Below are 144,179 nucleotides of genomic sequence, written 5' to 3'. Positions count from 1 at the left end.
TGAAACACTGATTCTACTAACCGAAGCAAAATCATCTTTCTTGTATCATATACTTCTAATTATTTTTGATTTCCTATAGTCATTTAACTAACTATAAATAATCACCAGCAAATATTTTTATAGTAATACAAAACAACAGCTAAATAAACCCATCCTCTAAAGTAACAGTAAATTGCAACATTTTACTGATGGGAGCTAATAATGTCTGGTTTTAACCGATTTTAGGCCCATGGTAGATATGAATGAAGGCAGAAGATGCTTTTTTGTTAATTGCTGCAGGAAGCCAGCCTTCATCTTTCTACCAATGCCATACTCCACACATGTTCTTTTCTGTGCTTTTCAGAATTAAAGTGATGAATGGGAATGATCTTGAAGGTGAATGAGAAGCTTATCTGCATCCGACTGGGAAAGTTTACACATCATTACTTTTCTTCCTTGTCGATTTGCTTGAGAGTTTAGCCTTTAAGGGGATGAGCCATCTCTACACCCTGCTATTTTTATTTTCAATGACTGAGTATGAATTCACTCAAATGGTCAGAAACAATGGCAAAAACAACAACGATAACAATCTTCTTTTGTTTTCCAAAGTATGGAGAAACCATTACTGAAAAGCTGGCATTTAGCCACGAGCAACAAGGAACTGTGTTCTTCTTCAGCTATCTAAAGAAGGAACCCTAAAAACAGCTGTGTAAAACCTAGGACAGGATGGAATGCTTTCTTCATGTAATCTCTTTCTATTGTTTTTTTTTTCCTGTTTGTAAACAGCAGCCTTTTTGATGCATGGCCAAAATCCAATGAAGCTTACTCTTCTAGAGTATTCATTGCTCTAGAATTTTTGAATATTCATAAAGTTACACAGCCACTACCATTATCTAATTTCAAAAGGGTAACCAAGTCCCTAGAGGGTCCCCCAAAAGAGCTGTCACTTCATCTTCTAGACTGTTCTCTTTTGCTGGAAATCCCAAATTTCTTTCACTGTGTGTTGTGTGAATTTTGTCTCTTGGCATATCATACTGCATGTTGCTTTTGGGACAAGACCTGCTTTACTTACCAAAATTTTTCATGAAGGACACTTCTTGATAAGCATTGACAGAATGTAAAACTATGGATGCTATTTAAAAATAATATATATTTTAATATATAGCACATTGTCTACTGTGGGAATGAGTCAATATTCTTATGGTAATACTTTAATTTCCCATTCTGCCACCTTGGTGCTTAACTCATAATGTAATAATACACTAAGTACTATACTAAAGAAAGAAACCCATAATGTATTGTAGAATTATTAATTAATACTTTTCAGAACATCTAGTTGGTGTGGTTACAAACTGATTCAGTTTTTGAAGCAAAAGAATTATATTTTTGCCTACTAGTTATCAGGAAAGATAAGCAATCAAATTAAAGTATTAACTAGAAAGTTATTTATTTTAATTGGTATATAAAATCATAAAAAAATGTGCACTTTGGTGGAGTACCAAGGACTTCTTCCATATATAACACCGTGTAATAGTTAAATCAGTTAAAGTGTACCCAGCTCATCAAACATTTAGTATTTCTTTATGACTCAAACTTTCAAGATATTTTCCTCTAGCTTTTTAAAAGTCTCTAAAATGTTAACTTTCCACTGCTATATAGTGTCAGAAGTCCTTGCTTTCCCCTAACTGTAATTAAGTCCCATCCACATGTCTCCAGCAGCCTAGCTGCTTTCCTTCACATCTGGTAGTCACCATACTATTCAATGTCCAATACTATCAGTATGTTGACATTACACATATGGCAGAGACCATGCAGCACTGCCTTTATGTTCCTGGCTTATTTCACTTAAAATAATGATCCCTGGTTTTATCCATGCTGCCACATGAAAGGATTTCATTAATGTTAAAGACACATGTGTTTACCAATTAAGAAATGCTTATACTTTTAGGATCATTACGTTAATCCATGTTAGTCACAATGCCATAACAAAGTTCCTAAGGTAATTTGCAAATAAAAATGGTACATTTTTGGCTCACAGTTTTAATATACTCTCTCTGATCATGTCTCTGATATTTTCAGATTATGCCCAGGCAGCATATAATAAAGCAACTATGAACACAATTAACTAAATTCTTTGGTATAGTGCAGTGGTTCTCAACCTATGGGTTGTGACCCTTATTTCACAGGTATTACCTAAGACCATTGACAACACAGATATTTATACTGCAATTTTTAACGGTATCAAAATTACAGTTACAAGGTAGCAACAAAAATAATTTTGTGGTTTACAGTCACCACAACCTGAGGAGCTGTTTTAAAGGGTGGCAACTTTAGGAAGGTTGAGAACCTCTGATATAAATGTAACAAGGATGACACTTAATCCAATTCCCAATAGAATCCTCATTTCAAATAAAACCCATTTACTCTCCTTGAATTCCTCTTAATATTCTGGTGTTCTGAGCCTCCAGTTTTACCTGCTTCATTTCATAAAATACACATACAATGCAACTCATAAACTTCCCCTGAATACCCAATTAATTTGATTCATTTCTCAACTTGAGATATACATTTGGTGAAATTTTTCAATAGTCAAAACTCATTTTGCCGCAAATGGCAAAATCTGTTCCTATCCTAAGCAAACAAATTTATTGATTCATGTAATTGTAACATTGGTACCATGACTACCACTTAGGCAGAAGGATGAAAGGAAATTCAGCTCATGAGAAGCTACTTTTCAGCAAGTGTTTGTTTTTAAGTTCACATGATCAGTTTTAAGCAAGCCTTTTCCAAGTGCTAGCAGTAGTTTATATCTTTCAGCTACTTATTTTTCAGAAAAAAATAAAGATTTTTTTCTTCTTGTAGTTGGTTCAGTCTGAGTTTTCTGCCAACCTCTTAATCAATGAATATAGCCAGAGGATTAATGAAATTTGATTGGCCACGCTTGGACCACATCATTTTTGTTATTTTTTTAAAAATATATTTAGTTTTATTTAGGACACAAAGGCATAAATCCCCCCAGAAAAGGTCTGTAACAACGTAAAATAGAAATATGGGAAATAGATGACTATTGTTCAGTGGAAAGAAAGCATTTGGTTTCAAGTTTCTTGTTCAGTCTTGATATATCATATATATATATGAAATCACACAAACTGTCTTTTTTTTTTTTGCTGATGTTTTCTAGAAAATCTGATAGAATAATCAAGTCCACATTCCTGGAAGGACAGACTGATATTACTAGATAGTTTGAACAACAGTAACAAAAAGAACAAACAAGACAGAGTACACAAGAAACTGTGTAAACACCTAGGGGCAACAGAAGTAGCTGGATTCTAATGTGAGTAAACTGGCTTGGAGAAGTGGAGTCTGGGAGCACTATATGTAAGAAAGGAGGAAACCGCCGGGCGGTGGTGGCGCACGCCTTTAATCACAGCACTCAGGAGGCAGAGGCAGGCAGATCTCTGTGAGTTCGAGGCCAGCCTGGTCTACCAAGTGAGTTCCAGGAAAGGCGCAAAGCTACACAGAGAAACCCTGTCTCGAAAAACCAAAAAAAAAAAAAAAAAAAAAAAAAAAAGAAAAAAAAAAAAAGAAAGGAGGAAACCCACCTCCCACCACAATAAAAGTATCTTCAATCAATTCTTCACAGAATAGGAGAAAGTTGCTAGATGAGAAATTAATACCTCTAAAAGAAGCAAAAACAGTAAATCTGTTAAAATCCTGGGTTATGCGACATTCAGGAAATGTAACTATTATTTGCACAACCCTCCTCCAACATAACCAGATAGGCTGTATGCTGAGAGCTTAATTGTCATTTTCAAAATCATAGCAATTTTTTCATTTATTTTGTTTTGACATTTTTGGCCTCAATTTGAATCATTGTCCAATTTCCATTTGTTTTATTGAAGTCAGGACGGAACTCAGCTGCCTGCCCCACATCTACTTTGTGGCAACTGCTCTCCTCTACTCCAGCATTTAAGAATACCCCACTGTAAGTATTCAGGATCCCCGGAGGTAGGCACTGAAATGAGTAGGACCTTTTCCATTTTTTTTTAAATAGAATTTTTCTATTATGTGGAGCAGGGGGGGGGGGCAACATCAAGAGGCAAGTAAAATGCATGATGATATTTTAGGGGCCATGTTTGTGATAAAGGGACATTTTTTCTGCCCTTTGAATATCTGGCTCCCACATTTTCACCTTTCTTTGGGCTCTGTCTGATAGGAAGATGAATCAAACTGGTGTAAATCTAAATTTTTGTTATTTTCTTTTTACTTTTTAATTAAAAATGAAATATTATCTAGTGGGAAACTAAAATTATAATACTGTCCTATGGAATTTAGGGCATGAAAAACAAAGCAGTCAGCATCAGGAGAAAAATGGGGTGTGTCTGGAGAGTGGTCACCCTGGGTATGCAGCATATGGAGAAAAGCAACGTGTGTCTACTGAGTGTCTGCCCTGTGTATGTGGATGAATAAAGGAGAATCTTCAGAGTAGTGTACACTTCTTAGGAAGGTTTGTTGCAAGCCTGAAGGTATATCTAATCTAATGTTTTAGGTATAAAAATCGACATTCTCAATATTGAACATAAACCTTTGTTATACCTAAAAATTTAGGTTAGAGATACCTGCAGATGTGCAACATGCATCCCTCCATGAATGGAGGAATGAGGAGAAGCAGAGGATATTTCACAAGAAAGTGCTACGTTCTTCTCTGGAGTTCAGAATACTGAAACCAAGAAAGCATGTATATAGAGGAAGGTGTGAGTATCCTGAAATAAAAAGAGCATAAGAACACAGTCATGACTCTGTCTATCCGAATGTAACTGAAGACTAAAGTACTCCTTTCCGGAAACTCAAAAAAGACCAACTAAAGCTTGTGCAATGGCTCATCTGGTAAGTGCACTTGCCAGCAAATCTGCTGACCTGAGGTCTCTCAGTCCCTGGAACAAATGTTGGGGAAGGGAGAACCATTCCAGCAAGTTGTTGTCTGATCTTCACAAAACTGCTATGTTGCATTATCACACACACACACACACACACACACACACACACACACACACACACTTACACTAAATCAACCAACCAACCAATCAGTAAATGTATTAAACTTTGTAAGGCCAGCTGAAAGCACTGCCAAATCTGAGACTAGGACTTTTGCACAACTAAATAATTTAGGTGCAACCTGAGTTGAGAGAATTATCAGTGAATCCAAAATGATGAAAAGTATTTACTGTACTAAAATAACAAAATTCTGGATTTTTGCAGTTTAACATCGGCCATTTCTAGGATAGGGTTCAAAATGATCAGTTTTAAATACAACAAAATGAAAAACAAAAACAACAAGTACAACAGCAGCAACAACAACCACAAATGAAATGCATTTCAGAAAACAAGAAAGAGAAGAAAATGGACCAAGATAAAATAAATATTTGAAGTGGGAGATACAAATTTTAAGGAAGTCATTATCATCAATAAAACATAAGGTCCTCAGAAAACAAAAGGCAAAAATGGTAAACCTTCATGCAACTTAATCAATCATTTCATAATGGACCGGATAATCCCATTGAAGGAGAGTTTTTTAAATGAAAATAAGTACACTAACTACAGAAAGGTTAAAATGCCATTTAGACATAAAGACAAAATAAGATAAAAGGAATGTAAGGAAGAACACATTATGTGAGAAGTAATCACAAAAGCTGAAAGGAATATATTCCTGTCAAATAAAAGGTAACTCAAAGCAAAATTTATTTAAAGATAAAAGAAAATATTCTATGATGAAAAAAGTCAATACCTTAAGAAAATATATATGTTTATTAACAGTGTTTCAAAATACAAGAAGCTATTTTTGACTAATTTAGGAGATAAAGAAACAATTAGATAATAATAGTTGTTCTCCTTAATACTGGGAGAACTAGAAAAACCACCAATGAAAAAGGGCCTATCTAATTGATACTTGTATTTCTTTTAAATTCTAGGTATTTTATTAAAAACTTCATTCATGAATTCAACATTTTGTGATCATATTTATTCCTGATTCCTTTCTCAATTCCTCCTAAATTCAACCCCAAACTCTCTCCAAACTTCCTGTTCTTGTTTTGACTTTGATAACCCACTGAGTCCAATTTGTGCTGTCCATATAGGTATGAGCAAGAGCTCATTCACTTCACTCAGGAAAACTGACTGTACTTCCCTTAACTGTCACCCGTTCTTCACCTAGGGATAGGGACGGGGTGCCCCTCCCACTTCATGCAGGGAAATTGACAGGCTTGCTCTTGTGCAGGTATTATGAAGGCAACCACAGCTGCTTTGCATTTTTGAGTGCAACAGTCCTGTCTTGTCCAGAAAAGATTGTTTCTTCCAGGTCATCCATAACCTTCGGCTCTTACAATCTTTTCTGCCCCTTCTTCTTCTATGTTCCCGGAGTGTTGGGGTCAGGAGTATGACATAGATTCCCCATTTATGGCTGAGCACCACGTAGACACTTATTTTCTGTAATTTGGCCAGTAGTAAGCTTTTCTATTAGCTGCTTTCCACTGTACAAAGATATGGTGGTATTTTATTTGTACTGAAATGTGATTTTCATTGTATGTTAATAAATAAAGTTGCCCGGGGGTCAGAGCTATTAGAGCCACAGCAACAGCGTGGTGGTGGTGGTGGCGGCGGCGGCGCATGCCTTTAATCCCAGCACTTGGTAGAAGAGCTAGGTAGATCTCTGTGTGTTCAGGGATACAGCCAGCATTGGAGACATACGCCTTTAAGACCTGGAGGGCGGTACTTACAGGCAGTGATGAGGCAGTCATGTGTTTGGGTTTACAACCAATGAGAAGGCAGAACAGAAAGACTATTTAAAGACAGACACACAGGAAGTAGCTCTCTTTTGGGGAAGCTAGAAGCACTGCAGGAGGTAAGATTTTAGCTCTGAGCTCTGACCTCTCGGCTTTCTCTTTTACATTGGTTCTGTGTTTCTTATTTTAATAAGATGGTTGGTTACATCTACACAAAGAGGCTTCACTAATGAGGACTGAGAGCTGCACTAATGTATGGGTGTAGGGATATCATTTTAGAGAATGTTGTGATATTATGTCCATTTAGCCAAATGACAGTAGCAGGTTCACCCTGGATCCAATGAACTACTAACTATGGATTCTTGATCAGTCTTACAGTACTTGGTAGGTGTTTCCTCTTGCAGCAGATGCCTTATATCCAATCAGAAAACAGTTGGATGCACCCATTAATGCCATGCCACTGTGCACACATTGACAAATTTGTAAGGGTAGTTGTTATAATAGTGCACAGGGTCCTGTAATGGGTAGCACCCCTAATGACTTTTCTTTCCCAGGAGCCTACAAATCACCTTCCAGAACTATGAAAGCTAGACTGCAGGGAGGAAGCTTCTAGGCAGTTACCAGTTTGATATATTTCTATCCTATGATCAACGTGTGTGGTAGCTAGAGAATGGAAATAGCTTTTAGGTTCTATAAGCTAATGAATGGGTAAATAAACTGTGGTACATACACAAAATGGAATTTTATACAGCCATTAAGAAAATATAAGTGATGAAAATTTCAGGCAAATGAATGGAACTGGTAACATTTATATACCGAGTTAAGTAACCCAGGTTCAGAAAAACAAACATTGCATATTCTTATTCCTATGCCAATCCACATGTCAGATCTTTAGAAGCATTTCTTTTTGGAGTACCTATAGAAGCCAGAAATTTAGAGATAGACAACTGTTGATGGTGTGGGGAGGTGAGAGAGGAGTAAATCTTAGGGGGAATAGTAAAATACAAGTGCTATAAAGAAGGACAGTGAATAATGGTGAGGGATATTTCAAAGACAAGGGTCTTGGAGGATAAGGCACAGGATGGAAGTAATTATTAGGAGCAATAACTAACACTAAGGAAGCTTGAAAAAAAGCTTTTGCAAACCTATTTAATGTACTTTACACACATACATTCACTCATATACATATAACTGAGTTTAATTGGAGTTACCTTACACAGGGATAAAGTTCTTCCAAGAACCAACATGTTTGCCAAACAAATATCCCAGTGGCAGACACCTCACATATCTACCTTCAAGGTGTTGGTGAGAGGTGTCTCAGAGGTACACCAAACAATACAACCTGTTTGCTGTTATTGATCTATTGTTTTTGGTCGTCCATCATAACTTGATGAATGACCTTGGTGACTGAAAACACACACACACACACACACACACACACACACACACACACACATTATACATTTATATATACATATATATTAAAATTTCCAAAGACAATATAATTCATTTTATCGTGAAGCTAATACCATACTTTATCTAAACAGAAAAACATACATTAGCTAATTACAATGAATTTCAAAGCTTATAATCATACAAGAAAGTTTATAGGGCTGGGGATTTGGCTAAGTAGTTAAGGGCACTTGTTCTTGCAAAGGACCTGGGTTTGACTCCCAGTGCCATCATGGAAATTTAACACCTCCTCACGCACCAGGCATGTGGTGTACAAACGTACCTGCAGACTAAATACTCATACACATAAAATAACAAAAATAAATAAAAATTTTAAAAGGGATTTTGCAAATGAGACTTAATAGGAGCAATAACCAGAAGATAATATGGAATACTGAAAATAATTAGAAACTAAACATTTTTTTTCTGAGTAGCTGTATTTATAGGGATAATAAAGAAACCATAATTTACAAGTATAAGACATTTGAAAGAATAAGTTATAATATTGTGAAATATATAATATTGAAAATAACTCTAAGTTTGTATAGATCAAATATAGAAGAGTTTTCACCAAAGTTGATTCCTCCAACAAAACATCAACACTACAAAGAATCAAGGGTCAATGCCTTCTGTTGCAAGAAATCAGAATTAAAACAGAAGACAGAACATGAAGAAACAGATAAAATTATATATGACAAGGTGAAGTAAAAAACTAATATAATAATAAAGAGAAAGCATTAGAAGAGAGAAAGTCAATATGATCAAATCTGATACTAAAACAAGAGGAAAGAGGCATTCTGACTCCTGATCCATAGAAACACAAGATAAGGAGTCTCAAAGACGGTGGTGCCTGTCCTTCCAAGATGGACTGTGTGCCCTAAAACTGGCATCTAAACAAACCTCTACACGATAAAAGAAAGAAAAAAAAAAGGTGACTTCTGTACCAACTGGGTAAAACAAGAGTGAAGATTAGCTGGGCTATGATGGTGCACACCTTTAATCCCAGCACGTGGGAAGCAGAGGCAGGCAGATCTCTATGAGTTCGAGGCCAGTTTGGTCTACGAAGTGAGTTTCAAGACAGTCAGTACTGTTAACATAGAGAAACTCGGTCTCAAGACACCAAAACTAAGCAGATAAATAACATAAAAAAAAGAGAATATTTAGAATCTTACCAATATGAACAAAAAGGGGACTTCACTATAGCCTTTTCAGAACTTTAAATAATTAGGAACTTTCATGAACCATGTCTTAAGACTGAACTTGAAACTCCATGGAATGTATAAATTACTAGAAAGACATGTATTACAAAATCTAACCCCTGAATAATAATAAAAAAAAACTTAGACACTTTTATTTTTTGAAACTCTCACAACATATTATAGTTAAAACATTAAAACCACAGAACAAAGTCAGAATATTAAAAACTGCAAGAGAACTGGGATCTCCAGCTCCCCTAAGCTCTCTTTCCCCCAACCCTTGCCCTTCATTACCCCCCCACGCCCTCATGACAAATTTGCTCATGTAGATCTCATCCATTTCTCTGTTGTTGGGTGATCCCTGTGTCTTTCTTAGGGTCATCTTTACTAGGTAGCCTCCCTGGAGTTTTGAGTAGCACTCTAGTCATCCTTTGCTTTACATCTAGTATCCACCTTTCTTGGGGTCCTGTTTTCCAGGTAGCCTCCCTGGTGATGTGAGTAGCAGTCCAGTCATCCTTGTTCCACATCTAGTATCCTTCTATGAGTGAGTACATACCATATTTGTCTTTCTGAGTCTGGGTTACCTCACTCAGGATGATTTTTTTTCTAGATCCATCCATTTGCCTGCAAACCTCATGATGTCATTGTTTTTCTCTGTTGAATAGTATTCCATTGTGTATATGTACCACATTTTATTTATCCATTCTTCAGTTGAAGGGCATCTAGGTTGTTTCCAGATTCTGGCTATTACAAACAATGCTGCTATGAACATAGGTGAGCATGTGCCCTTGTGGTATGATTGAGCATTCCTTGGGTATATGCCCGAGTGGTATAGCTGGGTCTTGGGGGAGATTGATTACAAAGTTTCTAAGAAAGCATCATATTGATTTCCAAAGTGGCTGTATAAGCTTGCATGTTTGGGCTTTTTCTTGACCATTGCCAGTAGTCTATTGTGGAGGTATCTTTGTGGATTTCTGGGGACCTCTCTAGCACTTTGCTTCTTCCTATTGCCATGGAGTCTTCATTTATCATGGTATCTCTTTCCTTGTTCTCCCTCTCTGAACATCCCTAATCATCAGGGAAACACAAATCAAAATGACTCTGAGATACCACCTTACACCCATCAGAATGGCTAAGATCAAAAACACTGAAGACAGCTTATGCTAGAGAGGATGTGGAGCAAGGGGAACTCTCCTCCACTTTTGGTGGGAATGCAAGCTTGTACAGCGACTTAAACACTTTTAAATATGGGATATCACCTTTATTTAGTTGTCCATATCTTTACTTTCTGTTACAGTGTCTAGGAACCTGTACATGCATGTGTGGTGTGTGTGGGGTGGGGTGGGGAGGGAGATGTTGAGACAGGTCTTACTAATCTAGGCAGGACTCAAAGTCATGGTGTTCCTGTCTCATTTTCCAGAATGTTTGCATCAGAAATGTATACACCACATCCACATCTTGCTTTTTATTGAAATGAGTCTTTTATTACTGGTAAATGCTTCAATACCATCTTCCATACTACAACATTTTCATAAAGATTCTTAAATATGATTTTGTTAATAATTTCATTTATAGTTAGTTATTTTTTAAATTAACTACTCAGGAGATATTTTGTTCATTTGTCTGAGATAAGGTTTGTTTTCCCCTATATCCTTGGCTGTCTTAGAACTCACTCTGTAGACTAGGTTGGTCTCAAACTTGGAAACCCACATGAATCTGCCTCCCATGTGGTGGAATGAAAGGTATATGCCACCGCTGCCCCATTAGAAGATTTATTTATGTTTGTGTGAGTGTTTTTGCCTCTGTGTACATGTACCATGTATGTGCCTGGTACCCAAAGAGATCAGAAGAAGGTGTCAGATGCCCTGGAACTGGAGTTTTGAGCCACTGTGTGGGTCGTTTGCAAGAGCAACAACAAGCACTCTGAATCACTGGGCCTCAGGAAATGTGCTTACCATAGAGGCATGAACCTATTCACTAGCACTGTCTTATGGATATTAGTTAAATCTTCAGTCTAACTGAAATCCAAATGCTTATCATGCTGAAGATACTCTACTTCAGTTTCCACATATTAATATTCCAATTCTCCAAAGATCATTTGTTGAAAACTCTTTAGGGCAGTGAAGCTCAGGGAAAAATTCAGAAACCAAGAAGTATACTTGTATTGAGTTACACACTTCCACATCTCTTAATAATATACTTGGCAAACCAGCTTCTTTCCCTGCACCTACTGTGCACACATACTCTTTCTAAATAATGCATCTAGCAACATTGACCTTCACTGCAAAGAACCAAATACCTTCCTCTCTGAACAATGGAGAGGGTTTCTTCTCTTTCATCAGCCAAACTCAGACAAAAAAAATTACAGGCTACTATACAATTTTGAGAGCAGGAGAAATACCAGGAAAGAGTCCACTAATTTGTCACCATGTACTAAGTTGTTGGCCCTGACATCGTCTACACACATAGACTGAGCCAGTTATATATCTAGGAATATACATGTAACAGCAACTAAACAAATGGAGACCGTGAATTTGAAAAAGGGGGAAAGGAGGGTACATAGAAAGGGTTGGAGGGAACTAATAGAAGGAGGGAATTATATAATTATATTTTAATTAAAAAAATGAACATTTAAATTAATTTACAAAATCAAAAAATGTACAGTGGTTTGATAGGTATTTCACAAAAGATTAACTTCTAATGTTATAGATAAAAATATATGATAAAATAAATAACTAATGGCATAGAAATTAAAGTCATAGTAAACTATTGGTGAATACCCACTAGCAATAACCAGTATTAACAAGACAATTCCAGGTGTGAGCATCGGGCTCTCATAAACTAGAGTAGGAGTGTTTGGTTTTGTAATCCTTTTGGAAAACAATTTAGTATCATATACTAGTACTACAAAGTATTTATATATCAGCAAGTCGTTACCAAGTACAGCACACCAAAACATAAATTGTATAGCCAGAAATAAAACATAAGAGTTTTGTGGCAGATTTATTTTGTTAATCACTGACCATAATGCAATTGTTCATTACCATTGAGATGCTTTAAATTTACTGTTATAGTCATGTAATGATATTCCATACATCAGTGGAAATGAACATATCACTTCACATCTCATGTTTGTGATGGTGAATCTTCATTTTCAAAGAGACTGAATTTTGAACCTCCACTCGGTGTGTCCTTGAGGCTTAGCTATGGAAGGGAGCAGACCTATTCTGAATGTAAGTGTATCATCCCATACATAGGCTGAGACCCAAAACTGAATACAAGGGAGGTGGAAGAAACTAGCTGAGTGCTAGAGTGAAGAATACCAGGCAACATTCCTGTTTGTTTCCTGCCAGATATGAGCAAGAGGCTCTCTACCACAACCCCCAGATGTTCCTGCCATTGCGCCTTCATCTTCATGACTGACTGCACTTCCTGAATCTTGAGACAAAAGGAAACTTTGCTTCTTTAAGTTGCTCAATGGCAAGAAAAGTAACAAATACAATGATTTCGCTCATAAACTTTAAATTCCTGGATTGTTTGATTCTTGTAAAATCACTATACAAAACAATCTCTGATATATAGCTCAATGATGAAGCTTTTCTTCACCATGGGTGGGAGAGGACCTGAGTTCAATCCCAGGCAAAACACAGCATACAAACACACAGATACACAGACACCCAGACAAAGTCACACACACACACACACACACACACACACACACACACACACACACACACACACACACACAAAACAGAGACACATACATACACATGAACAGATAAAGTGGACTAGTGCTGTGGGTCCTAGGGATGTGTGTAGACTTCATGGATAAAAGACAACTATGAAACTCAGAAGTGAAACCATTGAAACCAGGACATGGGTTTACTTAAAAGAATGGCAAATGAGTGAATGAGTGTCTCACACCTCTCTTTTTTTCTTTACAAGTTGGCCATTTCAAAATTCAGTTAACTTCCTTGGGATGCATGTTTGCGTTTCATTCTCACTCACATGTATTCTTTCCAAAGTAACAGTCTTTAATATCTGCTATATCTTCTATCATATGCCAATAAGTTGGATTTCTATATTTCATTGCAACTGTAAAATATAAGTGGAAATGCCTTTGCAGTATATAAAAGTGTACCAAAAGAGTATTTTAAGACACAGGGTAAATGTGAATCAGCAGCATTTACTGGAAGCTTCTAAATGGAAACGGATGATTTTCATCCAGAAAGACAAACCATGTTTTTATAATGTAAGGATCCCATACGAAGTACACATTGCAAAGTTTCCAGACTTTAAAGCTAATTTATGACTTAACTTTTCCCTTTTTTCCTCAGTGGAGATGCTCTCCGGCCCAAATGCAAGTTGACATATTCTTACAAATTTCTAGAATTCTATGTCAGAGTCCTGCATTTTTGAAAATTCCATTAGTTGTATACACTGGGAAGTTGGTTCAGAAATAATGAGGAAAATTTAAAAGCTTCCTAAGGGCTGGGGAAGCAGCAGTGGTAATGGCTTTATGTACGGCCTTGGGTGAATTTTCCTAGCACCACGAAAAAGAAAATGAGCAATTGATGGCAAAATAAAGAAAACTAGTCCTTCACTATCCTTTATGCTTTAAAAATCCTTTTATTGAAAAGAATTTTTCGTATAATATACTCTGATCACAGTTTTCCCTCCCCCCTCCACTCCTCCAAGATGCTTCCACCACACCTCTCACTGAACTGGATTCCTTTTCTTTTTCTCTCTCTTTAGAAAACAAAAAGGCAATACAACAAGCAAAAAACCTAACCAGAATTTAAACACACATACACACAAACTAAATCCCCAAACCACAAAATCAGAAAGTATAATATACAAGCAAAAGATCGGTAAGACAAGAAAGCCCAAACAAAGTAATATGAGACAAAAGTCTACAAAAATACCATTAAATCCATTTTTGTGTTGGCCATCTAATGCTCGGCATGGGACCTACCTACCCCTCAGTATGGTTTGTGTAACTGGTGAGACTCCATTGGAGAAAACACATTTTCCTTTCGCAAGTAGATGACAATTACAGATAGGTTCTTGATTAGAAGTTGGAGCCTATGTTCACTTTCCCTTCTCAGCACTAAGATGCCTTCTGGCTTGAACCTGTGTGGGCCTTGTTCCTGTTGCCACAACCTCTGTGAGTTACTCCTGTACTGTCTAGAAGACACTGTTTCCTTGGCATCATCTATCCCCTCTGGCTTTTCTTTTCTACTTTGAACATTAAAAATCACAAGACAAGGCAACGTGATTGTAGAATCTGGAATTATACAGAAACACAAAACTATTTTATCTCGTTATGTGACAGAGGAACGTTTTGAAATATTTTCTCTCATGTTGCCCAAAATTATCTTGTTTATGTGTAATGTTATTACCAGACCTAACTCATCACATTTAATTGATCTGCTTTCAGCTGGGCAGGTTCAGTTGACTTTATTATTTTTTTCTCTGGAGCTGAGGACCGAACCCAGGGCCTTGTGTTTGCTAGGCAAGCACTCTACCACTGAGCTAAATCCCCAACCCCTCAGGTGATTTTAAAGGCAGAACTGAAACACAGTTAGGAAGTAACTGGAGTTTGAGAGATATGTAATTGTAAGAAAAAGCATGAATTACCCAACAAAAGGTAGTATATATTATTGGAAATACAGTATACAATTTATGGACAAAAATACATGAAAACCAATGATTGCAGGATTAAACATTTACTATATAATATTTTTACATCACATGAGAAAAATTTAGTACTAATGCATTGCACTTTGAGTCACTGACTCATTTGAAGATTTTTATTATCTCTTATTTCGAGATAGTTTAAAATTCATAGATGTATCTCTATCTTTCATTCAGTATATTTTGACATATGATAGTACAACCACAGAATAAGTCATTTTGATTTGAAAGTCATAACTTTATCTCCTGCTTTTTTAATTTGAAGAGTCATACTTTAATGTCACTTTTTATTGTACTGCAGAATAAAGAAATTAATTCCCTGGAGATTGAAATGAGTATGAAGCTGGTAGGCAGAGAACATAATTGAGAATGGGTTTCATTTTATTCAGGACGTTGTTGCATACAGAACCTTATCCTGTAGGTGTTGATGAATAGCCATGGTCTGAATGCCCTTGTAATTGATCCACATGTAGGAAAGTCAAATTTCCTTTTGGTGAAACAAAACAAGGAGAACAGAATTCTGTTTAATCGAGTGCTAGACTCTGTTGAATGTACCATTAGGACCATTGAAAAGACCCCTCACAGTTAGCTAGCACCATGGAGGAGGGGTGTTGAGAGTTTACTGTCTCCTCTTGAATATGCTTATAATTTGTGGCTACCGATTTGATTCTCTCAGCGTTTGCACAACATTTTGAGGGTTTGTGCTATTCAATCCCTTTTTGTAGTTTTCAAGTCCCGTAACTGAGAACAGCAGTCTAGGTAGGGAAATTTTTCTTGGCTTTCCTGGATCTCTGTGTGAGTGCATCTGGGGAGGATCACAGTGTAATCCACCCCATTTTCAACTCAAAGGGGGAAGGAAGGTGGACACATGTTTTATAACATTCTCAGTTCTTTATTTTCACTTGAAGCTTGCTGCTTTTCTGGCCCCATGCCGGTGGAGAGAGACAAATGAGGAGGAGTCCACTGCTCACCCATGTCAGAAGACAAAAAAGTAAACTGTCTCATTGGAAAGAGGCCCAAGTCTACTTCTTTCACCAGGTCAGAAGTTTAAAGGAAACTAATTAGACACAGCCCTAAAGTGAGCCTATGTTTAAGCTCAACTTGTCTAGCTTCTCTTCTGTATTTATAATGAACTGGAAAATAGAGAATTTGTGGAGGAGTTTGAAGTAAAGAAAGGAACCTTGGCAACAATAGTCCTGCTTTCTACATTCCTGTGTCACTGATACATGATAGAATATCAAAACAGAATTGTTAAAAACACCCTGTCTTTGTTTCAGTCACCTGCCACAGGATGCTCTGATTGCCTTTGGCCAAAAAAGATTTATCCTCCAACTTGCAAAATTATGGGAAACTAGCGACATGGCAATGGTAACCCTCTGCAGCGTGTTACCCACGAAGTCCTGAACCCTAAAGTTGGAATATATGTAATGTCCATGAGAAATTCGTCCCCTTTGCCCGAAGAGAAATGTCGGTAGGTTTCAAAGGAACAGTAGAAGAAGGTGAAAATCAAGAAGAAACAGCATATTACCCTGTCTTCTCTAAAACCCAGACTCCTTCTGTTGTTCTTCCTAATCCTTTCTGGGATTAATTTATCTTATTTCTTGGACATCAGGCTAGTGTTGAAGGAGGAAGGGCCCTGTAAGTTTTAGTGCGTTAGTCAAATTTGAAAGACTTCTGAATACATCGGTTCACTTTCAAAAATTAAGTTTTGATTCTGTTAGACAGTTTAGAAGTTTCTGTTGTGTGCTTAGACTATGTACGTGCCAGCAAGCAAATCAGTTTAGAACCCCACTCCTTGCAAAACTGAAAACAAACCTGCTATCTTTTCCAACAGGTGACAGGATCTCTTCACTCTTCACAGAAAGACTTTTTATTCATTTAGTCTCTAAACTTTCATGATCATCTGAATGTCAATTCATACCTCCTATGCCTAAGAGATTTTCCTAGGAATGTTGAATATTTAACCTTACAGTACCACCTTATTTTGTTTATTTTCCAAGGTTTCCTGCCCCTGTCAGCCCATGCCACAATGAAGGGAGGGATAAAGTTTTAATGCATTTTGTCATCTGATATCAAAACCAGACATATTAATGAATCTTTGGAATTTTATAATTATAGAAACATGTGCCATAGTTTTAGAAATGTTGATGATGAAAAAATATTTTTTAAGTGACAATTTTTATGTTCTGGTTAGTTTTTCCTCAACTCAACTTGACACAAACTAGGATCCTCTGTGAAGACAGAAACAGAAGAGAAAAATCCCTTCATCAAATCAACCTGTAGGCAAGACTTTGGAGCATTTTCTTGGTTCATGATGGGTGTGGAGGCCCCAGAGACCCTGTTGGTAGGAGCACCCCTTGGGAAGGTGGTCTTGGAAAGCATAAGAAAGATAGAAGAACATGACCTTGAGAGCAAATCAGAAAGCAGCTTTCCCCACTGGCATCTGCTTCAACTTCTGCACTGAGTTCCTGTCCTGATTGTATTCATGATGGACGAAAACTATAAGCTGAAATACCTTTTCCTCCCCAAGTTGCTCTCAATCATGGTGTTGATCGCAGGCATATAAACCTAACTAGAACATGGCGAAAAAATAGAATGTTTATTTTCTTAATATTTTTAATGATATTTTATCAGGTTCATGTGTCTAAATAGGTAAGTTTTAAAGTACTTGTACAATGGTGCTAATTATTAAGTTTATCACAAAGAAATGTTGAATGAATGACAAAATCAACAAAATGGGAAAGGAAATTATTGAGGGAATTTCCTCATTACCTTGCCTTCAGTGTGAGTTTTTCCCACTGCTGGGTACAGAGCCATGGCTTTCTCCTACATTTCAGGCAAGGGCTCCACCACAGGGCAATACTTCCACCTCTCCCATTACCTTTTTGCTGAAGGAAAATAAAAATCGGTTCTGAGAGAAAATCATCTCCATTTCTATGCTAAGTAGGATGAAAAAGGAAGTTTGCATTCTGTTCTTTATCCATTTATTTACTAAAATGATTTTCTAGATAGTCGCAGATTAAAAGAACATAATTATTTTGTGTTCTTGTAATAGTATACTTGTAATTGCAACTGCACACTGTAACTACTGTATCAGAACCTTAAACAAAATTTAGAGTGACATCACAATTCCATAGCCAACAGGATTCTCTAGCTATACACAATTACTTATACGTGTTAATAAGTTATGATTAATAGCAATGTTTAATCTTTAACACATAAGAAAACAGTGACAATATGATGAATAAATACAATGTTATTTTTCCAGTTCAATTTCAACCCACTTTTGCAATAGGGGTGGCCTTCATTATGGATTGCATAGCCTCTGCTTTTCATACATTCAAAGTGTTCAAACTGAATGATGTCTTAAGAGTGTCTCTTTGAAGACGTACTCACTGCAATGCAGGGAAATGATCCATTTTGCTCTAATTACTGTATTGCATTCATAATACCAGGACAGGTCTAGAAGAACTGAGGGGATGGGAAGTTATAGAAAAAAAAAGAATGTGGAGCCACATGGATGGAGTTTTGATCCCAGCTCCACCATTCTTGTTGCTGGGTGCAGGAATAAACTACCTGGTCTCTGAAATGAAGTGGCTATGTGTAAAATTTTATAATCTTATCACTACCTCCAATAGGTGTATATAGTACTAGGAATAATATTAATTCATAATACCCAATTCACAGATGTTTAATTAATAAAAACTAAACAAATTGGACTTCCCAAACAAAATCAGGAAAAAACACTGAAAATTCGCATTCATAACAATTCAGAACAGTTCTATGATAATACAGGTGACTCAATTTCATTTTTAATAATGTATGCCTATACTTACTGGAACTAACCTGATGAGTCATTTTTGCTTATAATTTCTATTCTTTGACTTTCAAAGTGGTCTGCTGATTTGTTTATCTGTGTTAGAACAAAAATATCAAAGAAATCAGAGTTTACTTTGAAGTTTTGATACGTTTAAAGATAAAATGAGGAACAGTAATTTCTTTTGTTAGTCAGCTACCAAGATTAGAACTGTCACCCGGGCTCTCTGTACATCAAGGAACCGAAGAAGCATTTAAATACCTTCTAATTTCGAGCAGAAGTGTTTTTTGTTAGATAAATGTAACAATAAATAATTTTTCACATAGTTCTGAAGACAGAGCCATTACCCCGTGTGCATATCTCATCGTGAAAGTACTCCCAGAGCCTGTAAATTAAAATGCAGCCAAATACTGAAGATTATCTATTATTCTGACAGGCCTTTGTATTTGCCAATTATAACAAAGGCTTATGAATTCCTTTTGTTAATAGTGAAAATAAATGGAGTAATAAATGCATGAAAGATACTGTTTGAAAAATAATTTCTGAAGTTTAAATTTGAGAAATGAAGAGATAATGTTTTCATATTCTAACTCCCTTGTTTTTTTTCTCTCTCAGGACACATGAACATATGTATACACACACAAGGATGGGTGTGGAAGTAAGTGTGTGCTCAGCTAATAACAAATTTGAAGGAGTCCTTAAATGCATTATCTCATAATTAATTGAGCAATTTATTATTTCTTAGGTCCCTTGGATAGTTAAATACATTAGTCTATGATGGTGTTTCATGGGTTGTGCTATAATACTGGCCTGATGCCAACTCCAGTATTATAGTTACACTTTTAGGAGAAGTGGGACAAACTTAAATATATATATTTATCCTCAGCTGTATGTCCCTTGCTAGAGATGATGTGCATATGTACTACCTATTCTAGACTTAGCCAATGGTTTGAAGATGGTATTCCTTCAGCTTCAAACAGCATGGCTCTATTTGCTAAAACATCCATTTCGTCTGAAACTAACCACATCCTAACCACAGACTCAAGAGAAGACTCAAGCTTTTGCAAGACATGGACATTTTGTCTCATTCTTCTTCAGGTAGCTACACTGTGAAGCTACATTTTTAATTAAGGTATCCTCACCAAAATCAGTGTTTCCACTACACCTTCCTTCCAGAGAATAAAAAAGAAAAAAAAATACGTGAATTATCATTTACTAAGGGGATAAATTTAGAAATAGTAATTGTCAAATGTCACTCCATAAAAGATATAATAATATTAAAATATATGAGTGCAATACATATTTTTGTCATATAATTTCATTCACTTGAAAAGACTCATTAAAAATGGATGCAACTTCTTTTTAATTCAGACATGTGGAAGTAAAACAGTTTAGAGGTGCTGTTATCTTGGATTCTGTGATATACGATCTGTGATAAATGATAAATCCTTCATAGTCATGTTTGAAATCATCTTTGAAGTACTAAAAATAAGTAAAGTGAGTATTATTGCATGTCTGTTCATGTGGGCTCTGTGAGTCACCACCATGAATGAGAATGTATATGACAAACCAAATTATTTAAGTTATTTTCATATTGATATATTATTATCAACCATAGACCACACTGAGTTCAGATTTTCCTCGTCTTTTTCTATCTCCACATCACATTCCAGACATAATATTTTAAACAATCTTTATGTCATCTAGCTTTCTTTCAGATGTGACAGTTTCTGGAGCATTACTTGATTTTGATGCAATTGGTTTTTAATTGATGTATTTATTTAGTTTAGCATATCCAATTATTATTGCAACACAAAATCAATATAGAGATGACTACAGAAACAGTTACATTTTTTTTATATTCTATTTTCAAATGTGTGCTATATTTTAAGTTGGTGCATAGGTACAGTTTCTTATGCACTTTTTATGTATGAATGTGTGTGTGTGTGTGTGTGTGTGTGTGAGAGAGAGAGAGAGAGAGAGAGAGAGAGAGAGAGAGAGAGAGAGAGAGAGAGAGAGAGAGAGAGAGAGAACACTCACATGTGTATACATACATGTGGGGAGATCAGAGTCCAAAATTGGTGTTTTCTTCTTTACTGATTTTTGGAAGGAAAAAATGTATTTTATTAACCCTGTAGTTCAACAATTCAGCATGAGCTGCTGGCCAGCAAGCCACACAACCCTTCTATCTGTGTTTTCCTAGTGCATGCACTGAGGGCACTTGGGAGTGCCGTAGGCTATTTCTGTGGGTACAAGGGGATCTGAATGCAGGCCTTCAGGCTTGATCCATCTCCCCATCTCCATGGCTTAGAGACATTTCTGTTAACACTGTCCTCAAAGAATGATGATGTGGTATTTTTGAGAATGATACACAATGAAGATTTCTTTTTTGTTCTTAATGCTTATATTGCAGGTTTACTTTAGAGAGGGTTTATTTTAGGGATGGCACTCACAGGGGTGAAAAAGATTCTAATTTCATTGTGTCAATGGTATGTAGCAAAGCCAGTACATTTCTGTTGATAATGACTCCATTCTTTTGCACATAAAAAGGTATTTCCTCCCATTTTCCTCAGTGTATTATTATCAGTTATGATTTATGTATAGCCCACACTTAGGGTTCAGGAACCTTACTCTACATAACTAGGTACAACTTAATGTAGGTCAATACATCCATATATTTCACTATGTTATGCCTAAGAAATTTGTCTTTTTCTTGTCCACCAGCTTGTTTATTTACATATGTAAAAATATTTCAAATGTAAGTGAGTCTTGTTCCAACTAAATACTGTATTTTTTTATTTTGCCTAATGTTTTAGCTTTTGTCATTTGAAGCTCTTTTGAGGAGCTCCCGTATATCTTGGCATACATTGCAACTGGTTTTCATTTCAGTATTCAGTTTTTATTTCCCTTACTTTCTCTGGTACTTCTAAGTTTTCTGGCACTGTAGAGGACTCTCAAGGTCCCTTTTCCTTTTTTTTTTAATCCTTCTGCTTCAACTCTGCCATCCACCATTCTTCATGGTGTGCAATTTTCCCTAGGTGGATCACAGAAGGGAGAGAGCTAAGTACTAGGTACATGTGTGCTACAGAGGCTTGTTACTTACATCGAGTCATGCCAGCTGGCAAACCAGGGAGCACGTGTGCATACACTGAGGCATGCTGCTATACACACGTGTGTAGCAGGAATCTTAAAAGTTCTTATTAATTAAATCAAACCCAAGGCCAGTTATTGGGGTCAATGCTGGTAGACCAGAGAGACAGAACAAGCCACAGCTAACCTCACCTGGCCAATTTCTCAGCTGGTCCTGTTTCCTCAGACTGGAAGCTTCTGTGTCCTCATTCAGAATGAATTTCAGCTGAACTGTTGCTCAAAAGCCTGAAGCTTAACCAGCCACATGCTTAACCAGCCAAAATGCTGCTAGTTTCTGGTCCTCACGCCTTATATATCTTTCTGCTTTCTACCACCACTCTCTGGGATTAAAGGCTGGCTTTCTGGGATTAAAGGCGTGTGTCACCATGCTTGGCTGTTTCCAATGTGGCCTTGAACTCACAGAGATCCAGAGGGATTTCTGTCTCTGGAATGCTAGGATTAAAGGCATGTGCTATCACTGCCTAACTAGTGGCTTTTCTGTTCTCTGACCCCAGATAAGTTTATTAAGGTACACGATATTTTGGGGAACACAATACCACCACACACGTGTACATATACTTCCACATGCACCTATCTTCCTTGGTGAAGTAAGCACAAATCCATGCCGTTCCCACTTCCCACTCTCTCCAGTGCCAAGCTAATCTTTATTCTAGTCATCTCTTCTTGCTTATGGGCAGCCTCCTCCATCAGCAACCCCCAGTGCACATGTGCCCCTGGTTCAAAGTTGTTCATCTGTTCCCTAGACTTTGACAAAAACCGAGTGCCACGAGGGTACCTACAGAATAGTTGCACTGCTCTGCAAATAGCCCCTATTCATTGTTGCTGGAGAATTTCTCTCCAGCTCCCGCGGCCAAGTCCCACCAGTCCCAGAACCCACTCATAAAATAAAGACACAGACTCTTACATTATTTAAACTGCTTGGCCATTAGCTCAGGCCTATCATTGTCTAGCTCTCACTCTTATATTCAGCCCATTTCTATTAATCTTTACTTTGCCACGTGGCTCGTGGCTTACCGGTACTTTACATCTTCCTTGTCCTGGCGGTGGCTCCAGGTGGTCTCTCCTTCCTTCCTCCTTCCTCAATTCTCCTCTCTCCTTGTCCCGGCTATACTTCCTGCCTTGTCACTGGCCAATCAGTGCTTTATTTATATAGAGCAGTATCCACAGCAATTCATCACCTGTTCCATAATGCTGAAACTCAGAAAGCACTATGGACTCTGTAGTATAGCTGGAGTTTTTCCTGTGTCCTACCTGTCCTGTGGTCAGGACAAATCTCTCTCACCCACCAGACCCACTAGCCATTTAGGCAAGACGATAACCATGTGACTTTGGCTTCTCCAGAGTGCTACATAAAGAGATTCGTGTGGCACACAGCCTTTCCAGACTGGTTTCTCTATCCTAGAGATGTGCTATAAGAATTTATTCAACTACTGTATTCTGTGAATGTGTTGTTCTGATTGGTTGATAAATAAAGTGCTCATTGGCCAGCCAGACAGGAAGTATAGGCAGGACAAAGAGAGAGGAAAATTCTGGGAACAGGAGCACTGAGTCAGGAGACTCTGTCAGCTGCCTCCATGAGAAGCAAGATGTAAAGATACTGATAAGCCACAAGCCATGTGGCAAGGTATAGATTTATAGAAATGGGTTAATTTGAGATATAAGATCTAGCTAACAAGAAGCCTGAGCCATTAGGCCATACAGTTCGTAAATAATATAAGCCTCTGTGTGTTTACTTGGGTCTGAGTGGCTACAGGACTGGCAGGTGAGAGAGATTTGTCCTGACCACTAGCAGGCTGGAAAACAGGACAACTTCAGCTACAAACTACAGCTTCTTTTGAGAGCTCATTACATTTTATCACTGTATAGTATTCCACAGCATAAAATTACAATAATGTATGGATTTATTCACCTATTGAAGGGTATATTTTATTGCTTCCAGGTGTGGGGAACAATGTTATGAATAAAATTGGTATTTATATGTGATCTTTTTGCATACTAAGAAAATAGATCTTAAGTGAACTTAAGTTTTCAAATCTTATGTTATGTTTTCATTTGATGAAGACAGTTGATGAAGTATCAATGCCTCTCATGTGTTTTCATTTAATAATTGATTCATTAATGACTTTTAAAGTATTCCAGTGTCTTCTTAGCATCTAATATCACATAATAGCTACTAATGTCTAAATTACAATTGCTATATTGTTATCTAAGGTTATATATTTCCTTTTATCACTAAGAGAAATTGGGAAAATTTGGGGTTTGACAATTATGTTAGAAAAAAAATGTTAATATTCATAAACAGTTGTACATATTGTTATAAACTGTTATCAACATATTTAATGTGATTTCCCTTTACCAATGACATTTTAATTATATAGTAATGAATTCAGACTAGTTCTTATTGACAAACTTGAACTGTGAGAAAACTCACTCAGCTATGCCCCAATTATTTCTCTCACTTAAGCATATTAAGAAAAACTTTAGATAATATGATGAATGCTAAAATGACAAAAAGCACTGTCTTTCATGTCTTAGGCAAACTCATGTATATGACAATATTAATTAACATTGTGGCAAAGACTATAAAAGAGACTTTTGGGATATTAAGAGATGACATGATCAGTAGTTAAGTGCTTACTGTATAAGCATGAGAACTGACTTTGGATTCCCAGCATCTATGGATAAAGCACAGTGACATGTCTTTACCACAGTCCTGAGATGCAGAGACAAGCAGGTCCTGGTATAGTGGTATTTGCTTTGCCCATGACCTTGGGCTATATGGCCCTAAAGAGGCACTAGTATGTAAGTGACTTCTTACATGGAAAGGGGGAGGGGTCAAGAGCCCTCTTCTCCCTGGTTCCTGCTTCCTGGAGTGAGCATACTGTCAGGTAGATTCACTCCCAGTCAGAAGAGAGGATGTTAACTCAGTTCTGTATTTGTGAGTGTATTTCCTCAATTGATAACCTAAAGAATTAAGTGCATGAGCAGACTTTTTGGAACCCAGTACCTAAGGTGTGACACCTTGCACAGCCTTGGTGCGGGGCAAGGGGAGGGGACCTTAGACCTGCCTCAACTGAATGTACCAGGCTCTGCTGACTCCCCATGGGAGAACTTGACTTGGAGGAGGTGGGAATGGGGGGGGAGGGTTGGGGAGGAGGAAGGCTTGGGAGAGGAAAGAGAGAGGAGGGAAGGTTCTGTGATTGGTATGTAAAAATAATAGAAAATTTCTTAATAATAATAATATTAATAAAGAAAAAGATTCCTTAATACTCCTTAAGCAGACTCCCATGGATTTTTCTCTGTATCTTGGGTCAAGGTGGATTAGTCAGTCTAAACAAAATAGCCGTAAGAGAAAATGCCTCAAAGAATAAGGTGAATGGTGATGAAGAAAGTCACCTGACATCAGTCTTTGTCTCCATATGCACACATAAAAAGTAAGTTACCTATGGACATAGTGTACATACACACAATAAAATAAAAGAAATGTAGGACATGTCCCTAGAGGATATAAAAGAAAGACTTTCATTGGGAAAAGCCTTAAAATCATATTATCATTATGAAGAATGTCAGGCCAGAACATTAGAGAGAAATGTGTGGGTGAATAGATAAGGCAGCCCAGAAAGGAGAAATAGTACTTTGAAATAAGTGACTATTTATTAACTATTTGTCTGATCTATTTGTAATTTAGTATGATAAGAAAAAATAAAACAGGAGAAGTCCAGGAAGTAAAATATCTTATCAACCAGCCTTTAAAAAGATCGGTGCTATTTGTTTGTCTCTAACATGTGCAGTGTTTAGCTAATTAGTTATAGTTCTGTTTATTTGTTTTGCTAGACTTTGTTTGGACCTGCCCCACTTTCAGTCTCCCATGTTCCGTATCCCCCGGCACCTCTCCTCTGAGTTAGACTTACATTTCAAGTGGAAAGAACACTCCTTCACTGATGTTATTGAATGTGCCATTGTTTCAGGTTGTTGCATCTTGGTAAAGGATAAACACTGTGGTTAGATTCCGCAGAACATTTCAATCCATGGGCCATGGCTACTTTTGTTATTGGAATACCTGGCAATGTGTCTGACTTTTCTCTGTGACTTTCAGATGAGTTGTCCTTGGTCTTAATTGAGAGTTACTTTATCTTTGTCACTGTCAATTCAAATCTGTGACACCATAACAACTTTCCTATTTTACAAGGAAGAGGGAGAGGGAGGCGAGGAAGAAACAGCCCCCAAATACATGCTCATGGTATTTGTTGTATCAGCAGAATGAAACCCCCCCCCCCCCCCCCCACACACACACACACACACTACATTCATCTCCTCAATGCTTTTTCCCAGGGGAGGGAGTGGCTGCCTCCTTGCTGAGAACATTCCTTGGGCTTGGCCTGAGGTGAACAGTGGGGGAGAAATCCATCCCAGAAATGTTGTTTGCTTTGTTATATAAAAGAGCACAGTGAAGAAAGAACCTCAGTATAAATTATGCCTTTAAAAAAAATGCTCATGCCATAACGTAGGGAAGGAGCACAGAATGGCCACTCAGAGAGAAGCCTTACTCTTCCTATAGTGTAAACACACTTAAAGCTGATGAAATATGCCTTGTGCAGAGGCTGACTTGGCTTTGTGGGGAGATGCGTGTTTCTCATCTTTGAGTGACAGGTATTAAACATGACTTCTGAAACTGCTGAGCTGTGAGTTTTGAACAATTTATGTTCTGTAAATAATTGTCCCCCCCAAGGATGAGAAAATGCCTCCAAGCCCAACCAACAAAAACCATGTGTGTGGCAACTGAGAGAATAAATAATCTAAGTGTGAAAAGTAAATTTCTCCTCTCTCAGGACGTTATTATTAATAATTGAAACTACACTGCTTCCCTGTGGGTATTATTACAACTTACTTATGAGACACATGTGGAACGATGTCTGCACAGGAGAAGTGAGAAGCAGCAAGAGGCATTCAACGCTAAGTTATGCTTGGTGGGACCTGTGGCCACACTGTTGGGTCTACTTCTGACACACCGTGGGACATAAACAATCACAATGTATTCTTGTCTTCTGAAACATTAAATGATTAGAAACATTCTATAAAGGAAAATGCTTTTATTTTTAACAACTGAGTTCTTAAAGAGAAAACATTTGTGGGTCCGGTGACCCAATAGAATCACAAGGACAATATTTTTTTTAAAGAAGAAATTGCAGTGAAAGATGTGGATGATACAAATAGACCTTTTATAAGGGAATAGTCTTGTTCCTGTTCAGAAATGTTTGTATGGAACCAGCTCATTGCCACCCATTTTCTGGTGCAGCCGTTTCTTTTCGCTCTTCAGTAATGACCTAGAATACACATCAAGTGTACTATCTTCTAGCTTGCCTGCTGTGTTTGCTCGGTGCATAGAGCATGTCATTCAACACTCTAATATGGTGGCGGGGTAGGTAAGTGTGACTATTTTCACTTTGATTTCAGAACAGCAAAGAAAGGCATTTTTAATTTTGATATCAAAACACAAATATTTTATGATAATTCTTCAGGGACATACATACACTATATCTGGGAAGTTATATATATGCCATGTAAAATCAATCACAAAAGATCTTTCTCTCAAATCTCTCATCTACTGTTTTGATTCACAAAAACCTTCTGAGCTGCTCTTATACTTCCGCACTAGTTCCAACAGCTATTGAGAGAAAAAGCACAAATGTCAACTCAAAGGGGGATAAGTAATAGTAATTTTGCAAGCCAAAGGAGGAAGAACAGATTCAGATTATCCAAAATCCCCTGATCCAGTACAGTAACAGCTTCATGAAGTTTTTGTAGTAACAGAGCAAAGACTGTCATAAATCAAGGCACTTTTCAAATACATTGGTGGTAACATCAGGGAGAAATGAGTTACAGAAAAGGAGGAACATCTCTGTTGTAGGCTTCAGATGCTGTCATCTGATGACACTTTTAGCCTTTTGATTGGTGAAAGTTAGTGGTTTGTTAATATAGCCCAATGGCTGTCAGGTGAGATGCAGAGGATAGCATTGAGTGGGACTTAAGTCATCCCTGATCCCACTCCGTAACCCAATAACCAGCAGACAGTCATCTTACATATTTATAAGGATTTTAAAAATTGATTCACTTGCCTCGTTAACATGTCTCCAAGGCTCTTATTGACCTTAAAATGTAGTATTTTGTTTTGTTTTGTTTTGTTTTGTTTTTCAAAACGGGGTTTCTCTGTGTTAACAGCTTTGGCTATCTTGGAACTCTCTCTGTAGACCAGGCTGGTCTCAAGCTCACAGAGATCTGCCTGCCTCTGATTCCCGAGTGCTGGGATTAAAGGCATGCATGGGCCACCACCACCCTGCGAAGCAAAAGTTGTTAATGAAAGCCTACCTTTTTTGTTTTGTTTTGTTTGTACGTTTCAAAAATATTTCAGCTTTCTTCACAGAGCTCGGGGAGCCCCACTCTGTGGGGCGGGGGAACTATAGACACGAGAGGGTTCAGGACACACAAAGACCTTGGCCCATCGCATCATTACGCAAGGCTCATAGGAGCTCTGAGACTGAAATAACAGTCAAGAGACCTGTATGGGTCTCCACCATGTTCTCTGCCTGTAAGTTGTGGTAATTAGCTTGGGGTTTTTGTGGGACTACTAACAGTGGAGATGGAGGCATCTCTGACTCTTTTGCCTGCTCTTGGTATCCTTTTCCTCCTAGTGGGTTGCCTCATCCAATCTTGATGTGAGGGTATCTGCCCAATCTTTCTGTATCTTATTATGCTGAGTTCAGTTGGTATGCCAGGGAGGCCTGCTTTTTTCTGAAGGGAAATGGAGGAGCAGTGGATCAGGGTGTGGGGATGGGTTGGGGTAGGGCTTGGAGGAGGGAAAGGAGAGGAAACTGCAGTCAGGATGTATTGTATGAGAAAAGAATAAATTAAAAAAAACTGTAAAGATTATTTTAAAGACGAATTTCTCATAGACATTTCAGTGGCTACTCACTAGCTAAAGTAAGTCTATCACTTTAATTTTAAATGTACCACACTTAGCTAAATAAATCAAGTAAATTATCAAGCTGGATGAACCCCTTTCCAAAACCAAGAATGAAAATAAAATTCTAATTGTCTGTGTACAGAATAATGACTCTAACCTTAATGAATGCTCACTGTGGCATAATTACTTCTAATTTCTTCAAAGGGCAATGTTATTCCATGGAAGCTGCAGACATCAAGGTGATTTTACCATTTTGATTTGTTAAAATTCTAAGTTTGTTTCTGAGATATTTTCCTAGCTGTTAAAAAAATATAAGAAAAATCTCAAAAAAAAAAATCTAAGAACATTTGTAATCTGGGGTAGGTAAGAAACTTCTAAGAAATAAGTAAAGAAAAAATGAATAATTATGTAAATCAGGAGGGAAAGGCACAGACAAGAAAAACAGAACATCTTTCAGTTGTTAAAGTTTTAGAAGAATATTCAAAGTACTTGTAGATCATGTATCTTCCATATACTTTCGTGATTCATTGTATTTTTATCGAGCATGTGTGATCCTGTTCTAATTTGAAAATACTTTTAATAAGGATAGACAACATCTCAAAGCTGCAGGATTTCCTTGGTGGTATTTTGTGTCTTTCACTGTTTTTTTAATTTCACACATACCAAAGAACAGTAGTTGTAGTAGCCTCTGTTGTTTTGGAGTTCTGTGAGGCCTCCTTTCCCAGTAACTAACAGGGTGGTATCCCACAACAGGCAAGAAGATTTTTGTTTAAAAACACATTCACATATACAGATGTAGTTTGTTTTTATTTTATGTAATTATATTTATTATTGTCTTTTCTTCTCCATGCTACCCCTTCCTTGGGTTCATCTGTTACTCTAATAACTTAAATGGTGACTCTTAAAACTTTCAGACTTTAATTACAACAGAAAGTTAGTATTGTCTAACTATTTCTAAATATTAATTTAAAGTGCTCCAAATTGAGCACATTTCTTCCATATTGAAGTAGATATGTCTAGATGCACAGCATGCTCTGAGGCAGAGTTTCTGAATGAGATAAATTATGACTACAATTTCATTAGGTCAAAAATCTTTTATTTAAATTTGTTGAATGCACCAACATATTATAAGTAAAAGTATGTGAAAATGTGATGATGAAGACCACAAAGCTGTGTTCAGTTCTATGTATGGGCACTATACATTGTATTATTTTTGTCAAGACCACTTGGTATACATAAAAAAGGGTGGATCAACTCAGAATTACTTCTAAATTAGGAATCACTTCATCGTTTATTTGAAACCCTCTCTTTCCTTTAGGATACATGACAGGCTCTGTACCTGGAGCTTGGAGTCCAGTGCTTCTGTTAGTGCCAGTCTTTACTACATCTTTTCACAGTATTCATACCATAAAATTTGTTTTATACTCTAGACTTCAGCACAGCCCATTGTTATGGTCTCAACTTTCAGCTTGAAAATATAAAATCCATTTGCATGTCTGTAGGGTATATAGTTGGGTTTAGTTAGCCCTTCTTTAAAATGGACCTGCAAGCATCTGATTTACAGTTACATGTAAAGACACAAATACATGTGTTCATTTTTTCCTATGACCACAAACTGGGTAATTTGCATTTGAATACTGGAAATTTAGTCATTAAAGCATGATAAGGGAGTAAACGTGGATATAAAATTGTATGTAAGGCTCTTGGTAAGGCAGGAGAGTTCTTAGGAAACCAGGAAAACTTTGTTGAGGCTTACTTTCAGATGGAGTTGAAAAAAAGTATATTAAACTTTGAAAGGTAGAGATGATTATGTATTGTCCAAGAAATAGATGCTATGTTGTACTTTGTTAAATGAGAAAATTAAAAAAAAAAAAAAAAAAAAACAGACAAAGCAGTAAGTACTAGATAGTTTGTGTATACATGGCATGAGGACCTCATATAAAGGTGAGCCAATAGGGTCTGCAAAGGGAGCAGAAGACCCACTCATGCACAGGGTAGCTAGCTTCAAGGACTGTAAAAATAAATCCAAATTGGATATAGGCAGCAAGCCTTAGGTACAGGGGTACCCTTGCATGGATGCATAGATGGTCTGGGAACTTCATTACCCTACAGAGTTGCTGAGGGACTCAATGTTCTGGGTGCTGGTTAGGAAAGGCATTAATGATACAATCTCAGCCCTGTAATCATCAGAATTCTTTAGAGGAGCAGAAACAATAGAATTAATCATATTACAAAAAAGGGCATCGTTGCTTACATGGTAAGCTGGGTAGATTAGTCTACCCAATTATTAGTAACAGTCTTCATTTCTATCCTGGAGACAGGAGCGCCTCAGACTACGAGGCAGCGTGCCTCAGCAGTATGATTTGGCACTGAAGGTCCACTGGATGCCTGGAGAGCTCTGGTCTTCAGTCCATGTTGGAAGGCTGGATTATAATGTCAGAGAAGGATGTCAGCAGTGACAGCAAAAAAATTAGACACATTCACCAACAAGAAATGAAGGCAGCCAAGCAATCCCTAGGACTCTCCCTCAGAGCTATTGATATCTGGGTTGCCCTTGGTAGATGCCATCCACTCCAGGGGAATGTTTTCAGCTTACCTAATCCTCTATGGAAATTCCCTCACAAATTCATCCAGAGGCTTGTCTCTTAGTTGATCCTGGATTCAATCAAAATGGCAGTTAAGATTAACTATTGCCCTCCTCCACAAGAAAGATTATGTGGTAGTCAGAAGCAACTGAGATTGTCTCACACTGGCTTTATGATATTTGTTTCTTTTTTTCTCTATTCATCTTATAGAAACTGTACAGAACTCATTTGTGTAAACACTACTGCATATTCTGAATAGATCTTTTATCTGCTTGTTATTTTATGAGATCATTAAGTAATCATTTAGAAAACAGTGCTATCTGGGGTCTTAAAATATGATTTCCTCAGAACACAGTAATAGAAAGAAAGTATTTGTTAAAATTACTACTGATCAAATTCTTAGGTGAGTTTTCATAAGCTGCTGAGCTCAGGGTAGTCAATACAAGGTTTACAAAATTCCAACTTTCATTTAGGGCTTGAATTTCATCAGTAGCAGCAAAGACTAGTTTCTTCAATGAAGCAGAGTCACTTCAAAGACTTCCCAAACCAGGTTTCTTCCACTATCACTTTGTCTCACTACTAAATGCTAATTCTGGTCCACAAGAAAAAAAAAATTTGTGGTTCAGTATGAAGGTTGAGCAGAGGTATATGTCAGATGGTCTCTGGGGTATAGGTATACCAGATGGGTACTGTGGTGTTAGGTATACATCAAATGAGCACTGTGGCTAATAATCATTTTGTCACAAAGGTTTATTTTTATTTTTTTTCTAAAATATTGATGATTGAACATAGGCCTTGAATATTCCCTGTCACTGAGCAGTATCCTTAATTCTTTGTGTGTTTGTATTTTGAGAAATGGTCTCGATAATTTACTCAGGCTGGTTTTGAACTTGCCATTATCCCAGTCAGGCCTTGAACTTGTCATTCTTGCTGCTTCAGCTTCCTACCTAGCTGGAATTAGAGGCTTGGGGGAATCACACATGGCACAAACTTTGTTTGTATGTACTTAAGGGTTTAATGTAAGGACCAATTCTCCAGCTTCATGAGGAATATTATTATATTATTAATGGAACTGGCTTTTTTTCTCCCAGTACTGTGAAGAGTTCTGGCATATCCTGTTACATTTTCCTTAATCATGGTATATTAGAAAGACTTTTATTGACCATTGTATTAGCACCATCTGTAAACATAATATTGTTATAAAAGTAGTTACATACTTAATGGAGTGTCAGAGACTCCAAAAATTGCGATGAAAAGTTCTTCTTTGGAGGTGGTGGTATATGCATTTAAGTTCAGTGCTTGGGGGAGGTGAAACCGTTGGCCACAAACCCAAGGCCAACTTGAGCTACATATTAACTTTGAAAACACTCTAGGTAAAAAAAAAATGACACTAAGCATTTGTTTGTTCATTTGATTTTGCTTTATGCTTTTTAAAAATTCCATGCACATTAATTATAAATGTAAAACAACCTTAAGCAGCAAATCCAAAAATGTTTCATTGGTCATAGTCACAACTGTCCTTAAATCAAAATTTCTTAAACTAGTATTCAAGATTCTGTGAATATTTTCTTTCTAATATTTTAATTACACATTCATGGTTTTAAGATTCAGTTTTAAATGTATTGATGCTTTCTATAAAATGTTGTTGATGACAATAGTATCTTTTTCTTACTTGTTTTATATAATTTTGTCTTTTGATATTATTTTCTATTGTAAGATAAAAATAACATTTTAACAAACAACCAGTATTATATCTCCTGATTCTGTGACAAATATAACTATATATTTCATGTTTTATCTGGATTATTCTACACTGTTCGTATAGTTATGTAGTGTAACTGTCAATCAGAATTCTGATTAAAATAATTTAAAGTCTTTCTTAATGCTTAAATTATAAGTATGTAGAGTCTAGTTTAAATATATGTAATATTGTATAAAATTTTGTTGACATTGTTTATGAAAATCAATAATACTAATCTAATCTTATTTTTATCTTTGACTTTTCAGCATAGTTGTCGAAATTTTTCCCTTTGCTTTGAGATATAGGGCATTCACTCCACATAGCTATATCATAAAGAAAACAGTAACTCATAAATTTTCTTCAATGGTTAATTTATGAATCTGACTGAATTATATAGATGTAATGATGCATTTTGTAAGTAACTGAAGTATAAAATGGTTCTTCAAAATTTGTTGGTCAGTATTAAGATACTGTTAAAAACTCTGTAATAAAGTTTTGGGTGCACGTTAAAATCCTGTAAATATTATTACTCATCAATCATCCTACACCTCTTCAGGATGACTGACATCTCTTACAGAGATATCAATATTTTCTTCTCATTTATTGTCCTTCATCCTTTTTAATTCTCTCCACCACAGATGCTTCCAGATTATGATGATGAGTTTATATGCCAATGTTTTAGTTTTTAGCATGGTATGGGCAGTTGGATACAGAGAGATAGAAAATAGTAGAAATGTAGAGACAGAGAAAGATGCCCATTAACAAGGTGCTTTTATTACTGCAGCTCTATAGTAGAGCTTAAAGTCAGGGATGGTGATGCCTCCAGAAGTTGCTTTATTGTAAAGAATTGTTTTAGCTATCCTAGGTTTTATTTTATTTTATTTTATTTTATTTTATTTTGGTTTTTCGAGACAGGGTTTCTCTGTGTAGCTTTGCGCCTTTCCTGGAGCTCACTTGGTAGCCCAGGCTGGCCTCGAACTCACAGAGATCCGCCTGGCTCTGCCTCCCAAGTGCTGGGATTAAAGGCGTGCGCCACCACCGCCCGGCAGGTTTTATTTTTTTTAACATATTAAACTGAGTATTGTTCTTTCAAAGTATGTGAAGAATTGTGTTGGGATTTTAATGGAGATTGCATTGAATCTGTAGATTACTTTTGGTAAGATTGCCATTTTTATTATGTTGGTCCTGTCCATCCATGAGCATGGGAGATCTTTCCATTTTATGATATCTTTTTCAATTTCTTTCTTCAAGGACTTAAAGTTCTTGTCATACAGGTCTTTCACTTGCTTTGTTAGAATTACTCCAAAGTATTTTATATTATCTGTGTCAGTGTGATTAGAATCTATCCCTGGTGCATGAGCTGGCTTTCTGGAGCCCATTGCCTATGGCCAGACATCTTGCCCACCCTTGGTGCAGGGGGAGCGGCTTAGTCCAGCCTCAACAGAATGTACCAGGCTTTGCTGTCCCCCCATGGGAGGACTTACCCTTTTGGAGGAGGGGGTGGGGGATGTATGGGGTAAGGTTACAGGGAGCAGGAGAAAGGGTGAAAAGGGAATATGTGGCTGGTACAAAAAAGAATAATTTTTTAAAAATAAAAATATGTAATAAAAAAAGAAAGATGGAGGCACCAAGAGAGAGACAGATAAAGTCTCTCAAAAACTAAGGATAGAAGCTGTAGAGTGCATATCTTCATCATTTCATGGATTGTGTCCCTTTTCTAGTGAGGTCTGAGTGAAGACAGCACTGTTGGTAGGATTTCTTTTGCCTGCTTCCTTCTCTTGCCATGCCTTTGGGGAGGTAGCGTGAAACTTGAGAGGTTTGGAATATTTGTCCTCAATGGCATTAAGTGACCAGAACTATGCATAAAAAGAACCAGGAAGCATAAAACTCAGTATTATTAAATCCAATCTATGTATACTTTACTTTTACTTAAAAAGACCCCAAGGAAAGGCTTCTGACTGATGAACTGTTTCCTAAAACTGGAAGATCAAATATCTCAGTGATTGGAGATGAACAGCAGCATTCTCTGCTCAGCTTTATTGCAGGGGGAAAGTTTTTACAACGTTTTGGAGAAATATTCATCGTAGTTAAAACACATATTCTAGTCTTTTAAAAAGGGATAAAATAGGTTAGTAGATGTTTTCTTTTATGAATACAAAGAAATGACTAAAACTGGAGCGTACTTTTACCAAATAACAAGTCCATGTGCTGACTTTGAAATGTTTCATAAGCCAAGTCATTCTCTTATTTATTAGGTACTAAAAAATGTCTGAACTGAAATGCTGATTGTATGTGACTCCAATTTCCATCTTGGCTTTTTTACAAATGTTGGCAAATTATTCAATTTTGGGAGTTTTACTTTATCTTTTATGGTATGTATTTTTCTATAAGTTTGAAAGATAGGTGAAAGAAGATTAATGGTCTGTGATGAATTTTTGAATGAATTCTGAATCTGTGCCTTCCTTGCAATTTTATGCCATCCACTTTCATCCATGGTTTGCAAAACCTAGTGATGTGTAATTTCTTTGTCAATGTTCCTAAATATGGTACTGGTTAAATACATAAAGTTATGGCCATGGAGGATTTGTTTGTGACCCAACTATATTGGAAAATATAGTTTACTCCTAATTAGGCTTTTATGCCCCAACTTATATTGCAATTTTCTTTGGTGGGAAAGAGATATATACATAAGAAAAGAACAGGTCTTAAACATAGGAAGATTCAATGACACTCAGCATTAATGGTCCATTGCAGCATTGAGGCATTCTGAATCCATTATGACTCATATGACTCATACTAAACTATAGTTAACTATAAGCAATATTTGAGATGAAACACTTAAAACCTACAAATTTATCACATTATTGGAACATCTAGCAGATCTCCATAAAAGCAGTTTTGAATCCCAGGCTTCCATGCAATTCAGAGTGGTCTTTTGCAGTATCCCTAAGGTCAAGGTTTGGATGTCTCTGGTCACAAGAAGCATTAGGAAGCTCCATCAGGCTTCCCAACACAGAAGAGAAGCCTGAAGTGAGAGAAGCATGGTCATTGTTCCATCTCCCCTGTTGATCTCGCTTTCTTTCTTTCTTTCTCTCTCTTTTTTTTTTTTTTTTTTGGTTTGGGCCCCTTTACCACAGCTACCTTTGCTCCTCCCCTGAGTGTTACCAGCTTCCCAAACTGCTACTCCAGTCTTGCTCCTGCCCTGCACTTGTGTTTCTCAATACTTTCCTCTTGTAATTTCCAGAATGCTCATTCTAAACTACAGCAGTGTATTGTTAGACAACACAAGTGCATTTCTCATGTATCAGAGAATACATGTGGTCACCCTGTTCTTGTTTTCTGTCTTGCTATTGTTCCCCAACAAACCCTCTATTCTAGGCATCTTGGGTCACTTTGCTTTTCGGGGGCACAATGTCTTTCTTTGTGTGCCTGTTGCTAGCGCGTGGTATCGCAGCTGCCTGAATTACCCTTCCTGATCCTTCCTTTCCTTCCTCATGAATGTGTCAGTAATTTACAATGACTATTTATGGTGATTCTATGGAATTACCAAAGTTTAATCATGAAGACTTCCTCATCTTATTTTGCAAACTATTCATTGCTATATTTTATTAAAATATGATTAAATGTTAAATAATTTATATTAAATTTGTCCAACTTTGTACTGCATACTTGACTCACTGGAAAAACATCCTATCCTAAATTTGAAATTAACATGCAGAACATTTATTGGAGGGTGTCCTTAAATGCAAAATGGGGAGAGAGGAGTATTTTGTAGAGAAAGAAAAGAGGTGAATTGTGACACAATATCAACCAAGCTTTTATTTAACTCTTGGGTTTTATTGCATTTTTATGAATACTCAGAGATGTCTCAAATTGAGAACAGGGGGCTAAACCACATAGACCTGCTGTGGGATGATCTGTATTTTAAGTGTGTTGCTCTGATTGGTTAATAAATAAAACACTGATTGGCCAGTAGCCAGGCAGGAAGTATAGATGGGACAAGCAGAAAAGAGAATTCCGGGAAGTGAAAGGCTGAGGCAGAGACGCTACCAGCCACCACAATGAGAAGCAACATGTTAATATACTGGTAAGTCACGAGCCATGTGGCAACTTATAGACTAATAGATATGGGTTAATTTAAGATATAAGAACTAGATATCAAGAAGCCTGCTGTGGCCATACAGTTTGTAAGTAATATAAGTCTCTGTGTGTTTACTTGGTTGAGTTTGAGCAGCTGCAGGTCTGGTGGATGAGAGAGATTTCTCCTGACCATGGGCCAGGCAGGACTGGAAAAAACTCTAGCTGCATAGACCAACCATTAGATGGCAAATGTTCTAGAAAAGAGATATCCTGGGTAAGATAGCAGCTTATTAAAGGGGCAACTTGTAGAAGGGTCTCAACTCTTAACTCTCAGTGCCCAGTGCTTAATTATACCAGAGGAATGACTGCCTCCATTAGGAAATGCAAATCTTGGTGCTGTAACACACCATACACTCCTCTGTGGTTTTAACCATCTTTTCATTAGTGTCCATTTTGATGAGTTGTCTACCTCTGATGAGTGTAGTAGTTTGGCTGGCAGGACCAACTGGTCTCTAAAATTTTTTCTGTTCTTTCAACTGTGAAATTCTATGTTTTTATAAATGTACTCTTCGCCTCTTCTCTGCTGTAGTCACGGGCTTTATCTTACTTTTACAAGCAGCAGTATCATAGAAATAATTGGAAAAGGTAATCATTTAGAGCCACACTGAAACAGATAGCTCACAAATAAGTACAATTAAGCTATTGCATTTATTTATGGGGCTGCAGTTAAGATAATTACAGAGAAAAAAGAATATTGTGTTTAGACAGAAACAGTAGGAGGAAGAGCTTGGGCTTGTAGAGCAAATTAAGCCACAAGAATAAGCTTTCTTTATAGAAAAATATGACTGATCAACATATATTTTTACTTAACTGTAGCCATTAAAGCAGTTTCCAGTGCTACTGACTCCCTCTACCTCTTTATATCCATCTCTATCTTGTTCTCCCTACAACACTTTTAATAAACAGATTACTCAATGATGACTTTAAGAAAACATCATATAGAAGCCAAAGAGAACTACAAACTGAGGTGAAAGAAATCATTCCAAAGTGACTAAAATTATGAGCTTTGTAGTATAATTTATTCTAAATAGTACATTTGGGGCATTGGGAGTTTTTCACATGAAGGGTCAGATTGGTAGCCAGAGAGACACAAAGAGGCAAAAATTCTCAAATGAATACTCCCCTCTTTCATAAAGTAAAGAAACAAGATTAAGGGTAAATTTCATGTCACAGGAGCTGGGTTCTTTAAAATGATTAATTTTATGTATTTTCACCAAGCATTATTTGTTCTACTTATCCTTTCTGTTTCAAAGGAAATTTTTGGCTGCCAGTGCTGAGCTTGGATAGAAAATCATAATGGTTCTCCTTGGATTAAAGCATGATGGTGCCCATCAAACTGTGGTTTCAAATGTAAGTCATTATCTCATTTCTGACACTATGGCTTTCCACCACAGCACAATTCTGCATGCATGTGTATTTATATACTAGAAAATCTAAATATTTCTGTGTAAATATGATGGCATACCTACATTGTCTTATAAAGTCTTTCAACAGAATGCTATGTATCAAAAAATATCTATAAGTCAAATACTAAAAGCACATGACACAAAATGGAAACTATGCCTTCAACAATAGACTAAAAACTAGGAATATTTTTGACCTGAAATGCAGCAGAGTATCTTAATTTATTCCTGTCACCTGACTGCCTGAAATTCAATTTGTCCATAATGATGGTCCGTAGATGTCAATCTCCCTTTGCTAGGCTCTTCCCCATTGTAGTTCTGATAAGTCTTTCCATCTTCCTTCTTACGTTCACATGCCAGAGAGTTCACATGTCAGAGAGTTAAGCTTAGTCTTTTTGTTTTTTATGTCATCTGCTTAAATCCTAGAGCACAAAGTAGGGATACCTGCTAATGAAGCAGGGTGTCACTATAAAAACAGTGCACAGAGCCAAATTGAGACTATTCAAATGCCACCATTTTAGTTTCTGTGACACTTAATTTTGCCTGTCATTATATTTTCCAGTTTTACACTAATTAGGTATCCAAGAGAAAGGTCATTCAAGGAGGATTACACTTTCAAAATATTCACTAGAGAGGATGGCGTGAGATGTTATCTAACGGCTTAGATGTGTTAGGATAAATGCAGAATTAGGTTTCCAAGAAGGTGCCTACCCTAATGATACCTGAGAGCAGATATGTGGGTCAGAGATTTCCAGTTACAATCATGCTCTTCATTCATTTTATTTCCTCTAGAACGTTCTTGAACTGGCTAGGTTAGATAGGGAGGTTCACACAATGTTCACACATATTTTAAATATTTTTGGTTGCATTAGAATCCACTTTTGCTATTTACTTTTTGTCTTATTTGACTTTATTTGGCTTTAATATATCTTATTTCTCTCTTCATTCATCCTGAAATTAGTTTCATTTCTCTCTATCTTAGACCTTCTTTATTGTAAGTCTATCAGAGATGAGGATAATGAGACTCCAAAGAGTTAAAGGGTATGTGATAAGTTACACTTGAAACAATGAACAAAGTTACCAGATTGTCCTTTTATATTTCATCATAGAACTATTTTCTCATACAAAAAGAAACTCCATTCAAAAGGTGTTAAGTGGCAAATATATTAGAGAACAGGGGTAATGGTCTATGTGAAGAAAATATATGTGACAGAACTGGTATAGGATGTGGTGATGTTGAATAAAGAGCCTGTCCAAGGAAAACAACCATGGAGTACATCTCTCATTGGAACAGCAACAGTGTTTATAAGTGTGTCCTAAAGAAATAAAAACCCATCTTACCATAACAGAATCAACCTTCGCCATAGATTTATCTCAAATGCACCTAATAGTGTGAAATGGACAGAATACACAGACTCATAGATACCACAATACTCTTGATCTAGAAATGTATTTGAAGTGAATACATCCTCACATTTCTTACTTTTCAGACTGTGTTGTTGTAATGATAGGAATTTTGCATCATGTTCATATTTTAAACGATTTTTTTTGTATTTCCATACTGACAGAAGTAACCTCCTTTTCAATTTTATGTGAACTTAAAGCTATGAAGTACATATTAAGGAATGGCTGCTTACCCATCCTGTTCCCTCACAACTTGACATTAATTCTGCCTTACTCCCGTGGAGCTTTGCTGTAAGATAGGATCAAATGCCTTTTCCTTTGTAGCTCTTGGCATCTGGAGGAAACTTCTTGCATTTCTCTGCCTCATTGACGCTATCTCTTCTTTTTCTCATATGCTTCTTGAAAGTCTCCTCTCTTGCCTAAAGCTCTCTTAATTTTCCTCTCTCTTTGTGGTTATTTAACTGTGTAATTGTATTATTTAACTTTATAAATCATTTTGGGATTCTGTGTATGTAAGACACAGTGTGAATAATGTACTCCCTGAATCTGCTCTGTGAAGCCAATGGAAATTGCTTAAACAGCAATCGCAGCAAGTTGGATTATTTCCTCTTCTTTACTTTTTTTGCAACTCAACCAATATGACAGAAGAAAGGAAAAATGCTGCTACTTAATCAACGTAAGTTGCTCTGTTTTGTGTATGTGGTGAATTCTACATCTAACCTATTGACTGCTGTTCTTCCCACTTTAGTGATTTTTTTTTCACGTATCAAAAAGGACTTCATTTCACCACAGTGGTTGCTTTTATCTTATATAAATAGTCAAGGTAACATTTTATTCACATCTGTGGGAAAGTCTGAGAAAGAAAACCATTGCGACTTTGGTAACTCTGCTTCAATCCTGGGGTATATAGTCATACAATAAGAAAGAGAAGAAACAGAGACAGACAATCATGTCGTACTGGTGACATGAAACTATCATCAGTTTTGGATTACCTATATTAAGTTTCCTTGACATATGAGAAAAGTATAAATTGACATTTTTACTCAACAGCTAGGTTTCATTTACATATATCTACATTAAAAATATAATTATTACTTCTCAAGATTAGAGTTGGCCCAAGACTCTGCTCTAACTGGGCACTGTAGGAGGCAGATGATCTCTAGACTGAGGAGGCTGCCAGGGCCCTCCTGTTGGCTCCCTATGGCAAGTGGAGCTTGGGTTGACTGTGTTACCTGCTTCAGGAGACTGTTGTCCACTTCAGTGGTGGTTTTTATTCTGAAGATTTATTGTTGCAGTTTTAACTTCCATCTTGATTATGTTGCCTGGGAAACAAACACTGAGCTGCAAATTTGCTTAGAGATGTTCAAAATACTATGGCTTTCATGGTCAGAGCTTGTGGACTAAAGGAAGATCAGAAGTTTGATCTATGGTATAGTGAATAAAAATGCCATAGTCAATTGTAAGTGGGTCCTGTTGCTGAGATAATTTACTGGGCAAATTATTATGGGGAGAATTATTATGCAAAATTCTATTCTAAAACAACCAAATTTTGTATTTGATCTTTTTCTAGGAAAAGTACATATTTTATTGTAATAAGGAGCTGATTTAGCTAGTACAAATCTTAAACAGATTCTTGGTGATAGACACTTGCTTACCAATCCAATAAAGCCAAAGGAAGGAATCCTGATTACGGGTTGCTTGTTGGCATGGAGATACTCTATCCCAATTTCTCTTTAAGGAAGTGCTGTTTACATGCTGGGCATATCATCATCAGTAGACAGATCATCAACTGACCATTGGCAGACCATCAATGGACCATCTTTCTCCATCAGCCTTTTGAGATGTGTTGCTAGATGAAGCCATCTTGACTTAGCTCAGACCATCTTATAGAGCCTCTTCCATTCACCTACCCTGGTAGAAGATAAAGGCACAGCCATGTCGACCAGAAGCCTGGGAACTGGTGAGCTTTCCCATGCCCAGTGCTCCTCATGGAGTTCTCTGAGATTTCTGAAGCCTGACCCCAGTCTGATGCTTTTTCTTTCCTAATTCTATTAATGAGTCTTGATTCTAAGACTACTACTAATAGACTTCCTATCCACTAAACTCAATACTGGAATATACTTTAGTGTTTAAAAGCAAATCCTAAAACTTAAACTTGTTGTTTAAGCCAAGAATAATTTTTCCACAATTCTTCCCCACTGGCCAAAGTGTTCAACTTTGATAGATTGAAATTAACCATAATGAGAATACTTATCTGAGGAATTCACCATAGGGAAGGGTATGCTGGAGGGTCCATATGCTTCTATAATTCACCCTGGAGGTAGCAGCTAGAGCTTTAGTTAATTTTCTTCACTGCAGAAATTATAAGGAGAATGCTGTGGGATAATGCTTTTGTACACTGGTTTAATAAAACACTGATCAGCCAGTAGCCAGGCAGGGAGTATTGGTGGGATAAGCAGACAAGGAGAATTCTGGGAAGAGGAAGTCTGAGTCAGGAGATGCCAGCTTGCCGTCCAGGGAACAACATGTAATGGCACACAGGGAAAGCCACAGAACATGTGGAGACATAGGTTATCAGAAATGAGCTGAGTTTTATTGTAAGAACTAGTCAGTAGTTAGCCTGAGCTAATGGCCAAACAATTTTAATTAATATAAGCCTCTATATGTTTACTTGGGTCTGAGCAGCTGCAGACCGAACAGGACACAAAAAAATATTAGCTGCAGGAGAAAGTATGTGTGTGTGGGGAAATTGATGCCCCATCTGCATAAACAATTTTGTGATGATAGCTAATCTTATCTTTTCCTTTCTAGAGAACCCATTATCTTCTCTTCTTATACATCACTTCTGTTGAGATAGTTTGCTACATGGTAGGTGATCCTGATATATGGTATATGTGCTGTCAAACTTGTTCATCTTAAACAATAAACAAGGATTGGGATGTAGCTCAGTGATAAAGAGGATAAAGAGCTTGCCTAACATGGTGAGGCCTTGTGTTATCCCTGGCACTGTAAAAGTAAGCAAATAAATACCTGGCATTTGCCCATTTCTCCAGTGTAAATATGGTCATTACAGCTATACTGGCTAGTTTTGTCAACTTGACAGAGCTAGAGTCATCAGAGAGGTGGGAGCCTCAATTGAGAAAATACCTCCATAAGATCAGGCTGTAGACGAGCCTGTAGGGCATTTTCTTACTTAGCGATTGATAGGGGAGGGCCCAGTCCATTGTGGGTGATGTCATCCCTGGGCTGGTAGACCTGGGTGCTATAAGAAAGCAGACTGAGCAAGCCACGAGGGGCTAAACAGCAAGCTTTTTCCTCACTGGTCTCTGCACCAGCTCCTGCCTGTTTTGAGTTCCTGCCCTGCCTCCCTCTAATGATGAACAGTGATGTGAAAGTGTAAGCTTAATAAACCCATTCCTCCCCAATTTGTTTTGGGTCATGTTGTTTTCTCATAGCAATAGTAACCCTAACTAGTACAAGGGATAATGCCATGCTCCATATGTAGTATGTAGTGGAGTTTAGAGGAGATACATAGAAATAATTCTTAGTTTCAAATCTAGTATAACCTGGCTGTAGTGAATAACTGATTAAGACCATCTTCCCTACATGGTCTAAATATTTGGTAATCATGGGTTTATTGACCATAGCTGTGTAACTTGCTCATTTACCTTCAGAATTAAATAATAAAATACCTAAGCACATCTTAGTGGACCAGAGAGGTGTACACATAATCTTCTTTACCATTCTCTTTAACAGTAGTCTGGTTTTCTTCTGATCACTAAAGCCAAATACCATTGACAGGATGGTAATGCATTTCTTTCCTTGCCTTCTGATTTTATACCATAAGGAAACCAACGAATTTGGATTGAGGTCACAGCTGACAGTTTGATGAAATTATTTTCTTGTTTCCTGGCATAATATTTTGCTAGCATATTTGCTAGTCATTTCTCTTGGAGAATTGGGTTGTGAGATAAGAAGCACATATACTCTATATAATAAATGGAAACAATGAAAATTAAAGCCATATATATATATATATATATATATATATATATATATATATATATATATATATCTTTTATTTCCTAAAGCCATGCTTCCCCTGTTGGAACAGTTTTTTAGAATGATGTCACTCTATTCCTTTTGAATTTTTACTTAGTAGTATTCTTTACAATTTCATATACCTTATTATGAGCATATTCAACCACAGCTTCTCCCAGATCCATTCCTACCTCTAGATGAACCATCTCTCTTTCAATCTCTTTCAATCTCTCTCTCTCTCTCTCTCTCTGTGTGTGTGTGTATGTGTGGTTTCCTTCTCATATGTCTAATCTAGAATTCTCTATGTAAACCAAGATGGCCTCAAACTTGCAAACTATCTACCTCCTGATTTTTCTGATTATCTAAAAATAGAACTTTCCTATCATTGAAGACTCAGTGTGGTGCCTTGGGCACTCTAGTTTTCATAGGAGAGTAGTGGATTCTTGCTGAGTAAATATAATATTATGATTTTTTTAAAAAGAGGCCTTTTGTTATGGTTTGGTAGTAAAAATTTGAAACACTTATTTGCTACTTTTATTTAGATAGCAGGTCATATGAAGAAGTTTGACTCTAAGATTGGATTTATTATTTCTCATACCAAACCATTTATTTCTGCATTTATTAGTTTAGCTCATACTTGAGTGTTTAAACATGTGCTAGGCATTATGAAACACATTAAAGGAAACGAATTCTCTTAATGGAATATATATTTGGCATTCTTATTTTGTTAAGGAAATAACAAGTACTCTCTTCTCATTTTCATGGCCTGAGATGAAAAGGCAGCATGAGAATTGATGTTATCTCATGTCCTTTGAGCTTCCATTAGCTATTATAATGATAGTCTTTCTTGTCCTGAAATGACTAACATTTGATTTATAAGAGAAAATAATTATATTTTTGTAGTAGCCACTCCTACCTCCTTGCTCAGTTTTTATTGTATTTCGAGTTGAATGTAGACTAGAGATTAGAGCAATCTCAAATAGACAATGGATTTTTTTTTTAAAAAAAAATTACCATTTTAACCCACGGCTACAGCAAGTAGTGAAATCGTGTATAAACTGTAATTTTTTTCTGAGAAATAGAAGTGTTTCTGTCACTTGGTTTTTTACCAAGTTGTAGCTAATCTTTTTAGATATTTATAACCAGAGCAATCATGGGTATTTGCTCACCTATATCTATTGGAGATAACACTTGGTACATTGTCCTTCACATTGTCAACTAGCTAGAAATGAATTTTATATTAGGAAACTTTTTATTCATTTTACATACCAACCACAAATCCCCCTCTCTTTCCTCCTCCACCCTTCTCAGCCTCCCCCCAACCCACCCCCATTTCCTTCTCTTACAAGGTAAGGCCTGCCATATGACAACTTTCATCAAACTCCTTTGTGTCTTTGTGATGTATTATGCAAGCTAACTGGGTTGAAAACATGTGCGCTGTCCATCTACTCAAATGTAAATTTTATGCTTTTCTTTTCCCTTTTTTGGCATAAGAAAGTTCTTACTGTTTCAGTGAACAAGTAACTTACTTGTTCCTTCTGGAAGATTTTTGCTAGACTTGATCCAGTTAAGGAGAAGGAGAGCAATGACTACTTCAGCATAGCTTACCAAGTCTCTCTGTACTTTTCAAACATGCTGAAAGGAAAAGTATCATTTTGAGTCATTGACATACTCAATTGAATTACAGGCACATGGGTCATACCAACATGACAGAAATAAAAATGAATGTCCTTTGCCCAAGTGTGCTCTGTCTCTGTCTCTGTCTGTGTCTCTCTCTCTCTCTTCTCTCTCTTCCTCTCCCTCTGGGAGGACACATTGCAGAACTGGGATGTACTCTCGTCTCTAGTATGCTCTATTTTCAGCATAATGAAACAAAAGCTTAAGCTACCGAAGAACTGATGAATGATTCAATTTAAAATTATTCTTCTTACATTTGTCTTCAAGCACTCTCTCTTCCATCCTGTCACTGTTCTTCATATCCAGGATTTGCTATATATTTGAGTTCTGAACTGGGATGGGAGGTATGGGGGTAATCATTTTATTTATTTATTTGTTTAGTTAGTTAGTTAGTTAGTTAGTTTACATGTTCTTTTAATAAAGATTTTTATTTTATAATTAATTTAATTTTACATATCAGCCCCGCCCATGTCCTCCCTCCTCCCACCCCCCACCCCTTCCCCCCAATCCACCCCCCACTCCCACCTCCTCCAAGGCAAGGTCTCCCCGGGGGACCCTGCCCAGCCAGGTAGATTCAGCCCAGGCAGGTCCAGTCCCCTCCTCCCTGCACCAAGGCTGAGCAAAGTGTCTCAGCATAGGCCCTAGGCTCCAAAAAGCCAGCTCATGCACCAAGGACAGGTCCCGGTCCTACTGCCTGGGGACCTCCCAAATAGTCCAAGCTCATCAACTATCTCACTTATCCAGAGGGCCCAGTCCAGCTCCTAGGGGGCTCCCCAGCCACTGGTCCACAGTCCAAGTCTGGCTACTTGTCCCTGCGCTCCCTCCAATCACTGTCTCAATATCCCCTGCCCATATAATACCTCCCATCTCTAGCCAGTTGGATTCCTGGAGCTCCACCTAAAAGGGGGGGGGGGTAATCATTTTAATTGCTACAAAGATTCTGAAAAATTTTCTGTAATCATGATACAGTAAAGAGGGTGAGGAATTTGTTTTAGTCAAATTATCAGAGGAACTAGGAAAGTCAAATCCATTTGTCACTGTTAAGCCAAGATCATCTGAACTTTTCTCTTTTTTTATACTCTTTTTTTTTTCTGAAGTTACTATAAACAGTCCAATTGTGAGCATTTAGATCACATTTTCTTTTTCATCTATACAAGTTATTAATTTAAATTGATTATTTGCTAGTTCAAATGTGAGTGATACAAGCTTCACACCTAATTCAAATGCAGCTTTGATGCAGAAGTGTTGAATGAATCTTAGAAGTTCTTATTAATAAAAATCAAACCTGAAGCCAGGTATTGGGGTGAATGCTGGAAGATCAGAGAAGCAGAACAAGCCACAGCCACCTCACCTCGCCACTTCCTCAGCTGATCCTGTTTCCTCAGACTGGAAGCCTTTCAGGCCTCATCCAGAATGAATCTCAGCTGAACTGTTGCTCAAAAGCCTAAAAGCTTAACCAGCTCTAGTTCCCGGTTTCCACGCCTTATATACCTTTCTGCTTTCTGCCATCACTTCCTGGGATCAAAGGCTCACTTCCTGGGATTAAAGGCGTGAGTCACCATGCCTGGCTGTTTCCAGTGTGGCTTATAAACTCACAGAGATCTGGATGGATCTCTACCTCCCAAGTGATAGGATTAAAGGCATGTGTACCACCATTTTCTGGCCTCTATATCTAGTGGCTGTTCTGTTCTCAGACCCCAGATAAGTTTATTAGGGTGCACAGTATTTTAGGGAATACAATATCACCACACAGAAGTTCCAGGACAGAGCTGAAGAAGCCACATTTCTTCATTAAGTTCCTACGAGACTGGCTCCATCTGTCTTGGAACATATGTAGCTTCGAAGAAGTCCAGTTGACATGGCCTCCATCTGAGAAATAGTCATACAGAAATTTAAAGGACTTGTCTATAAAACCTGGCCCACTGATAAAACACCTTACTCCAACCTACTAAAGAGATAGTAGACCTTTCTCTGGAAGTTGGATACAGTATATGTTTGGTAAGTTTGTAAATTGAAAGAAAAATATGATGAAACTAACTTCCAGAGAAAATAAATGTATGGATCTTGTAAAAGCTCTGCTTTCCTTATGTGAGCCTAGATTTCAAAGTGATTTCAGTTTTTGGAAAGAGCAAGCATATGATGTGGGCCTTCTCATTGGTATTATTTTGACTTTTTTCCTAGAGTGCTTTCTGAAAGTCATGAGTATAATGTATGAGATGTTAAACAGACAGAGTTAGGGCAGAGAATTCAGATCTGAGTTCAAGAAAGAGTTAATGGGTAGGCAAAACTCAGGGAAGTTCTTCCTCAAAATGTGCTATGAGTATATGTGGAAATCATTCATGTGGAAATCAGTGCATATCCATATATTTCTAACCTAGTATTTGGAGGTTTTGTGTTAGTTTCAAAAAATCCTTCCCAAGCTTACTACCCAATCTCATCAGGAGTTCTGTGAATATGGCACTCAGGGGGCCATTAAACAATCTGAATGCTGAAGTCTTCTCATTTGCTTTTCTTAGATATAGAAATAGGTGTCTCCTCTCCCATAGCTGCAAATAGCAAAACATGGTGAGAGTTCTCTCTTCTCAATCATTTTTCAAATGTTGGAACCACTTTAAGTCTCTAAAAAGAGTTGATCTCTTCACCAATTCTTTTTTTCAATATAATCTACACAATGATCCTCCAAATTGGTACTAATACTTAAGGTCAAACTTTGTCAATGCTTTTCATTTTACTTCTGACTTAATAGAGATAATCATGAAACATGGACCAGAGTGTCTTAGAATAAATAAATTCAATGTTTTCAAATCTAAACATTTTAGCTTTGAAATAAATGCAACAAAGAAGCAGTAATAATAACCTTACATAAGCTAAATATATGGATAGCACTGACAATTCCAAAATCTCATCAAATTCAAAAATTAAGAAGCCTTATGGAATGGAATGATAGCTCTCTCTCTCTCTCTCTCTCTCTCTCTCTCTCTCTCTCTCTCTCTCTCTCTCTGTGTGTGTGTGTGTGTGAGTGTGTGTGGGTGTGGGTGTGGGTGTGTGTGGGTATGGGTTTGTAGGTGTGTTAATTGCTATGAGTATATGAAGGTCATGCATTTAAAAAATTAGAAGACTGTCTCCTACCTTTGTGAATCAGCTTCCTTCCACTATGACAAAATAAATGAAGCAAACAACTCAATAGAACAAATATTTGTTTTGCCTTAACATTCCAGAAATCTCTAAGCCTGATCTCTCTGCTTTGTTATTTTGGGGTCTTTGGTAGAGAAGCTGGGATGGGACAAAGTTTTTCACTCTAACCTAGCCAAGAAGCAAAAAAGACATGAAGGGACCAGGTTCCCGATGTCCCTTCCAAGGACATGTTTACAGTGATCTGACTTCCTCTGTTATGCTGTGCCTGCTAAAGGTTACACCAACTCCCCAAACTGTCACTAGTCCAAAATCACCATTTCAGTGGGATGGCAGTAAATAAAACTTTCCCAGAGAAGTAATTATCCCAGTGAGTAAGTATTTTATCCCCAAGATTTCTGATGACGAAAACCATGAATAAGACCAAACAGGTTGCAAGTGTGTCTCTCATGCCAGAGAACAAATATATGTTTTAGTTTTACTAAAGTACAAATTTCATCATACTGGAAGAGTGGAAACTTAACTTGTGGCTTTCTTCATAAGTAGTAGAATAGTATTCTTTTTTGTTTTTTAGCTTATAAGCATTCATATTGTTTCTAACACCGATTTTAATATAAACTAACTAGAACTCAATTTGAGGTTGAACTCTGTAATGAGTGTTAATTTATCTACATCATCCCCTTACCTAGAAATATCTGTAAAACCAATTTTTGGCAAGAATATACCCTTGGCAGAAGCACTTGGGGAACCATATGTGGAACATTCATTGACAATCTTTCACACAAACTGCTGTACACAGTCCTTTTCCAGGCAAAGGTACAGTGAATCAATGACCAAAAAATGTCAGATTTTTATTTTAAATTTATAGGCTAGATATATTTAACCATTACTTATTTATATTTAATTTATCAAGCTGCTGGTCTGTAGAAAGTGAAGAAGCTGGGCCAAAGTGAGAGAGCAGAGAAAGCTGTGTGTGGGAAGGACACAGCCTCCTCCCTGCTCATCACATTGTCTGAGCCCTCATCCACTGATATAGATGTCCAACCATGGTGATGGTTGTCATGAATTTATCTACTTGTTTCCCAAGGTCAGAGTTTCTGACGCTTGTCTAAGCAAAAGAGAATCTACCCATTCCTAGCTGTCCTGGAAATCTCCTCTCTCCTGAAAGTGAAATGTGGACCCTGGAGGCCCCTGAAATAATAATTTAACTGTTTTGAACTGAAGATAGTTCATTGGATAAATAAGAGTGCTTAGGACAGCCCCAGAAAGATGAAAGAGAGTATGTTAGAAGTGACTAATACACACACACACACACACACACACACACACATACACACATGAGATAACTAATAGATCAGTAAATTATTAGAGTTTCTGTAAGCTACCAGATTTAGTTATCTACATCAGAGAGGACGGAAGCTCATAAACAAAATAAAAAGAAGATTCAGTATATTCAAGTGAGTGTCCTATCATATTGATATGGCCCACATTGACAAAAGTGAAGACTTGAACAACAAAGCTATTCTAGTTTTTTTTTTTTTTGCTTTGTTTTTGTTTGTTGTTTTATTTTTTTCTTTGCCTGTGCTAGCCAACATGCATAGGCATTAGTTCAAAGCAGACCACACAAAAATGTGCCCAATCCTCAGTACATTTCCAGGGTAAAGATGAATTATACTGGCCTTGTCCAACTGGACATTCTCTGCTGTGCTAATGCCAGAGGAGTGATATACCACATCTGTTTCTATGGCATATTTCCTTCCACTTCATCACAGAAAGATAATGGACATTTGGTCTACAGAATGTTGTATCTAGTGATACCAAGGACAGAAGGTATTTTTTCTAGGGGACCCTGTCCTAAATCCTGTCAATGTATATATCCCAAGAGCCCCTAAGTCTAGAAGAGTACATTTTATTATCCCCCGTTAAAAGTAACTTTGGTCAACACATGATTCACCAGCCCAATGCTAGACTTCTGTTAGGGGTATTCTTGAGATTTACAAAAAATACTCTAGCTTTATATTCAAATAGCATGAATAGATGCATGTAAAAGATTGCAACTCTAAGAAGCACTGGTGATATCTTTCTAGATGTACTTCACATTAGCAAAGAAAGGCTTCTAAACCTTGTGAGGAAAGTTCCTGGGCAAACTACTTTTGGCTTGGAAAATTTTGTCAGTTCCATACATACACATTGGACCATTTTTAATATTTATCACAGGTAATTCAATGCATTTTAAAACATCAAACAACACAGTGATGAGAATATTTTAGCTATACTACTGAGTGAAAACTTGATTTTACTGGGCATTTAATTAGGCTTACATATAAACAGCCTCATACAAATAGCACAAAAAATGAGGCTATTTTCTTACATCAAGACAATCATTGAAACTTCCACTGTGAAGGAACAGAGAAAAACACCTGTCATACTCTCATTTTTACCTGATCATCTATAGTATCTGTTGTGGTTTGAATAGGAATGGCCCCCATAGGCTTATAGATTTGAATGCTTGATCATTACAGGTGGCACTCCTTGACAAGGATTAGGTTTTGTGGCCTTGTTGGAATAAGTGCTTCACTGGGGGTTTTGTTTTGAGGTTTCAAATGCTCAAACCAAGTCCAGTGCTCGCTCTCTCTCTCTTCCTGTTGCCTGCCCATCAATTTGTAGAATTCTCAGCTCCTCCAGCACTGTGTCTGCCTGAAAGCCACCATGCTTCCTGCCATGATGATAATGGACTAAGCCTCTAAAGCTGTAACCTGGCCCCAATTTAATGCTTTCCTTTATAAGAAGTGCTGTGAAAAAAAAAAGTTGCTGTGATCATGGAGTTTCTCATAGAAATAGAACATTGACTAAGACAATATCTTAAGTCAATGGTTTCTGATGAACTGGTGTTCATATCAATTACCCAAATTGAGACTTTTATTCTATAGTTGTTCAAATATATATTCATCACTGTTACATTTTGTAATTCAAACTCTTACTGTGGCTGCTTATAAAGGAATATGTTTCTGTTGTTGGAGATTTTCTTTCCATATTGTTCCCACAAAAATTAGTTAGGAAGATGAGCACATATCAAACTTGTGATGTCATGCTCTACGATCTCTTCCATTACCTTCTGAATTCACAATTTGTGTGGTCTTTATTTCATTGATAAGCTCCACTAATGCCCTGCTCAGGTATTCTAAAGGAGTAATGTGGAAATCACTTAATCTGGGGAGAGATTAAGTGATTTCTGTGTCTTGTGAATTCTGATACCTAAATATTTCATAAACCCAATTCTTGTTTTCTATCTCAGTTCTGATTTGTAGCTTCTTCTGAAGTGTAAATCTTCCATTTTGAAGGGAAGTTTCTTAATACATAGGATATTACAAAGGAGGTAAAAAAAAGAGAGGAAGTTCTAAGAGTATCTGAAACTGCATCCTGCAGAGAAACCCCTTAATCTTAGGGAGTAAACAACTCGAAGACCTTAATAACTCCCTGAAACTGACTAGATGCATACAGCTCATCACTCCCCAACCACATATAAGCAGTAGAGAATGCTGAGAGATACAGTCAGACAAGCTGGACTGCTTAATGAAACAAGTTAGCCAAGGTGCCTTCAAGAAGCAGAGACCAACTGAGCGAACTGGAAGAGACTCACACCAACCAAACTACCTGAAAGTGACATCATCAAACATTTTGAGCTACCTGAAGGTAGTACAGCAAGCTCTAGGTATCCAAATACTGTGAGACACCATCTATGCTGGTGTAGGCTTTGGTGACGCCACCAGTCTTTGAGTCATTTCTGCTTCTGTAAGTAATCCTCCACCCATATTCCTGCAAGCAACACTCAAAATCCTCATGGTTTAACCAAGTTGGAGTTTTGGAAGTATTTGTGCTTTGGTCTGTCATCAGTTCCCTTTCTGGGATGAATAGATGTTTGTTCGTGTCTCCTCAAGAATAGTGTCACACATGTTCCTATCAATGTTTACTTAGAAATTACTCATGTTATTTTTAAACTATTTTTCCTATTTTTAAATTTTTTATTGACTTTTTTTGTGAATTCCACATCATGCACCCCAATCCCAGTTATCTCCCCATCCCTCCATATATGCCCTCTGCCTCTGCAACACCCCCCCTCCTGCAAAAAAAAAAAAAAAAAAAGAAAAAGAAAAAGAAGCAAACATACAAACAAAAATCTCACTGTGGAGCTGTGGTGTGTCACACTATATATACCTTTTTAAGCTTTACTTGAAAATGTTCTTTGCAATAAGTCATTGGACTGGTTTCAGGCCTCTGACTTCTGCTACACTATTAATGTTGGATCTTCACTGGGTCTCCTCCTGTTCCTCTGTGTCATGGAAAGCCTGCAGCTATGGTTCTGCATGGCCAGCCTTTTCACATGTTCCAGCACTTCATGGATGGGGCAGATGTTGAGGTGGGCCAACTCAAAGGCCTGGATCTGGGCCTGATTGGTAGCTGAGTTAATCAGTCTGTCCTCTCTCCTGCTCCCAAGTCACTGGGACCAGCTCTTTCTGCTTTGACCAAGTGAGGGGTATGGCAAGCTCTGCTGCCTGTGGTAGCAGACAAGGGAAGGGACTAGCTCTCCCATGTATATACATTCAAGGGGGACTCTCTTGGACCCACTGTACCAGGGCCAGCTCTCCCAAGTGCTGAAGGTAGCAAAGGGCAGGACAAGCTCATCTTCTCTGTCCAGGCAAGGGTCAGGGCTAGCTCTCCCACACTGCCCAGGCAAGGGGCTTGACCAGCTCCTCTGTACTCATACCACCAAGGCCAGCTCTATTGTCCTGCCTAGATGAGGTGCAGGGCCTGCTCTCCCAAGGGCACCTGGAAAGAAGTGAGAACAGTTCTCTCTCTCTCAGGGTCAGCTCTCCCACCTGACAAGGATTGAGACTACTTCTGAGCTCATGCCCTCCAGCCCAACTCTGGGACATAAACATGGCTTCAGGTGGGAGCTTAGACCCCAGGCATCCACTTGGCCTTTGGTGGTAACATGGACCATGGACATCAACAAAGAGTCCAGCTGTAGTAGGGCCACGAATCCAGACATGGCGCTTGGTGGTAGCATAGACCTAGATGTCATCATGGCTTCAGGTGACTGAAGAGGCCAGCCACTCAGATCAGCATGGGCCCAGGCAGCATCAAAGCCTTCAAATATCTACATGGCTTTAGGTGGTAGCATAGGCTTCTCATATCAGCCTATTCCTCATCACCATCTCATCTCCAGTTCCACCACGTTCCACAGCACATGAACTACTACACTTCTCTTTTTATCCAATCTATCTATCAGGTACTCTACTTTCCCCATGTCCTCACTGCATATTTGTTCGTCATAGTGGCATGGGCTCTGGTGTGTCATTTTCTAGGCTGCTAGTCATCTCATTTTGACTAATTTCAAAAAACAAATTTCAGAGTGTAATTCCTCTTAGCATGTCTGTGACATTAGTAACCATACTTGGGATTGAGTCGTTATCAAGAACAGAAATATATTTTTCACAGTTTTGGGTGATTGGGGTGGGGGTGGGCATCCAAGATCAATATCATCAGATTCCTTATGAATACTTTTCCCCAGAAATGATAATATTGTTGTCATCACCCAAGAAGGAAAGGGAAAAGGGACAGAATGTTGGAACCATAGAACGAGTGAGGGCAGAGATGAAGGATCCCACTATGTCGAATCCTCCTAGGGATCTTGTTCCAATCCTGGAGTGGAGTCTTCTTCAGTCAGTTACTTCTCAAAGGCTCTACCTCTTCACTTTCCCTCAGTAGGCATTAACCTTCAACATGAGCTTTGGAAGTCATGTGTGTTCTGACCACAGAATCCTTTCTCTGAGCTATGTGAGACGTCATTGCCAGACTTTTCTGATTCTGACCTTCATGATCTTTAGACTCTAGACATTCTAAGTTCCATGAGAGTCTCATGCTGTCTCCCAGTTTCTTGGATTTGCATAATGAGTTTTATTTTATAACATTCACATCTCAGATAGGTACACCTGTCAAATTCCTATGAATGATATGGATTTTAGCTCCATTTTCCTCTTCTGGAAAACTTCAACCCCCTATTCAAACCATATAGATTAATTTTCTGTGCTATGATTTCTACCATTATAAAAAATTTATTCCATATAGTCATATATATTATTTCTTTTCCTCACAGTTACAGCACTAGATTCTATAAGAAAGATATGATAATTAGACTAATTATGTGACATGTTCAGGTCATGCAGCTTGACTTTTAGTAGAAGGAAAATTGTAATCCATATGATCTGAAACACACAAAAGTCAGAGGTTCAACCCCCAAGTGATGCAAAAATATAGTCATTCATAAAGTCATCATGGTTACCAAGTGTCACTGAACCAGATCTGTAAAGGATAGATAGGTTAAAATGTTTTCTAACTTTTTGAATAAGAAATGAGAGTTTGGATAGACAGGCTTTCTTTTGAAAAGAAAGCTGTTGTTTAAAGACATTAAAGTTAAGTGAAGTTCCAACTGACTTTTTAGAGCCCATTCTTTATGATGTGATGCTTTACTTAGCCTTGATGCAAGGATGAGGGGCTAGGTTCAGTCCAAACTTGGTAAGCCAGCCTGGGTTGACTAACCAAGGGAGGCCTTACCCTCTATGAGGAAGGGATGGTGGTGGGATTGGGGTGGGAGAGAGTGGGAGAAGGGAAGGGAGGTGGAACTGGGTTGGTATGTAAAAGAAAAGAAAAAAAATTAAATAAAAAAAGTTAAGTGAAGTTGTTTTTAAAGACATTATGAAAAAATTTAACCAAAACTCATCTTCATAAACATACTGAGCTTTCTTTGTGGAATCATAGAATATTCTGTACATTTATTTTTATTTTTAGACTTATAAAATTGCTTTTTTTAAATTTATTCATTTATTTTTCTATTATCAGCTTGATACAGTATAAATTCTTATCTTAATAATGAAATGTTTCATTGAGACTTGCTCAGTAATTGAGTAAAACCAAAACTTATTATAAGCCACAGTCATCCTAGGGTTCCCCCCCTGCTATATATATATATATATATATATATATATATATATATATATATATATATATCCTCCATGGTTCTGTGGGCTGAATTCAGATTGTTCTTTGCTTTATATCTAGAATCCACTTACAAGTGAGTACATACCATGTTTGTCCTTCTGGATTTGGTTTACCTCACTCAGGATGATTTTTTTTTTCTTTTTTTTGTGATATATATTTTTTATTTTACAATACCATTCAGTTCTACATATCAGCCATGGGTTCCCCTATTCTCCCCCCTCCCACGCCCTCCCCATACCCCAGCCCACCCTCCATTCCCACCTCCTCCAGGACAAGTCCTCCCCCGAGGACTGTGATCAACTTGGTAGACTCAGTCCAGGGAGGTCCAGTCCCTTCCCAGGATGATTTTTTCTAGTTCCATCCATTTGCCTGTAAATTTCATACTGTCATTGTTTTTTCTCTTCAAAGTTTCCTTTTTCACCCTAGAGCCTTATTTCTCTTCTCCTAAGTCAACTAGCACACAGCTTCATTTCCTATTTTGCCACTGGAATTTTCACCTGGCTACAAGAGATGGCCAACTGAGATTCTGTATTCTCCATTGCTAGGCATACCTATTAGGATCACAGTAATTTTCTACTGCACTGCCTCCCCCAAATGTCCACTCAATTCCAGTCATTTCTCCCTGTACTCTCTTCCTCCACTCCATTACCCTCCACCTGATCCCTGTTCCTTTCCCCACCCTCTCTCAGTCCACCCATAAAATCAATTCTCTTTTCCCCTCCTGGGGAGATCCCTGAGCCAACCCTAGACCCCTCCTCTTTACCTAACCTGTCTGGGCCTATAAGTTGTAGCTTGGTCATCATTTACTCAATGACTAATATCCCCTTAAAAGTTAATACAAACCATATTCATCTTTCTTGGCCTGGGTTATCTCAATCAGAATGATTTTTTTTTCTAGTTCCATCCATTTGCATGCAAATTTCATGATGTCATTTTTTAACAGCTGAGTAAATACATCATTGTGTAAAAGTACCACAATTTCTTTATCTGTCATTCCATTGAGGGACATCTAGGTTCTTTCCATTTTCTGACTATTATGAATAAAGCTGCAAATGAAGATGACTGAGCAAGTATCCTTGCAGTAGGATGGAGTATCCTTTGGATATATGCTCAAGAGTAATATAGCTGGGTCTTGAGGTAGATTGATTTCCAGCTTTCTGAGGAACCACCATATTGATTTTCATAGTGGCTTTACAAGTTTTCACTCCCACCAGCAAGAGAGGAGTGTTCCCCTTGTTCCACATCCTTACCAGCATAAGCTGTTACTTGTGTTATTGCTCTTAGCCATTCTGAAGGATGTAAGACGGAATCTCAAAGTAGTTTTGATTTGCATTTTCCTGATGGCTAAGGATGCCCAACATTTTCTTAAGTGTTCCTCAGCCATTTCAGATTGCTCTATTGAGAATTCTTTGTTGAGATCTGCATCCCATATTTTAATTGGATTGTTTGGTTTATTGATGTCTAGTTTCTTGAGTTGTTTTATGTTTTGGATATTAGCCCACTATGACATATAGAGTTAGTAAAAATTCTTTCCCATTCTGTAGGCTGTCACTGTGTCCAATAGATAGTGTCCTTTGCCTTACAGAAAGTATTCAGCTTCATGAGGTCCCATTTATTAATTCTTGATCTTAGTGCTTATGCTATTGGTGTTCTGTTCAGAAAATTGTCTTCTGTGCCAAGGCATTCAAGGCTATTTCCCACTTTCTCTGCTATCAGGTTTAGTGTGTTTTTATGTTGAAATCTTTGATCCACTTGGACTTGAGTTTTATACAGAATGATAAATGGAAATTCATTTACACTCTTCTACATGAAGACATCCAGTTAGATCAGTACCATTTGCTAAAGATGCTGTCTTTTATCGAGTGTGTATTTCTGACTTCTTTATCAAAAGTCAGTTGTGCATAGATGTGTGGACTCATGATTTGGTCTTCAATTTGATTCTGCTAATTAGTGTGTGAATTTTTATACTAATGACATCTTTTTTTATTACTATAGTTCTGTAAACTTGAAATCAGAGATAGTGATACCTTTACCAGATCTTTTGTTGTTCAGGATTATTTTAGCTATCCTGGGTTTTTTGTTTTTCCATATGTAGTTGAGAATTGTCCTTTCAAGATTTCTAAAGAATTGTGTTGGGATTTTGATGGGGATGGCATTAAATCTGTTGATTGTTCTGTATAAGATGGCCATTTTTACTGTGTTAATCCTACTAAACCATAGTATGGGAGAAATAATCAAGCTGAGAGGTCAAGTCAATAAAATAGACCCAAGTAGAACAATATGAAGAAGTAATGAAATGAGTTGGTTCTTTGAGAAAATCAACAAGATTGACAAAGCTGTGTCTAAATTAACTTAAATGAAGAGAGAACACATCCAAATTAGCAAAATCAGAAACAAAAATGGAGACATAATAACAGACACTGGTGAAATCTAGATAATCATAAAAAGATACTTTACAAACCTTACTCCAACACATTGAAAAATCTAAAAGAAATGGATAATTTTCTCAATTGCTACCATCTACCAAAGTTAAATCAACATCAAATAAACAATTTAAATAGAACTATAATCCCTACAGAAATGGAAGTAGTCATTGAAAGCCTCCCAGCTTATAAAAGCCCAGTGCCAGATGATTTCAGTGCAGAACTCTCTATAGTCTCCCGAGGACAGTGTCAGACAGGACAAGGAGACTACAGGAGGTTTCTGGCTACCGAGCTGGAGATGAGATTGGGGAGACTGGATCTCAGGAGTGTAGGAGAGGTGTGGGACTACTCTCAATCTACTACACCTCCTCTCAACTTATTTGTGGCCCTGGGAAGAGTGGCCCTTGGGTTAGCAGGGGATGCCTGCTGAAATTGGGGTCTGGGACAAAGCAACAAGTGGGATTAGGGAGGTTAGGAGGGGATGGTCTGTGGGCAGGGGCAGGAAAGGGTGCAGGTGGCATTCTGTTGCAGCACTAGGGATGAAATTGGGGGGTTTAGTCTGGGGAGACAGAGAAAAAGGAGACAGTCTGATCTCTAAATTTCTAATTATTAATATACTAAATGTGTAAATATTACTTGCACTTCATATATATACATATATATATATATATGATTTTATAGATACGTTAAATATAGATATAGACATAGAAAAGTAACTTCAGGGCTGACTACTTTATATTAGGTAAACAATTGGTGAGCTCTTCTCTGAGGAATAATATTGTTCCTCATCTCTGCATTCTTCTTTACTTCACTGTAGTTACTGGTCATGAAATTCCCCTTTCATGTTAGCATGCCCAATCATGTCATCCTTGTTCAAGTTTTATTTAGGAAGACATGATGATGAGACTTCATGGGCACATCTGGATATTTATAGAAGGGGAAATCTCACTGTAAACTGTCTGTTCCTCTGGCTCATACAATTGATTGCCCCTCACCCCCACTATGACATCTGAGACTTACTTGCAGGAGTTGTATTGTAGATGTATCAGCTGGGACTCAGCACCATAAGGTCACTTGTGGGTTTTGTTTTTTTTTTTTTTTTTAATTGGCTTTGTTTTCTGGAATAGTCTCCATCTGTTGTGAAGGGATATTTCTTCGATCATGGATGGAACCTACACTTATTTGTGAGTACAAAAATAAATATTTGGAATGTAGTTAAGAATTATGCTACTTTAGTAAAATGGCAGTTCCATGTTATCTTCCAATATTTGTAATTTCACTAGTTCTGGGTAGTTTGCTAGATTTCCAGTACTAGACATGCTTTCTCTTTTATTCAGTGGGCTTTAAGTGAAATTAAATGGCTATTGGTTACTGCCAACATATGCATGCCACTATTATACTATTAGGTTTACTTGTTATAATGCTTGTTGATATAGTTTATAGGCAGTGTAGGTGGGTATGACAATTGGTTACATCTCGCCCTTGGAATTTTTAATGTCACCTTCTGGTACTATGGAAACTTGCCCTCAGAGAGGAGGTTTTCAGGTCAGAACCAGCTCAGATCCAGTTCTTAATGGTATCTTCCTACACGTGTTTCATTATATGTTGTTCTCGTTTGTTCTTTCCTCAACTGTTATCCCACATTGCCTCATCTTTAGCTGATTCTCCCCCCCCCCTTTATTTTAAACTGGAAAAACAGCTGAAGATCATGAATCTGGGAAATGGAAGTGTGGGGAGGACTGAGTGCTGAAAGAGCTGATAGGGAGATGAGGATGGATGGGAGAAGAAAACTAGGATACATTATATACATGTGTGAAATTCCAAAGCACTAATTTAATAAACAACACACACACACACACACACACACACACACACACACACAATATATATATATATATATAATAAAGAAAAATCCCAGTCTAAAATTAAAAAGTGTGTGTCTCCTGGAATGACAAGATTCAAATTTTGGAAGTAACTTTCTGTCAAGAATTTGTCTTCAATCACAATTATTATTAAAATGTTCAGCCGGGCGGTGGTGGCGCACGCCTTTAATCCCAGCACTCGGGAGGCAGAGCCAGGCGGATCTCTGTGAGTTCGAGGCCAGCCTGGGCTACCAAGTGAGTTCCAGGAAAGGCGCAAAGCTACACAGAGAAACCCTGTCTCGAAAAACCAAAAAAAAAAAAAAAAAAAAAAAAAAAAAAAAGTTCATCAAATCAATCCTATCTTGTTTAGAAATTACTCTTTTGTTTAAAAAAAAAAACATTGTTGCCATCATATGACAATAAAAAGTGATTTTTCTGGTATTGGTTTGTTTTCACCAAAAATATTTCACTAGTATTTCAGTGTTTTCCATTCTCAAGTTTGCTTGGAATTTTCATCTATTTTCAGAGTCAAGAGCGTACACACACACACACACACACACACACACACACACACACACACACACACACCAAAGAAAAGATGGCTGGTAAAAATTGAAAGAAGCCATGGGGTGCTCTCACTAACTCTTTCCCTTTACTGAATTTTAATTCATTGATTTAAAATGATCTAATATGACCTCATCTTCTATTAAACTCGCAGAACTATTAGAAAGCTATTCATGTTCTGTCATTTTTAATTTATTATGAAGTTTATTATCACATGTAACTTAGCAGTTATCAACAGAAAGTATGGTTATTGTCAACTATTGATTGATTGACAAGCTCTACATCACTGGCTCATTAAATAGAATTTAGATAGTAATGCAAGGAGAGAAAAGAATCTCTCTACTGTACTCAGAAATTTAGTATTATGAAAACTGAAATATTTAATGACATGACTTCTTCCCAAAACATAAAATATGGATAGGACTTGCAACAAAAAGTCAAAGCATTCTGGAACTACCACACATTTCAATATTCATCATGGGTTATGAGTGTTATGAGTATACTTAAGTTAACAGTAATGATATTCTAATATCCAAAGTAGCAAGTTTTTCATATGTAATCTAAGATACATGAACATAAATCATATTTTTTGTGTCACATGGAGTTTAGGTCATGTTTGATTTTAGATCAAGGTAGGTGGAGAATATATAAATCAGAGAGAGAGAGAGAGAGAGAGAGAGAGAGAGAGAGAGAGAGAGAGAGAGAGAGAGAGAGAGAACCAATACAATTATAAAAGCTAGCCCCTTCTCCCATGGGCTACTTGAAATTGGTTGAAATTTTCCATGTAATCTTTGTTCTAGCCATTAAAATGTAACATTAACCTCTCTCTGGGAGATCAGAGATGGAGCCAAAGTGGCCGTATTTCATGATGCATACATTGATCTGGGAGAGGAGATGTCATGAGAGAAAGGCATTTCCCATCCAGAGAATGATGTGAGGGAGAAATCATGCTGCTACTGAAGGGCTAATGTTAATCACATTAAATAATTCCTCTCTACTACTTATTCACACACAGCCACCCAATTTTATTTAAGTGCACACCATAATTTTGATCTTATTTACAGTTGGACTCTTTTCTATCCTCGGGATGAGATGTAGTTAGACCTTCCTAACTGATTTTCATCATCTTTCAAAGCCTTGCTACAAAATGCATCTGAAAATATTTCTTCTAAAATACTTATCATCATGTGTATTCTGTTTTCTTTATATAGTAAAGTACTGGATTATTTGAGAGTGATAACTTATTTTTCTTTTGTTTATACCAGAAGAACATGTTCTACATACATATATCATATATTCATATATATGCATCTATATTGTGTATGTGTGTATATATGGTATATATTCTAAGTGCTTTAATGTATTATTGTTTTACATAAATATTACAGTTTTACACATCTCACTCAATATTTAGTAAGTTATCTGTGAACAACACTGACCTAAATAATTTGAATCAGTTCTCTTAAAGCAAATATCCTCTCTCTGTTCACTGACATGATGTTTAATCCATTGCATAATTCCTATTTTTCTTTTCCTTTATTATCCTTATATTTGAATAACTGTTCAGCACAAATAGTTTATCAATTACTTTATGTAGCAGTGTTTGCAGTAAAACATACCTTTCACTTTCCTTTGGCTCAGTTCTGATGTTAAAGCATCTAAAAACAAAAACAAACATAAAAAAAAAGAGTTGTTAATACATGCAGATGATTGTTCAGGTTTTTCTCTCACTTTTCTTGTCGACTGTGTTAGTCAGAACTAAACTTATTTTTAATCTTATGATTTACAAGTCATATTTTGTCATATTTTTGGAATTTAATTATGATTTTCATGTGCATAAACAATCTACTCCATTCAACAAATCCTTTTGTGATTTTTTTATTCCTTTGGGGGTAGCTATTGTAACATCATTCAGTGAAGATTCTAATAAAATACTAGTAGAGATTGAGGCATGGGGTTATGAATAACTGATACTTTATTAACCTTCCATCTCTGTTTCATAGTCTTTCTTGATGATAGTGATGAGCAAGAGAGAATCTTCAGTCCTGGACTTGTGTTGTATGTAGCTAGGCTTATTTAGGAATCCAGTGTTCTGAAAGTGTTTAATGTCACAAAGTACAAGTTAGTCTAATCAAATTAAAATTAAGTGCCAAGTCTTTGTTTAGCCAACATGAACAGAATTTGCTTTGTTCCTTGCTTAATAATATAACATAGTGATCTACTACTGTCAAGCATTGGCCTATCATGTTCAGCCCACTCAGAGATCAACAATCTCAAGCCTGAATGAAAGGTTGACATTTCTTGTAATAGCAGCGACTACTTCAACAGAAATTCCTTTAGGGTGATGGCTTTTCACAAGTGAAGGATTATTTGAAATTTTCTGATTGATGTGCCAAATGGGAACCTATGCAGTCAAATGCGTGTAGCACATGGATGTTAGATGTTCTGCTGTGGAGAGTCACGGAAACATCAGTGACTATGTCTTCAAGATCCTTTTCCATTGTGACCACAGGTTATGTAAAGAAAGGGTACAGATCCTTATTAGTCAGCATAACATTTCTAGCTGATATTTATAAAGATAAAACATGAAGAAGACAAAATGTTACTATAATCCATTTATTTGGTTAAATGCATAATTCCCTTATGCTATAAAATTTTAAATATGTAAATTAAAATTAATATGTTAATCATTTTTATTTGTATAGTATACAGGAATATAACTGATGTCCAGATATTGGACAGTTTCCTAATGTCACTATAGAAACATTAGATTAACTCTTACATCCCTTTGTGTTTACCCCAGTGATCTGTCAGCTGTTTTGCTGACATAGCCAATGGTGCTTTCTACCCTTTTCTCTACTCATTTTTATGTTGAAGTACATAGCTCTAGCCATTTATTTTACTGATTCTACAAGAATTCAGTATAGGGCATACAGACTACATTCTATTATCTATCTCTTATTATCAGATACTAATGGCTTACTTTTTATTGCTGTGGGATGGTCCTTCTGTACACTGTGAATATGTGTGGCTATGACTGGTTAATAAAGAAGCTACTCTGGCCTAGGGCAAGTCAGGTTATAGGTAGGCAGGAAATTCAAGAGAGAGACAGGAAGAATAAAGGTGAGGCAGGAGAGCCATCAGCTGCTACCAAAGAAACAGCAAGATGCCAGGAGACCGGTAAAAACATGGCCACGTGGCAAAATACAGATTCATAGAAATGGCTTAATTTATGATATAAGAGCAAGCTAGCAAGAGGCCTGCCATATACCATGCAGTTGGTAATTAATATTAAGACTCTGAATGATTATTTTATAAGCAGCTGAGGGATCATGGATCCAGAGGAACAAGGGACCATGGAGCTGGCCAGGACCTGAGAAATCTTCCAACTACATTTTATTTTTCTAATTAAAAATAATGTTGAAGTGAAGCAGTTCTCTTTGATCTGTGTAAAGTTCAGCAAGCTATAAGCTTTAAAAATTTTAATAGCAATATGTTTTTTAATCTTACATATTTACACTGCCAAGTTATTGGCACACGGCAATTAATAGGGGTTGGAGCAATTGATACTTCAACTGGCAGTAAATGACAATTTGTAATTTCTATTATTTTGTGATATCTTATGTCAAGAGTTCTAATTAATTTTGTCCATCTAATGAGTGTTAAAGAATATTTTCCGGTGCTGGGACTTTCTATCTTCATAATGTTGGGCATGTTTCCTCATTTGTATTGGCCACCAGACTTTCCTCTTCCATAAATTTTTGTGTTTGTTAGCTAATTAAAGTTTAAATTGTATTCTTAATATTTTCTTGATGATAACATTTTTAACTTCATTAAAGTGTTTTACTTTACTCCAGTTTTGCACTTTCTACCATTATTGCTAACTTTTTTTTTTTTTTTTTGAGACAGGGTTTCTCTGTGTAGTTTTGGTCCCTGTCCTGGATCTCACTCTGTAGACCAGGCTGGTCTCGAACTCACAGAAATCTGCCTGGCTCTGCCTCCCAAGTGCTGGGATTAAAGACATGCGCCATCACTCACTGCCCAGCTTTTTTTTTTTTTTTTTTTTTTTTTTAACCTTTTATCGTTCAGAATTATTTAGGTCAAATACACCTCTTTTATTTTGTGATCTGTATCTTTTATGTTTAACTGAATAAATTTATTTTAGTCTCAAAGTCTTAAATAATGTCTTTATTGTGTTGTAAAATTGGAAAAGAATCTTTAACTTTACGATCTTTTGTGCAAGTGGGATTAATTTTTGTGTTGGCAGTAAGGCCATATTCTTACTTGTTTTCTTCAATAGAGATGTTCTAGTGTCTTACCCAACTTTGAAAACTCATCGAAATGTTAGTGAGCATTAAGTTTGCCTAAGCTTCCTTCAGTTGTTGCTGTCACCTTCCTTCTGCCCTACTGAGTCCTCCGAACTCTCCTTAAGAACTTGGCACTTGAACCTTTACCTAGATCTATGGTTTTGAGATACATAGTGACATGTGTAAAGCAGATTGCTTTCTTATTTTAGCCGTGGGCAATAGGTATAGGCACAGACAAGAAGATACCAAACCTCTGATGTGAGATGTAGTTCATCGTAGTGCATGACTAAAGTCCCATCATTTCTCTAAACATGAATTTTATAATTCCTAAATATAACTCAGCTGCTAGATTTTATTATTTGGTCATACTAAATGTTAGCCTATCAAGTTCAAATAACCGGAAAGACATTGTTCTATCATAATCATAGAGTGAACACTTGCAAAAATTACATAGGATTTCAGAAGCCACATAAGAGTAATTTAATGTGATGTCAAACATCTTTTTCCCATTTCATCTTTACGCGATCCAGATTTTTATTACTGTGGCAAATATGTGAGAGAAATAAATTAAAGTTGGAAAGATTTGGTCTGGTTCATGGTTACAGGTTTTGGTCCATAGTCCCTTGACTATATTGCTGTAGATGTGCCATGAGCCTGAAATTTTTTTGTAGTAAGTAAGCACAAGCTAAAATACCTTCCAGCAGAGAGACATACTAACACAGGACCTGGGGACATGGTACATTGTTCACAGCATGATCCAGTGAGGAATTTATCCTTCCTCCATCTAGTCTTCACCTGCCTTTCTTCTCATAGTGCCACAATATGAACACATCAAGGGAATGGTGTATTGATTAGGTCAGAACCCTTAAGATCCAATCACTTCCTAAAAATCTTTTGTGCTGGCAATTAGTCCTTTTATATGTGAGCCTTCTAGGGACATCTCAGATTGAAAAACACAAAATATTGCACCTTTCATCTTCAAAGGCTCGTGTGTGTGTGTGTGTGTGTGTGTGTGTGTGTGTGTGTGTGTGTGTGTTTGTGTGTGTGTGTATACATATACTACAGAGTAAAATACAATTAACCTGTCTTCCAGAGTCCCCGGTTTCAACAGTTGTAGTATTTCTCATAAGAACAAACTCAAAGTTGCATCTCAGTTTCAAAGAAGAATTCTACTGTTAACACCTGTAACCCAAAAGAATATTAGAGGAAACTTCTCCATGCAACAAAAGGTATCACTACAGAAAACCACATCAAATCATAAATGCAGAGTTGTGGATTTCTGTCCCAATGGATACACCTACAAAATACTATAGTACCTATGGCCCAAGGAACATTACAGAAGAGTGGAGGAAAAATTGTAAGAGCCAGCAGACCAGGGAATTTTCTGTGAGACTGAGTCTCCTGGTAATATCAGAAGCTATACACATAATGTCTTACCAACATGACTGCCCAAACATGAGCTAGAAAAGGAAATTACAAGCTGGACAAAAGCCCTAGAGTACTCACCCCTACACAAAACACTATGGCGACTGAACAAGTATGGGAAGGGGAGAGGTGGCATTCCACAGCAAAGAGAAGGATAGTAGGTTGTCCTGTGCCAAATGTCTTGTGCCTTGGAACAAACATACAAGTAACATTATAAGAACTAAAAAGGCTATATTTAGAAATGTGTGTGTGTGTGTGTGTGTGTGTGTATGTGTGTGTGTGTATGGATGCAGTAATAATTATTAGTGGATAAAGAGTCTATGAATTTGAAGGAGAGTGAGAGGAGGTGTATGAGAGAGTTTTGGGGGAGGAAAGACAAGGGAGATGTAATTAAATTATAATACCAAAACTGAATTAAGTGCTTTCAAAAAGGAGACTATTATCCTCTTCTAATATACAATGATAGATGGCAAATAAACATTTCCATTCCAAAAAGAAACTGTGGGATAGGTAGTTGTGCTCATAAAAAGGCAAGGCCAAATCTAGGAAGGAAAACATTTAAGTTTTTAGTAGCATGTCACAAGTGGATCACATGGTTTTGGAAGACAGGTTCCTATAAGACTGGGCAGCTCTATGCTATAATCAGCATCTCACATGTCTTCATTCTTGGGCTAACCCTGCTCACTAGCCACAGATATTCCACATGCCTGGAATCTCCAATTTCCTTGAGTCTTCTTTGAAACTGAGGCATTGTTATTGGGTTTCTAACTGTATCATCACATACTGCCTGGCCTCTCAGGCTTTTCTGTGAAACCTAGGTAGAAGCCACCATGACTCTTACAGTCTTTCATTATGCACTATTTCATAAGCAGCATCGCATGGGTGATGCCAGTCAGTGTCTTCTGCCAGTTGAACAGTAGCTTCGCCTCTATGGACAGTGGCTGCTGTTTCTTCTCAATGTCTCTTACTTCAATGTGGGGAAACACTTCCTTATGCAATCCTAACAGTGCTTTCTTCTTCAAAAGAAAGCTTTTAAATGTACTTATTATTTTGTACCTATGGTGATTTTAATAAGAATGTGCCACACAGGCTCATATATCTGCATGCTTAGCTCCCAGTTGAGCTGTTTGGAAGGATTAGGAGATATGGCCTCATTGGAGCAGGTGTGGGCTTGTTGGAAAAGTTGTGTCATTGGGAGTTAGCTTCGGGATTTCAAAAGCCCACACCAGACCCAGAGTCTTACCCTCTTCCTGTTGTCAGCATGCAGATCAGGATGTAAAACTCTCAGCTACTCCTTCCGCATCATGCCTGCCGGCTTCCCACCATGATGGTAATGGACTAACCCTCTGAGAAGTCCTCAGTTAAATGATTTATTTTATATGTTGCCTTGGTCAAGGTGAATAGAACACAGGAATAGAACAGTGATTAAAACAACACCCTTCACCTAGTGTTCATCAAGTCTTTCTAATATCTTAGGTACTCTCTTTTCCTCTTTTTCTAGAGAGAAAAGGCTTGGGTTCTTTTACTACCACCAAATTCTGTGCCAACAAAAGTTCTCTGGCTCCTATCCTAATTCATATTTCCTTTCTAACAAAACTGCAAACACACCACATACACACATGCACATGCACACACACACTGAGAGAGAGGGAGAGAGAGAGAGAGAGAGAGAGAGAGAGAGAGAGAGAGAGAGAGAGAGATCTATTCTAATTTTCCTGAAATCTTTTATTATAAATCTGGATAAAAGTAATCGGGAAAAAATCCACATCATAGGTTGACTGCTGGCTGTTTTGAAATTTCCTCTCAAGGTATCAACAAATGTAGACAAGCAATTTGCCACAATACAATAGATATGACTTTTAGCACAATTCCTGATAGAGTACTTGTTCTCGGGGAAAGTTCCAAAGAACTCTTTTTACTCTACCCATTCCTCTCCAAATTCTGGTCTCATGAGGTCATACTAAAAGCAACTCTTATATCTGTTTATTGCATTCTAGGCTTTCTTTACCTCACTTCTCCCACAGACCATTTCCAAAGGGTGCTAAGCCACATTGACAGGTTCTTACAATGATCCCATTTCACTGGGACCAAGTTTTTCTGTTGGCTTAGTTTCTTGTTGCTGTGACTAAATTCCTGGCATAAACAAATCACAGAAGGAAAGACTTACCTTTGACTCAGACTTTTACAAGTTTCAGCCTATGATCAAATGACTTTAGATGAGCTCAAAGTAAAGTTGAACTTCAAGGCAGAGAGCATATTCTGGAACAAAGAAATTCACTTCATAGCAGAGAAAGCCAGAGAGCAAAAGTGAGCATGCCAGGTCAAGAAAAAACCTTCAAAGCAATGTCCCCCAGTGATCCTCTTCCTCCATCTGAGCCCCACCTTTGATTCTCCATGACTTCTCAGTAATGTCATCCTATTACAAATCCATCAAGGAATTAATTCATTATTTGGGTCACAGCCCTTAGAATACAATTACTTCCAAAATCCTATGTGAACAATCAATCTCCTAACCCATGTCTCAAAAGACATCTCAGATCAAATCCACAGCATCCCTCATGATTTCAGGGTAGGCCATCCCTTATTAACAGCTAGTTTTAAGCATGGCCAAAGCAAAGTTATTTGGATTGCTTGTAAAAATGTTAGCACCTACATTTTGTCCATCAAGGCAAATAGATAGGTTGGGGATGTTTGGTGATTTACAGTTTAAGAAATTTAAAAAAAAAAAATCACAGAAAAAAAAATCCTGAAAGGCATTGATTTATAGGCACTGTTGTTTTCTACACAGTCTTTGTTAACTTCTTTTAAAAAGTAAAAAGAGAGAAAAAAAAAAACATAAGGAGCCAACTTAAAACACCACTCTATCTCATTGGTTATTATGACTCACAGTTTAAGAATTCTCACTATTTGGTTCCCAAAGTACCGTTTTCTCTGTAATTATACTAAATAGTAAAGATTCTATATTCGTCACATATTTCTTCTTGCTCCTTACCTAGTGAAATAAGAAAGCAGTTGTTCATGGCTTTCTTTTTAGAGAGAGTTCATGATATTGTCTTTAGTCACCACACACAAGAATTTCTGAGCATGTCCACCAATCACAAACATGCCTCTGAGTCATACCTTTGAGATTCTACTTTGTACCATGGAATCCTTCCATACTTAACACTTCCATATTTTATAAAATACTTTGCAGGGCTCTGAAAATTCATCATAGTAAACACATCAAGTAACTTTCAGCTGTTTTACTGGCAGAACAGTAGGAGGAAATAATCCTTTTTTTGAAAAAACCTAGTCTGCTATATTAGAGAAGAGAGATTAGAAGAGGACCACTTGTTTTTCTATTCATCAGTTTTCTGCCTTGGCATTTAAATTACAGCTCAAGAGGCCATCCTCTCAGAAGTGATGAGCAGTTTACTTTGTGAACTAATCAAGCATCAGAGGAGTCTGGGTATTCTGCTAAGGTCCTGAGTGTTTCTGCAGGGGCAGGAGGTGGTGAGGGCCCCCAGGGACAGAAATAAAACTCAGATGCAGAGGCTTCTGTAGAATGAGGAAACTCCAGGTAAAAGACAAGTCTTATTCACAGCTGATGAGCAAATAAGCGCCCTAATTTTTTAACATACCTCCTTCAGGTCAGGGAGCTACCTCATCGTTCACTGCAATAGCACGTGGTCTGCCCTCTTTGCTCATCTGGCGCTCTCTGGAGAGTGTAATGACGCACAAAATGATATTATGATTCTTGATCTTTAATCCTAATTCCTGACTCATCACTGGTTCTTTCTCACCGCCTTTGTTTTAAAATGCCAAGAGCAGTGTCAGAGGGGAGAGCTGCCTGTAAAGGACCGAGCCTTTGAAGGGCTGTAGCAAGCATCTCCTCAGCATGTTTGGCTGGCCCTTCTCTAGCGCTTCTCCTTCGCTTAGAGCCTGGCAGGTGGTTATGGGCTCCTCCTCTTGTGTTCTGCTTCACAGAAGGCTGTCAATTTGTCTCTCCCTTCTGCTCAGTCAGACATCTCAGCAGAGACAATGGCCTAACAGATGCTGATATTCAGCCTGGATCAGCCCGTGTTGATTTTATGCTTATTAGTCTGAGCAAGTCACAGCCAGCTGGTTGCTGTTTGCCTTGACTGAGCAGTAGAAATGCACACAACTGTAATGGCCTCTTGTGTATATACCCTCCCAGGTGCTGGCTGCTGTAACAGCAATGTTGTCCATACCGTAAGAATTACTTTTGGAAACACAGGGTTTTTGTTGTTGTTATTATTTGTTTGTTTGTTTGTTTTGAGTCACAGGATTTATACACGAGGGAAGAGTTAAGAGTTTAGGTGGTATGAAAGTTATATATTTAAAAAGTCTCTCGGTACTGAACACAGTGGGGTCTGGAGAAAGAATCAAAAGTATAGTTTTGTTTGCTCCTTACTTTTCTCCTAATAGCAATGAGAAGACTATACAGATTTTAAAGACCCATAAGAAGCTGCCTTACAGGCAAGGCTGATGAAATGCTTCCTGGGCAGCCCAGGTATCACACTGTTTAGTCCTTCAATATTCACAACTTACTCCTTTATTGGTCCCAGGAGAGAAATGTTTGGAACTGGCCAGTAAACACTGCATGCTTGCTGTGACCTGCCCCACTTTGGAGCGAGGCAGCTGCTGTGGACTTTACACCTTGCCCTATCTAATATTGCAGAGAATTGTGAAGTCCAGTTAGGGTTTCAATTGAGATCTTTGGTCTAGGTGATTTTTTTTTTTTTGGCAATTGAATTTAAAAAATAATATTTTGAAGCTTTTATTGCTTAATTATTTGTATGTATGTGTATAGCATACATGTATATGTATTGGTTTGTGCTCATGCAGACATCAGCTATCTTCCACTGCTGTGTTCTGCTCTGTTCCCTTAACACAGGGTCTTTCACTGACCTGAAAGCTCAGCGTTTTGGCTAGGCTGCCCAGCCAGTAAGCTCATCTATCTCCACCAGCCAATATTGTTATAGGTACTCACTGCCATGCCTACCTTTTACATGATGCTGGGGATTTTAACATGGATCCTCATGCTTGCTTAGCCACAAGGCAAACTCTCTTACCCACTGAGAAATCTCTCCAACCCAATTGTAATTTTCCTTATTTTTTTAAAGTTAACATTTTTTCATTTAAACACATTTTTTCCATTTTTCTTTATTAAGAAATGTTCTACTCGCTCTACATACCATGCACAGATTCCCCCCTCCTCCCACCCTCCAGCCCTCGCTCCCAAGCCACCCCACTTCCCCACAACCCCCAAATCAAGATCTCCCATGGGGAGTCAGCAGAGCCTGGCACACTGAGCCTAGGCAGGTCCAAGCCCCTTCCCACTGCACCAAGGCTACACAAGGCATCACACCACAGGCACTGGGCTCCCAAAGCCTGCCCATTTACCAGGGATAACATTTTATTTTTAATTAGAATATTACATTATTTCCTCCCCGCTTCTCCTTGTTCCAACACCTCCAATGCCTTTTCACTCTCATGGCCTATTTTTTCCTTAATTGTTATTGTTTAATGTATAAATCTATACAAATAAGTATATAAATAGAACCTCCTGAGTCTATTAGGTGTTGCTTGTATGTATATGGTGTTAGTGCTGACCACTTGGTATTGGATAATCGGTTAGGGAGGTTATCCCTAGGGAAGCCTAATTTTCTCTCCTTCATCAGTCATTAATTGCTTGTACCTCTTCATCTAGGAGTGGGGCCCCAGGAGATTAATTGTTCCATCCACCTTGGCATTTCAACTGGCATTGGGTGTGTTCATGTCTTGTTTAGGAAACCACATTACTGAGATTTCACCGCTATATAGAAGTGTGCCTGTGATATATAGATTGTGTTACATATGTAGATTGTACCTGTCACATAGAAAAGACACAGTCCTACATCTGGCTCTTAAAACTTCCCTTTCACTCTTCAGCAATGTTCCATGTATCATAGGACTAAAGGCTGAGTTACAGATGTCTTGACCTAGACTGAGATTCCCACAGCCAGTTTTCTCTATATTTGGACCACTTGTGGCTTCCTGTCTGCTGAAAACTCTGTTTGCTGCTGCAAAAAAAAAATGTTTTCTGATGATAAATGAAATCTACACTTATCCATAGGTATAAGGCAGATTATTTAGAGTGAAGTGGGGAATTATCGTGGATTAGCAAAGTGGCAGTAGTAGGCTCTCCTCTAAGATCCATGGCCTTTCTACATAAGCATGGATATTTGGCTACATTTCAAATACCAAGCATGATTTTCATCTTGCCGTGCAGGCCTATGTCCAAGTAGAGAGCTCCTGGTTAAAGCCAAGATGTATGGGCCACTATTGCACCTTTAAAGACACCTTTTGATGATGGTTGTTGTGATTATTACATGTCACAGCTCGGTAGTACTATTGGTTGATTTCCTCCACTGACACCTTGCATATGACTTTCTTGTACTTTGGAAGCCAGTTCTCAGGAAAGAGACTTCTAGGTCAGGTTCAGATTGAGTCCTTCAAGTTCTGTGTCCAAAGCACATTGTGTCTTCATCATTAGTCTCACGATGATAATTTTGTGGAGCCAATCAATGCAACAGTAAAAGCCTCTATTGTGAGTATATGTATATGTGTGTATTATATGTATATGTGGTGTGTGTGTGTGTGTGTGTGTGTGTGTGTGTGTGTGTGTGGTGTGTGTGTGTGTGTGTGTGTGTAAATGAGAAACTTGTATTTGATAATTGGTCAAGAGAGTCCATGAGAACATAAGTGTGTGCATGAATGTATTATTATATGTAATTTTATGTAAATATGAAGCAATATGATCCTGAATTGTGTCTTTTCCAACACTCAGTGTTAATTATACCTCTTCCCTTTCCACATTCTCTATTCCTCTCACTTAGTAAGGGTTTTATTGCTGTTATAAGACACATTGAATGAAAACAACTTGGAGAATAAATGATTTATTTCATCTCACATTTCCACATCATCCTCCATCACCAAAGTAAGTCAGATCAGAAATTAAAGGCAGGAACCTGGATGCAAGACAGAAACGTAGGCCATGGATGATTACTGCTTACTGGCTCAGTAAGTTCTTTTGCTCTTTCTGCTCTCTTATAGTAACCTGAACCAACCCCTGGGGTGGCACTACCCACAGTGAACTGGGTGCTCTCACATCAATCATTAATCAAGACAATGCTCCATAGATGTGCCTGTAATCTAATCTCTTAGATGCATTTTCTTAATTGAGATTCCTTCTTCCAATATATGTCTAAGTTTGGTCTAGTTGACAAAACGCAACCAGTACATCTTCCTACTCCACTCTTCAATTACAATATACTCTCACTATTTTCTTTGTTTCCCTCTTTATATCACATATATCAGGCTGTTCCCTTCCCTAGAGCTTCTTCTCCTCCCATATGGTCTCTTTTTACTTTTCTGGTAACTTTTTATTTTTTAATTGAATGATTTTTTTTTTAAGTTTTTGGAGGATTTCTTACCTTCTCACATGAGGCAATATTTGCATCATCTCTACCCTTCCCTATTCCCCATCAGCTCCTTTCATGTTTCTCCATAGCCCTCTCAAATTCATTACCTCCTTACTTATTATTGTTTTATACACACACACACACACACACACACATTACTGAGTACATTTAATGTTACTCTTGTTTGCATTTGTTTAGGGCTGATCACTTGGGATTAGATCACCTATCAGGGAACATACCCCTTGAGGTAATTGATTCTCTCTCAACAATTTTGTTTGTAGTTCATCTAGGGGTGGAGTCCCATGAGATTTGTTTCATCCACATTGACATTTCACCTTATGATGACATTGCAAAGGTTTGGGTTCAGCAGCCACATTGTTGGGATTTTGTGGGTACATCATTCTTGTCATATATAAAAGACACTAGCCACGGGTGCTCTGGTCCTCTGGCTCTTACTATTTTTCTAAACCCTTCTCCTTTTTTTCAAGAGCCTTTAGGTTCAGTGTTTTTTGCTGTAGTTTTATAATCAGCGGCTGGACTCCCTGTGTTCACTTATTCTCTGCTTTATAACTAGCCGTGGATCTCTGTAATGGGGTCAATCTGTTTCAAAAAAAAAAAAAAAAGCTCCTTTTGATGAGGAATGAGAACTGCACTTATGCTGTAGGATGGTCTGTATGTCAAATTATTCTGATTGGTCAATAAATAAAACACGGATTGGCCAGTGGCTAGGCAGGAAGTATATAGGTGGGACTAACAGAGAGGAGAAAAGAAAGAACGGGAAGGCAGAAGGAGTCACTGCCAGGCGCCATGACAAGCAGCATGTAAAGATGCCGGTAAGCCATGAGCCATGTGGCAAGGTATAGATTTATGGAAATGGATTAATTTAAGCTATAAGAACAGTTAGCAAGAAGCCTGCCAAGGCCATACAGTTTGAAAGCAATGTAAGTCTCTGTGTTTACTTGGTTCGGTCTGAGTGGCTGTGGGACTGGCGGGTGACAGAGATTTTTCCTGACTCTAGGCAAGGCAGGAAAACTCTAGCTACACACTTACCCGTGGATATAAAGAAAAGTAGCTAGAATAGAGTTAGAAATTATACTGGTTTAGGACAATGATCATAGTAGGTTCTCTCTAGTGTCTATGACTTTTCCAACTACAGGCATTTAGTTGGAGTAGGCATGAGTTTTGTCCTATTGCTGGGCTGTCCAATTAAACAGACTTTAGTTACCCCTAAGATAAAATTGCCACTATCGCATCATTGGTGTTATATTGACAGGCACATTATTTTTATGGTTCTTAAACTTAGAGCTGGGTGGGACCCATTGATTGGTTTTCTTCCTTGGCAGCTTGCATTGTAGATGCTGTGAGATGTAATCCTTAGGAGATAAGCTTCCAGGTTATTTCTAGCTTGACTTTCCCAAGCACTTTGTCTGAAGTTCACAGTGCCTTTAGAAATAGGCTTTTAATGTTCTGGGAGGCCATCAAAGGCAATGACAATAGCTTATATTGTCTTGGTACTCTTTTGAAGGACCCCCCTTACCAATGTTGCTACTCAGTGTAAGGCTTTTCATGACTAGCACTGAGGATTTTGTTAGTCTATAGTTCTTAGGTGAAGCATTATAATCCCATGAGGTATAACTCCATTTAAAATCTCTCTTTCAGTCTTTTGTCTGTCCTTGTGTCTGTCAGTCTGTCTCTTTCTCTCTCTCTGAGCATGTGTGTGTGTTTAAGTACACTTATAAGATACATTCTCCGCTGGCCTTTTCTAGCATCTTTAATGTTATCTCTCCTTCCTCACATCTGCTCTGTAATACCCTCCCTTTTCTCTCCTGTCTTATCTCCACACTATTTTTTTTCCCAATTCATCTTTATAGAACCTGTAGAGTTCCTTCTCCCAATCTCCTTTCTTGGTCCATTTCCACCTTCCAGGCTCCTGTAGTTACTTCATTTTACATGTTTAAGTTTACAGTATAAGAGCTAGGATCTCACAAATAAATGAGAACACATACAGTTGTCTTTCTGTGATTTAGTTACTTCACTCACTATAACATTTTCCAGTTCCAATTAATTTACCTGAAAAATTTGTGATTTCATTTTTCTTTACAGCTGAGTATAATTCCATTGTGTATGTACAGTACATTTTTATTATCATTCATTAGTTGAAGACCATTTAGTTTGCTTTCAGGTCCTAATTATTGTCAGTAAAATGGCAATGAATTGGCCAAGCAAGTATCTCTGTAGTAGGGTACTGAGTCTTTAGAGTATATATCAAAAAGTAGTATGGCTGTATCGTATGGTAGGTCTACTTTTGGCTTAGAGAAAATTATCCACAATGATTTTCATAGTGGTTACACCAGCTTAGAATCACAACAACAATGAATAATGGTTCTATCTCCATGCATTCTTGCTAACATTTTTTTTTGTCAGAAAACTTGATCTCAGCCATTCTTAAATAACCTACCTGAAACATAACGTATCTCCCCAATATCCCCACCATTCATTTTTAATGTCATCACTTTGATTTATATTCTATCCTATGAGCTATGAACTAATCCTTACTTCTACTCTTATTTATTGATTATAAATTTAAGTCAAACATGTGCAATTTTACTGGTTGAACATTCCCATGAAATCATATCATGAAGAAAATTAGAAAGTTTGAACATATAACTTGGTTATTAGTCCTGTTCAGTGGTTGTTATTACATATGATTGAGGAGCATGCAACAATATTTTCTTGTTATCCTGGTTGAAAAAAATCTTAGTGGTTATTAAAGCAATAACATCCTTATTTTACATTTTAATAAATGACTTTCCTAACCCAGTATGAGGAAAGAGATCCCAAAAGCAGGCAAAAGAGTCAGAGACATCCCCACAGCCACTGTTAGTAGTCCCACAAGAAAGCTATGGAACCAAACCATATTGACTAAAAAATGTTGGGATTCTAGTAAAAGTACTCACTTGTAGAGTTTGGACTTATGATACTGGTTCAAATGGGCTTGGGAAATGATCTCTGTGACCTTAAGAAAGCTATTTCCTTTCTCTCATCTTTAGTTACTACTTACTCTTTTGTAAAATGAGAAATCATCTACTTGATATATGAAGTCCTTTGTGACCTTGTTATGATATTTTCTCTGATTTTTGTAAGCCAAAATACAAAGATATCATGGTGTACTTTAAAACAATCAATGTTATCTTAAGCTGAATTTGATTGAGTACGTAAGATTTATAACATGGAATACTGGTCTATATGCATTTACTACTTCTATGTGGTTTCTTAAACATTATATTAAAATATTATTATTGAGTTAAAGTTACTCAGAGTCAGAGGATTGAATAGAAAATATTTCCAACAACTATTATTTGAAGACCTAAATGTGTTTCAGAAATAAAGTAAAGGTCAAAATCATGTCCTGGGTCGCAAGACAAACTAGATTTCTTTTAAATATATAATGATACCAAAGTACCAACTGGCTGCTTTGATTCAAGAAATTGTTGAATTATTCTGTCCTGAAAAAGTACTCAATAGAGACAGATGTCTCAGCTGGGAAAGGCATTTGCTCTCAAGTCTGATGACCTGACTTGGATCTCCAAACATCTCATGGCAGAGAAAATTGATGCTAACAAATTGTCCTCTGACCTCCACCCATACACTATAACGTGCACATTTTCTATCACCCACATACACAAAACAAATAAATAAAGGTAATGAAAATTAAATAAGAGCAACTCAGTACAGTATCATATTATCTTTTGTTGTTACGTGGTTCACTCTTGATAATGGCTTAAGAACCTAGTACATAAACTACAAATCAGATATTTCTCCTAGGTGCTTTTTTCATTGAATGCATTGTTTAAGCCAATAAAGTAAATATATCCATGACAAACAACTTTAAAATGAAGAACTTGTTTGTTAGATAAATTCAGTAAGTTATCCAAAACTTAGTAAATGGGCTTACTAAGTTATCCATGATTAACAAAGTCCAAGATACCACCTGACCTCATACCAGAAGCAATATTCCTAATTATCATTGTACACTGTAAATGAGTGCATATCTGAGCATAAATATTCAAAAGATATTAAAGAAGATGAGACATTGTAATAGTCTAAAATCTTTACTTACATATGGGTGAATAGTTAAATGAAATTGTGCATATTTTATTATTGTATTTCATGAACACAGAGATTGAATTTTAAACATTTTAGGCTATGTAGAGTGTCATCAGCAAGATGATGGGATGGGACATTCCAGTGCATATCCTCTCAAAGGCATCAAGTAACTCTATTGACTTTAAGAGAACAAAGACAAAGGCATATAACCAGAAACCAATATATGAACAAAATCATAATTTTAACAATGGTACATCTCCTGCCACCAAAAGAAGCTTCTAATTCATGGAACGGGTTATATTCAATTAAGTTGTTGGCCAAAGTAACCATGATAATCCCAAACAACTCAGAATATGGCGAAGTCTATTAGTTGCTCTCCACAAACTGATGGTAAGGCCTTATTGCTGAAGACAGCATCTACACAATTCAGTGAACATGAAGAAGTTGAGATGATACCTACCTAGGGTGTTCACCACTACTGACTAGTGTTCATGGTACTGGAAGGTACTCTAAATGATACTAGAGGAAAAAGGTAAATACTAACCCAGTTGCAAACATATTCATCTACAATGGTTGCCCACATACAAGATGTGCTAATGCAATACTGTCACAAAAAGCTTGTGGTACTAATCAACCAATATCTAATTGGATTTATGGCCCACTTCGTAAGATGAACCCATCTCTGACACTGTTCAAGTGGCCTAAGAACAGACAGACTAGGGACCTAGGGGGGAAACCAAGGATTATTGTTCTGCTTAAGGAATGTGGCAGCAAAATAACCCCTAGTGACACTCTGCTATACTCATAAATTGGTGCCTTGCTCAGTCATCATCACAGACGCTTCCTCCTGAAGTAGATGGGAACAAATAGAGACTCACAGCCAGACATTATGCAGAGAAATAGAGACCTTGCAATGTAACACTCAGTCCATAATGGGATCCCGCCATCAAATTTCTCCCCTCTAAAGAGCAGTGGTGGCGCATGCCTTTAATCCCAGCACTCAGGAGGCAGAGCCAGGCAGATCTCTGTGAGTTCGAGGCCAGCCTGATCTACAGAGTGAGATCCAGGACAGGCACCAAAACTACATAAAAAGACAAACTAAAAAAAAAAAAAATTCTCCCCTCAGGGATCAGAGAGCACTGAACACTGCAAAAAAGAAAAAGAAAATCCCAAAAGATTGTAAGAGCCAAAGGCAGCAGAGCTAAGGAAAAAAGGCCTTCTAAATACATCAGGAAGATGCACGTAAGGACACACAGAAACTGGGGTCTTTTGCATAGGGCCTGCACAGGTCTGAGCCAGATGGGTCCCAGCACTGAGAGTGGACACAAGCCCCTATCCGTAATCCCAAGCCTGTTTACAATTGAGAAACCCTCAAAAATAATTAATAACAAATACACAAAATTTGGAGGGAATATGCTAATAGTTTCTTAAGTAATTGTGCATGGGACAGGATGATAATTAATTTTAGTATTAGTTATAGTTCAGTTTGTTCAAAATTCCTAACAGAAAAGAGATAATTTCTAGATCCAACTTGTGCAACTAAAAATATTAAATCTAGGTTCTAATTACTGCATTTCCACTATGCTTTTTTTTTCAAGTTTTAAGACTCATCAAAATATTTATGTTTTTTGAAACATATTTTACTAGTCATCCATCTAAGCTTCAATATTAAAATAAGCACCTAAAAATCTTATAACTATTCTATTATTATCATTGAAGTTTAATTCACTAGAATAAATTGGGTAGCAATTTAAAGAAGCTAGACAAGGTAAAGATACACAGAAGATGCATAAATTAGGGTAGTGATATGCTGATGTGTGCAAGTTAGAATTGATTTGATGACGAACAGCAAATAGACTACCCAATAGAAATAGTTTTTGTATTAAAACAAATCAACAAGCTATAATCATTTTTCTAAATGTAATCAAGAAACCAGCCAAAAACTCTCATTTTTCTTGAGACTTGTTATCATAAATGAAATTTCATTAGAAATAAAAAAATTAAAGTTTATTTATTTAACAACAATAAAAAGATAACCACTTACAAATGAAAAATCAATTTTCTCCAATGGAGTCTCACTAGGTGGACCATGCTTAAGGTCAAGTCCCATGGCCAGCAGTGGATAATAACTCAAGACCAACAACACAATGGCATTTTTGGAAGTTCCTTGACTCACAATGCTTTGTCAGAGGCTTTGTTATTTTTCTTTCCTTTTCTTTTTTTTTTTTAAACATCACAGGTCCTTGACATATATATCATGATTTCAGGTTTTGTGTTTATAGGATATTTCTAAGTGCACACATTTGTGTGTCTATGCATCTATATGTGATTTTTATGTTTTCTCTGTGGCTCTTTTTCTTCTCTTTGTTTGTTTGTTGTAAACTATTCTGATTTGTATGTTTTTATGTTATAATAATAATAAAAACTATTATTATTATTGTTGTTGTTTTTATTGTCTCCCTCTCTCAGTCATTATTAGTTGCCCATAGTTCTTTTTCTAAGGATGAAAGTCAAGGAGATTTACCTACTCCTGTTTTGGCAAGTCCATTGATATTATCACTCAACTGTTATTTAGTCAGCCATTTCTAGGACACACATTCCCACAGCAGACTTCCTGGTTTGCTGGCTCCTGAAGTCTCCCTGTCTCCTCTTCTATGACGTTTTCTGAGCTGTGCCGTAGATGTATCCCTTAGGGCTCAGATACCCATGATTCTGTTAATCTCTGCCCTATGTCTAGTTGTGGTATACTACAATGGTCTACATTTTTTTTGTAACTTTGCAAGCGATGAGGAGGACTTAATTATGGATAAGGCTCTCTTGACTTCAAAGGCTCAAACCTTTCATGAATTTAGATATATAAAGTATGCCTATCTCAGAAATTGCAATCAGTTATAGTTATGTTTTAGCTATAAAACGGTTTCTTTAAGAAATGTAAATAAAGATACTTAGACAATGATCTTTAACATTATTTTCCCACTAATGTCTCTCAGCAATATTACAGGACAATGTTATCATCAAAACCCATATATCAATAAGCTCTATTCTGTTTTGACTAAGGAAACCACATATCCTTCACCTATTATTGATTAATTGCTAGGAAAGGAAATGTTGGTAAGATGAACATACTAATAATAAATAATACATTTTAATTTGTGAGCAAAAGGTAATTGTATGGATATGTGTTGAGTGTGTGTGTGTGTTTGTACATGTGTATGTGTATATGTAGATAGCATGCCTATGCGACGCTTAAAAATTATGGGGACAAGCAGAATTAGAAACAACTGCAAAGCAAGACAAACAAATTTAAAAAATAGTGTAGGATGCATTGCTCTTCTGTTGGGAACTCTCTAGAGAACTACTCTAATATTTATCAGTAGCAGCACACAAAGCATCTTGACAAATGATGCTTTGGGCTTTTTCTTCATCCACAGAGGTCACAGAAGCTTATTGATGATCTAGGAGGGATAAAGGGTTAGAACGAAGAATTATAGCCCAAGCAGTAGCAGATACAATCTGATTACAAAACCTAAATCTTCATCATTCTCCAGCTCACATCCAGAAATGTAGCTAAAATGATTTTAGTTAATACCATTAATTAATTCTTATATGACAGAAGAAATGTAAAATATAATAAAATGCATAATATTCTTCAAGATGCAAGATGGAGAAGAGTGACTCCAGTATTATTTCTATGGACATATCCTCCATAAAAGCTAGGAGTTCCCTGGGTAGCTGTTCTAAACCTTGAACTGCCTGACCACGAAGTTCGAGACAGTTCAAAGGAATCTGAAAGGCTGTTAAGTCCAGCAAATGATGATGTGTACACTTTTTACACTAAAAACGGGAAGACCCAAGTCATTGTTTCTACAATTTCTTCTTATCTTCATTAATTGTATTTCTCAGGTGTGTTACTAGCTACCCATCAATGCCTCAGCTAATGGACACATACAAATGAAATCAGAGTAAAGAATTTTTGTTAAATTAGCTGTTGACAGTACAGGTGCAGTTGCAGTGCAGAGTATTTTTATTTTCATCGTGGGAAAGAATGTATATCTATTTTTTCCCCCAAATTCATTTTATTTTCAAAAATACCTATTGTTTTGCATTTACATTCATATTTAGTCATTTCCAAAGCTTGGAATTCCTATACCAGTTCCGGTTTAACAAAAATCATCAAACAGGAGAAGCATATAAACATTTGATAATTTTACCTTCATACCAACAGTCACAAATAAAAATACTTCAAGTGTTATCTGCAATTATACTAATAAAACTAATGTATAAGTACAGGAATAGAGAAATAGGTTACTAAGTCATATATATATATATATATATATATATATATATATATATATATCAAGATATATTTTCTTGTCATGCTGACTTATATTGACAATACACATGATGTTTTGAATACATTTATAAATTGTGACACAATTATTGCAATCAATATATCTAACATGTGTATTATGGCAACCATTATGCCATTCTCTGCCTCTGTAAATTTGACATTTTAGAATCCACTTATATGTCCTTGCAATAGTAGTCTGTCTTTGCCTTGGCTTCTTTTTTATGGCACCTATATGTTCTCTAGATTATTCTGTATTTCTTTTTAAAATGCCAAATGATTTTTCTTGTATATACACATATTGTACTTCCTTATCTTTTAATTTGCCTGAAGTTACTTTGTGTGAACAGATGATTGTTGGTATATCGATCCCATGCTGGTTTCATTTCCTTTGGAAATACAACAAGAAGTAAGATTGCCATTTTGTGGGTTACATTTATGACAGTTTTACTTACTACATTAGTTCTAGATGTCTTTGAGTATTTAAAGTCTTTTATGGGAATATTAGTCATCTACAAAGATCCAATATTTATGTGGATGATTTATTTTGTTCCTTGCACAATCCCTTTGTCTAGGGTGTCTAGCACTATGAGATGAAGATAGATACCCTTGCTTTGTACTTGAACCTGAAATAAAGAGCTTTCTTTTTTCTTTTTCTTCACAGACCAGTATGCTAGTGTTTCATATGTGACCTTTATTAAGCTGAGATACATTTATTCTATCCTTTAGTTGCTGGCAGATTTATCATGAAGGGATGCTTGATTTTGTCAAATGACTTTAATATATTCACTTAAATGGCTATATGATTTCTATCTTCCATTCTTTAATGTATTACAATTATTACTTTTGATGGATCACTCAAGCCAGATCCACCCTGAAAGCCTCCTTCCTGAGGTCTGGGGAGGCACCCAATAGTTCTACCTACTTTTGATCCTATGAACCACAACAGTGAACAGCATGGCAAGGCATCCTTGAAGGTACAACAGTGACACTCGTATGTTGGTGGTGGCCCTCAAATATTTTAATGAACATAAGATCTGCCAGACAAGAGGGAAATCGTGTCTTTTACTACAAAGCTAACAACTCCTGGTGAGGTCAGTGAGGTCATGGACCTTAGGGAAAAAAAAATACTGCTACCACTTTACTAGACAAGCATAATTCTTAAGTACATTCCAAAACTTAGCCATATGCTTATAAATAAGTTATTGTGTTCATTCTACCAACAATTCCTTTCCTAGCAATTAATCAATAAAAGGTGAAGGATATGTGGTTTCTCCTTAGTCAAAACAGAATAAAGCTGTTGATGTATGAGTATTGATGATAACATTAACCTGTAATATTGCTGAGAAAGGTGAGCAGTGGAAACAATAGAAAAGATAATTGGCTAAGTATCTTTAATTACATTGTTTTTTTAAAAAAGAAATCAATTTACAACTGAAACATAGCAAAAAGGATTGTGAATTCTGAGGTAGTCACATTTTATATACAAAAATTCATGAAATGTTTTTGAAGTCAGGATCTCCTTATTCATAGTGAAGTTCCCCCACCATGGCTAGCTGGAATGCAGCAGACATTGTCACCATTCCTGGAAAAACACATAACAGAATGTGATTTCATTTTTCCTGCCTTAGATGATATCATAGTTTTCAGCATTTTAAAATTGAAAAGGGCTGGGAGTGTTGGCACATGCCTTTAATCCAAGCATTTGAAAGGGAGAAACAGACAGATGAATATCTGTGACTTTGAGGCCAGCCTAGTCTACATAGTGAGTTTCAGGCCAGCCAGCACTGTATAGTGAGATCCTGTCTGAAATAAAAAAAAAAATCTGAAAAATGTCTATATTACCATACTAATGGGGTAAATATATTTACAGACCGAGAAAATATAAAAAAAAATCTAAATTGTGTCACTATTTTGGGATTTTTACCTTGATTTAAATCACCTGTCCTTTTTATCATTGAAGCATATTAAATGCGCTTTCATTTATCTTTACAATTCAATAATAAGGTATTATTTAACAATTGTTCAATTGTATGAATTCTTTTGCTTGTACATATCTACATTCATTTCTGCATGTCCAATACCTGTGGAACCCACAAAAAGGAGTCTGATCTCCTGGAACTAGAGCTATAGACAGTTTTGATTTGCTGTATGAGTTCTGAGAACTGAACTCAAATCCACTCATAGAGTAGCATGTGCTCTTAACAACTGTGCATTTCTCTAATACAATGCATAGATTTATGATGTAACTTCTTCAAAAGGATAGGATTAAGAACTGTGACTGATAAAAGATTGAGAGTCTCAATATCAAACAGAATCATGGAAATTAAATATTCCTTCTACACCTACAGTCCACCATGACCTTTTTATCGTTAAGTAAAGAGAATGTGGTTCATATTGATTAAGTTAGAGAGTGACAATAAGGTAGCAGTAGAATATTATTTTCTTAGAACTGGGCTTATTATTAATATTTTTAATTAGTTTCTCCTTGAAAAATTCAACTGTTATACTTTCATTTCAAAATGTTGTCTCATTTTCTTTTCCTGGTTCTATAATAAAATACTCTGACAAAACTTAAGGAGGAAATATTTACTTAGCTCTGCCTTCCAGGTTATAGGTAATCCATTGTGGAAGAGAAGTCACAGAAACAGGAACTTGAGATAATTGGTCATATTATATACACAGTCAAGAGCAGATAATTGTAAATCAGTGCAGGTGTTCTTGTGTCCTCTTCTCCTGCATAGCCCAGGAATTCCCTGCATAGGCCAGGGAACGATGACTTCCACAGTCAGCAATCCCCTATGAACTATCTGCCAACTGAGGCTACATGATGCTTCATTTAAACCTTCTTTCCAGATAGCTCAAGGTTGTATCAAGTTGATCATTAAAATTAAATTTTAAGCATATCATTCAGAGAGGTTGAAATAAAAGTTAAACTGTACCCCAGGACTGGTAGACATCTTCATCATCTACCAACCATTCAACCATTCACTTTTACCCTTAGACTTGATCGAGAAACTGGAAATGGGCACTGGTACCTGCTTTAATTTCATTCTGGAGGTTCTAGAGCCCCAGGCAAGAGGGAAAACATCATAGTTTGCAAAGGAAGGAATGTGTAGGAACCATTTGATGTACAGCCGATATATTCTTTTGGATTGTGAAAGAACTAACTGATCAAGTACTGTAAACATCACCTTTTACTGTTGTGCTCTCTTAAATTTTAAGTTCTGTAGTATTCACCTGCTGCTGTTCCTTTCAATGATTTCTGGAGACTCTTGTCTTTGATGTTTGTCCTGTCTATCTCCATTAGCTACTCACAATCACTCAGAAGACAAAAGTCACACTGAACTTTAATATTATTTTAATATTTATTTTTTTATTTATATTTAATACACTTTTATGGGACAGATTACACTTTTTCTTATATGGTAATTTATATTATGGAATTGGTACATAACATTGCTTGGTAGGTGCTCTCTAGGATCCAAAATGTCTAATTAGAATTTCTTCTTATAGACCTTTAAAGTACTATTTTGATACTTTACAAGTCAAACTAGGTGATGATATTGTCCCCAAACCCATTGTAGATATTTGAATCTCCACCTCTTTAAATCCATGTATCTTTCTACTGATTAAAGGATGCACAATGAACATAAGCATATCAATACACAAGCTTGAAAACATCACAAAATTAAATAGACAATCTGAGTTTTTTTTGGGGGGAGAACAAAAATGAGTAAATACTGAAAGATGGAAGAATTTCAAGGCTTTTAAAATGGGGAGCATAACAATACTATTATAAAGAGCACGTAGTTTTTAAGTATAGTGTTTACAGAATTCCTTTAACTATAGGTCAGTCAGATGTTACATTAAGTTGCTTGGATATTCAAGCAGAATATGAAAGCAGTATTTTTATCACATAAGGACTGAATTCTCCCAAGGGAAAAAAATGAAAACATGTAACAACAAAGGAGTAATACTGTGCTGATTAACACTCCCCCAAAAATAAAGATGTTATCAAGAGTAATCCTGCACTTTGATGACAAATAGAAGCGGGAATGATGTCCTGTCTAGCTGTGATTCTTAAAGTATGTTGGATTGACTAGGTGTGCAGGCAGTGTGTGGATTATCTGATTCGGCAAGGGACTGAACCTACCCCAAGATTTTTTTCTGTTGTTTTTTCTTTTAATTTAGTTATTATTTCTTCATAGCTTCTTGTGCTTGTACAATATATTTTCCCTTCCACTTCCTCCTGAAATATTGAGAGATGTTCAAGAAACTAAGTTGAAAAGTCAACAATAATATATTTATGAGCAATATTAAGTTTGTCAAAAACTTCCTCTGTAAAGGTTTTTGAAGTTACTCTACCTCTGTTTGCTTTCTTGCTCCTCAAAAGTGTGGGAAACCTCTCAAAGTAAGTGCCAGTAGTATCTCCCCTTGTGTAGTACACAAGCCTGTTATAAAAATGGCAGCTATTGACTCCTTTCTCTTCATGCCATCTCATTGCTTGTGGTTAACTTCCATTTACTTCCCCTACAGACTTCAAGTTTTAAAAGAGTATTTTTCTCTACCTATCCTATCCCTATTGTGAAAGGTATATGTTTTACAATTTTACCATTTTCATTCTTGGTCTATTAAACCTACACACTCAGGTAAGAATAAGTATTTAATTGAATTTATTTATTATAGGGAGTCAAGGAGAATCACAGGCATACACAGAAATGCTCATTACTGAAATTTCTCACAGTAATGATACAAATAGCATTGAATAAGCTCTATTTGCTACATGATCAACAGTGTCAGAAAGACCCAGATTCCTTCATAATAACCTTCAGCACCTACATTGTCATGATAAAAAATTCAAATCCATAGATAATCTCAAGTAACTTGTACAAATGTAAACACTATCCATACTAAGAAATGGCTAGGAAATGCATCAAACATTAAAACCATATTCTTTGAAGTGCAGGTTTAAGGTCATGGCTACATCAAGATTCTGCTAGGTAAGGGAAGGAGAAATTAAGCAATTCATTAAAAAAATTCCAGGTGGAAAGTAAACATCTGTTAACATGAAGCAGCAATACAGTAATCAAACACATCCAAATTAAAGCAATAAAAAGGTACATTTAAAACCTATTAAATTAACAAACGTAATACCCAATGCTAATGAGTTTGGGGTAAAACTGGTACCTTCCTACATTAACCAGTAGTAATGGAATTTGGTGCAAAGCTTTTGAAAAACAATGTCACAATAGAAGACTTTGAAAATTGCTCCCGCACAATGAGTTTTCTAAAACTAAATTTTGAATTAGTTGAAGTGTACAAATGGAGAACAATATTTTCATCTTGAAGATATTGTTTAAAGCTATTTGGCATTTTAGAATGGCAATAAAACAATGGAAAATGTCACAAATGACTCAAATCTCATATTTTACTATTATATAAGGCAGCAGAATTTTAAACCTTTGGAACATTGTGCATGTTTATGTTCAAACACTGAAGCATAACAAACTATAAAAGTAATCACTGGCCTATTGTTTGGGAATTATTTAGTTGATTTTATTTTCAATCCTCTTTTCTTCTATGGTTTTAATAATAGTTTGTGTAAGGATTTTCATAATACAAAATCATATTAAAGTTACAGCTTTCCTTATTAATACATTAAGTTTGAAGAAATTAAAATCAAGCTATGTGGCTTTTAGTGCACAGGGAGATTTGTTTAGAAGGAAAATGTAATTCAGAAAGAGAGTTCAAGATGTCTTGAAAGAACAAAAGTGTTATTTAACCAGATTCAAACTTTGTCTAACTTACTGTTTGATATCAGAGTAAATAAAGCACAGACACTAATGTTCTTCATAGTGCCATTCAGTTTTCCACTGGACCAAATTCCATCTAGTCACAATTTAAGATGAAACATGTGGAAGATAAGGAAGGGTAGAAAGGAAGTCAAATTTAGTAAAGAGTTTGCACTCTGTTTGGTAGAAGAATCTGCTATTATCTAGGCTTCATTTTTTCCCAGGCTAACTGGTGCAGGTTTTTATTTCCAAGTGTACAAATACTGAAGCTGAAGGACAGTGAGTTCAGAGTCAGCTTGTGTTAGAAAGTAAGCTCACAATTAGCATGGGCTATAAAGTGAGACTGTCTCAAAATAAAAAGGGAAAGGCAGGCTGAGGATATAGTTTAAGGTGAGAGGATTACCCATTGAAAGATCTTGCATTTGATCTAAAAATAGAGAAAAGAGGAAGCAAATAGAAAACAAATTAAAATTCCACCACAGGCAATTCAAGGGGCCAAGAGGGTTGCTGCTGTTCTTGTTTTGTGTTCTTTGTTTTTGGGCTTGCTTTACTGTAGTGGGTCTCATTATTAGAGTATGAGCCATCCATTTTACTTTCTTTCCCCTGGCTAGACGTCCCACAAATTATCTTGATCCTCTGAGGCTAATTACTTTTGTCTAAGTTGGACATCACAAAATAAATAAATAAATAAATAAATAAATAAATAAATAAATAAATAAATAAATGAATAAATAAATAAATAAATAATTAACATGGTTTCTGTTAGGTGCTGCACAGAATTAAGGATTAAGGAAGATACTACATATCCCATTATCTGAATGTCATTGATTAGTCTGTATTTTCTCAGTTCGATGAAAAGTTATTTCATACTTAATGTCTTAATCATTCAAGTGTAGCTTTCCTATGAACCTTAGAATGCAAGCTAAACAGACAGAAACCAAAAGAAACTCTAGGACAACCAATGTTGCAAAGTAAGTCAAAACTCTTCTCACTTTATCTACTAACAACCAATATTTTCTCATGGCTCCTCTTTTATCTATACTGATTTATGTCATCTTAATGTAAATCACTATTCTGTGTTATTCAGTGGTCAATAACCAATGTATGAGTTTTAAACATATGCAATCTAGATTAACATTTTAAACTTGTTCTCCTATTTACTAAATATTCTTTTTATGATTTTGTATACATTTTTAAATTGACTCTTTTGTGATGAATCTATTTTAGTTGTCATTGGAATTTCTATTCTTCCTTTCTAGTGTGAATTACATTCTCTTCCCACTTATCTCTCTATATCATGAGTGACTTAGCAAGTAACAGCTTAGATGAGCTCCAGATGTTTTAGGAAAGGGAAGCTCATATTTCTTGCCAATAAATTTAATAGAATTTAATGTAAATGGTATTTGGTTTTCTTCAACCTTTGAATTGTGATTAAAGTCTATGAAATAGTAAAAATCAATAATCTCAAGTAAGTTATGCTCTGAAATAAAAGTCCACAATATTGTTTCAGAAACTCCTTTTTTTATAGGGTGAACTTGTGATTTAAATGAAATTGCTCTTCTTATTGTCAATGGTAATATTTATTGTACCTCTTCATGCCAGAGTACTATAGTCATCAAGGTAAAGAGAAACATGGTCCTTGTGGAACTATTTGTATTTTTGACAGTAAACAAAATAAATAATTCCCTTTTACTATCTTCTACCTAGTCCTAGAGTGACTTTACTATTAGAGAAAAATGATATCCTCCCCTTAAGTAACTATTAACAATCATTAACTGCCCAAGAAGGGATTGTGTATTATAAATACTTCTTTTATCCATAATGGAAAGTTGGGGACCAAATCTTGTGCAGATCTTATGAAATGCTGTGCATTTACTGTTATAACATTGTCACATCTGACTGGCTGCATTTCACAACATGTTTTCCCTCCTCTGGCTCTTAATTTCTATCAAAATTCCTGTGAAATAGTTGTCATGAATGCATATTCCTCTTCAGGTGATTTTCTTAACAAACAAGTTTTAGGCATCAATCTTCTTTTACTCTGTGTGCTTGAAAACTTTCATTGAAGGTAGTATCTTTATCAAATTGTAGATGAATTTCTAAATGGTCTTATTAAATAAAAAACATGGAGCCACAAATTTGGGTTAAAGTCTGAGAGAAAGATCAGAGGAATAAGACAAACCATGAGCTAACCTCACCTCACCAACTCCTCAGCTTCCAAAAAGACATTCTTCCTGTACGCTCATGTTTATATGCCTTTTCTGTTATGTTCTCTCATTGACTCTCTTAGTCCAGCTATATCACTTCCTCTTTTTGCCTAGCTCTGTCACTTTCTGTCTGTCTGTACAGACCTCCAGACCTCTATGGTTAACTAGTGTTGGAACAAAGGCATGTTTCCTTAATTCCAGTGTGGCCTTGAACACACAAAGATTCTGCCAGCTAAGGATTAAGGGCATATGCTACCACTGCCTGACTTCTTTGTTTACATAAAATGGCTTCCTATTTACTCTAATCTCCAGTCAAGCTTTATTTATTAAAGCACAAATAAAATATCACCAACCAAAATAATATAGAAAACATCTGCTGTCTTTATAAAATAAATGTAATTTATAATATCACAGCTAAGCTTAAGCAATTTACTAATTATTATTGGTGATTCATGTGAGACCATTTCTCCTATTATATTAATACATATATATAATATTATATATATGTATATATATATATATATGTGTGTGTGTGTGTGTGTTATGTATTATATATTATAATTCCAACTACATAGGCAGTAGTTGAAGTGGGAGGATCTATAAGTTCAAGGCCAGTCTGGCAACAGAGGGAGATCTTGTCTCCAAATGAACAGAAATAAAAGGATAAGTGTAACTCAACAGTAGAGTTGGCACTATTTGCAGGGTCCTGAGTTTAATCTTGAGTAGAGAAAATAAGCAAGCAAAATACAACAAACAAATCAAAACTCCACTATGGGCAATTCAGGGGCCAAAAGCTTTTTGTTTGATTGCTTGTTTATTTGTTTTGCGTCTAGGGTCTTTGTTACCCATATCACGTGGCAATTATAAATCTCAACTTCATGTGAGACTCTTTCTCCTCTTAGAAAAGGGAATTCTTATCCTGGGGTAGAATAGCCTTTGTAGATTTGCTGAACATAGTAACATGGGGTAATCTAAATAAGGTTTGAATTTGCAAATATTTATTTTCATATAAATAGCTCATAAGCAACAAATATGAAGCTTAATAAAACTACAAAGAAGAAAGAAAATGAGATCTATGATGTCACAATTTGTACAATAATTCAGTCTATTCTTAATGTGGTGAATATCTTAATATAGCCTTCCAAATGTGGTGAGTATTCATTTGCCCATCAAAACTATATTGATCATATTGCATTGGGAAGATGAAATGCAGTGCTCTGAAAGCAAATATACAAGATTGTTTAGGAAAGTAGAGAACCTTACATGATCTTTCCAAAGACCACACGAGAAAAGGAAGAAACAAAGTGCTAAAGAGGCCCACAGAAATCCACAAAGATACCCCCACAAAAGACTGCTGGCAATGGCCGAGAGACAGCCGGGACTGACCTACTCTGGTGATGGGATGGCCAAACACCCTAATAGTTGTGCCAGAAAGCCCATCTAAGGACTGAGGAATCTGGATGCAGACATCCACGGCTAGGCCCCGGGTGGAGCTCCGGGAGTCTAATTAGTGAGAAAGAGGAGGGTTTATATGAGCGAGAATTGTTGAAAACAAGGTTGGATAAAGCACAGGGACAAATAGCCAAACGAATGGAAACACATGAACTATGAACCAAAGGCTGAGGGCCCCCCAACTGGATCAGGCCTTCTGAATAGGTGAGACAGTTGATTGGCTTGATCTGTTTGGGAGGCATCTAGGCAGTGGTACCAGGTCCTGGGCTCATTGCATGAGTTAGCTGTTTGAAATCTGGGACTCATGCAGGGACGCTTGTCTTAATCTGGGAGGAGGGGACTGGACCTGCCTGGACTGAGTCTATCAGGTTGATCTCAGTCCTCAGGGGAGGCCTTGCTCTGGAGGAGATGGGAATGGGGGGTGGGCTGGGGGGAAGGGGAGGGGAGCAGGAAGGGGGAGAACAAGGAAATCTGTGGCTGTTGTGTAGAACTGAATAGTATTGTAAAATAAAATAAAATAATAATAATAATAATAAAAACTATATTGTTCATATTGCTTTGGGAAGATGAAATGCCGTGCTCTGAAAGCAAATATACAAGATTGTTTAGGAAAGTAGAGAACCTTACATGTTCTTTCCAATATGTATGTCTTAAAACATCATGGTTTAAATCCACTCCAGAGTCACAAGGTGAGAGAGATGAATGAATGCTCATGCTCAACTTGATTTCTCATTCTTCTTTCTCATTCTTCCTTTTTCATGCAGTCTTGGGCCCCAGCCAATAGAAGGATGCCACCTATATTCAAGATCAGTCTTTCCTTCCAATTTAAACTTCTCTGGAAACAATCTGGTAAACACACCCGCTGGTATGTCCCCTAAGTGACTCTAAATTCAGTCAAGTTAGCAATGCAGATTAACAATCACAACCCTTCCCCTGTCACTTTGACAACAAAACACTCATTTTAATTCATAACATTCTACACCCAGGCCCCAAAGCCCCATATTCTTTTCATAACGCAGTAAGCGTCAATCTCACAATGTTCCAGAATCTTTAACACTCTTAATACCATTCAAAAGTGCCAAGTCTTTTCTGAGACTCAAGACAAATGCACAACTTTGACTCCTTATAAAATTACCAAACAAGCCAGGCTGTGCTGGCATATTCCTTTAATCCTAGCAGTTGGGAGGCAGAGGCAGACTGATCTCTATGAGTTTGAAGCCAGCCTGGTCTACAGAGTGAGTTCCAGAATAGCTGGGTCTACATAAACTCTGTTTCAAAAAAAAAAAAAAAAAAAAAAAAAAAAAAAGGAAGATACAAAACAATTTACATGCATTCAACATCCAGTGCTCCCTACTAACTATTCTTATTTCTAAAGAAAGGAATAGAGAGATATCAAGGAAAGACTGGATCAAAGCTCTGAAACTTGTGATACCATGTGAGATCCAACCTCCCATTCTGATGTCTGCAGCACATGTAGCTTCTCTTTTGGGCCATCCTCATTCTGTGCTGGCAGCTATGCTTGCTGGGAATCTCAAGGCTCTGGCATTTCTAATATCTTGAGCTCTCCATTGCAACTTGAGCTTTGCCTTTACAGCTTCATACACTGATCTCAACACATAACAGAGAACGCAACCCTGCCACACTGCTTAGCTACAGAAGCTTTCCAGAGCTCAAGCTCAGATGTCCGCAACTCCACAACCTTGCATTTTTCACTCCTGAAGAGGCAGCACTGTGTGGATGCTTACTGCCAAGTTCTGCTTCCAGCTTGTGATCTAATCTGGCCCCTAAGATCACAGCTGTTGTGTTCTCTGTGTACTACAGTAGCAGAATCTGGGAAATGACTTGTCTGTGTTTGCTTCTGGTCAGACAATACCTTCAAAGCCATTGTCAATTCAGACAATGAACTTTTTTTTTTTTTCCAGAACTTTTTGTATTTTCACAATTGTAACCTTTGATGGATGGGGTCTTGTCAAGACATCTATTATTATCCAGATGGTAAGTGTCAGATATGTTTCCTTAATTTTGTAAACTTTTAAAAGTATTGAGTTTTACGCACTGTAACCTTAATGTCTGTGACTTTAAACTCCCTCATGTTGCTTTCCTGGTCAAAACACACAATTATTAATATTATTTTAATGTATCTTTAACTGTGTATCTGACTAAGAGCAGTAAGTTTTAAACACCACCTTTTCTCCTGGCTATGAAAAAAAAAACTGACAAATGCTGTCAGACTCAGATTGTGACTGCTAGAAATTTCAAAGAAGCTACATCCATGAAGTTTCATCAACATGACTGCCTATAAAGACATGAAGAAGAGCAAGTATAGGGGGCATATCACAACCCTATATGGAACCCCAACACTAGACAAATAACTACAAGCAACCAAGTAAAGCCAAGAGTGGGAGAAATTGTCTTCTCCATGAAAGAATACCCAATTGTTATCCAAAACCAAGTGCTATTATACGACAAAAGAAACATTGAATGGATTGTACAGATTATGTTAATATATTTAGGAAAACATATGTATATGTGTTTGTGTATGAATTTAAAAGAGAGGTCATTAATTTTAGAGAGCAAGGAAGAGCACATGGGAGGAAAGGAGGAAATGCTATAGTTATATTTTAATTTCAAAAACATTATAAAAAGCGACTTAAAGGAGGGGAGGTTTATTCTGGCTCACAACCTTGGTATATGATCCATCATCACATGGGCAAGGCAATACAGGGGAATGTTTTCTACCTGTAGTAACAGGGCACAAGGCACTTTGTCACACTGTATGTTTTGTCTGAGTCAAAGAGACACAGATCCTGACAGTTCTTTTTATCCTGTGTCTTTTTCCATGTAGGATCTCAAACAAAGGTTTGGTGCTACCCACTTTCAAGGTAAATCTTCTCCATTTGGTAAATCTTTCTGGGAATTTCTTCACAAACATAACTATAGATGTGTCTCTTAAATAATTCTAAATCCAGAGAAGCTGCCAATGCCGATTAACTACTGCAGGGATGTTCTTAATAAACTAGATTCATCAGGCTTAGGAGATAGAAGGATGAAAGAATCCTGACTAAAGTTGATGAAGATGGAGGCTTTGTTGTTTGTTAACTGTCATTGAGTTTTGAGCTGTAATTTTCATATTAGGCTTAATGGCTACTAAAGCTAAAACAAACCTTAAAGATCAACTCTTGCACTAGAAATGAGTGATCCAAGTCTTCCGTAAACTACATGCTATGAACAAAGTCACATTGCTAGTGGGTGGCAGGGCCTCACTGTGCATAGGTCTGCAGAGGAGATTCTTTCTTTCAGTGTTCTTTCTTACAAGTCATAGTGGAAATTCTCCAGTTTGCAATCTTAATAATCAGCAGAGTTTTTTGTCTCTGTAAGCCAAATTCTTCATAGATAGAAATATGTGATTGTCTAAAATGAATAATCAAAAGCTTTCTGTGTACATTTTCCAGCTATCCAACATTTAAATTACCACTATGCAATACTTAGGGATAACTCAGTTCTTTAATGAATTAAGGAACAAATGAATCTCTTTTTAATCAATTATCTCAAAACACACACACACACACACGCACACACATACACACACAAATACAACATATCAGAAGAAGATTATTTAGTTTATTTTTCCTATAGTACTCAGATTCATTATTGTCATGATTAAAAATCCTGAGTTATGAGCTTTAGTGCCCATTATCTTTTCATATAATATATTATATTCCTCTCTGAAAGACTCCTTTACTAAAGGTATTGCAGCTTCAGCCAGGTAAAATATGTTGACCTACATACTTATAGGAATTTTAATCTACTAAAATATTTGATATGCTTTTGCTTTCTTAGAATTTTCCATATCTCACAGAAATGCTATTTGATATCATACATTTTTATCTTACAGTATTTGATCTGCTTTGTTTTACCTCTTATTTTTCTTTTCATTCAAATATGAGAAAAAGAACACCATACATACTTATTTGGAGCACTCATTCATTACTCTGTATTTAAAATATGAATGCTGAACTGAGATTACTTCTAAAACCCAACCTACTTCTTTTTCTTTATTAAAGAGTCAAGTGTTTATGTGCCAAAGATGATTATATTCAAATTGGGGATGATAATAGAGTTTATCTCATTAAATTTTTGAAAGAAATTTTGAAGTGAAATACTTTGTAGGAAGTTCTTGAATTAGAATTTATCACATAGTAAATTACTTAACAAATTACAGCTAGATGTAATATATTTATATTGAATTTTCATTATCTATTCAAAGATTGAAGACTATTTTCAACTGCACTACTAACACTATCTCACAAATATGGGTGAAATTATTGTGTAAAATTCACTGTGCTCTCATGTTTTTCTAACTCAGATGCCATCTCAGACACCATCTATCTGTTTCCTATGGACTTCCCATGATTTTCACATTTGCTCTTCTGCTACCTTGAAATTTCTTATGATATCCAATCCTGCCCATCACCTTCTTAAAATTAACAGAAGAGCATTGCTTCCCATTTCATTGAGATTAGATTCACCTTTATCTTTGAGCTATTTCCTATCTTATTTTTTCCATCCATTTACTGACATCTTGCTTTATAAAAAATTTGCTCTACTCCCTGAAGTCTATGTACTTCATTCATTAACCATTTTTGTTGTACATGTATAAGTAGACACATGTGTAGTCAGAAGGTTTCTCCAGTCCTTCCCAGTCCTGCAGCCACTCAGACCCAAGTAAACACACAGAGGCTTATATTATTTAAAAACTGTATGGTCTATGGCAGGCCTCTTGCTAGCTAGCTCTTATATCTTAAGTTAACCCATTTCTAGTCATCTGTTTTCCCATGTGTTACTTGGCTTACTGGTCTTCTGGCATCTTGCTTTTCCTTCAGAGGCAGCTGGTGTCTCTTCAGACGCCATCATTCTCTTTCCAGTCTTTCTCCTTTCCCACCTGACTCCAAGTTGCCTTGCCATAGGCCAAAGCAGCTTATTTATTAACCAATGGAAATAACATATATTCACAGCATACAGAAAGACACAGACATCCCCCAGCACACATGTGTCATTATATGTGTTTGGAGGTCAGAGTTTGATGTTGGGTGTCTTCCTTCCTATACCTTTACCAAAGCATTTCTGCTTCAAACAAGTAAAATATGTTGGCTTCCCATGTTCCCATACCTTAAATACATGGCTTCTTTTCCTTAAATCTCTCTGTCTCTGTCTCTGTCTCTCTCTCTGTGTATGCATACAGTCTGCAAGGTTCATTTTGCATTGTTAATATATATGTTCTTTAGTACTGAGTACTTCATTTTCAATAATCATTTAGTAGTAAATTATCATTTACTCTGTCTCTAAAAAATGTAAGCCACCCCAATTAAATGTTTTTTTCTTTATAAGAGTTGCTGTTGTCATGGTGTCTCTGCACAGCATGAGAAATCCTAACTAAGATATGGCATAACAGTTTAAATTAACCAAGACACACTTTTAGTCTGTCTTTCCTATTCTCACCCAGTTTTTTTTTTTTTTTATTTCCTCAAATATCCTATGTTGTTGAAACTTGTTCAGGTGGTAGACACAATCTACAGGGTACCAGCTCCCCACTCCTCAGTCATGTCTGATTGTACGATTATGGGAAATGGCTGCAGCTTCATCTTTCTTCTCCTCAATCTGATCTTTCCAATGATCTTTACAAAGTGCTCTTGAGAGAGAGAGTAGGGTTTCAAGAAGCATGGATCCTGACAGGTACCATGCACAAGAGACTTAAGAGGCAAGTATTGAGAACTTGGTAGGGGTCAAAATCTATCTTTTCCTAAAGGTAGCTGCTCCCCTGGGTCCACAGTCCAGGCCTTGTATAATGACACTTGATTTCCCAGATAGGTGAAGGACACCTTTGGAATCTACAAACTTGAACATTTTCAGAGCCATAGAGATACTTCAGTATTTAACTATGTTTCTGTGTTAATGTATATGGATCTGCATAATTAACATATTTACATTTTTAACTTGAGGCAGGAATCAAGGTTTTGGAACAGATGAAAAAGGTAGAATTTTGAATTCTGGCCCTGGAGATCACTGGCTGAACTTGTGAAAATCTCTTAATTAGTATAGACTTCAACATAGTCATCAAAATAAATTGGCTAAGTTCTAGAACATTTCTCTTTTTGTTTACATTTATGCCCTAGATGATCTCATTCAGTCACACAGCTTTAAATACCATGTTTATTCTGGCAACTGCCAAGTGTACAACTCCAACATAAAGCTTTCCTGAAATCCAGGGTTTTGTTTTTTCCCTTACTACTGTTATCAAGTGGACTTCTGTTAGTTTCAACCTTTTCATGCCCAGAAATGACATTGCTGAATGTTCATAACTCTTCCTTATCTTGGCAAAGAGGTAAATCTAGAGTGTCTAAGACAGTGTATGTCTATCCCAAAAGTGATTCATTTTTCATTCTCACTAGGAAAACACTCCCTTTCCTTCCTTCTGGCTTCTTATCAATGTCAAGACAAAAGTCAGTCTTTTTATTTGTACAGCTCCTTTTGCTCTGCCAACTCTTCAAATTCTCTCATACTGTATACATGAGGTGACAGCTCATACTCTTGACCCACTCTCTCATAAATTCAGAATCAGGACACCTCTTACCCCTTCCTGAGAACATGGATCAAGCTGATGCCATCTCTCATTGGAATTCCAACCTAGTTTCTCTAATTCTACTCTCACATTCCCTGAAAATAGCTGTTTACGAAAAAACTACTTCAGTAATCCTTTTAAAAATGTAGGTAGGCTGATGTTGGTCTGTTGGTCTGATGCATTTGGAGCATGAGTCCATTCAGAAACCAACCCTAACTTTAGCTAACTAATCTACCCTTATACAGCCTACAAAATAACTGATCTGAAAGTTATTTCTTCAATTTAATTTCAATGTTTGTTGTTGCTCTTATTTTAACTGTTCTCAGCCTTTTGCAATATCTTCCATGTAAACATTCCAAGTATTTTCCCTGACCACTTTCAGGCATTTAACTTTTTTTTTTTGTCTCTATCATATTCTTTCTCAGTTACTGTCTGAGTCTTTTTGGCTTTCCTTAATATCTCTGCTTCCTCACTTGCACCATGGAAAGGGTATCTGAAATTCACTTTGTCACCTGTTGCTCCTTGTGCTCTATTTTTATTCATAGTACGAATCACTCTTTCCTTATGTGCATTGGTATTTCATAAAGCTACACATATTTCTACCATATAACCATATATAATATACATGCACATTTTTCTTAACTGTTTATCCCTAAACAAATATGAATCTTGTAGGAGAAATATGATATTGTTTAATTTGTTTCCTGCCAGAGAAAGGACACAACAACATCATGTATTAATAGTTCTTACAGCAACTGTCAAAATCAGCAAAGCCTTTACAAAGAAGGTAGACTTATTTATGAAGTTTGTATTAAATAAACAAAAGACAAAAGTATATTTTGGGGAGAACAGATCATAGGGAACATCACTATTCTTGTTATGTCCCATATGCAACATTGAATATAGATTAGTAAAAATATAGCTGCAACAAAGACAATTGCTCAATCATTGGCATAAATATTATAGAGGCTTTTTGATTATTTACAGTTTACAAAATACTGCTCCAAGAATGCCATAAGCATGTCTTGTTTGTATTAATTAGCTTAGAAAGTACTGCCTTTATTCAAAGGAAACTAGAATTTATGAAGATTAAGCCACCTAAGGTCATAGAAATATTTTGTTTTTGAGTAGAAATTCAAAGTTAGTTTAAATACAAAACCCAAACCTCCAAGAATATTATGGATATCTTGATGGCCTGTTGAAAAATTGAATGATATTACTTCCTTGCCAAAGATTCCCATGTTTATATCCCCCGGATCTGAATATATTGGTAAAATACAGTTTGCAAATTTGACTTAAAGATCTTGGCATAGTTAAATTATCTTGGATCATCATTTGGAAAGCCTAATAAAATTGTGTGAGGTCTTACTAGTTAGAATTCAGAAGGTTACCATCAGTTGAGAAAACCTGAAGATGTTCTGCTGCTGCTGCTTTGCAAATAGACAAAAAAATATGAACTTTGGAATATTCTTCTGAGTGTGGAAACTGTAAAAAACAAAGAAATATATTACAATTGGAATCTTCAAAGGATATGAAGTTCCTGATTTTGACACCATAAGACTCTAGCAAACTCTGACCACCAAAACTACAAGAGGATAGAATTATGTTGATATAAATCATTAATTTGTCCTCATTCTGCACACTATCAGTGGGTATATACAGCTTGGACAGAATTGTTCAATCAAAACAGAGATGATGAACACAAGCTAATGAGAAAATATTTGTGTTTGGCAATTGTAGGCAATTTTGCAAAGCTGGATTCAGAATCATATAATATTTTTTTTATCAGAAATGCAGACAGATACTTTCCTATGCCAAATAGGTACAAACCTGAGTAAACCTGTATATATGGAAATTGTTGAAGAGAACAAGGATAACTGATAGAAATTTTCCCCATGAAATGAAACATGAAATCTATTTAATTAATCAAAACCTGGCAAGTAATGGATAAGCACTTAAAAGATTTATAGGAGAACCTTAATAAAGTATAGAGAACTGATAAAGAAAAAATAAAATGTTGAATGGGTACCCATTTATTGTATTTCTTCTTGAAATACTATGACAGAAAAAGGTTGTAATGTTTTAATTTGGTGCTCTTAGAAAGATGGGCCAAAATTAAGTTAAGAATGTAGGGAAAGTTAAGAAAGATATTGAAAAGTAAAAGGGAACAAGTGACTGAAGAGTCTCAAACCATCTTAAGATTGTACCACCAGCTAGAGGAAGCAAAGGAAAAAGAAAAGGAACAAACACATCAAATGAATCAGAATCAGTGAAATCCCACACAGAGACATATGCCATGTTCTGTTCTCGTGACTAAAAGTGTGCTATGTTCTTCACTAGCAAATGGAAAATAAATTGTGATGAAATTATTGAAGGGTAGTTATTTCCCAAATGTTTAATAAACTAAATAAAATATTCACTTTATCAATCTTATCCATGTTATTGAGGATTATTAAACTAATAATAATAAAGTAACATACTAACATGTAATGAATTTTTCCCAGTATCCTTTACAAGGAATTTTATTATTTTAGTTTATTTATTTATTTTATTTTATTTTTTATTTTTATTTTTTTTTTGGTTTTTTCAAGACAGAGTTTCTCTGTGTAGCTTTGCACCTTTCCTAGGACTCACTTGGTAGCCCAGGCTGGCCTCGAACTCACAGAGATCACCTGGCTCTGCCTCCCAAGTGCTGGGATTAAAGGTGTGCGCCACCACCGCCCGGCTATTTTAGTTTATTAAAAGGAAGTATCATTAGAGCTTTTTCCTACTGATTCATTAATTTTTTGCATCACTGTTTTCTGGATTTTGAAAGACTGTTATGTGATTTTTGTGTATGTGTGCAAAGAAACAGCTATTTACTGCAGATAGGTACTAAAGTTTAGTTAATTTTTTTTTGTGTGTTACTTACTTCTAGGATAATAGATTGATAATTACAGCTAAATCATTAAAATGCTCACCACAACATCACTGGTGACTCAAAAATCTGCATTCCTGAAACTCCCTGGAAGACTTACTGATAACTAAGCTGAACAGAGCAGTTGTTCACCCCAGAAATTATCACTGATTTTGGAAAGGACTTAATGTAAGTTTTAGGAACTTCCTGAGATTTATGAGTTGTTTATTTCCATGGCTTTGTTTTGTTGACAATCTGAGTCTTAAAGAGTCTATGTTTGATGGGATGTTTCAATTTGGGGAAAACTGCTATGCACTAATAGTAAATAAATGAAGGGAAATTAAAGTGTGGTTTCTCAGAATCATTTTAACTTAACATCTGTAACACTGCCCTTCCTCAAAATGTGATCACTATGCCCAGGTATCAAAGAATAGGACTTCAACTTTTAAATTTCGGAGGGATGTAATTTAATCTGAAACATATCTACAGTCCAGAGGTTTGGGGAAAGAATGTGTCTTTCATCATTTGAGATAATTTACTCATTTTCACAGAGATTCTAGGTATGTTTGAAGTGTTTTTTAAAGGGGGAGGAGTTATGAAGGGGTTGTATCTACTTCATGAATCAGAATATCATGTGACATTATCCAAATAAAACAGAAATGACTACATGTAGAGCAGTCTGAATGCTCAAAGTGTATTTGGGTGAAGGAGGCATACATTTTTTATTTTTTACAGGCTGAAGGATGGATAAACTAAGAGTTATTGAGGACCTTGTTCAAAGAGCACCTATCAGATAAGAAGCATCTTTAGAACAGATAGCTGGAGGTAAAATATGAGATTTCTAAGGACTGTGGAAAGGGAGAAAGTGATTATGCAGAAATAGACACTATATTTCAGCGTTAAGATTAAAAGATTGCAGGAGATAAATTATCATCGGTAAAAACAAACAAACCAACAAAGATTAAAATATTCACAAGAAAGAGTCTATTTAAATTGTGAGCTCATAAACAGTAGAAAATTGAAAGCCTTCTATTTGTCTCCCTGGTCCTTATTCTTAAAGAGCAGAAAGCTGTTGTTATAATGAGAGTACTATAACCAGGGCAGGAAGCTCCTCCTCATCTCATCCCAAGCCTATCCTCACAGTGAGAACAGGGAGAAGGGCTCACATCCTAAGCCTATCCCAGCAATAGGTCTTTAACTTAAAAGACTAGACATTGAAATAAAAGAATGATTAATGTCAATTCAAATTCTGGATTTTGATTACTCCACATTCTAGATTCCCTATTTATGGTGATTATAGGGCAAATATTATTATGGCAAATAATATTGTCAAACCACTAAAAGAACAGCCTTTACTTATAGTCTTTTCCCATTTCTGGCATAGCTTCTTCCACTACAATCAAATTCTAACTATTTACATAAACTCACTGAGGAGAGATTAACAGACTCCCATGTTTTTATTTTTTAATCTAAAAGTTTTGTTTTTCATTTTACATACCAACCACAGTTCCCCCTCCTTCCTCTCCTTCTCCCACCACTTTCCCTCCCACCCCCCAACCACTTCTCAGAGAGGGGATGACCTTCCATGGGGAGTCAAAAATGTCTGGCACATCAAATTGAGGCTGGACGACCCACTTCCCCCTGCATCAAGTCTGAGCAAGGGATCCCTCCATAGGGAATGGGCTCCAAAAAGTTCATGCACTAGAGATAAATCCTGTTCCCACTGCTAGGGGACCCACAAACTGTCCAAGCCACCAACTGTAACCCACATTCAGAGGGCCTAGTTCAGTCCTGTGCAGGTTCCCCAGCTGCTGATGAATAATGCTTTTGTATACTGGTTTAAAAAAATACTGTTCAGCCAATAGCCAGGGAGGATGTATAGGCAGGGTGAGTAGATGAGGAGAATTCTGGGCAGAAGAAGGCTGAGTGAGGAGATGCCACCCTGCCGACCAGGGAGCAGCATGTAATGACACACAGAAAAAGCCATGGAATACCTGGTGACATGTAGATTAACAGAAATGGGCTGAGATTGAGTGTAATAGCTAGTCAGTGGTAGGCCTGAGCTAAAGGCCAAGCAGTTTTAATTAATATAAGCTTCAGAGTGATTATTTTTTAAGCAGACCCCAGGACTGAGGGGGCTTGACATGACCTGGAGGAAACTTCCAACTACACCCAGCTATCAGTCCTGAGTCAGTGAGCTCCAACTAGCCTGTGGCAACTGTCCTTGTGGGTTTCCTCATTATGATCTTGACTCCCCCTTGCTCATGGAATCCCTCTTTCCTCTCTTGAACTGGACTCCAGGAGTTAGGCCCAGTGCTTGCCTGTGGATCTCTGCATCTGCTTTCATCAGTTACTGGATGAAGGCTCTATGATGACACTTAGGGTAGTGATCAATCTGATAATAGGGGAAGGCCAGTTCAGGCATCCTCTCCACTATTGCTAGTAGTCTTAGCTGGGGTCATCCTTGTGTATTCCTGGTAATTTCTCTAGCACCACGTTTCTCCCTAACCCTATAATGCCTCCCTCTATCAAGATATCTCTTTTCTTGTTCTCTCTCTCTCTGTCCCTCCACCTATTCATGTTCTCATCCATCATCCCTTCCCTCCCCGCCCAACCCAGATCTAAATTCTCAACAAAAGAATCTCAAATGACCAAAAGACATTTAAGGAATTGCTCAACATCCTTAGCCATCAGGGAAATGCAAATCAAAAAGACTCTGAGATACATCTTACACCTGTCAGAATGGCTAACATCAAAAACAAAGATGATAACTTATGTTGGAGAGGATGTGGAGTAAGGAGAACACTCCTCTACTATTGGTAGGAGTGCAAACTTGTACAACCACTTTGGAAATCAGTATGGTAGCTTCTCAGAAAACTGGGACTCAGTCTATCTCAACACCCAGCAACAACACTATTAGACATATACCCAAAGGACATACAATAATACCACAAGGACACTTGCTCAACTACATTCATAGCATCTGTGTTTGTAAAAGCCAGAAACTGGAAATAATCTAGATGTCCCTCTACTGAAGAATGGATAAAGAAAATGTGGTACACTTACACAATGGAGTATTACTCGGCAGTAAAAAGCAATGACATCATAAAATTTGCAGCAAATGGATGGAACTACAAAAACAAAACAAAACAAAACAAAACAAAACAACTTCCTGAGTAAGGTAATCCAGACCCAGAAAGACAAACATAGTATGTACTCACTCATAAGTGGATATTAAAGATAAAGGAAAGGATAACCAGGCTACAATCCACAACTCCAGAGAAAGTAGGCAACAAGGAGGACACTAAGAGAAAATGCATGGATCTCCCTAGGAAGGGGAAATAGATAAGTGTCCCAAGTTTGTAAGGTAGCCCTTATCCAGCACCTCATAGCTGTGAAACCCACCAGCAGAGTTATATTTAGAGAGGCATGATTGCAGACTAAGGTATCACCAATGACATAGTCAGTCACTGGGTCTTGAATTTAATCAGAGACGGCTGGTGAAGGGCTCAGTAGGTAAGGGTGCTTGCCACCAAATATGATGATCTCAGTGTGGTTCTGGAATCTCAGATGTCGAAAGAGAACTAACTCCTATAAGTTGGTCTCTGATCAACGTGCCTGTGCACCAGCCCCATTATAAACACATAAACACAACGAAATTTTACCCAGGATACTTTGACTAGGGTCAGTCTGCATTACCGTTTCTTCCTTCTCTGACTTCCCACATCATACTTGCCTACTGGTTCAATGACTTTCAGGGTTTGTGGACTCTTTTGGTGTCCAGCATAGGCATTATCCCCAATCTAGAATGATTTTAGCAATTTAACAAAAGGGGCTGAAATGATTGCTTGGTGCTTGAAAGCATACATGCTGCTTTTGCAGGGGACTAAATTAAGCTCACAACTGCCTGTAACTCTAGTTCCCGAAGAATAGGAGTCTGAAGGTGCCTGCCCTCACATGCACATACTCAAATGTGTACATATACACATAATTAGAAATAAAATAAGTGTTAAAATAATAAATTAAAAATAATATGTGAAATTGAAGGAGAACTTTAAAATAATGTAAACCCTTGACAATTATATTGTGACTAAAACTCATTAATATTATTATGTGAAAATGACATTGCAAAAATTGTGGACCTTTAAAGTTTATTGCAACACATGTTTGCCAAAAATGAACAAAAATTATTTCATAGGTTTCTTATGTGGGTAGTGGATTAAAATACAGGACTTTTGTGATATGTGTGGAATTTTCAAGTTTAAAGAATTTTTAAGTGTTGGAATGTCTAGTGGTAGAATGTGTTCATGGTAATTATGAGATCTTGTGTAGGCAGAAGTTTCTCTGGTCCTGCCCGGCCATGCAGTCTAGGAGGAATCTCTCTCACCAATGTCTCACAGTCACTTGGCCCCAAGTAAACACACAGAGCCTTATATTATTTACAAACTGTATGGTCAATGGCAGGCCTCTTGCTAACTAGCTCCTATGACTTAACCCATTTTTATTAATCTGTAAGTTGCCACATGGCCGTGGCTTGCTGGTACTTTTATAACTTGCTTCTCCTGGAAGCGGCTGGCATCTCTCTGCCTGTGTATCTCCTTTTCCTGTTTTTGTCTTGGATTTCCACCTGTCTATAAGCTGCCTTGCCATAGGCCAAAGCAGTCTGATTATTAACCAGTGGGAACAACATATATTCACAGCATACAGAAAGACATCCCTCAGCAATCTTGGGTGCAATATTATTATTTTAGCCTCAGTATCCATGAAGAATAAATTAAGAACACATATGTATGCATATGATGGAACTGTTTGGCCTTTATGAAAAATAGGGGGTTGATTTTGTCATTTATGACAACATAAATGAACCTACAGGACACTGTGTTAAATGAAACAAGCCTGCCACAGATAAGGACCTTACTTTTCAGCTCCTGCTATATGAATTTTAAAATGTTGGAGGTGTAGAAGAAGAAGACATATTCTGTGGGTAAATGGGATTTAAGATTTTATGATCTTACTGGTAGAAAGGTACAAATTTTTTTTAGATTCAATAATTCAAGGGATCCATTATACAGTACATGTGTATAGTTAGTAATAATGCATTTTGTACTTGAAAATTGGTGACAGAAATTCCCAATTTTCTCACCACAAAAAATGAATGGTGTGGGAAGGGATGATAATATGGCTCGAATGGTAAGGGCACTATCCACTAAGTTTCAGGGCTTGAATTTAATCCATGAAGCCCACATGGTAGAAGGAGAGAACTGAATTCTGCACGTTATCCTCTGACATCCACCCATGAACTGTAGCATCTCAGCACACAAAATAAATAAATAACAAAAGCTCACATTCTCTAGTATGTGAAATGATAGTAATATAAAATGTTTTGATTAAATGAATTAATAATATATATCAAACTATGCTATACATTGTAAATGTATGTAATAAATAGATAACTCTACTCAACTATACTAGACTGCTTAAACTTTTCATCACAAAACTAATTTGTTATATTGCCAAAAAGCAAAAGAAAAAAAATGTAATGATACTTTCCATGAGTAATGCATATGTAGAGGATAGTTATGCACACTGAAAAATTTGAGGATATATGTGTGAAATAAATAATTTGGCAGCTAGATTATGTGACCAATCAAATTTGTTCAAATACTCATATTCTACCTTGCTACTTTTCTTGTAACTTTTCATGAGAGATCTGAACAGGTCCCTTACAGTTGGTAGTGTGTGTTTTTACTTGTGGTAGGACTTGAGGCTCTTTTGTAAAAGAATTACTCATAAATACTCTAAAGAAAAGTTAAGTACACATACACATGCATGAATGTGCATGCTCACACATGTACACACACACACACACACACACACACACACACACACACAACCTGAATCCACCAAAGTTGAGATTTGACTAATCAATTTACCAAACTTGATTAATGTATTTTTATCAGCTTTTGAATACATACCAAATAAGTGAGTCACCGCATAAAAAATGAGGTTATATTTGGAATCTACTTGGTGACTTCTTTTTTCTCTTGAGCCAGTTATTTATTTTTACTGAAAATATTAAAAAGTTAAGCTTGTAGCTCCACAGTTAGGAGTTCTTGATCTTTTTCAGGGAAGATCAGTGTAGCTTCAACATACAAGTTAGGAGGCTCATAACCTCCTATAACTCTAGGTCCAGGAGACCTAATACCCAGTTCTGGACTCCAAAGGCATTGAATTTACATACATATACCACTCCCTCACACACACACACACACACACACACACATACATACATACATATATATACACACATATGGTTTTGTTAAAAAACAAAAATAAAATAATTTTAAAAGAATTCTTAACAGCTCAATGGCATTAGTAACTTTAGTTATAAAAAGTAAAGGAAATTATTGTTCTTTCAATCAAGCAAAAATCAATTTTTCCCATTTTTTCCTTTTATTGAAAAGAGATTCTTTTCTCATGTAATATATCCTGATTGGTTTCTGCTCCCTCTGTGCTTCCCAGTAGCACCTGACCTCCCCTTCCCTCTGGATCCACTCCTTTTCTTACATATTAAAAGAATCCATTTTTATGATGCAAAAATTGAGTAATCTTTATGTATTAATTAGAGTCTAAGCATATAGAAGCTTTCAAAATGTTACCCAGTCTATGGAGAAATGGCTCAGTGGATAGAGCAGTTGGCACACAAGTGTAAAGACCTGAGTTAAGACCCCAAGGTCCTATGTAAACTCTGATATGGCATTGGACACCTTTAATCCCAGTACTTATTCTGCAAGATGGTAGGCTAAGGCAGTAGTCTCCAGAAGTGTGTGGTCCAGCTATCTTGGCATACCAAGTGAGGAACAAGAATTTCTGCCTCAAACATAGTGAAAAACAAGGGCCCGTTGGGTGAGAATGCCACACGCTTGTCATGACCCAGGTACACTCACATTAGTACAAATGCCTACACACATAGACTAAGAATACAATAACAGAGCCTGTTGAAATGGTTCATTCGGTTAAGATGGTTGATGAGCAGTCTTGAACTCAAGTTGAAGTTCCCAAACCTGCCTGGTGGAAGGAGAGAATTGACTACCACAGGTTGCTCTCTGTGCACACACACACACACACACACACACACACAGAGAGAGAGAGAGATAGAGAGAGAGAGAGAGAGAGAGAGAGAGAGAGAGAGAGAGAGAGAGAGAACACAACACACAGAGGAACACACTTACATAGATTTTTTTTGAAAAAATAATAACATCTAGAATAGTTATCTTCCCAAGTATATATTCACTGCAACATATATGGGAGAACTATGTATTTACTGCTTTACATTTACATTAACAGAAATAACAGAAATATACCATTGTTATGCCAGAATGAAAAATTTGCTTACAAGCCTATCAATCAATAAATAAAATCTGTTGGCAAGGTGGATAAGAGGACAAGCTTTTGAATTAACAGAGTTTGATTCCTGACTGTTGTTCCTTGTCAACTCATCCAGCCTTCTCAAACCTTCATTTTTAACATTTGGAAACTATCATGCTGGCTATGGTCAAACATAAGTGACACCCATCAAGAAGGTGACACAAGTGCTTGACATGTGTCAAACAGGCATCTCACAGAGCTATGGCCACTCCCCTACTTTTATTAAAGTGCTTTTTAACTGTTTTTAAATATATACATTCATATATAGTGTGTATTATAGAGAAAATGTTAGCATACTTCAATATTATGTAAAAGAATGTGCATGTCAGAGTACACCTTAAAATGAGAAAATGTGTATACAAAATTTAAAAAATCTATAAAGAATCTCCTCACATCTCTCTTTGAAAGTACTATTATTTTGGATTAAACTTCCTCAATTTTTCTTGATATCTAGATTTCACTGGGCAGGAACTCATCCTAAATTGCCTTAAATTGCTTTTATAGGAAATTCTGTCTCCATGGCAGAAAGTACAGGCCAAGTGCACTTGTTTATTTCAGAAAGTAAAAGCAACATAGCGGTGAACTTGTTTCGTGGAGAAAGTGTGCATGCTTAGAAATGATAAGCCTGGGAGCTTATCTTCAGCTTGACATGAAGGTCAACGATAGGGCAGGCATCATGCTCCAGCCCCTCCCTTGCCATGACATGTGGAAGCTAATGGGTGTTTATATGTGAACTGGACTGTGGGCTGAGTGGAAGAAGAGATGAAGAGCAGTGGGATATTAAAAATTCAGTATTTTAAATGGACAAATGGAACTTCATTTACTGTAAAAAAGCCAAGAGCCAAGATTCTGTAAAGTGATCTTCAAGTGTCAGGTTCTCTTTGTGATTGGGACATTGTATATGACTAAGTGTTTCTAATACATAAAGCACCATTTTAAAGTATACAGTTGTTTTAAACACCATTGAAGAGATTAATATTTAAATATTCTCAATACACTGTTGATAAATACATTAAATACTTAAAGGTAAAATGTATATCCTTATACAAAATTAAAATGAATGTGTGTTAAGTATGTGAAGTTTGGTCTTTTGGAAGTAAAATACTCTTGTATTTCAGTAGCTTCCATACTTTGGCTAGTGAAAATGGTTTTTGCTTGTAATTTCTCCCTTACTTTTCTGTGATTGTGATGTATGACTTCATTCTTTGTTGTGATAGACATAGAGAAAGTAGACATAAAGGCTATAGCACAAGGTCGCTCACTGAGATGGGAAGGTGAAACCCCAAGCTTGCCTCTGCTTCATTAGGCACATCTCTTCAGCAGACCACTGATGGGCCAAATGCCTATGGTTTATTCTCTTCACAGTTCATAAATTACTAAGTATTTCTCACCCACTCGAGTCTAGATTTGCATCCCATGCTCTGAAGAAGATGATTACAGAATGCTGATCTGCCAGTGAATAATTACTGCTGAAAGGCTTTTGAGATTTCACAGAATCCTGAAAATATGTCTTTAAAATTAAACAGAATATTTTCAGACCCTTGGAATACGGACTCTCAAATATTGGGCATTGGGAAGATAAAGTTAAATGCCTACTATGAAAAAGGGCAGATTAAATTATAGATATACTGATTTGTGATAGAATCATATTTCAGAAGAATCTGTTTTTAGCAGAACTATTTTTTTTTTTACAGATTTTTAAGGAATCTTAGTCATTTAAAAAGAAAGCAGCTACCAGCAAAGTCTTCATTTATAATCACAAGGTCACTATATTTTTTCTTTTTCTTCCTGAATTAAAATTAAAGTCATAAGCTAAACTCCAAAGGTACAGCGAACCTGAAGATTGTCACTAAACAGTTATGAACTTTTGCCCTAAGGCATGGTAGAAGTTGTCTCACTTCCCTTTATATACCTTGAAGCCCAAATCATTACTAAAGAGAACTGAGAAATTCAAATTTCAGAGTGATAGTATAGAAAAACCTCACTACACATTCTCCTCCTGCTGACCTGTGACCTGTGCTGCATCTGTGTTACTTAAAAACAAGGGGGGGAAGCAAAGGGATTTGGGGGTCAAGAATGGGAATGTAGACATTTCTTGACCTAACCACTTACAGTCCTAAATCAAAGAATCATCTGTGTCAATCAAACACTATGGGGGAAAGCCAGGGCTGAACTCTGCAATTTCATTGCCAAGAAGAATATTCACCTATTGAAGAAACCAGAGCAGGAAGGAATGGTGGTGTAGCTTATTCTACACAAGAAACTATAGCAAGCCCTCCTTTCACAGACCTCAAGGATCATAAAGTTTTGTGGTAGACTGAGGAAGGGAATGGCTACTGATCACAGACATGTTCCTTTTGTGTGGAAGTCCTGAAGTGGACCACCAGTTCAAAACTGTTACTTTCAGTGATGTTCTAAGTGGTACCCTGCAACTACCAGTCAGAGATGCAAAATATCAGTAGAGATGTTGGCAGTTCACTCAAGACAGTCATTTTCGCAATGGTTCATTTCCTTCCTCATTTCAACCCTGAAGAAGCCTGACCTACTTTTTAAAAATGAGGAAGAGAGACAAGCTCTACACTAAGTACTTCCCTTCTCTGATTCAAAAGCCAGAATCATACTTCCAGCCTGAGTGGAAGGGGGAAAGCGTCAGTTGAGTTTGAAACAGGAATTTTGAAATGAGAAGTATGATTTATACTAAGTTTTTTTTTCCCTGACAATATAGAGTAAATGTAAATTTATTGAACAGAGTTACACTTTCTTTCAGAGAGTTTCTACCCACTAGAGAGGATGATTCATGCTATTGTACTTGGGGGCAGTGATCAATAAAGCTTTTAGAAAATAGTTATTGGTTGTAAGCCAGTAAGTGAGAAATCTTCAATAAATTAGATGAGCTAAATTTTAAACTGGTACTCAATGGCAGCACACATCTTAGAAAGGAGCTATGTTTTGCAACATTGCACAAGCGTGCTGTATCATCAACTATTATGTCTGCTCTTTGTATGTTTGTAACCTTTTAACACATCCTTTCTCTATTCTTCTGGGGAGAAAGAAGATCAGGTCTTTTCTCATATTTTTTCAAAAAGAACTTTTCAAGGATGAGTCTGTCTCTCTCCCCCCCCCATCTCTTGTTTTGTTTTGTTTTGTTTTTCCCTACAGGGTTTCTCTGTGTAACAGCTCTTTCTAGCGTAGAACACACTTTGTAGACTAGGATGACCCTGAACTCACAAAGATAAGCCTGCCTCTGCCTCTTGAGTGCTGGAATTAAAGGTATGTGCCACCACTACCTGGCTGGACTGCTCCTTCTAGAATAGAGAGACTAGACTCATTTGGATATGCCAGCATTATAGAATCATAAAAATTCAAAATACTTCCTTACTAGAATTTCATAGTAGAAAAAAACATTTAAATTATTAAGAATTCTCAGTCATACTTGAGAGAATGTTTCATGAGGTAGAGTAAAAAAAACAACAGGAATTGCCTGTTTAATAAACAGGTTGTCATTCAAGGAGAGGGAACAAAGAACAATGATAAAGCTTAATTTCACTATGATGAGAACATTAGGCAGGATACTATTTAGGCTCCTACTAAAAGAAATGAAAAGGAATCTAAATATCATAATCTATATGAAATAGCATTGTGGAATAATGTTTTTGTACATTATAAGGATGTGTCACTCTGATCGGTTTTATAAAAAGCTGAATGGCCAATAGCTAGGCAGGATTTAAAGGCACGAAGGATGCTGGGATGAAGAAAAGAGAGAGATCAGAAGACACAGAGGAAGCAGGAAAGCAGGATGGACAGTATGTAGATGAGGTAAAGAAGCCTGAGCACAGCTCATAGATTTTAAAAGAAATGGGTTAATTTAAATTATAAAAGCTAGCTGAAAACAAGCATAAGCTTGTAGATGAAAGTTTTCTTGTGTCCTACCCAGGGTCCTGTGGTTGGGACAAATCACTCCCACCCACGACCTGTAGCCACTTGATCCAAAATACAGACACACAGTCTTATATTAATTTTAACTGCTTGGCTATTAGCTCAGGCTTTCTATGGACTAGCCCTTACATTTAAACTCAGCCTATTTCTGTTAATGTATATGTCACCATGTATTCTGTGGCTTTACCTGCGTGCCTGTAACGTGCTGCTCCCTGGATGATGGGCTGGTATCTCCTGACTCAGCCTTCCTCTTCCCAGAATTCTCCTCATCTCCTTGTCCCATCTATACTTCCTGCCTGGCTACTTGCCAATCAGTGTTTTATTTATCAACCAAAGAGAGCAAGACATTCACAGCATATAGGACATCCCACAACATAAGCCACTAGCCAATCTTTTATAATTAATAGTAAATCTCCGTGTTATGATTTGGGAGGTGTCTGTTGGGACAGAGAAAGATTCAATATAAGATAGAACCCCCCTTTGCTCTCTCTCTCTCTCTCTCTCTCTCTCTCTCTCTCTCTCTCTCTTTCTCTCTTTGTTGTTTTTTTGAGACAGGGTTTCTCTGTGTAGCTTTGTGCTTTTCCTGGAACTCACTCTGTAGCCCAGGTTGGCCTTGAACTCACAGAGATCTGCCTGCCTCTGTCTCCCGAGTGCTGGGATTAAAGGTGTGTGCCACCATGCCTGGCTCCCCCTTCTCTTTTGCATGTATGTTTCAAACTGCCAGGAAGCCAAAGTTTATAGAATGCACTCATTGTCCAGTTTCCCAGAAATACTTTCTTCTTTCATTTCAGAACAAAGACAATTCAAAGTGTAACTTTATTTTTCTTATTTAAATAGCATTGTGTATCCTTGAAGACAGGAGAAAAGAAGAGAAAGAGAGAAAATGTCTCAGGGTTTTAGTTTCAGCTTTCTGTTACAAAGAAAAATCCATTAAACATGAATGGCTTTTGTGTATGCATCACAGAACTAAAGTTGCAAGGGACATTATAATCTTATTTATAGAAAGATGAGTAAATCCTGGGGCCTAAATCCCGTGTGTGTCAGTAGAGGTAGAAGCCTTTACAGCCGTAATATTGTTGACATATGTGAAGGAAGTTGTGATGAGTCACTGGAGGTTGTGGATTAGGCAGTGTGAGAAAATCCTCAAAGCCACAATTTCTGGTGGAAGTACTAGACTATCAATGTTTTTTTTTTTTTTTTTTTTTTTTATCTTTAAGAAAATAGACAGAATCACAGAGTGACTATTCAATATTCTATTGTATCTTTGGCAAAAATTGTTAACCAGTGGTCTGCATCTATGCCAGGTGCCCCCAGGTTCTCAGCCTTTTATTCAAGGAATTTAAACGATAGTGCACAGACATTGCAAAGTACCAGAGAATTTTAATTCAAAAGCAAAGTGATAGCACAAATAAGACTAAACTGTCAAAAGTGACAACTGGCTGCAGAAATGAGAAAGTATTCAAAGGCCATTTTTTCAGGCTTCCTTTCGTAGGATACAAGAGTTAAGTGGGATTTAGTTTCTAAGGGGCACAGCAAGGCTGGTTCTTTGTTTTACTAGTCAGGAGGTATAGATTATATAAGTTTTTGTTCATTGCATATGTCCCTTCTCATAAAACACCTGATATTAAACAAATCAAATTATGTCAAATTATGTATAGGGACAAGACTGTTAGTAGATTTTTTTTCCCTAGAAGTTCATTCAGAGGGCACAGCTTATCTTATTTATGCACATGCACTAAAAATCTTTTCAGGCCTGATCAATTCATTGATTATAGTTATCATTTTGAATGGATATGGAAGCACCATCATAAGGTAGCTAAGAAAAAGCAACTCATTCCATTGTTTGAAGTGGGGTATATATTCAGCATATGGGGTATGCCAAGTTGCCAAATGCATTGTTAAAACAGGGGTGTGCGCACAGCTCAAATCAAGTGGAGTCTTGATTTGTTAAGCTATTCACCATGCTGACCTGCCACAACTGTAAGGGAGACACAATCTTTCAGAAGTTTTCCAAATGTATTCTCAGTAAGAAGGGATTGATTTCTACACGCACAAACGAATTTACCAGATCCTGTTCTGGCTAAAGGAAAACCTTGCTCCCAATCTATTGTCTGTGGCCTCTATGCTTCCTGCCTCATCTGAAAGAGAGAGAAAAAAACAAGAAGTTTTAAGTGATATCACTGAAGATATATGCATGTGACATTCACACCCAGCAACACAGACTGGATATGAGACTGATTATCACAGCGAGAGTGTTCCAGTGTAACCACCACAGCAGAAAGAACTGCCAGGTACAATCTTCTGAGAAGAACTAAGGGGAACATGATGTCAAGAGTGGAGACAGAGACAAAAGCAATAGAGAAGTCTGAACACACTGGTACCTGTAGAAAATGAAAACACTAAACACCACCAGGCTGCCAGCCAGATTAACACAAACCCCCACACTAAAGGCCTATTTAGCTCAGTTCCTATTACTGAAAATAACATGTCTGGCTTTCAACAAAAATTACAAGTTGTTGCAGAGTTTGGCTTCAGGCCAAAAACTGATGTGTGATTTTTCAGGCTGAGCTAGAGACAGATAACAAGCTCAGCCTGTAGGCCTCTGGTGGTGATGGAGGGAAGAAGGCCCTCTCCTCATATCAGACTTAAGCATGGCCATAGCATGGCAGTGCTCTTGCAAAAGCTGTACGGTCAGACTCAGCATCTGCTCCTAGAGGCCAGCCATGTCTGCATTCTAAGTTCGGGTGTTTGCCTTTGGAAGCTTTCTTATTGGGGGACATTTATTTATCCCCTTTGATCTAAATTAGACTGCCCCTACTGCTGTCTTTTCTCAGCCTCTCTCCCTCAATCTCAGTCCACAGAAAATGTCATAAATGTTAGCCTCATTAAACTGTAACAATAAGGCCCCTGGCAAAGAGGTGAATCCTTCTGCCTGAATTTAATGCCCCATGCCCTGTTCTTTCTATGAAAGAAGCTAAAATATTATCAGTGAGAGAAAATATGACTATAAGTCTGGTTTCCCGGAACATCGTGGCCATTTGCTTGCATTTAAGAGAGCAGGGGATGTTAAGTATAGCATAGAATTCTTTCCTATCTTTCAACCTTAACCTAGTGAGCATAAGTTTTTTTATTTATAACCCAGTTAATATAAACTAGAGCAAAGTTACTCTGTGAATGGGTTCAACAAATGACAGCAATGAATAGCAGAAAAAGACATCTGAAGGTGCCTTGAGCTGAACTGTAAGAAAGTGGGAATAAACATATCAGAGAAGGAGGCACATAGGAGAGGGTGAAAATCAAGGTGCTGATTGTTGGTGCCTAACCACCCACAGACACCAGTGGAAGACTGCTGACCAAGATCAGGATGACAAACAGAAAAGGGGAAGACTATTTTATATACATCATACATCAGGAATTATGCAGACAACATCCAAGCAGCTTCTTGATGTAAAAAGCAGGCAAAAAACATAGTTTGACAGGGGAGATTTTTTAAGTGCTAGATGGTGGCATAGCAATGATTTTGTTTGTTGCTCTGATTCTCATTAGGTCAGAGGTTCAAGAATTCTCTAGAGTTCTTCACAATCAGTATTCACAGTCAGTATAACACTATATTTGCTTAGAGGCCGTGTATGTCAGTAACCAGTTCTGTGAAAGCAGTGATATGCTCAGAATACTTCTTTTTTCATTGTGTTATATTTTCACTCTCACTGTGGCTTATTGTACTCCCCCTTTCCTTCTTAACAAACAATTGTGGCAAAATAATGCACAAGTCCTTTCAGGATTTTCAATGAAAAGAAAGTTGCTGAGTAGACATTCATGAAGACATAATCCTTTAATCCCAGCATCGAAGTGGCTGAAAGTTGAGGTAGGATAATCAAGAGTTCAAGGTCAGATTGAACTACATAGCAAGACCTCGTCTCAAAATAATAAATTCTGTTGCCTAAACCAGACTTGTACAAGGGTAGCAATGATAGACATGCTAACACAGCAAGCAATAAGATCATAGGACAAAGAATCACAAGAATCTAAGAAATCCTTAGAGCAAGAGAAATGGATTAAACCAAGAAAAGGCCCCCCACCTCACATTTGACTATCCAATGTCAAGTACTCAGCCCTGAAGCCATATATATACAAGTAACACACATACTGAGCAGCTTGTATGTATATTTTAGTATTATATATGTATATATATATGTGTGTGTACATATGCACACACACACACACACACATATATATATACATACCAATAATTAATGAGCTAGAAGCCTTGATCTTAGAGAGAATGGAAATCAGGTACATGGGAAGGGGTGTAGGGAAAAAGTAAGAGGAAATTATTTAATTATATTTTAATTTCTACAATAAAAATATAATTGTAATTAAGTGGAAACAAACAAAAGGCTGGGGGCTTGGGTCAGAGATAAAGGGATTGCCTAACTTTTTCTCAGTGCCATCTCAAAATACAGAGGATAAAATAAAGAATTCATTCAGGATGAACTTTGGACGGAAAGTGTTGCATAAAGAAGCCAAGACAGATATATTTCAAGTCGGTTATGTTAAAAATAATATAGTTTGGTGAGATTCATTTTTATATTGGAGTAAGTATAAAACTCTGCTGTCTTGTGTAAGATTCCATTCAATACAGGGATGTTATTTTCTCTACTTCCACAAAAACACTATGCACACACACACACAAAATAACACCCGCAAAAGAAACGAATCTCAATTGAAAAGCAGACAGCATGTTAATCTATATTGGAATAGTTCTGACACTGTCTCTGTTGGGAACAAACAGAACTCAGTGAGGTTGGAAAGACCTGCATTTTTAACTGATTTTAGCACTAAAGAGTTCTTTAACATGTAGGGTCATTTTAAAAATAGTATTTAAGTTTTTCTAAGAGGGAATGAGAGGACTGATTCTTGTTTTCTTTTTCTGAGTTAAAGTAATGTTACATATTTTTATGAGGTAACTTATTTATGTAAAATAAATTTAGTAAAGTATCAGACATTGTGGTTGACATGGAAAAGATGCTCAGGAAATCATAGAATAGTTATTCTTTTTGTCATGTACTTATTCAACTAGCTATCTAGGCCATCACATCGAGTAATTCATAAGGAACCATGCTAAAATCCAGGAACACTGTATAATTTTAATACTATCAACAGATATCACCAGTCATAATTATTATAATTGTGTACATTCTTTATAGTTGACTGTCATTCCCTGCAATGCTGTGAATCAATTTTCATAAAGCCTTAGTTCATAATATGAAGAGTTAGCTCATTCAATTAAAAAAATGCTTTTACCTTACATCTTGGTGCACACTGTTTGCTAGGGCATAGGTATGACTTGACTTTTCTCAGAACACAATTTATAATGTGCACTCTCCACGAGGAAAGATGGAATTTGTGCAAAGCAGGCCAGTTCAAGATGTCTTTCTGCTTGAATCTAGAGCCATTGTCTTCCAGGGATGAGGGCTACATAGTCACAGGCTGTCAGTGGGCATGCAGCTGCTTAATTACCTACTCAGTTGAACTTTCTGATGGATGTAGTGACAATAATTTTATAAGTCTAACATTTTGTACTTCATGTATATTATATATGTGCATATGCATATGTACCTATGATATATACATAGCTATATGCATATTTGAGTATTTATAAACATATAAGTATATACAGATAATGTATAAAAGAGACTCGGAGTTCACAAAATTAATACTGAGATATCAAATGCAGTATATCATGTTTCAAGCATTATCAAGGTATTTTATTTGTATATTTAAAGTTTTATCTTTCCTATCCATACCAAAATGAAGAATTAAGATTAACTGGATAAAATAATTCCATAGGCATAAAATTGAAGAGTATGCCCTTAAAATATTTGTTTACAATACCTTAATTATTTCTTCCAATTGATCTTGAAGAACATTTCCTAAGACAAAACACTAAATTCATTTCAGATCTATAAAATGAGTATGTTATAACCCCTAAAATATGGATGATTCTTTGAAAAGAGATAAAAAATACACTGTAATTTAATAATGCAACCAATGCATACACAGGCACATTTGATATTTTTGCACCCTTCTCCTTATTTGTAGAACACCTTCAGGTACTGTTTTGTGTAAAAGAGAACATGTCTTCCCTTATCTCAATATTCTGTATTTTAGTAAGAAAATGTAAGAAACAAATTTTAATATTTAAATATTATTATTTTAAATAATAATATATAAATAATTAAATAATAGAAAATTGTCAGTATACAATAGTGGCTTGAGATACCGCCACAACACAGCTCCAACCTAAAGCTGAGCTAGACTTCTTGGGAACAGAGGGTGCTTGTGAGAATCAAGATGGCTGGATGGTGACATATAGTATTCATCTACTTCACAAAAAAATGTATCAGTGTGACAAGCACACCACTGCATTTTGAGGTGAATTACTGAGGTAAAAACTCATAATAATCTATGAAAAGACAGAAAATAAAAAATTCAAGACCTAGAATAACAGCCTATGAAGAGAAGCAACCTATGTAGGCTTCTTCCCAGTGGCTGTCACAGCTGGGGTATGAGTGCAGTGGGGGGTGGGGCAGTGAGGACTTCCCTTTGCAGGAATGGGTGTGAAGAGGGATTTGAAACTAACTCAGAAGAGGTGCTGGTGATCCTAACCTCTGCAAGTTCCATAATCCATAGGAGTTTGCAGTCAGTTTAGGTCAGTAACAGGAAGTTGGCATAACAGCCTGACTTTGGGGAATGTCTCCTACCATCCTCAAATGAACCCCCAAAGGCCTGTAGCTAGGAATAATTGTTAAGAAGTGAGCTGTTATATAATTTTGATGTGTTCTCAGGATCAGAAACTCCTGCGTATTTTCGGTTCAGGCACCCCACATGCATTCAAATATACTGAATTAGCGGGCAGGCATCTCACAAATCTAATTTATCCCCTCAGAGTAATGCTGGACTCAAGCTCTTCTCACACCCTGGCTTGTAGGGCTCTTCATTATGGAGCATGTGTTGTCAATATCAAATACTACCTGACAGAGTTTTTAAAGGTAACTGATGTCATTATTACACGGAACTTATACTAGAAAAGGTGAGGCTGACCTAACATGAAGTCTATCAATACATTTATCAATTTTAACAGATAAAAAATAAACAAATCAAGGAGAAAAGCTATCTTCAAGTGTGCATCTTTTACTATGACCACATTCTATCATATGAAAAATCAAAGGAACACACACACACATACACACACACATCATACACACTATTCCCAAGATGTTAAAATATGAGTGGTGTTTTATACAAATAAAAAATAATGTACATCTTAATCTTGCTTGCACTTGGGGTAGGAAATCACACATGGGGAATGCTTGAGAAATGCACAGTCATTTTTTTTTCTTTGCACAGTTTGTTGTGGGTTGAACTTTTATTTTTGCAATACATTATAATCAATTTATGTATAAAACTATAGGGATGACTGCCTGGTAGGTGGTATTCTAAATGCTGCTGTATGTAAATGAAAGGGGAGGAAGGAAAGCATCCAGGTCCCTTTTTTTGGAATTAGACAACACATGCTGCCAGGAGAGATTTTCCTCTCATTACTGCTATGACATTAATTGGGATTTGGCAGTAAATAATTGACTCCCTCCTGTGAATACTTCATTCTGTGAAGAGAGTTATGGGGAGAAGGGTACCACCTGGTGAGGTGAGGTGACACTGGAGTATTAACCACTCATCTTCTCTTTCAAGGATAGTTCATACTCCGGATTCATACACAATTAGATCTCATACTCCACAGTAGACAAAATTGCCAGAAATGTGTAAATATTGTAATACTGTGCGTAGCAGGGCTAAAAAGAACCCTTCTCCCAAACACACAGCAGACATGTGACAGATGCTTTTGTCAAAGTAGAAGAAAACATTTGAGCAGCTCAGTGTTTCAAAGGAGACCAAACGTACTTTCAGATACTTCAGACACAAGAGTTAGTTAGTAAAAGAGACTCGGAGTGGTAAGTAGACTCGGAGGAAGGCCTTACCATGCTGGTATTTGGAACTGTTTTCATTTTATTTACGGTAGAAATCTTTCTTACAATTGCAGTTGTAGAAAGCATTACACTGAATAAAAAATTTATGGTAACCTCTTTTACTGGCTCCATATTAAAAACAAGGGAACTAAGCCACGTTTAATGTTCTGCTTATTATACTGCTCTGTATTTATAGCTCAAGTTGCCATTTCTATGTTGCTTTGTCATAGAAGTCATCAAGGAAGTTATTAATTTTTATTATATCATTTGCTATACTTATTTGAGCAGGGACAATAGGTTTAAATCCTTTGAGGATGCTGATTTTATTACAGTTATTTAAATTCTTTTAAAGGAAAAGGTAATACATGTTCATGTCAAAAATAAAAATTTGAAATATTAAAAAAGAAGATAAAATCAAAATGCAATATTGCTTTTTTCTCCTACAATTTTTGAACATTTTTCAAGATTCAATCACCTATAATGTAGTTGTAAATATGACTAGAAAATGTATGTATAAGGGCAAGTCCATGCATACATATTTTCATGTATACATAAAATTTTATCAGTATGAAAAATATTTCACAAATCTTGAATGGATACCTTTAGCAGTTCTCATAATTTTAAATCATACAACTTAAAATTGTTTCATAATTTTTTCTGTTTAAATTAAAGTAGCTATCAAAATACAATCTCATGAACTGCATGGTTGATTGCCATACACAGTTTTTTTTTTTACTTTACACTTTTTCTTAAGCAAAATAGGTAGAGCAAATCTCACAGGAAATTCACAGGAGAGACAAGTATATTAATGCCGTAGCAAGTGAATTTCAAAATTATAAATATCTAATTTCTCTATTAGGTCTGAATTAGAATTCTGTGGAAAGCATAACTGAATTAAAATAGCTTTGGTTTTATGGCAGTGGCTATTAGAAATGATGTAACCAACATTGTAAACATCTGAGGTATCACACAAGGACCTTTGATACTAGAAGGCAAGGTATTCTGTCATATTGAAAAGACACAAATGTGTTCACCCAAGTTTCTGCCATAATATACTCATAATTATGAAGTTGAAAATAACTTTTTGGGCCATAAAAAACTAAATCATGTGATATTTTTTAACTAATTTTAATATTTGGGCCTATGAAGTATCATTTTTATCATTATATATAATTATATCACATATGTATACAATTATATCGCTTGGCTCTCCCGTTACCTCTCTCTTCTCCCCAATTCCAACCTTTGCCCTGTCCTTCTCACTGCTCCTCCACACTGATGAAGAGATTTGAGATGTTTTCCTCCCTGCATACTTCAGTATTTTCCTTTTTAAATTTCGTACTTCAAATCACTTCCCCCATCTTTGTACTTATAAGTCTGTATAAAAATGACCACTTCTAGACAGAAAATTTCACTTTAGCATTATCTTGAGGAGAAAATTCAGAATGAGAAAATATATCATCCCTATATGATATAAATTCCATAGAGCCATATCATGAGATCAATATGTTTAAAGAAAGACACATAAATCCTCTCATAGGGGCTCAGGGCCTAAAGCAGCAGTCACAGAACCTGCATGGGTCTTTACTGGGTCCTCCACATACATGCTGTGGTTGTTTAGCTCGGTGTTTTGTGGGACTCCTAACATTGTGGGTGAAGAGGTGTCTCTGACTCTTTTGCCTGCTCATGGGATCTTTTTCCTCCTACTGGGTTGCCTATTCCAGCCTTGATATAAGGGTTAGTGCCTAGTCCTATTACGTCTTGGTATACTGTGTTTAGTTGATAATCACTGTGAGGGCTGCTCTTTTCTGAAGGAAAACAGAGGTAGAGTGAATCTGGGAGAGAAGGGATGTCAGGAGAACTGGGAAGGGGGAAGGAGGGAAGAGTGTAGTTGAGATGTATTGATTGAGAGAAGAATAAAGAAAGAACAAATATTATTTTTTCCATGTTTATGTGTCTGTGTGTTTCCATTTACTATGCACTAGAAAGATTCCAAAAGCAGTTCACTTTCCCACAACTCTTTATGTTTCATGTGACTTTTCCTTGCACTGACACTGTGTTTTCCTCTTTCTTCAGAGAGCCACGAAGCATATTTCTTTCATCACTGTGTGGCTGTGCTGTTTATAAGATCTGCCTTCAAGACCTCTGATTCTGTGACTGTACATCTTTTCTATCTTACCATCAATTCTCCAACGGTGGCTCTCTGGTACCTACTTTCTAACTTATGCATCCTGTTTTCCATCAGAAACATGGCGTCCATCTGCCGTTGTCTTCTTTCTCATCTTCTTTTGGCTTGACCTTTCATTGTTTGCATTAATGTCTGCCTCTGATTCCCTTTTCCTTTCTCATAATTCGACTTCACATGAAGCTGTGCACTCAAAAATGGGCCGTACTCACTCTGTCAGAGCATTCTTTCTCCACCTCCTCTTGCTGCTTCTCTTCTGTATCTCAACAGCTTTATATTATGTCTCTCATCTTTCCTCATGACTACATGATATCTGTCTTTATTTTTCCTATCTACCCTTCAAATATCTTGTTTCATTTGCCCTTTCCAGCCCCTAAAGACTTCCCTGAATTAATGCAAATTGAGAAATTTATTTTCTCTTTCTCTTGAGTCAATGAAGCAATCCAATCTTTACTGGCTTTGACTTATTAAGAAATAGCCTATGGAAGTTTGAATAGCTGCATGCTTTTAATCACATTTATCTGCATTTCAACTATTTGGGTACTAAAAGCATTCATTTTGACAGCAAGTTCTGCCACATCCAGATTTTTAGCTTTGAATGAAATTTAGTTTTTTTTCTTTCCTAGTTTATGTTATTTGAATTTATGGTAATATCAGTATCTACATGTGTGTATGTATAAGCTAACATTTGTAAAACACTCTCCTGAATGTCTGTCAGTATAATGATCAGTAAAAGCTCCAATTAGTAATTACTTTTTTTGATACATGATTGTTCTGCACATCACATACTCTAATTGCACACTAAGTTAAGATGTGGTTTTATGAGCTTGGCCTCAGGCTGATCACTATTTAGGCACACTTTCTAATTATATTCTCTTCTAACTGGGTGCAAAGGTATTATTATAAGGTAGCTTATGTGTTCCTTGCCAAGCACTATTTTCTAATTCTATCACCTAATGCAAGTCCCCAACCATGTGCTAATTTAACTGTAATCGTTCATTTATTCCAATTTGCCTTAACTAGGCCACCATCTCTCCTGTGTTCAACTGGCTCATTATAAAAGAGAAATAACAAATTTTGGGGTTGACCCACTAAGTAGTTGAATCTCATCAATATTAAATCCTTGTCTTGTGTGTTAAAATGTTCAATTTTGTTTTTTGCTCTCTAACATAAATCTTTCATCAAAACCCTGAGAAATCAAAAGACTATAGTAGCAAATTCAGATAATTAAATTGTGACAAATATTTCTGTGATAATGCATTGTTTCTTTCTGGGAAGTTGTGTGCTGTGCTAAGGTTTGGGGAATTGACCCTAAGTGCCACTCCCTGTACACGGCTCTTTCGGCTCCTCTCCTCTGCTTCAGTGGCTTCTGTTGTTCAATGTCTTCTGCTCCTCTTTAGAACTCTCATCTGTATGCCTTTAAGAAAGAAAACTGACAGGTAATGCTTAGTAACACACACCTATAGTCCCAGCACTCAGGAGGCTAAGGCAGAAAATTTTGATTCAGAGACATAGCAAGTGTTATGTGGTGAAACTTTATGGAAGGGAGGGAGGAGGAAAGAAAGGTAGGGAGGAAGGAAAGAAAGAAGGAAAGAAGGAAGGAAGGAAGGAAGGAAGGAAGGAAGGAAGGAAGGAAGGAAGGAAGAGAAACTTGTCATAAAACAAGAACATTTCTTTTTCTTCCCCCTTTCTCATTCTTTCATTTTACCTCCCGTATTTCCTCTTCCTTCCATCCTTCACAATTCTGATTTCTTCCTTTTTAGTAGTAGATGATTCTTAATCCTCTTCCACCCTTGATTCAGCTAAGGAAAGAAACAGGAATCTGTATGTCGTCATGTCCCCCAAATGTTTTCCTGGTGTTCTTCTGGAAGTTTTCAAACAAAAATGTATTTGCTGCCCTAGCAATAAACTTGGCCTTGTGCCTTATTCCAGGATCTTGACTTTCTAAAGATACCAACCATCCCTGTCAAAGACCCCACTCAGAGTCACAGCCATTTTGTTTTTAAAGTAATTTAGGCTTTGTGAAAAGTTATTGCACACCCTAAAGCAGCATGCAGAAGGGTTGTCGTCTGGTTTTCATTATTTAAAAAATTCACATATGTATAGTGTGTACCTTAATCATATCTGCCTCTACTTCCTCCCTCCAAAGCCTCTTCCCATATATCATGCTTCCTTGTCCATGTCCGCTTATCTATTTTATACCCTATTGAGTCCAATAAATGCCACCAAAATGTGCATGGCTATGGACTCACCCACTGTGGCATAGGAAACACATCACTGGCCAGCCCCCACAAAGAAAATTGACTCCTCCTCCCTCAGTAGCCACCAATCGCCAATGTAGAAGAGCTGTTTTCTTCATAGAAATGACAACTTGATTTATATCTTGCTGTAGTCACACCTTGTAATTTTATAAGTAATAATTTTTTCAAAACACGTGCATGGAATGTATTCTATATGAGACAGTTATTTTACCGAGACAGTTAGACAGGCATGGGACTGTTTCATTTGTTTGTTTGGTATGGGCAGATTTGATGTTACTAAACCTTAAATTGAGCTCTCCTGAAGGAAGACTTCAGAAAAATAGTGAATCTGTGCTCATAAAATCTTTAATGTAGGAACAGTTTCCAGTAATGGTGGCTGGATGGCGTGAACTAGATCATAAGGCACAAGCAACCCTAGATTTCAGTGATTAATGATTCTTTTAAAAGCCATTGGGAACATGATAGGCCCTGATCATATAGCAAAGGGTTCCCCCATGCAAACCAGAATCTACAGAATGAGTATAGGCGTTAATTTTAAGAGAGCTAATGGTATAGCCTAGAAAAATCTCCCTAACCCATCTTTGTTTTTAGAGGCTGATCACCTTCTCCCACAGGCTTTCTCTAAACACATTGCAGATGCCTTTAGAATGTAAGTTACAACACAGTTTTCAGTGCTGTGTTCTCCGACCTCATCTGACACACACGAGGCTGACAGTTGAGAGCCCATTCACGGAACAGCATGGCAAAGCACAGGCCTCTCAGAGCCCCCGTGCTCTTTCGCAATGTGGCAAATTGCAATCCACAGGCGATGACAGCCGCCCAAGAGAAGCTGTCCATTGTGAGACCCGGGAGAGAAAAATCAAGGGCTTCCCAATGCAAAGCCCTTTTATTTTGCTCTTCACAGTAAAAAAGTTCCATAATGAGTGTTTCTGCAGTCAACGCTAAGATTTTAAGCGAGCTTTGGTGTGCTTTGATGGTATCTTGATTTTAGAAAAAAAATCTTCGGAAGTTAGGTTTCTCAGAGTTGTACACTGTCTAATTTTAATAGATATCACCTCTAGAGGCTGTGCCATGACAACCAGGGGAAATGGTGAAATGGCTTGCCTGGTGGATATGCCTTATACACAAAAAGCTCCTGGAAATGAGGGATCAGATGAATTAAAGCCCCACACACTACAATGCTGAGAAGAAGAAAAAAAGGTGACATTTCTTTATAACAGTAAAAAGAAAGCCCTGTGAGAAGCAGGGAGGATTGGAAGTATAGGTGGTTTTGCAAGCAATGCTTGAAATACAGGGTATAATTTTCCTGCCACAAATTAAGAAGATGTGTAAAATCATTCCCACCATAGCCAAAGGAATATACAAAGAGCTCTCAGTGCAGAGAGAGTTCTATTGAAAGTGCTTCTGAAGTGATATCAGCATATTTTCTTTCTCTCCCATTATTTATTTATTTATTTTTTTACATAGGAAGAAGTACAGTGTGATCGTGACAGCTAGAGAACAGACATGATTGATAAGTTCAGCCCGAGCTGTTATTTTCCAGACTGGTCCTTTGCATGGCTCAGACATAGAAAAAAAAGATTTTGTACTGTAATTAATGCACTGGTGTTCATCCAAGAGAGCAAACAGGCTGGTCTTGTCCAGGACTTGCCAATATATATGAAAGTAGATAGAGTAGAATGTGGTGAAAAATAGAGCTTCTAGGTCAGGAAGTACAGAGGTTTTCCTTGGAAACATAAGACTAATTGTTTCCAACAAAGTTCAAAAAAGAGCACTTTGCATAAAGATCACATTGTAATTATGTACACAGTATTTAATCTTTTTATTTAAACACATTTATTTTTCAGCATAGTATAATTATGTCTTTTACCCATTCCTTCCCTCCTTGTAAACCTACCCACTCCCCTGTTTCAAATTCATTGCTTCTCTTTCTTTAATTAAAATTTACTATTTTTTATTTCAATATGAATTTGCTTATTTATAATTAAGAATATGCATAATTTGTTTTGAATTTATAATTTAAAATTATGACTTAAATAGCAAAAGCCGGAATTACCCAAGCAGGAAGGATCTTATAATTCAAGCAGTAGATTTAGGAGAAAGATCACACACAAAAAAAGAGGATGATCCTGTATCTGTTTAGTGCATGGTTTTGGAAAGACCTAAATCTGTATGGATGGGCCAACCATTGTGCACTATACTCCCAAGGCTTTGTGTTCATAAATTAGGCCAGATTAGAACTAAATTATGTTCATATTAAAGAAAATGACAGAAAACAAAATTTTATCACATTGAATTTATAATTTAGGTTATTTGGGACTCAGTATCATGCAGGTCTTATTTAATTTTTGTGTAGTATAAATTTTGGTGTTCCACATTAGGTTTTGTTAACAAATACCTTGCATTAGCACACCATTTAAAATTGTGTGACTGTCAACAGATCTCTGGTAAAGAATTCTGATGCCCTCTTTCTAAACATAGAGGTAATCTGTTTTTGCAACTACACCTTTGCACAGATGTAGCCACTGGCACGTGAGTAGAATGAATGTCCATCTTCTCCAGTCTTCCAGTTGTATGACTCTTGCCCAAGAGTCTGGTATGTAAACTGTTTGAAAGCCTGGACTGCAAGATGACTCCATAAAGCAATGTTTTTTTTTTTTTTTTTTTTTTTTTTTTTTTTTTTTTTTTTTTTTTTTTTTAACTCTTCTGCACTGGACTGCACTGGATACAGGTCAGAAATCAAAATACTTCTGAATATGAACTTAGGCTGTTGTATGGGTTACTAATGCTGGGTGATACATTGCTATGACCTATCCTGGAACTGAGCTGAAATAGTCTTTTTAGTTGCTTGTTATATTTGCTATTTAATAAACTTCAGATATTTGCAGTGTATTATTAACTGAATTTATTATCATAACTGACAATTGCTATATTTGATGATTCTAAATTTGTTTCCCATACAGATTCTTAACCTTTGAATACTCACTAATTTTCCTTCTATTTGACAGTGTCTTCAGAACTCAATTACCCAAACTGTTTATGGCAGTAGAAAGCCGGAAGATATTCAGTATCAAGTAACTGGAGTCTGCCATTTGTGAACATGAAATACTTTAATGCTTCCTGTAAATAGCCCTATCACTTAATTCACAAAGGCATTTTTTTTTTTTTTTTTTTTACAAAATGAATAACTAAAGCTCTTCTAACCCAATCTTTCTGCATTCAAATTAGCTAAAAGCACACCACATCAGGCAGCTGCTCTGGGAGGCTGGCCCTTCTGTACACCCTTAGAGCATTTAGACATTTAAATGAGCAAAGCAGACAAAACTCATTTTGCATCATAATTCAATGATGGATCACCCACATGTATGCATGTATGAAAAAGATTGAAACCCATACAATAAAAACACTATGCCAAAGTGGGAGCATGGAATGGAAGTATTTACTTCTGTGATAATTTAGCAAGTTAATGCATGACAAAAATTATCTCACTACTTCCATGGGTCAGAAGTCTACTACTGATCAAATGGCACCCCAGTTTATTCTTCAGTCTAAAATAAAAGTATCAATACTCATGGGAATCTTGCAGAACCCTTCCAAATGCATTACTCATTAGTTAGAGAAATGGATTTCTTTGTGTTTTATGGGACTGAGGTTCCTACTTCCTCGCTATTAACTCAGGGCCACTCTCAACTTTATGAGATCACCATTCAGTATCATCAGTTTGCAAAGTAACTCTTTAGTGAAAAATTTCCCTCAAATTCAGATTCTGGCTGCTTTTTCTGTGTCTTTTTTATCCTTCCTCTAGCTAGAATAAAGTATCTGATTTAAAATACTAAATGATCAGTAATCAGATGAATAGCTTGCTCCTGCTTGGATAACATCAGTTAGTCTTCATGTTTATAGGTCAACAGGATCAACCATTTTCACAAAATTCTTCTTGTCTTGTTTTTTGCTCCCCTTAATTTTTATTACTCTCCCATTTTTGCCCACTATATTAACAGATAATTAATAATTTGATGAAAGTTTAGTATTTGTCAATTTTTTTGGTCTTTTTTGTTATTTTGTCTTTTTTTTTTTTAACAGAGCTGAGGACCGAACCCAGGGCCTTGAGCTTGCTAGGCAAGCGCTCTACCACTGAGCTAAATCCCCAACCCCTGCATTTGTCAATTGTATGTTTGTAAAAAAAAAAAATCATGGTTTTGCTTTAAAAAGAAAAAAAAAACTTCCATGGGAAGATGGCTTTTCTTTGTTTCTGCTCATGTATAACCTTTGGTTAGAGGATGTCATGAATCCATTATCTATGTGAAGACTTCCTATGTGATATGGAACATTCCCCAGAATTACCTGGTCCTATTCTGATACTACTATCATTTCTACCTTAATTTTTAGCCTGCTGTAATCTACTTTATTTTTGAAGATAGGGTATCTATAATTCAGAAGTTTCTATTTGGATGGCCTAGTCAAAACTTGTTGGATCAAAGATGGCTGGCATAGCAGAACCCAGACAACTTCTAACTTCATGATCATCTTGTCTATAGTCTAAATAATACTCACGGAACACCATAACAGTTGAGAATTGCAAGTGTGATGATATGAAGGAACCAGAAGATGAGTTAAGAAATGGTGCCTAAAGTCCCATATATATCTGCATGGTTCTAGAAAAGACAAGAACTTTTAATCCCTTTATTATCCTATTCTTACTCATTTCTTTTACCATGTATCTGTAACTCTTGCTTTCCAACAGATTAAGAAATTTATGTTCAAGTCTGTCTTCCAATTCTATCGTGAGTGAAGAAATCATCCTTTGATGGACAGCTGGAGGTTATTCTTATTATGTATTTCACCATTACAAGAGGGAAAAAGGACTCAGTTTGGCATCAAAAATTGGTAACAGTAGTTCATAGTTAGACACTGAAGGCAAAGGTCAGTGATTTCTAAAGGATAAGAAATGGAAGCCATGGTGAGACCTGCTTAATGTTTCTCACTGTAAAATTTTAAATGTAAAATGAAATGAGTAACATAAAATTAATGCATATAATTTAGTATATTAAAATGTCTTTGTATTGAAGAATAATTAGTACAAATTATTCAATTGATGTTATACTACTTACTCAAATTCTGGTGCATATTTAATGTGTATAAATTATATATGCATGTAAATACACATATTAACATATGCATGTACATATATGCATGTATGTAAACAGAAATGTAGAAAGAAAAGAGGAAAAAATCCAAAACGGACTTATTATAAAGAATTGGTTCATGAGCCAAGAAAATTGAAAACTGCTAAGATCTGCAGTCAGCATGCAAGAGAACCAGGAGAGAACCAGTTCCAGTCATGAACTCAGAAGAGCTGATGATGCTAATTCCTATCTGAAACTGTCATTCCCAAGACAAGGAATACTGATGTTTTGCATCAGTCTGAAGTTTGGAAATCCCAAGGCTGAAGTTGATGCAGTGAGGTATAAAATTCTGTATGTCCAGGCTTTTGGTATTATTGAGATCTATAACTGTTTAGATGAGACCTCTCCAAATATGGGAAATAGTGGGCTGGACAAAGTTTACTAATTCAAAAATTAGTATCCTTCCAAAATACTCATAGAAGACGCCTCAGAAAATGTTTCAAGAAACATCTGCCAACTCTTTACACATCTCTCTTCATTCTTTTACCTGTTGCTTGTTTGCTTCATTTTAAGACTTTAAGATGGTACTGTTAGGTCTTTATATGCTATTTCACATTAGCTCATCTTCTTTCAATAGTGGTTCCCTTGAAATTGTGTACTCCCCAATTCATTCTTTACTTTTTCCATCTTCCCTAATTCTTGGGAGAAACAGAAGCTGCATCAGGCTAATAAATGCCGAATTCTCTTTTGGTTACCAGAATGCAGATGATTTTTGTAATGCTGGTGCATAGTAAATCACTTAGGAAATTTAAACCCATTATGATCATCTAAAAACATATCCTCATAGATGCAGACTTTGATGGTTTTCATAAGAATGGCCCCTGTAGACTTATGGATTTGCATTCTTGGTCATTAGAGAGTAGCCCTACTTGAAAGGGATTAGGAGGTATGGCCTTTTTGGTATAGGTGTGCCCTCCAGGGAGGAAGTGTATTATTGGAGAAGGGCTTTGGGGTTTCATGTATGTAGTTGGAAGGTTTTCTGTGTCCCCTCTGGTCCTTGGTTAGGACAAATCTCTCACCCACCGTCCCGCAGCCTTTTATAAAATAATCACATAGAGGATTAAATTAATTATAACTGCTGAGCCATTAGCTCAAGCTTATTACTGACTAGCTCTTATCCTTAAATTAACCCATAATTCTTATTTACATTTAGCCACGTGGCTTGGTACCTTTTCTCAGTTCTGCCTTCACATCTTGCTTCCTCTGTGTCTGACTGACAACTCCTGACTCAGCCTTCTTCCCAGAATTCTCCTTGTCTGCTTATCCTGTCTATACCTCCTGCCTGGATACTGGCCAATCACCATTTTATTTATCAACAAATCAGAGCAACACACATTCACAGCATATAGAATGACATTCCACAGCATGTGTACTCAAGCTAGAGACCTACTATCTCTCTTTCTGCTGCCTGTGGATCCATATGTATAACTCTCAGCTACCTTCTCAGCAGCATGTCTACCTCCATGACACCATGCTTTTTGCCATGACTATAATGAACTAAACCTCTGAAACTGTAAGGTGGCTCCAATTGTTTTCCTTTATACTAGTTGCCATGGCCATGGTATCTCTTCACAGCAATATAACTTTGATTAAGTCAGAGACATTGCCCAACCTAAAGGCTCACTGCTTTCTTTTCTTCCCATGAATCATTGAAGCCTGTAAGGCAGATCTTGGAAGAGCTATCATCATCAAACTGTTCATGAGTCAACTTTAAACATTAAATCAACATAAATGTCATAAATAACCCAGTGGTGGGGAGCAAGACACTTGATTTTCTGTTTACTTTCCTCCATGCAAATATTTAGAAGAGCTGACAACCCATCCAATAAGAACCAGAGTCATGAAACATGTAAGGAAGAACAAAGGAGTTATGAACAGATTATCACCATTGACCATCAAGGTGATGACAAATTTAACCTAGAACAGACCTTGAACTGAATTTCTACTTCATTATAATGTATTGCCATGGCAAAATCTTCACTCAAATGGAAACATAATGTATATATGTATACATGCACACAGTGTGTAAAGAAGTGCATGTCCTCACTTTCTAGAAAAAAAAAGCATGATTTTTCAGAAGTTTTCCAAGGAAGGTCCTACAGATTCAAATACATTCCCATAAAGTAAAATTAATCTCTTTGTCTCTTGGGCAGAGGGTATAAATTGCCTATGGAAAGTTCTACTGTACTTATTTTCTGTAGTAATTTTCACCTTTTTTTTGGAGTCATTTCTATACCTTCTTTTTTCCTATCTAAAACATCCATTTTGATGATAAGATTATATGTAGTTTTTAATTTACTTATTTCAAAATCTTGAACAATGATGTATACCTTTTCAAAAATTACTTAACAGATAAATAAATTTGATGGTGGACTCAGATGGTCACTTTATTGTCTTGAATTTGATCCTATACCTCAGAGTGAGGGAGAACTTACCAATCATCAATCGACTAGCTTCCTACCAGCAAGTACTTTGAAACATAGAAACTAGACCTAGATGGCTGAGGTCACTTATGATGTTCCTGCCAGAGAAACAAGACAGGCAGAGTGGATGAGGAAGATTTCACTCAACACCCAGTTTTTCTTGCCCTGTTGTATCTCTTTCTCTTTCATATAAAAACTTTTTGAGGTGACCTTTTACTTGAAAATAACTCTTTTAGTGTGTAAGACATTTTTGCACCCTATGTCCTGAGAACATCAGCCCTTGATTACCTCAGATTTCCTTCCAGTCAACTCTTGTCTCCTGTATATTGATACTAAAGCATAAAGAAAGGAACATGAGTCTGATAACCATTTTCCATCTGTAACAAATTAAGTATTTATTTTAAAATACATACATATATAATATATGAGTCTACTAACGCAAAGGATAAACCGTTAAAATGCTTTTCATGCTGATCAGATTATAAATTTTAGCATCCTGTCATCAAACAAAATATCATGAATTATGACGAGAACAAGCCTTTGGAAGCTGCTTTTTCTAGGAAGCACTAACTGCTCATTTGCATTCCTACTTTCTTTCCTTATCCTCCTCTTTGCTTTGGGCCACTTGCCTATCTTTATCACTACATATAGATTTGCTGATTATTCAAGGAGCATCTATACTAACTGAAACCTGTCTCATTCGGTTTCATGTCTGAAGACACAAAGACAATAATAATACCAGAGATATCCTGCTGTCAGATTTTTACAATGTCTTCATCTAAGATTTCTTAAAAGCACCGATGTTGTTTGAATATAAAACATTCCCCATAAGCTCATGAATACTTACTTGGTCCCTAGATAGAGGTCCTATTTGAGAAGATTTTTAAATGTTTAAGAGGTAGGCCCATATTGGCGGAAAAATGCCACTGAAAAGAGGTTATGAGGTTTGATACTCTGACTGACCTGTTCCTTCTCTGCTTTCTGAGTGTAGGTATGATATGACCAACCAGCTCTCTCATCCTATCTCCATGCCTTGCCTTCCCTTCTTCTTGCCATCTGTGACTTCCCCACCATGATGGATATTAATCCTTTCAAACTGTAAGCCAAATAATCCCTTTAACCTCAATGTGTTTTGTTGGGCTTTTATTTTTGTGTTTTGTTTGTTTGTGTTTACCACAGGCATCTACAGGCCCCTAGTAATTTTCCCACATGTGTAGTCACCATATCCCTCGTGGGATAGATCACTCTTCAGATGTAGGTAGGATTGTATCTTAGTATATAAGAAATAATTTCCTGAAAAATACTTTGTTCCTCTAGTGAGTATGACTTCTTCAAACCAGAGACAATGCAAGTTTAGATCACACCCAGTTCAAGAGTGCTTATTTATGCATCCCTGTTACCCCTTTGGCCTAACTCTCCTTTGAAGAGCTAAAATTCATATCAGTACCACAGCAATGATTTTGGGATAACTAGACACTTTTGTCTGTGCCTCTTCCTGATGCCCCTGATTAAGTCAATGTTTCCTACTTTTTGCCAGTTCTCAGCTACTTAACTTCAGTATTGGGGTGAGTAGCTAAGACCATGTCTTGTTTATGGCTCTGTTCTAAAACTCTGGTTACGTCAAATTAGTGTAGAGCTATCTGTTTTAGTAAAGTCAAGTTGATGTACCTATTCTGCTATTTCAGTCATATTTAAAACATTATTACTATGAGAATAAAGATTATAATTAGGAAAAAACATGAAAATTATAATATAAACCATGGTTTGGTTATGCTATTTTTTTCTAGGAAATGCAATTTGATTGTCAGTAGTTTGTGTGCATGAAACAAATAATATATACATACTCAAAACTTTAAATTATCTGGATGACCTAAATTTCATTTTCTCTTCCAGATTATGACATTTCTTCACATAGTGTTGGAAACACAGAGCAGACAGCCTTCTACTGTTTTCCTTTCCCATCTAGAATCCTGCACATTGTCTTTATTGTCCTCCAATTTAAATTGTCATTTGTATTATGTGTGATATATACATATGAATGCATGATATTCTAAGGTTGAAAATACATATTTGTAAATTCATATTTTTAAACATTTGATTTCAATATGACATTTGTTTCAACTTGAACTTTTAGTGGATAAAAGTAATATGTTCCTCATAATATATAGACTTGAATAGCATTTTATGCAATATTTTGTTTAATCGAATAATTTTGGATTGCTTCAGAAATAAAATTTTGTCATTTCATTATTGAGAAACTATAATGCAGGCCTGACACTCTCTGAGATTCTGCTCAATTTTTCTGTTTGTTCCTGTGTTAGTTACTTTCCTCATAGTGTGATAAAACTCTGTGGCCAGGGCAACATTCTGAAGAAAGTGCTCATTTGGACTTACAGTACCACTGAGATAAGAGTTCATTGTCATCATCATGCTGTGGAAGCATGGCAGCAGGTAAGCATGAAGACAAGAACAGCTGAGAGCTCACACTTTGAGCCACAATCAGTCAACATAGAAAACTAGGAATGGTGTGAATCATTGCACTCTCAAAGACTACCTCCACTGAATATTTTTGGTGTCAAGACCATTCCTACTAAATATTCTGGCATAATCAGACACCTGATGGCCTGGGGATTGAACCCAGGTCCTCTAGAACATCAGTCAGTGCTCTTAACCACTGAGCTACCTCTCTCCTCTCCTGGTTGTGAGCCACCATGTGGTTGTTGGGAATTGAACTCAGGACCTCTAAAAGAGCAGCCAGGGCTCTTAACCTTTAGAGCATGGGACTCTTAATCCCAGGGTCATGGGTTTGTGCCCCACGTTGGGCGCCAGATATTGGTGGAATTATTAAGACCACTCCATGTACTTAAAAGAGAGATTTATTCTGTGGGGTGACTTACAAGTAAAGGGATAGGTCATAGGACAGTCCAGCAGTGTTCTCTGGAGAACTCTGCTCAGTCTACCTTCAGCATCCTTGGTCCAGGAACCAAGAGAGCTGGCCCATCCAGATCTCAGGTTTTCAGGGTTCTCTCCCAGCCCCGCCTTGTAGGCATGATAGTTACTGAACCCTCAATGGGGGCTGGAACTTCCAGATCAAAGCTGGAATGGCTACCCACTACAACTAAGCCTCTTCCACAGTGCCACCATCTTGGAAACAAATGTTCAAATGCTGAAACTGTGAGGAACATCTCATTCAACCCACTACACATCCCTCAAATGAAGGGTGACAGTGCCAAACTGTGGGCAAATACATTCATAATTTTGGGTAAATTAGTTCCTTTCTTATTTATGTACAGGAAAACATAATTTTTATCTTGTAGTTTTTGTCTGTGTAGAGCTCATTTATTTACCTATCCATCTACTTTGTTACAAACGATGTTTCTAGTTTTGGAATATTATTTATTCTCTAAGTCCAGGAATCTGATGACCTTGGATCTGATAAACTATTGTAGTTGTGATGCATGTAAAAGAACCTTCACCTGTATGGATCATTTTTAGAAACCTTTCTAATACTTATTGGCAATAAGTAATGAACTAGTGGAAGTGTGTAAGTAAAACAAAACAAAGAGTACTATGAAATTCAGGTGCTTTCCTCATTTCACGATTTTTAGGATACAGATTATAAAACTTTTCCTATAAATAATGTTGACTTAACCTCATTCTTATTGTTTCCATAACTATAAATAGAGTCAAACATGTTCTATCTCATAGTAGGATCTGCTTTACAGTGAACAGGTGCAATGAAATCACACTGGATTATTATGTACACACATTATTATTATTATGTACACATAAATATTGCTATTTTACTTTTCATTCTCAGATTAAAATCAAGTCTCCTTTAATGTTAGTACATCCTGTGTAAAGGAATTTCCTACTGTGATTTCAGCATAATAAACTTTGGAGTGTCTATGGTTCCACAGTGTTTTGTATTATAAAGTTAAATATGGTCTTTTACTCACACAGAATGTTTCAGAATAGATGAAATAAGGAGTGTGAAGAAGACAGGACACAGAGGAACAATTTTTTTTACCTGGCCGCATCCACTGAGCAATGAAAAGTTAGTATGGCTTTGGATCTGATTGGAGCTGCATATCACTCTCACACTTCAAGATTACGATTTTCCAAAAGAGCTTTTTGAACACACGTTAGTTTTCACTTCCTAGGATATTATTGCAAAGAGGGTGACATCATTTTAATTGTTCAGAAAATAACCAATTATCTTGTGCATTTACTATTAATGCCAGAGGGTTTTTTTGTATTTTGAATAGTTTTTTTTTTCTTTTTGAGAGGATACAAACAGGTGAGACAATGGCAGTATTAAAATGAATAGGATGCCTCAATAAAATATAGATAGCTACATTAGAGTTTTTTATGTAGCCACTGATTTAAATATTATAAATAAAATAATTTGGGTATTCCAGTAAAGAATTGAGACAACACCTTTCTTTGTAAAAACAAGCAATGCACATGTAAATATACATGTTAATACAGTAATAAATTTTTAAATGAAAATAGCTTGATAGTGTTTCAAGCAGCCATCATTTCTTATATTTTCACTGTGATTTCAACAACATTCATAGAAAGCCTAAGTAAGCAGTTTCTTAGAATAAAGCAAAGATAACTATAAAGCACATTAATTCAGACACAAATGAGTCATCTATGACAGAGAGGATGTCTCCAGGGTCTTGGGCTACATTTTACTTGATCTTGTCCTTTGTCATCTAATGTGATGGACAGTATTTATAATCAGCTTGACAGAATCTAGAATCACATGGAAAAGGGTCTTGAGATCATGCATGTGGAGGATTTCCCTGATTGGATTAATCCAGGTGGAAATACCAGCAAGGTGTAGGTAGAACCATTTTTTGTATGAGATCCTGGATTGTGTGAGTCAAGAAAGCAAAATGAACGACAGCATATATTCAGCATCCATTGTTCTTTATTTCCTGTTTGTGGATGTCATGTGACCAATTGCTTCATTCCTCCACTACCTAGACTACACTTTCATTGTGAACTGTACTCTTGAACTATGAGTCAAGATGAACCCATTCTTTCTTCAGTGGCTTCTTTTCAGAGTATTTTATTACACCAAAAAAAAAAAAAAAGAAACAGTGATAGAAATTGCTACCAGAATAACTAACACTGATATGATAAATCTGACCATACGGTTCTTAGAAATTTGGAACTGACTTATGGGAGCAATTAGAAATAATTTGGAGGGCCAGCAAAACATTTGAATACCCTAAGTAAAGCTTAATGGGCTTTTTTTTTTTTTTTTTTTTTTTTTTAGTTTGAAAGACAACAATGCTGAGGGATCCATGGACAGTGGCTGCCTGGCTCATGAGGTGCCAGAGTAGAACAAAGGCTCTATCTGGAATGGGGGTATGAGCCATTCATATGATACTTTGGAGAGCATGCTTGTTGGTGGAGTGAAAGCGTGTAATGCTGATGACATTATCACCACCAAAGAAAAGAAAACTCCCATGTTCCACTGAGATAATAGGAAAGAGGCCATGTGGGTAAAACTCAGGCTGTCAGAAGCTCCATTTGTGAAGATACAAATTCATTTAAAGAGAGAAAGCTTAAGCTGAAGAGGACCCCTGTGCCATGAAAGTAATTGCCTAACAACTGTTTCCCTAGGGTCCAGGCACAGAAGTATATTTACTGGTGGTCCAAGGCAGCCAGGCTACATCTTAGGCTAGTAGCAGAACTTGGAAGCATCTTTTTTATGGTACTGCTTTTGCAGGCATAGTTTGAGGGGACATGAACCAGATCAAGGGCACATTTGTGAGTGACTATTTTTACTGTATTTTCCACCTAAAACCTGAGAAAGAAGATCCTAAAATAGAGCTAAAACAGCTTCCTAGTTGTCTTTCTCAAGTTAGCAGTGGCCTGCCTGTTTGAGCTACTATGGTGGGTTCCTGCATGCTTCACTTGCAGTATGGCAGAAATGAGGTGTCCACAAGCTGCATATTACACTGCTGAGTGGTGGGTTTAGCCTTTGCTAGTAGGAAAAAAAAGAGGTTTCTGAGCTACATGATGTTTTGATAGAACTTCTTCTGATAGTTGATAGTACACATGGGTCCAGACCCAGAGCTGGTGGTAAACTGTACCACCATCATGTTGGGAAGCTGACAGGGGTGGAGTCATCACCCTCACCTGCTATTTTAGTCTTAGAAACACTGCAGTTTAAATCAATAGGTTCACAATAAGTCAGATTCAAATACAATAGTTTACAAAGTATGTAAAAATGTATGTAGGCTTGGAAGAGAGTAAAAAAGGAATATATACAGTTATATAAAAACTACATAGTTTTTAAAAATAAAGTCTTTAAAGAAACAGTGAAGATAATATAAAAAATAAGCCACATAAAGATGGATATTACACAGAGAATCCAGATTGTGCTGTCTTTGGGAATTTTAACTGCACAAAAACATTTGATTGTAAAAGCTACTGAGTTAAGCCAATATGTATATTTTAAAGATGCCTTAACTTCAAAATTTAGATCTAAGGAGATGATGCTTTGGAAAAGAGGTTCTGCTTTTGTTTCCACAGAAAGCCAGAGGCTATGAATTTGTTCCAGATTAAGATACATATAACCAAGACTCCCTGAAAGGTCTCCAACGACACCATGGCCCAGATGATCCAACATCCAGAACAGTTTCAAGGCAACTGGCTCAGACAATACACCCTCACAGACTACGCCATAAGCCTAAAATTTTCTTTGTGTCCCCATAAGATCCAGTGTTCCCATCCATCAGGAAGTAGTAAGAAAAGCTATGCCCAAATTCCCAAATATACCAAGCTGGCTTTCGAGATGGAATTGGATCACTCCTTCTCTAAAACCAAACATATTGCTTAAAAAAAAGGTTAAGAGAGTCTTTTGTCCCATATCAGAAGAGGTTTTGGTGTGGGACAGAGAAAAATCAATATTTTTATTTAAACCAGGTTAATTATAAATACAATTTATTTCTAAAAGAAGAAAGGGGAATATGATATAGATGTATAGGATATAGTATGATAGATTTATGAACCTACTTTTAAAGAGCAACAACTTGTTTGAAATGTTTTACATTGATAGAGATTTTAGTTTATTGATACAAGTTTAAACTTAATTTTGTTATACTGTATATATATTTCTACTCTTGTTTGAGGTATTATGTTTATGTAACTCAATTAAATTGTAATGGTTAATTAAAAAATAGATTAATAATTAGTCATCTATGATAATCACACTTATAGTCATGTTAGTTAAGTTTTCTAGGTATACATAGATATAGTTCAGTTAGGTAGGTAGTTTTCAAACACTTCAAAGACATACAGAATATGGCATTTAAAATATTTGAAAAAAATTAGACTTTCTGGACAATGAGATATGTCTACTCTTGGCAGCACCAATTTACTTCAGAGAGGAGGATGGGCATCGAAGACACTCCATATGGAGTTTATCTTCTTGACAAAAATAGCCATTTGGGCAAGAAACTGTTCTTGCCTGGACTGTTTGATCAACTGGCCATGTAGGACCTATAGGAAGGTGACCACTAAACTTTGCTTGATGAAATGGTCCTTCAGATTCCTGCTTCACAGAAGAAACTGCCAGACATTCTACAGGACACAGAGAAGTGACTGAAAGACTCTATGCTTATGGGCTGAAGACAGATGCCCAAAATTTACAAAAAAACTTTGGATGACTGTCCAGGCTGCCAGCTGTCTCTGTCTACTCTCGCAAGACTTCAGAAAGTTGCTTGTGTCCTTCTCCCATTTCTCAGGTAATATTATATCCTTCTAAGGTCTTTGATATAGTTGAAGACTAGATAGTTATAATTTCCTTAGTTATAATAAGAGATAAGTTAGCTATGAAATTTTAGACTTCAAATATAAGATAGATAGGATATCTTCTTTAATTTTGCCAAATATAAATAGACTAGATATTATAACTGTAATTTTTACTTGATAATTGTTCTGTTATATGTAATTTTACTATGTTAAAGTTAAAATCTTCCTTTTTGAAAAAACAGGAAAGGGGAAGTGCTGTGGGATATTCTGCATGCTGTGAATATATGTTGCTATGATTGACTGATAAATAAAATGCTGATTGGCCAGTAGCCAGGCAGGAAGTATAGGATAGGTGGGATAAGCAGAGAGAAGAAGGCTGAGAGGTGGAAGCCTGGAGGAGAGACACCAGCCTGCTGTCCAGGGAACAACATGTAAAGACAACAGGTAAAGCCACGGAACACGTGGCAACATATAGATTAACAGAAAAGGGCTAAGTTAAGTGTAAGAGCTAGTCAGTGGTAGGCCTGAGCTAATGGCCCAGCAGTTTAATTAATATAAGTTTCTGCGTGATTATTTTATAAATGGTTACAGGGTCTGTGGTGCTGGGCAAGACTGGAGAAAACTCCAGCTACAGTAAGAAGACAAGCCTACTGTGGGTAGCACCATTTTGTGGATGATAGTTAGACTGTGTACAGGGACAGGAATCCAGTAAAAAGAAAGAAAGAAAGAAAGAAAGAAAGAAAGAAAGAAAGAGAGAGAGAGAGAGAGAGAGAGAGAAAGAAAGAAAGAAAGAAAGAAAGAAAGAAAGAAAGAAAGAAAGAAAGAAAGAAAGAAAAGAAAGCCAACAAATATTTTTAGATTTCAAACAAATGGAACACACTCTAGCCACTTCACAGAGGAAGATTAGAAGCCCAACTTTGAGTATCATCTAATGAATGATTAATGAGACTTAAAAGCCTGCAAAGTACAAATTGGAGAGAATGGTTTATGTAAATAGTTTGTATCAATATATCTATTAATTAACAAATATCAGGAATGCATTCGCCAAGTGGTGGTAGTACACACCTTTAATCCCAACACCCAGTGTGGCAGAGGCAGGCAGATCTCTGTGAGTTCAGTGCCAGTCTGGTTTAGAGTCAGTTTCAGGATAGCCAGAGGTACCCAGAGAGAAACCCTGTTTTAAAAAAATTTAAAAAAAAAAAAAAAGAACACATGCTTGTAACAGAGAGTTTAGCATTATTAAATGACCTTAATTTGACAGAGCTCAAAAATATCATTGGTATTCAATCATTCATTCCTCTTGTTAATATATCAACATATATCATTTTGTAGCATATTTTAGTAATTAATCTTTTATTATTTTACATCATGATCATATTTTCCCCTTCCCACTCACCTCCTGTTCTCTCCACCACCTGTGTTTTATACACCCCTTCCTTCATCTCCATTCAGAAAGGGGCAGGCCTCCGATGGGCATCAACAAAGCATGGCACATCAAGTTGAGGTAGGACCAAGCTTCTCCCCCCCCCCCCCCCCCCCCGTATCAAAGCTGGATCAGGCAATGGGGAATCACTTCCCCAAAGCCAGCTCAATAGCCAGGTACAGTTCTTGTTCCCACTGCTATGAATCTCACACACAGACCAAGCTAAACAACTGTCACATAAATGCAGAGGGCCTAGATTGGTCCCATGCAGGCTCCCTAACTGTTGGTCCATAGTCTGTGAGCTCCCAGGACCACAGGATAGCTGTCTCTGTGGATTCCCATGTCATGAACTTAACTACCCTGGCTCTTATAATCTTTTCCCCCTCTCTTCAAACAGGATTCTGTGGGCTTGATCCAGTGCTTGACTGTGGATCTCTGCATCTGCTTCCATCAGTTACTGGATGAAGGCTTTCTGATGGCAATTAGGGTAGTCACCAATCTGATAACAGACGGCCAGTTCAGGCATCTGGCCTGTGGTAGAGCATTTGACTGTAGAGTTGGTTTTAAGAGAAGTCATGTCCTCATGATCCATAGCTTTTGGGGCTCCTTATTTAACCACTGTGTCTTTCAATATTAGCTATCCTCAGAAATTTTATTAAAAACTAATCAACCATAAATGCATGAGTTTGTTTCTGGAATCTCTATTTTATACACAGAACTATGCAATTCTATGCATTGTTCTACATGTCACTTTTATTTATTTCCGTTGCTAGAGGTTATGTACTATAGTTTGGATTCAAGGAGTAAGACACCTTAACCTTTTTTTTTTTTTTTTTTGCTTTGTTTTGTTTTATTTGTTTGTTTGATTTTTGTTATCAGTGTGTCATGTTCTCTTCAGTTTCCTTTCAATTTTAGATTGCTTTTTCCTGTGAAGAATGATGCTGAAATATCAGTGTTGCTTATATTACATTTGTAGATTGGTTAGAATAAGATGGGCATTTCAAAAATTGTACAAGTTTCAATCCATGAGTTGGAAATAATTTTTCCATTTTGTATTCTAGTTCCATTAATGGGGCTAGCATTATTCAGAACTTAATGGAAGATTTCAGAACAGTGTAGTGTAGGAGGTAGCTTTTGTGTATTAAATGGCAATGAGATTCTGCTCAGTACTCTGCATTCTGTTCTTCTATTTCCTGTCCTTCCTCATTAAGTTGAAATCACCACCCAGACATCTCACAGACATAAGGCATATAATATATCTGGGTGTCCCTGGTGCTCTTACTTTAAAACAGTTTTAGATTTTATTTATTTCAATAGCTAATCATTTCAAAGTTTTCATTTGTGACCAACTTGAATATATACAGTTGGATCAGCATGACTTAGTGGTTGTCTAGTAGATGAGCATTCAATTGATGAATTAAAATATTTGCATCTTTAAACTGGGTCAGAGCCAAAGTGATCTCACAACATATTAACACTCTTTTCTGGAAATTTTGTTATTAAGAGTAGTTTAAATAATTTATTTTTAGTCAATCATTTTAGTTTTGTTTTTTTTTTTTGAAAAATTCATATAATGTAAAAGGAAAGATATTAAAAGTCCTTGCATAATAGTATGAATAAAAGAATATTGATAAATTTGTTCATGTTTTTAGATGTAACCATGTAATATGAATTCATATAAATTGTTTTTATGAAACAGAACACCTGTTTTTCCTTCTGTTTTGTAATCTGAGAACTGTGTGGTGAATGTGCTTATATATTAAAATACCTTTCAACACTGCCCTCGTCTTACTGGGATCAAACTCATGACATCAGTTTCAAAGGGATTTCTGTATAACAGATGTTTACAA

General features: G+C 36.7%; 1 long non-coding RNA gene across 1 annotated transcript; it reads left to right on the top strand.

The window, feature by feature from the left end:
- The first annotated feature begins 37,405 nt into the window (after positions 1–37,405).
- On the top strand, positions 37,406–102,862 carry LOC114691914. Its single transcript, XR_003734303.2, has 8 exons — positions 37,406–37,444; positions 38,751–38,847; positions 42,043–42,264; positions 43,116–43,172; positions 92,934–93,018; positions 94,092–94,164; positions 95,015–95,051; positions 101,706–102,862. It is a non-coding gene; the product is annotated as an uncharacterized LOC114691914 (long non-coding RNA).
- The last annotated feature ends 41,317 nt before the right edge of the window (positions 102,863–144,179 follow it).

This window comes from Peromyscus leucopus, chromosome 12 (genome assembly GCF_004664715.2).
Source record: "Peromyscus leucopus breed LL Stock chromosome 12, UCI_PerLeu_2.1, whole genome shotgun sequence".
In the NCBI taxonomy this organism is placed as follows: Eukaryota; Metazoa; Chordata; class Mammalia; order Rodentia; family Cricetidae; genus Peromyscus; species Peromyscus leucopus.
The sequence above is the reverse complement of the archived record's forward strand: the minus strand, read 5'-3'. Positions and strand labels throughout refer to the sequence as shown.